The 139,283-nt window shown below is 40.1% G+C and overlaps 3 protein-coding genes and 1 non-coding gene across 16 annotated transcripts; 3 read left to right on the top strand and 1 right to left on the bottom strand.

The window, feature by feature from the left end:
* The first annotated feature begins 21,447 nt into the window (after positions 1 to 21,447).
* On the top strand, positions 21,448 to 41,629 carry ABRAXAS1 (abraxas 1, BRCA1 A complex subunit). Of its 4 annotated transcripts, XM_019963032.2 has the most exons (10): positions 21,494 to 21,576; positions 21,955 to 22,088; positions 25,123 to 25,213; positions 26,861 to 26,897; positions 29,574 to 29,640; positions 31,787 to 31,980; positions 32,853 to 32,972; positions 33,948 to 34,032; positions 37,467 to 37,581; positions 37,954 to 41,629. In XM_019963032.2, the coding sequence occupies exons 2-10, from the start codon at positions 21,963 to 21,965 to the stop codon at positions 38,388 to 38,390; spliced, it is 1,272 nt and encodes a 423-aa protein (XP_019818591.2). In that variant the 5' UTR covers positions 21,494 to 21,576; positions 21,955 to 21,962; the 3' UTR covers positions 38,391 to 41,629. The 4 variants fall into 4 exon arrangements, with proteins under 4 accessions (XP_019818592.2, XP_019818591.2, XP_019818593.2 ...); XM_019963033.2 differs by lacking the exon at positions 21,955 to 22,088 and having other exon boundaries at positions 21,448 to 21,576; XM_019963034.2 differs by lacking the exons at positions 21,494 to 21,576; positions 21,955 to 22,088 and adding an exon at positions 29,307 to 29,457 and having other exon boundaries at positions 25,122 to 25,213.
* Positions 28,158 to 45,822, bottom strand: MRPS18C (mitochondrial ribosomal protein S18C). 2 transcript variants are annotated; one of them, XM_070791714.1, is made up of 6 exons: positions 45,666 to 45,822; positions 44,865 to 44,917; positions 42,595 to 42,678; positions 41,569 to 41,626; positions 41,008 to 41,067; positions 28,158 to 28,607 (listed from the first exon to the last, which is right to left on the bottom strand). In XM_070791714.1, the coding sequence occupies exons 1-6, from the start codon at positions 45,763 to 45,765 to the stop codon at positions 28,603 to 28,605; spliced, it is 360 nt and encodes a 119-aa protein (XP_070647815.1). In that variant the 5' UTR covers positions 45,766 to 45,822; the 3' UTR covers positions 28,158 to 28,602. The 2 variants fall into 2 exon arrangements, with proteins under 2 accessions (XP_070647815.1, XP_019818594.1); XM_019963035.2 differs by lacking the exon at positions 28,158 to 28,607 and adding an exon at positions 40,807 to 40,923.
* A 116-nt stretch (positions 45,823 to 45,938) lies between these two features.
* On the top strand, positions 45,939 to 86,960 carry HELQ (helicase, POLQ like). Of its 9 annotated transcripts, XM_019963031.2 has the most exons (18): positions 45,939 to 46,374; positions 47,327 to 48,044; positions 51,784 to 51,962; positions 52,791 to 52,991; positions 53,420 to 53,492; positions 55,772 to 55,869; positions 57,030 to 57,128; positions 58,701 to 58,846; positions 64,442 to 64,681; positions 69,060 to 69,201; positions 69,555 to 69,659; positions 74,150 to 74,372; positions 75,427 to 75,584; positions 76,894 to 76,992; positions 80,078 to 80,251; positions 80,697 to 80,810; positions 82,263 to 82,397; positions 85,729 to 86,960. In XM_019963031.2, exons 1-18 carry the CDS (start codon positions 46,189 to 46,191, stop codon positions 85,834 to 85,836), a joined length of 3,198 nt encoding a protein of 1,065 aa, XP_019818590.2. In that variant the 5' UTR covers positions 45,939 to 46,188; the 3' UTR covers positions 85,837 to 86,960. The 9 variants fall into 9 exon arrangements, 7 of the variants coding, with proteins under 7 accessions (XP_019818590.2, XP_070647809.1, XP_070647807.1 ...); XM_070791708.1 differs by lacking the exon at positions 52,791 to 52,991; XM_070791706.1 differs by lacking the exon at positions 69,555 to 69,659.
* A 6,125-nt stretch (positions 86,961 to 93,085) lies between these two features.
* TRNAG-UCC (transfer RNA glycine (anticodon UCC)) lies at positions 93,086 to 93,158 on the top strand. The gene has a single exon. It is a non-coding gene; the product is annotated as a tRNA-Gly (tRNA).
* Positions 93,159 to 139,283: the final 46,125 nt, after the last annotated feature.

The raw sequence follows: 139,283 nt of genomic DNA, 5'->3' as shown, positions 1-139,283 counted from the left end.
ACCAGTTTTTTTTTTTTTCTTCCAGATGTATGTTATTTTTTCCCACTACCAATGACTCTGCATAGTTTCATTCATCCCCTCAAAGCATTGTGGGGGGAAAAAATGGGAATAAGTACTCAAGGGGGGGAAAAAAAGGCTAGCAAAGAAATATATACATGTACATTATTTTCATTCTCAAAGGATGTTCTTATTTCTGAGTTCTGATAATCTGAGGATGTCTTACTCCATATTCTACACAGTGACTTTTAAAATAATCTCCTAATGAAAAAGTCCATTCATTCAATAACAAATATGGAGGTATTACTATGTATATGCCAGATATTATGATGAATTTTGGAAATTTAAAGAAGAGTAAAATGATCTAGTGCATGTGAAGAAATTAACTAAGGAGGTCCATAAGTACAGAATAACACAGAAAGAATCCTGTTTGGCCCCTCCCAATCCATTTTCCACTTTGCTATTGGAGCAGTCATTTTGAAAGCAAGCATCAGCATATTTGGGGTTATGTAGTCTTAGAGTCCAGAGAAGGCAATGGCACCCCACTACAGTACTCTTGCCTGGAAAATCCCATGGATGGAGGGGCCTGGTGGGCTGCAGTCCATGGGGTTGCTAGGAGTCGGACACGACTGAGCGACTTCACTTTCACTTTTCACTTTCATGCATTGGAGAAGGAAATGGCAACCCACTCCACTGTTCTTGCCTGGAGAATCCCAGGGACGGGGGAGCCTAGTGGGCTGCCGTCTATGGGGTCGCACAGAGTCGGACACGACTGAAGCGACTTAGCAGCAGCAGCAGTCTTAGAGTCATGTGTATAATATCAACATTCCAGTATAGATTGGGTTGTGCCAAGTTCAGTCCTGTTCCTCATTACTGTCTCTTCCAGTATAAAGTGAAAACTCTGACTCCTCTACGCTGGGGCAAAAGCTCTGGATCTCCTGCAAGCAATTCTTTTTTTTTTTTCTCTAATTTTATTTTATTTTTAAACTTTACATAATTGTATTAGTTTTGCCAAATATCAAAATGAATCCGCCACAGGTATACATGTGTTCCCCATCCCGAACCCTCCTCCCTCCTCCCTCCCCATACCATCCCTCTGGGCCGTCCCAGTGCACCAGCCCCAAGCATCCAGCATCATGCATCGAACCTGGACTGGCAACTCGTTTCCTACATGATATTTTACATGTTTCATTGCCATTCTCCCAAATCTTCCCACCCTCTCCCTCTCCCACAGAGTCCATAAGACTGTTCTATACATCAGTGTCTCTTTTGCTGTCTCGTACACCGGGTTATTGTTACCATCTTTCTAAATTCCATATATATGCGTTAGTATACTGTATTTATGTTTTTCCTTCTGGCTTACTTCACTCTGTATAATAGGCTCCAGTTTCATCCACCTCATTAGAACTGATTCAAATGTATTCTTTTTAATGGCTGAGTAATACTCCATTGTGTATATGTACCAAAGCTTTCTTATCCATTCATCTGCTGATGGACATCTAGGTTGCTTCCATGTCTTGGCTATTATAAACAGTGCTGCGATGAACATTGGGGTACACGTGTCTCTTTCCCTTCTGGTTTCCTCAGTGTGTATGCCCAGCAGTGGGGTTGCTGGATCATAAGGCAGTTCTATTTCCAGTTTTTTAAGGAATCTCCACACTGTTCTCCATAGTGGCTGTACTAGTTTGCATTCCCACCAACAGTGTAAGAGGGTTCCCTTTTCTCCACACCCTCTCCAGCATTTATTATTTGTAGATAAGCCCCCTTTGCTGTAACCATGAACTCTAGGTATAAATAAAATCAAGAAACATTTCTCACCACCGAAGCAAAAGAGCCTCAGTATGCAGATTCAGTTATCTACATCTACTTAGAGTCCAAGTACTGATTAAGACTTATGTCTAAAACATCTGTATCCCTTGGGAGGGGAGTTTGGGGGAGAAGGGATACATGTATACTACGTATGGGTGAGTCCCTTCAACTGTTCATCTGAAACCATCACAATATTGTTTGTTAATCGGCTCTAACCCAATACAAAATAAAAATCTACATGCTTGTTTTTCTTTCAGTTTTCTTCTTTCAACAAAGGGTAACTACTTGTTTAAAATTTGTGTAATCAAAGGGTTCATTCAGGTGATTTTCAAGAATAAAGACACTCATCTCAGATGAGTCAAAATAAGTTTCTGAAATATATATTTGTTTTCTCTCTCAGTTCACATAATCTTTTCCCTAAGTTTTGGTCAGGACTTCTACCTCTGATATTAGTCTGGGCACTGATTCTTTCCCTGACTCCTTTCCTCCCTTCTAGATCCTTGAGAAGATTTTTCCTAATCCCAGTACTAGGGGGAGTAGATACCTTAGTTATCCTGCTTCTAGCTTTCTATATTTTTCCTACAAAGTGTTGATCAGAATTGTAATTATGTCATCACATAGGAGATCACTTCAAGAAACTTAGAGATACCAAGGGAACATTTCATGCAAAGATGGGCTCGATAAAGGACAGAAATGGTATGGACCTAATAGAAGCAGAAGATATTAAGAAGAGATGGCAAGAATACACAGAAGAACTGTACAAAAAAGATCTTCATGACCCAGATAATCACGATGGTGTGATCACTCACCTAGAGCCAGACATCCTGAAATGTGAAGTCAAGTGGGCCTTAGAAAGCATCACTATGAACAAAGCTACTGGAGGGGATGGAATTCCAGTTGAGCTATTCCAAATCCTGAAAGATGATGCTGTGAAAGTGCCGCACTCAATATGCCAGCAAATTTGGAAAACTCAGCAGTGGCTACAGGACTGGAAAAGGTCAGTTTTCATTCCAATCCCAAAGAAAGGCAATGCCAAAGAATGCTCAAACTACCGCACAATTGTACTCATCTCACACGCTAGTATAGTAATGCTCAAAATTCTCCAAGCCAGGCTTCAGCAATACGTGAACCGTGAACTTCCAGATGTTCAAGCTGGTTTTAGAAAAGGCAGAGGAACCAGAGATCAAATTGCCAACATCCGCTGGATCATGGAAAAAGCAAGAGAGTTCCAGAAAAACATCTATTTCTGCTTTATTGACTATGTCAAGGCCTTTGACTGTGTGGATCACAATAAACTGTGGAAAATTCTGAAAGAGATGGGAATACCAGACCATCTGACCTGCCTCTTGAGAAACCTGTATGCAGGTCAGGAAGGAACAGTTAGAACTGGACATGGAACAACAGACTTGTTCCAAATAGGAAAAGGAGTACGTCAAGACTGTATACTGTCACCCTGCTTATTTAACTTATATGCAGAGTACATCATGAGAAATGCTGGGCTGAAAGAAGCACAAGCTGGAATCAAGACTGCGGGGAGAAATATCAATAACCTCAGATATGCAGATGACACCACCCTTATGGCAGAAAGTGAAGAGGAACTAAGGAGCCTCTTGAGGAAAGTGAAAGAGGAGAGTGAAAAAGTTGGCTTAAAGCTCAACATTCAGAAAACGAAGATCATGGCATCTGGTCCCATCACTTCATGGCAAATAGATGGGGAAACAGTGGAAACAGTGTCAGGCTTTATTTTTCTGGGCTCCAAAATCACTACAGATGGTGACTGCAGCCATGAAATTAAAAGATGCTTACTCCTTGGAAGAAAAGTTATGACCAACCTAGATAGCATAATCAAAAGCAGAGACATTACTTTGCCAACAAAGTTCCGTCTAGTCGAGGCTATGGTTTTACCAGTGGTCATGTATGGATGTGAGAGTTGGACTGTGAAGAAGGCTGAGCACCGAAGAATTGATGCTTTTGAACTGTGGTATTGGAGAAGGCTCTTGAGAGTCCCTTGGACTGCAAGGAGATCCAACCAGTCCATTCTAAAGGAGATCAGCCCTGGGTGTTCTTTGGAAGGGATGATGCTAAAGCCAAAACTCCAGTACTTTGGCCTCCTCATGAGAAGAGTTGACTCATTGGAAAAGACTCTGATGCTGGGAGGGATTGGGGGCAGGAGGAGAAGGGGACAACAGAGGATGAGATGGCTGGATGGCATCACCGACTTGAAGGACATGAGTTTGAGTGAACTCTGGGAGTTGGTGATGGACAGGGAGGCCTGATGTGCTGTGATTCACGGGGTGGCAAAGAGTCGGACACGACTGAGCAAATGAACTGAACTGAACTGATAGGAGATTATGTCTTTGATGTTTCTGTATCCAACTAGATTATAAATTCCATTAGAGCAGACACTGTGTTTTATTATTCAATGACCTTCAGTAGTTAGCATGTGTGTTAGCATGTTAGCATGTGTGTGCTTAGTTATGTCCAACTCTTTGCAGCCCTTTGGACTGTAGCCTGCCAGGCTCTTCTGTCCATGGGATTTTTCAGGCAAGAATACTGGAAGTTAGCATGGTACCTGACTTAACGCAGGTATCAATAAGACTGAGGGCTTCCCAGGGGGCACCAGTGGTAAAGAATCTGCTTGCCAATGCAGAAGATGAAGGAGATGGGGGTTCAGTCTCTGGGTTGGGAAGAACCCCTGAAGAAGGCAATGGCAACCCACTCCAGTATTCTTGCCTGGAGAATCCCAGGGACAGGGGAGCCTGGTGGGCTACCGTCCATGGGGCTGCCGAGAGTCAGACATAACTGAGTGAGTGCATGTGCACAGACACACACACACACACACACACACACACACACTCTCTCAATAAGAGTGAATTCATGAATACAAAGAAAGTATAAATATAAGGCAAGATTCTTGCCCTCCAAGAACTTAAACTCTTACAGAGGAAAGAAAAAAACAATAAGAAACACCTAACTAGCCCAACAGTCAATAATTAAGTACCAAAGTATTTATTCCCACATATATTTATTTAGTGTCAACTTTGATCTAGACCTATTCTAGAGATGGAAAATAAAGTGGGGTTAGGCAGAGAGATACATAATCCCTATGTGTAGGATGCTCACATTTAAGCAAAGTGATTGATATTGATTAAAAAGTTCTAGAAGAGTAAAAACAGCTTTCTGACTTCCCTGCTGGTCCAGTGGTTAAGACTCCACACGCCCATGCCAGGAGGCACAGATTTGATCCCTGGTCAGGGAACTAAGATTCTGCATGCCAAAAAAAAGAAAAGAAAAATAACTTTCTACAATGGAAAGAGTCAAGAAGAACACAGAGCTCCAATAGGTGGAATACAAATTGTAGACAGGAGAGAAAACGTGAAAGGGATTGCTATGGACTCAATGCTTGTGTGCCCCAGCCAGTTCATATTTTTAGTCCTAACCCCTAGGTGATGGCATTAAGAGGTGGGGCCTTTGGGAGTTGATTGAATCAGGAGAGCAGAGCCCTCAAGACTGAGATTAGAGCCCTTACAAGAGGGACCCCACAAAGCCAGCTCACCTCTTGTGCCATGTGAGGTTACAGTGAGAAGAACTCATCAGACACCAAATCTGTTGGCACTGTGATCTTGGACTCCCTAGCCTCTAGAACTGTGAGAAATAAATGTTTATTGTCCATAAACTACCTAGTTGATTGTATTTTTGCCATAACAGCCTGAACAGACTAAAGCAGGGATATAAGAAAATAAAATTTTATAGAGAAACAGCATGATCTTGGCAGAGATTGGAGGAAAGATTGTGCTTTAGGGCAGTAGGAGATGAGGTGGCTTACACAGGGAGGCTTTTTAACAGTAGAGTAATCTTCTGCTTTAGGAAGTGTATTAATGTGCTAGGACTGCCTTAACAAATGGCCTCAAACCAGTTGGCTTAAATAACAGAAACTCTCTGTCTCACAGTTCTGGAGGCTAGAAGTCCAGACTCAGCAGGGCAGGGCTGGTTCCTTCTGAGAGTCAGGAGGGAAAGCCTGTCTGTGCCTCTTTCCTAGCTTTGGCGCTTTGCCTGCAATCTGCTTGTCTGGCTTATGTTTGTATCATCCCATTCCTCCTTCAGGGTCACATGGCATTCTACCCGTGTGTGTATGTCTGTTCCCATGGCATTCTTTTGTCAAGAACACCAGGCATACTGAAGTAGGGTTCCCCCCTCTGAGGTAACTTCAGTTCCCTCAGCTCTAAAATGTGGATAATAAAAGCACTTATCTGAGACTTCCCCGGTGGGCCAGTGGCTAAGACACCACACTCCAAATGCGGGGGGCCCTGAGTTCAATTCCTGGTCAGGGAACTAGATCCTACATGCCACAACTAAGACCCAGCCAGATGAATAAATATATGTTTTTTAAAGAGTACCCTTTAAAAAGTAAAAATAAATCACATATAATCTTCTGTAAAGCAGAGGTTTACAAACTTGAGGACAATCAGAATGACCTCTTCAAAACTGCCCCTGCCTGGGCCTCATCTCTGATGATTTCAATTCATTAGCTCTGTCCTGAGGCCTAGGAACCAATCTCTAAAAGATGCTCAAGGGATGCAGGGAGTCTCGGGGGACAGGAATAGTAAAAAGACGCAGCACTACTTATGTACATGGTTAAATTTCTATCAAATGATGTATTCATTACTTAAAATAATAAGCAAAATCTAAATGAAATAAATCTAAATCTTAGGTGATTCTTAAGTGATTTGAGAACCACTGATGTGGGAGCTTCTCAACAGTATGCCTCACAGGTAAGTGCTTCAAAACATTTTCTGTGATTATAAATTAAATAGTGTATTTTGTTAATTCATGTTTATAAAAGCAAACCTTTCCATTTGTTTACTTCTACTTCATGTTTTCATTAGTTCTGATATATTTGCAGTGTGAAATAGGTTCCCAGGAATGAAATTCCAATTGACAACACTGCATCTCTAGGAAAAAAGGACTTGGTTGACTAAAACCTTTGAGAACTGCAAAAACTCTTGGCCTGGAGCACTCCATTCAAACTCCTGCAGGAGGAAACTCCACCAAACTTTTACACAGCTTTTAGCAACCTAATTGAAGGCAGGAGAAGGGGGCGACAGACCATGACATGGTTGGATGGCATCCCCGACTTAATGGACATGAGTTTGAGCAAGCTCCAGGAGATGGTGACAGACAGGGAAGCCTGGCATGCTGCAGTTCATGGTGTTGCAAAGAGTCGTACATGACTGAGTGACTCAATAACAACAAAGCTCCCTAAGATCGCTCCCTGAGGCAACTCAGTCCCCGTCCCAACAATACTTGATGATAGACTCCTGACCTACCTTTCTTAGAGAGTTTACTAAAAATGGTTTACAGTTGTAAAGCCTTCCTCTGTCCCTTTGAGACATATTTGTATTTCCCACAACTCAGGAGTATCTTCTTCTAGGACCTGAAAGCCACTCCTTTGAAATGTAATTATCAGAAAGGAAGGGACTGTCTCCTAGTCTCTGTGGAAAGGTAGAACTCAACTTCGGATACTAGCAAGCTAACAGGCATGACTTGCCTAATCATATTTATGCTGATCAACCCTTTGTAATTTTTCACTTTGCTGACTCCACTTGAGCCCCCTGGTGACTACCCCTCGGTACTCTCTTACTCTCCCTCCTAAATGCCCAGTTGAAACCCGAGCAGGGCCCGGCAGGGGTCTTCCAGGGGACAGACTCCTCCTCCTTCCTCATCACCTGCCTCTTGTTTGCAGAAAAGCTTCAGACTCCTACGCCTTCCCTGAATTCCTAAGAGCAAATTTAATCAGAAAAATGAAAAAATGCAGAAAGGAAAGCAGTCAAGCAATACAAAACGATAAAAGTTTAACCATAGACTATGGTTAGAGTCAAGGAAGTGACTTCCCTGGTAGTCCAGTAAGTAAGACTCTGTGTTCCCAATGCAGGGGGCCCACGTTTCATACCCCTGGTCAGTGAACTAAATCCTGCATGCTGCAACTGAAGATCCTGCATGCTACAACCAAGACCCAGAACAGCAAAATAAATAAACAAATAAATTTTAAAAATTAAAAAAATGACATGGTTGCTCCTAGTATCAAATACATTAAACTCACCATTGGAAGGTTGCAAGCTGGTCCAGGTTATATTATCAGTCTGGCAATCCCAGTTTAGCTCTTTCAGGCTCAAAATGGTAACTTCAGAGAGATCAATAAATAATTCTTGGGACTAATTCAGAGACTTTCACTTAATTGGCATATTAGGAGTTCATTCTTGGTTACAATTAAACAAAGGTAAAAAGCGAATATATAAAGGGGGAGACAAGATGGGAAGAAAAAAGATAGTCTAGAAATAATGGGCTCTATTTTCTTTTATTAGAGTTTCCCTAGTGGCTCCATGGTAAAGAATCCACCTGCCAATGCAGGAGATGCAGGTTCAATCCATAGGTTGGGAGGATCCTCTGGAGAAGGAAATGGCAACCCTCTCCAGTATTCTAGCCTGGGAAATCCCATGGACAGAGAAGCCTGGTGGACATGGGATCACAAAGAGTCAGACATGACTTAGCAACTAAACAGCAAAACAACAACAAAGTTTCTTTTATTTAAGTCATCTGAGTGGAAAGCATCACTGAGGGCCCATCCAGGAGTCTACCCTGGGACATGCTGACTGAGTCCTGAGGGGGGACACAATTTCAGTTACTTGCAGATTCTTTTGAAGAGCAGTTTGTAAATGTTACTGCAAGCACTTGGAGATGTTGTTAAGGCTCTGAGTGCTGTGCTCCACCATCTGAAATTCTGATGTCTTAGGTTTGAGGTGGGGCTGGAGAATTTGCATATCTAACAGCGTCCAAGATGCTTCTGCTCCAGCATTTGGAGAATCATTGCTCTGAAAAACCATGAGAGCTTTCTCTGTAGTGTGAAACACCTGCTGTTTTTCTGTTGGCACCTCTATTTTGGGTAAACCAGGATTGTACCCTTTCCTCATCAGAAATTCTCCATTTCACCCTTTTGGTCAATGTCAGCTTCTAAAGGAAACAAATTGTCTGTAAGGGCTGCTTTTTGACACAATCCTGGAAGATGATGCTGTGAAAGTGCTGCACTCAATATGCCAGCAAATTTGGAAAACTCAGCAGTGGCCACAGCACTGGAAAAGGTCTGTTTTCATTCCAATCCCAAAGAAAGGCAATGACAAAGAATGCTCAAACTACCACACAATTGCATTCATCTCACACGCTAGTAAAGTAATGCTCAAAATTCTCCAAGCCAGGCTTCAGCAATACGTGAACTGTGAACTTCCTGATGTTCAAGCTGGTTTTAGAAAAAGCAGAGGAACCAGAGATCAAATTGCCAACATCCGCTGGATCATGGAAAAAGCAAGAGAGTTCCAGAAAAACATCTATTTCTGTTTTATTGACTCTGCCAAAGCCTTTGACTGTGTGGATCACAATAAACTGTGGAAAATTCTGAAAGAGATGGGAATACCAGACCACCTGACCTGCCTCTTGAGAAACCTATATGCAGGTCAGGAAGCAACAGTTAGAACTGGACATGGAACAACAGACTGGTTCCAAATAGGAAAAGGAGTACATCAAGGCTGTATATTGTCACCCTGCTTATTTAACTTATATGCAGAGTACATCATGAGAAATGCTAGGCTGGAGGAAGCACAAGCTGGAATCAAGATTGCTGGGAGAAATATCAATAACCTCAGATATGCTGATGACACCACCCTTATGGCAGAAAGTGAAGAAGAACTAAAGAGCCTCTTGATGAAAGTAAAAGAGGAGAATGAAAAAATTGGCTTAAAGCTCATCATTCAGAAAACGAAGATCATGGCATCTGGTCTCATCACTTCATGGGAAATAGATGGGGAAACAGTGGAAACAGTGTCAGATTTTATTTTTTTGAGCTCCAAAATCACTGCAGATGGTGACCGCAGCCATGAAATTAAAAGACACTTATTCCTTGGAAGGAAAGTTATGACCAACCTAGACAGCGTGTTAAAAAGCGGAGACATTACTTTGCCAACAAAGGTCCGTCTAGTCAAGGCTATGGTCTTTCCAGTGGTCATGTGTGGATGTGAGAGTTGGACCAAAAAGAAAGCTGAGTGCCGAAGAATTGACGCTTTTGAACTGTGGTGTTGGAGAAGACTCTTGAGAGTCCCTTGGACAGAAAGGAGATCCAACCAGTCCATCCTAAAGGAGATCAGTCCTGGCTGTTCATTGGCAGGACTGATTTTGAAGCTGAAACTCCAATACTTTGGCCAACTGATGCAAAGAGCTGACTCATTTGAAAAGACCCTGATGTTGGGAAAGATTGAGGGCAGGAGGAGAAGAGGACGACAGAGGATGAGATAGTTGGATGGCATCACTGACTCGATGAACATGGGTTTGGGTGAACTCTGGGAGTTGGTGATGAACAGAGGGGCCTGGTGTGCTGAGGTTCATGGGGTCGCAAAGAGTCAGACACGACTGACCAAATGAACTGAACTGAACTGAGCTGGGATAATGACTTTATAGGAACATTAAGTATCTGTACATCAGACAACAGAGAAAGGCAAAAAGTGTAATGGCAATCATGACTATCATAAGAATTACTTTGAACCTACTTTTATAACCAATTCTCTAGTCAGCCTAGGACTAGCCAGTTTGAGTCACAGTCAGGGTTAAACTATGTATTGCAGATTTTTGTTCAAAAACTTGTAGTCAGGTCAAAAATCTTTGCACAAACCAGTGTTTCAGACCTCTCCTGGTAGTTTATCATCCTGATAAAATGGATTTGCTTGAGTATTTTTGGAAAGTCCAACTGACCACTGATATATGGTGGGTTCTTTGACAGCCACCACTGAGATGAAGTTTGGTCTATAGGGCATTTATTAAGGATCAGTGAAACCAAGCAGGACCCTGCAGGGCCTTCTTGGGTACAAAAGCTCCTCCATGTCCCCCACTTCTTGTTTGTAGAAAACTCTTAGCTTCCTAGGCCTTCCCCAAGTTCCAAAGAGCAGACTCAAGCAGTTAATAATTAGAGAATCAAGGGAATAGAGAAACAAAGGAAAAGCAGTCAGGACACAACAGAGTCACAGGACCCCTAGTTCCTCTGGAAGGGATGTAGATAATAATCTGAGGCATACCTTGGAGCTGTTCTGCAGAAACTGAGATTCCCCCCACCTGGTGGCAAATGGTGACTACAAGCTGACCCATGTAGATCCCAGACTGGCTGAAAGCAGAAAACTAATGATAAAAGTTTCCCAAAACATCACCCTGTTACTTTACCACCAGTTAATCAGAAGAATGTCCACAAACTGATCAGATACTTTTGACCCTCAGCCCTATTGTTGCCTTTAAAAATCCTTCCCTAAAAGCCATGGGGGAGTAAACCCAAGTTTGGCTCAGTAACACCAACACCTGGGAGGCTGGAGAGCGATGCAGGGGAAAAGGATTGGGCAGAAGGTGAAATCCAACAGTCATGCAGACTTGGCAAAGCCTCAGCCCAACCAAAGCCACAGGGAGCTCTGGGGCATATATGACCCACAAGAGTTATCCCTCAATGAGCCAGAATGGCCCTTATAACCCTGCACAATCAGTTAAATGTCAGCCACCCTAGAAAGGGCAGGTCCTTGGACAAGGTAGCTTCCTGGAGCTAAAAGAAACCTTGGCAGCTGAAATAGGAAGTCTTGTTCTCCAGAATTATGTCTAAATTAGAAGTTGCATTTTGATGAGGTCATCACAGGAAGAAATGTCCCAGGAATTCTCACGGAGGAGACAAAAATGTCCAGTTTAAGGTATAAGTTGCTGTCTGATTTTTCCGTCTGATTGTGGAGGATAAATGCCCTGAATGGTGTTAAATAAATCACATAATGGTCTCTATATGACTTTGTGAGAAAATAATTAGATAATAGCTTCCATTATTAGTCCCTTGTCTCTTTCTATTCTTGATGTCTCTTGGGTTTCTTTAAGGCTCTGGAAGATAACAGTAATAGGAGCTAATTAATGGAGACCTGGAGTACACTTGAGGTGTGCAGATAGGGGGAGCTGATAACATTATAGAGGGTTCTAGGGTCAGTTAATTCAATAGTTGCCAAGTCCAGTGGTTGGAAAATCCATTTGTTGGAAAGATTTGCAGTCACTTTGATTGTTTAAGAATGATATTTAAGGATGTTAAAGTCCATCGTCAGATCATGGGTCTTGATCCAAAGGTCACGAGAGAAAGATAATTATACTGAGAACTGCAAAAACTCTTGGCACAAAAGGCTCCATCCAAACTCATGCACTAGGACACTTGAACAAACTTCATAGCTTCTACCAGATTAAGGCCATGTCCCTGGGATGCCCCCCAGCTGCCCTTGAATTTCTGTCTTGAAAAGCTGAGGAGTGACCTCCCTTTCTTGAGCATTTACTTAAAAGGGCTTACAATTATAAATCCTTCCTCTATCCCTTTTAGACGTATTTGTGTTTCCTACAATCTGAGTATCTTTCTCAAGGACCTGAAAACTGTTCCTTTAAAATGTAATCATCAGGAAAGATAGGGTCATGTGAGAGTTGGACTATAAAGAAAACTGAGAACCGAAGAATTGATGCTTTTGAACTGTGGTGTTGGAGAAGACTCTTGAGAGTCCCTTGGACAGAAAGGAGATCCAACCAGTCCATCCTAAAGGAGATCAGTCCTGGCTGTTCATTGGCAGGACTGATTTTAAAGCTGAAATTCCAATACTTTGGCCACCTGATGTGAAGAGCTGACTCATTTGAAAAGACCCTGAGGCTGGGAAAGATTGAGGGCAGGAGGAGAAGGGGACGACAGAGGATGAGATGGCTGGATGGCATCACCAACTCAATGGACATGGGTTTGGGTAGACTCCGGGAGTTGGTGATGGACAGGGAAGCCTGCTGTGCTGCAGTTCATGAGGTTGCAGAGTTGGACATGACTGAGTGACTGAACTGAACTGATCTGTCTCCCAGTCTCTTTGGAAGGGTGCTATGTGCTCAGTCACTCAGTCGTGCCTGACTATTTGTGACTCCATGGACTGTAGTCCACCAGGCTCCTCTCTCCATGGGGATTCTCCAGGCAAGAATACTAGAGTGGGTTGCCATGCCTCCTCCAGGGGATCTGCCCAACCCAGGAATCAAACCGGGGTCTCCAGTATTGCAGGTGGATTCTTTACCAGCTGTACTACCAGAGAAGCCTCCTTTGGAAGGGTAGAGGCCTCATTTCAAGAAAATGCCAGTTAGCAGTCCAGGTCAAATCATATTTATATTAACCAATCTTCTTACCCTTTTCCAGTAATTTTTCACTTTCCTGCCTTTGCTTCAGCCCCCTCTCAGCCCTTTGTACTTCCTCATTCTTCCTCTGCACAAATTGGAGTGGAGCTCAGGTCTTTTTTTCTATGGTGGTGGTGGTGGTGGTGGTTTAGTCAATAAGCCATGTCTGAGTCTTCTGACCCCATGGACTGTAGCCCACCAGGTTCCTCTGTCCATGGGATTTCACTGGCAAGAATACTGGAGTGGGTTGCCACTTCCTTCTCTAGGGGATCTTCTCCTACGATAGTAATTACTACATAAAGTCCGTTTTTACTCCTTTAATGAATGTCCAGCTTTGTTTATCTTTGACAATAGCCAATGCCATCTTCTTGATACATAAAATATTTGGCATAGAACAAACAGACTGCCAGATATTTCTCCAGCAAAGATGTATTTATTTGAGATCAGTAGACAATTGCAATTCAACACAGCAAGAGAAGGAGAACATTTTTATCAAGAGGAAAAGGCAGTTTGGAGGGCAATCATTAAACAAGGCACCCAGGGCTTTTCATATTCTGAGTCTTTCCCGTATGAAAGAAAGGTCTTTCTTCCTCTTGTTGAGCTTGCCTATTGTCACAGGATGTGAGAGCTCCCCCTCCTGGTCTCCGGATTATATTTAACTGAGGCTTCTGTTTACTAATTTTTTTACAGGAGAAAGCTTTCTACTTCTGGAAGTCATGTGCTCATGGAGACTGTTTAAGGAGCCTAAGAATCAGATCTCCAGTGAACTAGATATCTGGGGTCCTAAATGCATCAGGCTGGTGGTATGGAGTGAATTACGTCCCCCCAATGCTTATATTGACAGCCTAAAAACCAGTACTTCAAGACTGTGACTGTATTAAGTTAAAATGTGTTCATTAGGGTGGGTGGGCTCTAATCTAAATAACTGATGTCCTTACAAGAAGAGACAGTTTGGATACACAGACACCAGGGATGTTCATGCACAAAAGAAGGACCATGAGAAAACAGAGCAAGAAGACACCCATTTACAAACTAAGGAGAGAGACCTCAGAACAGAAAAATCCTGCTGACACCTTGACTTTGCACTTCTAACCTCCAGAACTGGAAATAATTTCTGTCATTTAAGCCACCCAGTCTTGTGGTATTTTGTTATGGTAGCCCTAGCCAACAAATACAACTGGGAAGCAAGAGTGTGTGTTGGTGCTAGGAAACGTAATTAGGATCTATGTTCTTTCCTAGTATGTTCTAAGGCTGACTTCTGCTGGTATCTTTTCTTATATCTCCTGGTGGCGCACCAAGGAAGGGTAAGGTAATGGTAATGTTCTTTTTGGAAACATATTGTGTACCTGTTGAGCATATATGTTTGTGTACCTATTGGACATATATTGTTGAAATTGTAGGGGGAGTGTGTAATTTCCTCAGTTCTGTCTTGCCGCAGCAAAAATTTGAAGCAATGAACAAACCAGTGTAACATCTCCGTGTTACAGCTCAGCTTTTTTTGGCAAGCAAAAGAAAATACATTTTCAAGACATGAGGCATGAGGGTGGGTCGACCCAAAATATGTGAAGAGAAGACTCACCCCCAGTTCAATTTTGGCTCCTCTGTTTATGCGTTTTTTCTCCTCCTGCTGAGACTGCCCTATGTAAACTGGGCTAGCCAGGAGGGCTGTTTGTTTTACCTGAGGTCCTCACTACGGTCCTCAGACCTTCCTTTGTTCTATATTTGTGGGCTTTTCCCTTCTTTGTCTTTTAGCCACTGCCATTTTGGACTCCTTTTTCCTATTCTAACTACCTAACAAAATGATACTTTGAAAATACTTGACAAGATTGGAAAGCATCTAGGAGGAATCCATCAGAGTAGGAATCATGCCAAGCTTTATGAGCCTTACTATAAGAATTTTAAAGACTTGATGGGGATTTCAGATGTAAAAATTATAATATCAGTGTGTGTGTGTGTGTTATTCACTCCATCTTCTCCAATTCTTTGCAACCTCAAGAACTGTAGCCCACTAGGCTCCTCTGTCCATGGAATTCTCCAGGCAAGAATACTGGAGTGGGTAGCCATTCCCTTCTTCAAGTATCTTCTAGACCCAGAGATCGAACCCAGGTCTCCCACATTGCAGGTGGATTCTTTACAATCTGAGTTATACGGAGCTAAAACTTGAGCTGAAAGGAGAGTGCTTTTTATAGAAATTTTAGCCTATTCTGGTATTATAATAGATCATCTTATCTTCTAAGTTTGGGGACTCAGAATGATATGGATGATATTTCTGATCCATGAAATGTCATGAATATATCTTGTATAGTTCTTTAAGTACTTCACCTGTAAAATGAGTTTTTTGAAAATTTATAGAGTATATTAAAGAAATCCTCAGACTGAGAAAAATAAAATCCATGCTTTTTTTTTAAAGCAAAATTTCAAGACAGGGAAAGTTTCAATTTGACCAGAACATTTACAAACTATTATTCAAGTGTGTTCAGTGCTAAGCAATCTAGGTAATGAGGAAATCTATTTGTAAATTCTAAAAATAGCTCTTGAAGTGGCAGTTTCAGAGTTGCTCTATTACTTAAAGTTTCCTGAGTTATCATATGCTATTTATGTGCTGTGCTTACTCGCTTCAGTTGTATTCGACTCTTTGCAACTCCATGGACTGGAGCCTACCAGGCTTCTCTGTCTAGGCCAGAATACTGGAGTGGGTTCCCATGCTCTCCTCCAGGAGATCTTCCTAATCCACGGATTGAACCCAGGTCTCCTGCATTGCAGATGGATTCTTTACCATATGAGCCACCAGGGAAGCCCATGATAATTATAAAGAAGGCAGAATAAAATCAGGTAAAATTCTTTTCATCAGTACTTCAACATTGTTTGAGCCAAGTTGTCCCTGTCATTTCAGGTTATTCCTTGCAGCATTTGGTTGCCTGTTTCTTTGTTTTTCTTTAACCTAGAATGTTTTCTCAGTCTTTGTATTTCATGCCATTGACATTTATAAAGAATACAGGTCCGTTTTTTTATAAAATTCTCTTCTGTTTAAGTTTGATGTCTCATGGAAAAATTCACTTTTAGCAAGAATATGGCTGAACAGATGTCTTATCAGAGCTTTGTACCAGGAGGCATCTGATGCTGATTGGCCTCTTTACTGGTGACGTTAACTTCAACTATTTGATTAAGATGGTGTTTGTAAAGGTATTTTTCCTCCTGTCATTCATAAATATCTTTTGTGGAAATACTCATCGCTGTTGTTGTTTAGTCACTAAGTTGTGTCCAACTCCTTTGCAACCACGTGGTCTGTAGCCCATCAGGCTCCTCTCTCCATGGGATTTCCCAGACAAGAATTTTGGAGTGGGTTTCCATTTCCTACTCAGACACTACATAAATAGCGGTTAGTCAAACTTAATCCACTAGTTTTACTATCTGTTGCCTTGTATCAATTATGATGATGATGATGATAATAGTTGCTAAAAGGGATTTTCTAATTTTCTGATTTCTTTTCCATTTTTCAGTTGGTTTGCAACTGTAAGGAAGAGCTTTCTCTTAGCCCATTTATTTGTTCATCAACTCATTTGTATCAGTATGGACTGAAAGATTCTTATTTTTTTCAATGGGACATAATGTATTACTCTTGTTATTCATTTTGATATTTCACCTCAGATGTGGTCAGTATCAGCCCTTTCCACCTGACTTCTATGTCAGATCAACATGTTTATCTCATCTTTGAATCCATCTTTATTTTCTGGCACTAAATAAATGTTTCAGGCTCATCTTGTATTTTCTTTTGCTCCAGCTTTCAGTTAGTGAAGAAAGAAACAAATGACCATTAAAAATCTTTTTAAAGCAATTCTATTGTTTGCATTGATTCAGGGCTTAGACTTTTGGTAAATGATCTCTGCTAGGGTTCCATTCAGCAAATGGCATTAGTCTTAATCAGTAATTGCCTCTTATTCAAGAGTAATGGTTATTAATCATGACACAGGGAGGTCTTCCTAAACATGATACCTTAGACAGAAAGATTAAGGATATGAATAAAAGCTTTAAAGCTTCCATATTAAAATAGTTTACCTTAAATGCATGTAAAAGTTAGAAGCAATCTGGGAAAAAAAATAGTTTCAGTATTTGACAGACAAGGTCGATACCTTTAATATATAAGCATTTTTAAAGCAATAAGATATAAATGAGAAGGCATCAACTCTTCCATTTCTATACGATAATTCTCTGAATCTAACTGCAGCCCATATTAGGGCTTCACCAAGATGTTGGTGCTGCAGTGCATGAGGCTCCTGTACCAAGGCATCTCAGAGACTTTAAATTAGTGAAGAAGAAAATGGAGGAAGGCAGAGGGAAGAGCCAAGGGACTCCATAAGGTGGAAATCTTCAGGTGGTTATTAAGAAGTGGGATGAATAAAATGTACGTTGATAGAGCTGAGAAAAGGAACACTGTCCGAGCTTGGGTGGACCAGATGGACCCTCTGATGGTCCCGAAACATTAAAATGCCCCCAACAAGTCTGTTCTATTTAGCCCAGTTTGGACGAACTTTTTAAAAGCTGGAAAGCAAAGAATGGAATGGGAAACCTGACCTAGCATGGCCCGGGGCAATCAATAGTCAGGCAGACAAATTAACATGAAAATTTGACAAAACGGTATCCTTCCTTAGGCTGGAGACCCAAAATCTAATGCACAGGAGTGGGTAAAACAGTCTGGGGATGAGGGAGCCCATTGTTTAATTTGGCTTTTGTTTCCCTTACCTGAGGAAAAGTATCTAGAAAGGTATTGCTGAGATTGATGTCGAAGAGTGCACCGCTTATGTTTTCTCCTATGAGTTTAATTGTTTTAGGCCTGGCATTCAAGTCTTTAATCTGGAACCCCATTCTTTAGTTTTAACGGTAGCTTCGTTACTTAGGCACAGTTGATTAAATTGTCACCTAGTAGTGATTTAAACTCAACTTCCAGCCCCTCTCACTTAAGAAGTCAGTGTTAGTCACTCAGTCATATCCACCTCTCTGCGACCCCATGGATTGTAGCCCACCAGGCTCCTCTGTTCTTGGAATTCTCCAAGCAAGACTACTGGAGTGGGTTGCCATTCCCTTCTCCAGAGAAGAAGTCGGGAGTGGGGCTAAAAGTTTCAGTTCTCTAATCAGGGCTTCCTCTTTCTGGAAACTATCTCCCATCCTTAAAGCTATCTAGCCCACCACTCCAGAGAAGGCAATGGCACCCACTCCAGTACTCTTGCCTGGAAAATCCCATGGACGGAGGAGCCTGGAAGGCTGCAGTCCATGGGGTCGCAAAGAGTCGGATACAACTGAGCGACTTCACTTTCACTTTTCACTTTCATGCATTGGAGAAGGAAATGGCAACCCACTCCAGTGTTCTTGCCTGGAGAATCCCAGGGACGGGGGAGCCTGGTGGGCTGCCGTCTATGGGGTTGCACAGAGTCGGACACGACTGAAGCGACTTAGCAGCAGCAGCAGCAGTAGCAGCACCACCTGGGAAACCTGTGCATCTTCTTTACAGAAAAGTCTACTCAAGTCCTTTGCTAATTTTTTTTCTGCTGTCATTGAATTATAGCTCTTTATATATATTCTGGATAGTAATCCCTTATCGGATACATGATTCACAAATACTCCTATTCTGTGGGTTGCCTTTTCACTCTGATAGTGTCATTTGACAGACAAAAGTTTTTAATTTGATGAGTAAATAAAATTCATCTTTTTTTTACTTTGGTGTTACCTACAAAAAAAAATCACAGCCAAATCCACTGTCATGAAGATTCCCCCATGTTTTCTTCTAAGAATGCTAGTTTTAGGTCTTTCATTTAGATATTTCATTCATTTTGAGCTAATTATTGTATATGGCAAAAAGTAAGGGCTTAACTACATTGTTTTGCATTTATTGCAAAGCCTGTCCTTCCCCAATGAAGTGTCTTGGCAACCATGTCAAAAATCATTCGCTCTTGTATGTGAGGGTTTAATTACATTCTTTTGCATTTATTGAAAATTAATGTTTAATTACATTACTTTCATTCTCTTGGACAAACTTTAAAAAAAGTTTTTAATCCTTTAGATCATTACTACCTATAAAACACAACTTAAGTGAAAACCTTTTTGTATTAACAGTGACTTTGCTGAAATGACAGCAAGAAACTTAATTTTAGAGAAAAAAACATAACTTTTAATGCTATAGATGTCTTCAATATGTTAGTCGAATATGGCTACTACACAACAAAACCCAGAAACAAGCACTATTAGTTTAATTCAGTAGTCTGATATATAGCTAGCTTTCATTTAAAAACCATAGCTTTACATATCATGTGTGGAAAATTGTTAATTCATAATCTTCCTACTCCCCTTGAAGATGGCAAGTTAAAATTTTAAATAACCTCCTGTTCATTCTGCCTCTGTAACTCAGCTTGCTCCTTGCAGTCTGGATCATGTAGGTCACGTAGTCTCAGAAAGTGGGGACCTGCAATACTAGGAACTGGAGCTTATCTCACTCATCCTTGTTTGCTCTTCCCAATTGTCCAGCCCCTGCAAACCTGCTTAACCATGCCTTCTGTGGAAAGGTCAGGTATCCCCCTCCCTATCTTGACCACTATTCCCGTGTGTGCAAAACCCCTTAGTTTAAACCAGCCTATTAGCAGCTAGTGATGCCCACTATAGTTTGTGTATAAAAACTCTGTAATCCCTTTGTTCAGGGCTCAGAATTTGAAGTGTTAACTCCTCTGGGCCTGCCAGCGTAATAAACCTGAGTTCTCCAACTCTCTGACTGTGGTGCTTGATTTATTGATTACTGGTTTCTGCAGCACCCTTATCAAATGATCATCAGCATGTTTATAACTTCCAAATCCTGAAAGATGATGCTGTGAAAGTGCTGCACTCAGTATACCAGCAAATTTGGAAAACTCAGCAGTGGCCACAGGACTGGAAAAGGTCAGTTTTCATTCCAATCCCAAAGAAAGGCAATGCCAAAGAATGGCATTGACAGCTGTATATTTAACCCTGCTTATTTAACTTCTATGCAGAGTACATCATGAGAAATGCTGGGGTGGAAAAAGCACAGGCTGGAATCAAGATTGCCAGGAGAAATATCAATAACCTCAGATATGCAGATGACACCACCCTTATGGCAGAAAGTGAAGAAGAACTAAAAAGCCTGTTGATGAAAGTGAAAGAGGAGAATGAAAAAGTTGGCTTAAAGCTCAACACTCAGAAAACTAAGATCATGGCATCTGGTCCCATTACTTCATGGCAAATAGATGGGGAAACAGGGGAAACAGTGGCTGACTTTATTTTTCTGGGCTCCAAAATCACTGCGGATGGTGATTGCAGCCATGAAATTAAAAGATGCTTACTCCTTGGAAGAAAAGTCACGACCAACCTAGATAGCATATTGAAAAGCAGAGACATTACTTTGCCAACAAAGGTCCATCTAGTCAAGGCTATGGTTTTTTCAGTGATCATGTATGGATGTGAGAGTTGGACTATGAAGAAAGCTGAGTGCCAAAGAATTGATTCTTTTGAACTGTGGTGTTGGAGAAGACTCCTGAGAGTCCCTTGGACTGCAAGGAGATCCAACCAGTCCATTCTAAAGGAGATCAGCCCTGGGTGTTCTTTGGAAGGAATGATGCTAAAGCTGAAACTCCAGTACTTTGGCCACCTCATGCAAAGAGTTGACTCATTGGAAAAGACTCTGATGCTGGGAGGGATTGGGGGCAGGAGGAAAAGGGGACGACAGAGGATGAGATGGCTGGATGGCATCACTGACTCGATGGACGTGAGTTTGAGTGAACTCCGGGAGATGGTGATGGACAGGGAGGCCTGGCGTGCTGCGATTCATGAGGTGGCAAAGAGTCGGACACGACTGAGCGACTGAACTGACCTGAACTGAACTTGTCAGAACAAGGTTAAACAGCCTGTATATTCTTTGAATTGAGTCCTCAATTTTCTAAAAGCAAACATTCAAAGAAATCCATCCCTCTCCCTCACTCCACGAGAGGAACATCGCTAGAGAGGTCTATTAGAGACATTCTCTGACATTGTCGTTAGTATTCTAGAAGTTTCAAATGGTAAAGCGCAGCATCTGACTCTGTGAAAACTCCAAACGTGGCATTTCCATTGTGATATTATGCCACTAGGCAATGCTTCTATTCTGTCAGCTGTTTTCATCTTCCATACTTTCGCTTGTATGCCAGGGCCCCTGAGTAGCACTTAGCTAGCTACTGAGGCGCTATTCCTGGCCCTGGGCAGAGTAGTCGCCCAACACCCAGAAAGACGGACCTGAGCACTAGTTACAACCTCTTCGCCGCGGCCTCCCCACCAGAGGGCGCCCGAGCGTCGCCCGCCGGCCCGCTGCACCGCGGAGCGCGCCGTGGCCAGTGCGCAGGCGCAGGCCCGCCTCCTCACTCGGCCCCGCCCACTCCCCGCCCCCTGGGGCCGCACGGCGGCGACGGAAGCATGGAGGGCGAGAGCACGACGGCGGTGGTCTCAGGATTTGTGCTCGGCGCGCTCGCCTTCCAGCACCTCAACACCGACTCGGACACGGTGAGCCGAGGGCTGGGGCGGGATCCGGCGTCGCCTCGGAAGGGCCCTCCCAACCCCCTGCGCTTGGGCGACCTCCGGGCCGCCGCTGCTCGGGTCCAGCCCGTGGGCTCCCCGCCGCCGACGCCCAGGCTCTCTGCCGTCGGAGCTGCCTTCTCTCGCTCCCGAGAGGTCCTAGAGATGCCAGATGCCTTCACTAGGGTCAGCTGCCCTCTCGCAACCAGTGCGTTTCCGTGCCTTGCTCGCTCCCGTGTCTGTTGGGAGTCCCCTTTTCTTGTCGAAGTCGGTCGTGAAGGAATAGAAAGTTCACACAGCGTTCCCCCCGCGGCTCGGAACGTAGCGGGTTAACTTGCTTCTCGCTCCCGATCGTGGTTTTCGCAGACAACTCGATGTTTCCCTTGCGGAGCCGTAGCTGGGCACGTTTGCTCAGATGGATGGCTTGTAAAGGGAAGATGGATGATCCACCGGTGGCTATTTTGGCGTCAGTCTTAGTACGCGGAGAAGATGTATGTCGGGTATCTGACTTATTTGCATTTGTGTCAAATTTATTAAGCTATAGCCTCAGCTTTCGCTTATAAACATTTAAGTATAACCTCCAATATTAAATATTTAAATGCTGATTTCACACTTTGCCTAGGTTCAAAACCTCTAGATAAAGTTAAGTAGTGAAGTAGTTTGGTTTTTTTTTTTAGTAGAGCCTATTTTTAAAACTTTTATATTTATGAAACTAAAAACCACTGTAAAACTTTGAGCCCGAGAAGTAGTGTCATAGAGACTAAGTGCTTTGTGTTAGTCGTTCACAAAGAGTCGTTAGTGGTGTCCGACTCTCTGCGACCCTATGGGCTGTATAGCCTGCCAGGCTCCTCTGTCCTTGGTATTCTCCAGGCAAGAATACTGAAGTGGGTTGCTATTCCCTTCTCCAGGGGATCTTACTGACCCAGGAATGGAACCTAGGCCTCCTGCATTGCAGGCAGATTCTTGGCCGTCTGAGCCACCAGGGAGGTGTTTAGTAACTTGCCAATAGGGTTTAGAGAATATCCTACTGTTCTGAGCCTTGTGATTTCCGCTAAATTTTGTGTCTTTCATTTTGTAATAAAGGCTTGTCTTTTCCAAAATAGTTTTTTGGCACAATCCTAAAAATCACTTCATGGAAGATAGATGGGGAAACAGTGGAAACAGTGTCAGACTTTATTTTTTGGGGCTCCAAAATCACTGCAGATGGTGATTGCCATGAAATTAAAAGACGCTTACTCCTTGGAGGGAAAGTTATGACCAACCTAGATCACATATTGAAAAGCAGAGATATTACTTTGCCAACAAAGGTCCATCTAGGCAAGGCTATGGTTTTTCCTGTGGTCATGTATGGATGTGAGAGTTGGACTGTGAAGAAAGCTGAGTGCCAAAGAATTGATGTTTTGAACTATGGTGTTGGAGAAGACTCTTGGAGAGTCCCTTGGACTCCAAGGAGATCCAGCCAGTCCATCCTAAAGGAGATCGTCCTGGGTGTTCATTGGAAGGACTGATGCTGAAGCTGAAACTCCAATACTTTGGCCACCTCATGCCAAGAGTTGACTCATTGGAAAAGACCCTGATGCTGGGAGGGATTGGGGGCAGGAGAAGGGGAGGACAGAGGGTGAGATGGCTGAATGGCATCACCAACTCGATGGACGTGAGTTTGAGTGAACTCTAGGAGTTGGTGATGGACAGGGAGGCCTGGTGTGCTGCGATTCATGGGGTCGCAAAGAGTCAGACATGACTGAGTGACTTAACTAACTAACTCATAAGGTTGGAATTGATAGCTTTCATGTATGCAAATTTCAGAGAAGGCAATGGCACCCCATTCCAGTACTCTTGCCTGGAAAATCCCATGGATGGAGGAACCTGGAAGGCTTCAGTCCATGGGGTCGCTGAGGGTCGGACACGACTGAGCGACTTCACTTTCACTTTCCACTTTCATGCATTGGAGAAGGAAATGGCAACCCACTCCAGTGTTCTTGCCTGGAGAATCCCAGGGACGGGGGAGCCTGGTAGGCTGCCGTCTATGGGGTCACACAGAGTCGGACACGACTGAAGTGACTTAGCCTAGCCTAGCCTATGTATGCAAATTTAAATTACATTGTAGCTTAACACCTAGCATAGAGCAAATATATGATGATTTAAAATACGTGTGGTTGTGGAAATTATCTTCAAATATGTTAGTGTAAATATAAACAGAATGGGTCTAATTCTGTGTAGCTTAAAGGATTAGCATTTGCAAAGTACCATACTGTTAGGGCTTTGCTTCTCAGATCTTTTTCCTAAAGCCTTTAAAAGGTGGTTTTCTGGGTAGTTGTATTGTCTTCTGCTGTCTCTTTTCCAGGGCTTTGCCTAGAACACTAGAGGGTAGAGTTCTGGATTGTTCCTGTTTGATTCTAATGAAGACTCACATCGTGGAAACATTGCTTTGCGTTCCTCTAATGAATTTTTAAAAGTAGTCTTAACTGACTATAAAGATTAAAAATTCATTGTTAAGCACATTTTGTCTCTAAATGTACCAAGAGAAATAATTGAATTCTCTGAAATTCACAGAAGTCACTGCTGTTGTGGCAAAATCCCTACATCTTAAAAAGAACCAGGCTCTTCTTTTATAAAGTAGACTCTGATATTTCCAAATCATTAATTATGAGCACAGTTCTTAATACTAAAAAGCCCATCCTGTGTCATTTCATAGCACAGAAGCCACCACTGTCTCTCAGAAGCCCGTGCCATTGATGCCCATGGTCATTTGGGATGGTCGATTATTGGCACTGTTCCTTCTACCTATGATGATTTCCTTATAGATGGGTGGTGGATTAGTCGCTAAGTTGTGTCCAACTCTTGCGACCCCATGGACTGTAGCCCACCTGGCTCCTCTGTCCATGGGATTTCCCAGGCAAGAATACTTGAGCCGGTTGCCTTTTTCCTTCTCCAGGGAATCTTCCCAACCCAGGGATCAAACCCATGTCTCTGGCATTGGCAGGCAGACTCTTTGTAAGCTTTCCTTACAAATGGAGCTTCCCTGGTGGATCAGCCAGTAAAGGATCCACCTGCAATGCGGGAGATCTGGGTTCGATCCCTAGGTTGGGAAGATCTCCTGGAGAAGGAAACAGCTACCCACTTCAGTATCCTGTCCTGAAGAATTCAGACAGAGGAGCCTGGTGGGCTACAGTCCATGGGATCGCAAAGTGTCAGATGCAGCTGGTCAGACACAGCTGAGCGACTTTCACTTACAAATGGGAGTCTTCTTTTTAAGGCTAACTGTGCTGCTCCTCCTTCCTCAAACATTGTGCTCTCATTTCTGGCTTTAAGCCTTTTGTGCTTCCAAGAGTGCTAAAGTCATGTGGTATTTACAGTCTCTTCTACCCACGTTTTCCCATGTAAACTGAAGTGCACCTGGTCTTTTGAGTATGCCCCAGTTGGTAGCACACACTTGTACATGTTGTAAAAGTCTTGGGAAATACCGGTGAATTAAGTGACTGAATGGTAATCCTATTGGTGTTTTCCATATACTGCTTATTCTTATCCTCCTAGGAAGGTTTTCTCCTCGGGGAAGTGAAAGGTGAAGCCAAGAACAGCATAACTGATTCCCAGATGGATGATGTTGAAGTTATTTATACAATTGGTGAGTCACTTATTTCTGTGTCTTCCTATTTTGATAGTTTATGCTGAAAGGGATCAGCATAAGTTACTTTTAAGTTGTTAAGGAATAGATAAGAATTTTTAAAGGCAAATTTTAGAACAATGTATCACACTCATTTCTTAAAGTTATGGCTATACCCTAAAGCAAAAAACAGTGTGAGACGTAGGAAGCAGATTAAGATTACTGTCGGGAGAAAAGGATGAAACATCGTTCCTGCATGTATGTGAGTGGCAGGGAGATGGTCCAGCAAAAGAAGGAACGAATAAGCAAGACCAAGAGAAAAGAGGTAAAACAGGTGGGAGTAAAACGTAAAATGGCGCAGAAAATTTGGAAGATGAGAACTAAAAAAACTTAGTGGTTAAATAACTGGAGTGTTAGTCACTCAGCCCTCTTTGTAACCTCCTGGATTGTAGCCCACCAGACTCCTCTGTCCATGGGATTTCCCAGGCAAGAATACTGGAGTGGGTTGCCATTCCATTCTCCAGGGGATCTTCCCGACCCAGGGATCGAACTGAGGTCCCCTGCACTGCAGGCAGATTCTGTACTGTCTGAGCCACCAGGGAAGCCCAAAGGTTGGGCCTTGTCACCATTAGGTATTATCAGATCTTTCAGTCTTTGCCAGTTTGATAAGTGAAAAAAGTACAACCTGCAGATATTTACTTGAAAGATTCTTCTACAGCAGTTTGGTGTTGGGTTTTCTCATATAGATGAAGACTCATTAATCAAACTGATGTCTTTGAAGTAACTAAGGAAATTTCGGGTAGTTTGGCTAGGATCTCCCCGAGGAGAAGACCTGTCACAGGAACTGTCTGAGAGATGGGTGATGAGTGTTAACAGTGATCCTGTAAAGGCTGTCCGACAAACACAGAAAGACGGGGTGCCTAGAAGAGCTTGTATTGTCTTGATGACTTTCTGTGTGATCATATGTGAGTCTTTTCGCTCTTTTCACTGTTCCCTACTGAATCTTGAGGGATCTGAAAGTTTGGAATGATAGAGGAAACACCATATTCATCTTGATACTTCTTACATGAATTGCTTCCTATGTGATCTGTAATGATGTCTCATATGATAGAATTTAATGTTTGCACAGCATCTGCAACTACCAGAATTTAGATGTTTTTAGATGTAGTATTTCTACAGACAGGAGAATAAAATTCACCTCTTAAGAGATGTTGAACATTTTTTCTCTAGTCTACAATTAACACTGACAAATCCTTTATGAAACAATCAGTTGGAAAAACAGATAATTCCTTTAACAACTGCTTTTATCAGTTGGGTAAAATTGGAGCATAACTGTTTCAGAACTCAGTGAATATAGTGACTATGACTTTGTCTTTTGTGTAGCCATTGTTAAACCTAGTTAGAAAGAACATAGCATTTTAGTCACGAGTGAGGCTCTGGGTTGAAATTCTGGCTCCACCAGTGGCTTGGGTAAACCATCTCTCTGCCTGTTGTCTCATCTTTAAAATGGAAGGAATAATTACATCTATCACATGGGTTTGTGGTCAGGATTAAATGAGATAACAGTAACATAAATCCTGGCATGGAATGCTTGATATACTTGATATACGTTATTCAAGTGATCATTAATGTAATCATAACTAAACATTCTTTGTTTTTTCCCCCCAGACATTCAGAAATACATTTCATGCTATCAGCTTTTTAGGTGAGTAGTAAGAGCAAGTCAGAAATCCATTGTGAAAACTATTATCTGCAAGTGAATCTTTATAACTAACAAAGTATCTTAGTTACAAGTTATACATGGTGGTACAGATGAAAATAAAGACTTTTAAAATACCTGATACTTCACCTCTTCATTTCGGCCCTGTCTAATAGTTCTTTCTCTGTGTTTATCTGCTTCGTTCAGTTGGTCCTCACTGCCTCTCCCAGGCACCAGTTTACCTTGAGAATTGCTTTTCCTTCTCCCACCCATCACCTCATCACATACTGTAAACTCAGTGACACACTCTCGTGCATCAGCAGCAGCCCTTTTTTCCTATCTTTTTATTCCGGTTTATTTTATCATCTGTTGCCTCACTTCTGTTTTTTTATTGTTACCTTTTGTCTATTAACTGGTTAGGTTCTTTATCTAACCTGCTTCCTGTTGTTTTTCAAGGGTAGAAACCTACACTATTAACCTACAGATAGTAGTAGTACTCTTAGCCCTGATAGGCTGTGATATTGTTAAAAACTTTTCATTGAGGTTTATAATACATAGAAAAGTACACAAATCAGTGAACTTCCATACAGTAAGCAACCATAACCATAAAACAATATGGTGTGGTTCTGGTGAAATAGCTTTATGGTTTATGTAAATGGTATGTGAATGTCTTAGAGTCACATTGTATGCACCATTTCCGAGGTTGTGTGAGAGTTGTGGTGGAGCAGAGTGTTAAGGAGGCTTAGTGTGGTCTTAAACTGCTGTACTAGAAAGGGGCACAGTTCCTCTGTGCTGCCTAATATACAATGGGTATGAGAAAATACCTTTTGAATGAGGGATTCTTGGTGGAGATTCATAAAGAGTACTTTCTTGAGGAACTCTGGGGCAGGAATGGATTAAGGAGGGAGAATAAAAAAAAATAAGTCATTCAGTATCTCCTGGCAACCACTTTGCATAATTAGACCAGCTTTTAATAGAGTCTTAGAGCTGAGGACGCCGTCTGGTCCAGTGATAAGGCAGCCATGCCTCAGCCTTTTAGGTTTACAGAATTGTGGGGCAGGGGACGGAATAACTAACTGGTCAGCAGTAGGGCAAAACTAGAAGAATCCAGATTTCTTAAGTCCTAATCCTACAGCATGCTGTCCTGTTTCTCTCTCGTTTTAAATGATACAGGTGCACGTATTAAAATCCGTCTTTCAATACCATACTTCATGGAATCCGAGCTGGATGAGCCTTAGTACTCAGTTTTGTATTCTAATACGCAAGGTGGCAAACTGTGGCCCCATGACCTGTTTTTATGTGGCCCTCAATAAATAACATGTTTTTTAAGAGTTAAAATGACTGACAAATATGTAACAGAGACCATTTCACAAAGCCTAAGATATTTACTTTTCTGGCTTTTACAGCAAAAGTTTCTCAACACTGCTTTGATACATTGTTTCTTAATGTTTTCTACTGAAATATACTGATTCTCTCACCTCAGAAATCTGGAAAACAGCCCATTGAAGCCTAAAACTCAAAGTCACTAAAAAAAATAAAGCAGTTTAACTTGAATTCTACTGCACAATGTATTTCTATTAAAAAAAGCCCCGTTTCCCAAAAGCTTCACATAAATTGGTGCTTGCACAGAAGATGTACTGGGTTGTCCTGCTGTTTCTTTTACACTCTGGTATGTTGCCTTGTTCCCCAGTTTGAGAAGCTCAGAAGTGGATCATCCTAGAAAAAACACAGGAGTAAACTCTTGCATTTAGATTTTTCATGTTGGAATGAATAGGTGAGATGAAAGAGTCTGTTCAGTGAGTTGAACTGTTCCCCTTTAGAGGTAGAACACTTTATTTTGTCTATTTTGTAAGTTAAAAAGAAAAAGAATATTGCCTATTAGGATATATTTTTTCACTTTCATGTAGCTGAATTTTTTCAGTGTGCAGATTAGAGTTACCAGTAAAAGCCTATTACAGTGAATAGTATTTGTCAGGAATTTGGCATAACAGATACCTCATCATCGAAAAGAATATTGTTGATCTTGGAAGTTAAAAAGGAGGAAAATATTTGCCAGCCCTGGAGGGGAAAGAAAGCTGGAAGTCAATGCTTTAGAATCTTGTAGAAATACTTTTCACTTCTCCCTACATTTCCTATCTATATTTAACATTCCAGCTACAGAACAGAGATCACTAAACTAATACCTATCCCCTCCCTGACTCCCCCAAAAATCAACCAGCTCCTAAAGCACTTCTCTTAATTTAAGTATAGCTTTTGGAATTAGCAATGAATAAATTGTTTTCTTTTTGTTTTGCTTCATTACACATTCTTTTGTATGTGTCATTATTGTAAAAAAAAGTTTTAGTATGTAAATTGTGAACTAGCTATGTGAACTTAAAAATACCTGTATTTAATGGATAGTTTGTTTTGTTTTAGGTTAAAAAAAATGTGGTGCCCATACTTATCCCTTGAAGTTTCTCCATTCCTTTTCCTTTTTAATTGCTTTTGGACCACATATTTCTACCACTTTTAAGTCTGTTCATTTGAGAACTTTTTCTCCTATTTATTTTAGAACTTCATCTAACAGGTAAGTAAGTCTATGAATGTTGGGTTGTTGGGCTAGGAGTAACTAAAATTAAAAGTGCCAATAAAATCATCATATTTTTAGTTTATTTCAAATGCCTTTAATTTTGTCTTTTACAGCTTTTATAATTCTTCTGGTGAAGTAAATGAGCAGGCGCTGAAGAAAATATTATCAAATGTCAAGAAGGTATTCCCTGATTTACCCTTTCTCTTTTTGTATTATATGTATTATTTTAAGCTCCTGAAAATGTGTAATACTTTGACAGAACTTTCAAGCAGCATTTGTCTTCACAAAGTTTTCTGTAAAGCAGGTAAGGAAAGACTTGTTCTTTCCAGAAATTCAGAGGGGTTTCTCTGAAAGCAAAGCTCCTGCTGCTGCTGCTGCTAAGTCACGTCAGTCGTGTCCGACTCTGTGCGACCCCATAGACGGCAGCCCACCAGACTCCCCCATCCCTGGGATTCTCCAGGCAAGAACACTGGAGTGGGTTGCCATTTCCTTCTCTAATGCATGAAAGTGAAAAGTGAAAGCGAAGTCGCTCAGTCATGTCCAATCCTCAGCAACCCCATGGACTGCAGCCTTCCAGGCTCCTCTGTCTGTGGGATTTTCCAGGCAAGAGTACTGGAGTGGGGTGCCATTGCCTTCTCCGGAAAGCAAAGCCAGTCACTAAGAATCTTCATCTTGTTCTCTCCTTCTCCTGGCTGTTGTGGCTTACATAGTGTCTCCCTTCTCTCCATCTCCACCTTGCCCCTTCCCACACCACTTATCACTAGGGACTTACTCCACTGCCGTCCTTTGCCATGGCTACAGTTAGTTTCTCCTGTTGCAGGTATGGTTTCCCACACAGCACCTAATCTGGATCCTCCCCAGCCTGCTTGGTGTTCAGTTAAAACTTGTTGAATTTTTGTCCAAAGACAGCATTTTTTCTTAATACTTATTTCCCCTTAAAACTTCTCCATCTCTTAGTCGAGAATAAAAGTAGATTTAGTAAAAGAAGTTTCTTTCAAAAACCATCCCTGTTGAAAGTGCTTGAGCTTTTCCTCCAATTTTATTTGGGTATTTAAAAATGTACTTGTAACTAGCTAGGACATGGAGGAACCCTAGATGTCCATCAACAGATGAATGGATAAAGCAGCTGTGATACATATATACAGTGCAGTATTATTCAGCCATAAAAACGAATGCATTTGAGTCAGGATGAACCTAGAACCTATGATACAGAATGACGTAAGTCAGAAAGAGAAAAACAAATATCACATGTTAATGCATATATATGGAATCTAGAAAGATGGTACGGATGAACCTATTTGCAGGGCTGCAGTGGAGACACAGACATGGAGAACAGACTAATGGACACGGAGGTGAGGGGAGGAAAGAGAGGGTAGGATGAATGGAGACAGTCACATGGAAACGTACACTGCCGTACTGAAAATAGATAGCCAATGGGAATTTGCTGTATGACTCTGCAAACTCATACCCAGGCTCTGTAACAACCTAGAGGGGTGGGATGGGGTGGGAGGTGGGAGGGAGCTTCAAGAGAGAGGGGGTATATGTGTAACTGTGGCTGATTGATGTTGATGTATGGCAGAAAACAGCACAATATTGTAAAGCAATTAGCCTTCAATTAAAAATAAATTTTTAAAAATGTACTTGTAAAAATGTTTTAGTTTTAAAATAAAAGTAATTTTATTTTCCTCAATTTAAACATGCAAACATTAAAATTAGTTGTTGAAACTGTCAGAGATCTCCAAAGTGGTTGTTTTTCTCTTAGTACTAAGTTTCCAGTAAATGTGATTTTCTCCAGTTTGAAGAAAAAGGTTTAGTGATACTAACAACACATTTGTTTAGCGTGTTATAATTTACAGAACCCTTTCATATGATCTTAATCGTGCAACAAAGTCTGATAACATGCCTGTTGTATAAATTTCAGTTAAAAGCTATTGGCTTCAGTTTACTTCCTTAGCAAACCAAAGATCCAGACAGGAAGTTAATTGGTTTTCATTGACATTTTCTTCATTTAAATTTTGTCTAAAGATTAAGATTTAAGATAGAAAATGCCATAAGAGAACTAGAGGAAGTTAAGAATTTTTCCTTTAATCCATATTGAATAAAATTGTAGTGCTGTTAACTGAATGGGAAGTAATTTAACTGCAAGTCAGTTTGCACACTATATATAAGGTTAAAGCAATATTAAATGTATGTTTTGATTATTTAGGCCTCAAATCTTGCTGAATATTAAGCCATTTTCAAGATTGTCAGTTTCATTACTTATGACAGTAAAACAGATAATAATTGTAACCATGAAGGTATACACCTGATATATTATTTCTTTCAGGATGTGGTTGGTTGGTACAAATTGCGACGTCATTCAGACCAGATCATGACATTTAGAGAGAGACTGCTTCACAGAAACTTACAGCAGCATCTTTCAAGCCGGGAACTTGTTTTTCTGTTATTAACACCAAGTATAATAACAGAAAGCTGCTCTACTCATCGACTGGAGCATGCCTTATATAAACCTCAGAAAGGGTAAATGTTGACCAGTTACTGGCTATTTTCAGATAAGAAAAAAATGTGCTTAGTATTTTCATTGTACTTTTTATGGCTTACTGTTCTCGTATATTGGCATTAGATTGTCACTGTAATTCTTTTTGGTCTGTTTTAACATTGGTTCTTTATAGATGGGAAAATGAAGTTCAGATAAGGAAATTAGAAGTCCAGTATGGCAACCCACACCAGTATTCTTGTCTGGAGAATCCCATGGACAGAGGAGCCTGGTGGGCTGCAGTCCCTGGGGTCATAAGAGTTGGACACGACTTAGCAACTAAACAACAGTGGAATGATGCTTGCATTCCTGACACTGAGAATTTGCTGTTATTTGCCATAAGGTGGAAAAAATATGCATGCTTTAGGTATCAGTTGCTAAGGAATATAATGTAGAACTGAAGCCTGTGTACCTGAGCAGTTTTTCTCTTAACCTCTGCCAGGAAACAGGTGTTTCTTGTTGATCCACCAAAATGAGTTACTAGGACTCTCCACAGGAAATACAGACAGCATTTTCATAGAGTATGAAAATGAAGTTCAGAGAGTACCAATGAAGAGTAATTCTATCGTTCATGAAAGATAGGATGAATCGCAGTGGTAATACCTTATTTTCACATGTGGTGATCAGTTAAAATAGCCATTAAAGTATTTTTTCACACAATAATCTTACACTATGCACATCTCACAATTTTTAAAAGCTATTTGCCTCAAATCAATAATTTTTTCTTGCGTAAATAGTAAGGAATGGGGTTTTTGTTTGTGTTTTAATCTTATAGGAAAAGGTAGTCTATACTAATAACTAGATGCTAGCTTTTCACTTTATTTTAACTTTATTTTAAAAATGTTTATTTCTTCAGACTTTTTCATAGGATACCTTTAGTGGTGGCCAATCTGGGCATGTCCGAACAGCTGGGTTATAAAACTACATCTGGTTCCTGTACGTCTGCTGGTTTCAGTCGAGCAGTAAACACACACAGGTGAGATTCCTCAACTGTTTTCCCAACTCAACTGCTTTCCCACTAAACTCCTATTCATTTTTTGAAGTTAATTTTTTATTACACAAGGAATAAAAATAAAAGGAAAACTGACTAATGGCCACATTACTCAAGTTTACTTAAGTAAACGACTTCTCTGTATTTCCTTCCAGCATCTGTCCATTTGTCAAATACGAAAGGGGGTGGTAGTGTACAGCCTACATATTATGACATATTTACTCTTAGAATAAGGAGCTAGCCTCAAAATAATAATTTTCTAAGGCAGCAGTTCAGATTATAAAGGCAAAAAAATTAGATTGTATATTAAATTAAAAAAAAAATGAGGCTTTAGTCAAGACTCACACTGTGGAGCTGTTAAGTTTTGTGAGCAGTAAGGGGATAATGAATGTCAGAAATCACAACACTGGTACTGTAGGGTACTTCCTAAATGTAAATTTTATGAGACTAATGAACTCGATTTTATTTATCTTTGTGTTCCCACAGTGCTTAACAGTGCCTTATTGAAATTGAATACCGTGTTTCATTGATTTTAAGACACAAAGTTTTATATTTATCTCAGTTGGGAGTTTTATAAAACATGCCTTAGAATTGTTTTTCTTTTATAATGTTGCTTTTTTCAATCCATGATGCCTTGAACTTAGTAAGATAACTGACTGATGGCATTGCCAAGACAGATCCGTCCTCTACCCCTCTCCTTCAGTCTTTATCTACTTTCACTTAACTTCTCCTTTGAGTCCTGGAAATAGTATTTAGGAGGCTAAAAAGTTTGCTGAGGTGAAGATAGATGAACTAGGTTTTCTGGTTGGTTTTGTTGTATACAATAGGTTAACAAAATTGTGGTCCCTGCAAAGCCAATAAAAACAATCTTCTATTGTTCCTCAACTACAAAGTTTTTTTATTGTATTATTAAAATCAGTTATATACATTTGCCTGGAAGAAATGGTAATTTTTTTATAGCTCTGAATTTTTTAAAGAAGATGGATCTTTAAAGGAGGTGCAGAAGATAAATGAAATGTATACTTCTTTACAAGATGAATTAAAGGTAAGTTAAACATTTAAAGGTCTCTTATAGAACAGACTTGTGGACACAGTGGGGGAAGGAGAGGGGTGGGACGAATTGACAAAGTAGCACTCACATACACACATTACCATATGTAAAACAGATGGCTAGTGGGAAGTTGCTATCTAACAGGGAGCTCAACCCAGTGCTCTGGGAGAACCTAGAGGGGCAGGATGGGGGTGGAGAGGTGGGAGGGAGATTCAAGAGGGAAGGGACATGCATGTACTTACGGCCGATTCACGTTGTTGTATGGCAGAAACCAACACAACATTGTAAACCAATTAATTATCCTCCAATTAAAAAATGTTAAAAATCTCTTACAGAGTTCATATCACATTGATCACTGAATATATACTCAGGGACAGCTTCATGGTTGCCTAGACATAAGTTTTTGTATTGGTTTAGCTTCATTAATGAAGACCTCCATCTCAGTGATCGACAGAAATACTGTGTCTTGGCTGCATCTCTGCTTCTTTTCTAAATGTCGTCTTCATTCTGGGGTCCAGCCCTTATGTGGGACATGTTCATCTCATGACAAAGGGAAAAGAGCAGTAAAACTGGTGGAAATTCACAGCAGCTCTTAGAACTTCTGCTCAGAGCTGGCATATCACCTACCTCCACTCACATTTTACGGGCCAGAGGATGCCATGGTAGTAGGCAGGGATATATGACCCTTTTACAGGATAAAAAGAGAAGCAAATATTTGAGAACAAAACAGTCTGCCACAGTAGAGTTGTCTCACTGTGTCCACTCAGGTCCCTTGAGAAGTAGACATCAACATGGGCATTGAGACATGCAGGTGGTTTGTTAGACCTTTGAAGAATAAAGGGGAGAGCCCAAGAGTGGCAGGGAGACTTGCCATGTTAAGTCTAACACCTGAGAGAGGAGACAGGGGAAGGAGGATGAGGGGGTAGGAAGAGCTGTGGACTACATGGCTAGAAAAACTTGAGCCAGATGATGCAGTCTGAGCATCTCTCATATCCTCACTGTGCTCACTCATTGGCTAAGAGAGGCCCAGGGGGAGCATGAGCTAAGTGCACACAGCAGCAGAACTAAAGGATAGCAGCAGGAGCCATCGGTCAGCTCTGCTTCCTGCAGATGGGGATCTGAGTAGCATGCTCCGTGGCCACCATACTCATCAGTATAGCGCACCAAGAGAAATGGGGTTAATGCATGTTACACACTAGTAATATTGTGCTTTTTTAAATATGAACTACAGTATAGGAACTTTAGAAAATAGAGAAGCGTCAGGAGTCTTACCACTGTAACTGCACTGTTTGCACTTGGTCACATTCTTGTTCTCCCCTAACACACACACCTGCATACTGTGCACAGGGACGGGACACAGAAATTTGTACCATGATTTTTATTTGATGTATCATTCATTTCTCATATTTTAGTTCCTTTTAATAGTATATTTCTTAGAGTGGTATATTAGAACTCTTACATTAAAAGTACCAACTTGGGCTAATTTAGGGAATGGAAAGGTCTGTGAGAGGAAGAGACGACAGATCACTGAGCCTAGGAAGCAACTAGAACCAGGAGCTCGAATGCCATCTGGACTTCCTGTGTCTGCACGCTGGTTTCCTTCATAGTCTCTGTGGATCTTGTTTACTTACCCACTGGCTGACCAGAAAGCAGCTAACCTATAGCTTCTGCATTTAGATCTCTTCTGTTTGAGAGATTAGGACTTGCCAGTTGGCTGTTGCAGTATTTCTGCTTGGCTCAGGTTGGTGAAAGGTTACTAGTGAACTTTTAGGGCAGGGTGTGTAAGTTCATGAGAAATAGGCTGGGTAGAAGTGTCCTAAAGTATGCACTAAAACAGGCTTCAGTTCAGCTCAGTTCAGTCGCTCAGTCATGTCCAACTCTTTGCAACCCCATGAATCACAGCACGCCAGGCCTCCCTGTCCATCACCAACTCCTGGAGTTCACTCAAACTCAGGTCCATCGAGTCAGTGATGCCATCCAGCCATCTCATCTTTTGTCATCCCCTTCTCTTCTTGCCCCCAATCCCTCCCAGCATCAGAATCTTTTCCAATGAGTCAACTCTTTGCATGAGGTGGCCAGAGTACTAGAGTTTCAGCTTTAGTATCATTCCTTCCAAAGAAATCTCAGGGCTGATCTCCTTCACAATGGACTGGTTGGATCTCCTTGCAGTCCAGGGAACTCTCAAGAGTCTTCTCCAGCACAACAGTTCAAAAGCATCAATTCTTCAGCACTCAGCTTTCTTCACAGTCCAACTCTCACATCCATACATGACCACTGGAAAAACCATAGCCTTGACTAGATGGACCTTTGTTGGCAATGTCTCTGCTTTTGAATATGCTATCTAGGTTGGTCATAACTTTTCTTCCAAGGAGTAAGCGTCTTTTAATTTCATGGCTGCAGTCACCATCTGCAGTGATTTTGGAGCCCCCCCCAAAAAAAAGTCTGACACTGTTTCCACATCTATTTCCCATGAAGTGATGGGACCAGATGCCATGATCTTCGTTTTCTGAATGTTGAATTTTAAGCCAACTTTTTCACTCTCCTCTTTCACCTTCATCAAGAGGCTTTTTAGTTCCTCTTCACTTTCTGCCATAAGGGTGGTGTCATCTGCATATCTGAGGTTATTGATATTTCTCTCGGAAATCTTGATTCCAGCTTGTGTTTCTTCCAGCCCAGCGTTTCTCATGATGTACTCTGCCTATAAGTTAAATAAGCAGGGTGATAATATACAGCCTTGATGTACTCCTTTTCCTATTTGGAACCAGTCTGTTGTTCCATGTCCACTTCTAACTGTTGCTTCCTGACCTGCATACAGATTTCTCAAGAGGCAGGTCAGGTGGTCTGGTATTCCCATCTCTTTCAGAATTTTCCAGTTTATTGTGATCCACACAGTCAGAGGCTTTGGCATAGTCAATAAAGCAGAAATAGATGTTTTTCTGGAACTCTCTTGCTTACTACACTATAATTGGAAATTAGATGTTTTTGATCTGATACTGAGAACCATCATCATATATAAATGTTTCTTATCTATATTCCCAAAATGAAATCACTGAGTCAAATGACACATTAAGACCATTCTGCATTTCAAAAATAGTTTTACAGGAATTAAAATCATCAGTTTTATTTTGTAATTGTCAATTTACTTTTTTTCATACTTATTGTTAGTTTCTTAATGTTACGTTTGCAGTAACTATGCATCTCAAAATAATTTGTTTCAAAGCAAGTTAAATATCTTTTGTGTATTATCTAGGAAGTAACTTGAATGATAAAACTGTATAAGTGGGAACTTATTCCTTCAGAAAACTGCAAAATAAAATGTTAAAGAGAAATAATCGATGTTATATACCATGAAGGATTTTGTATTGTTTGTGAACCTAGACTGTAGTAACAATTTGGAACTTTGGCTGTGCCCTTATTTTATTCTGCAGAGTATATGTGAAAAAGTAGAACACAGTGAGAGAGCTGTAGAAAAACTACTAAATGATGTAAACAGATTAAAAGGAGAAATTAAAAAAAGAAAACAAGCACAGATGCAAGCAACACGTAAGTAAAAAGTTCACGTTATCACTACTATCTTTGCTTCAAAGGAAAATTCTCCCTGATTGAATTATGGATGAGGTGACTGCACTAAATGATGAACTTGCCACCTGAGGATTAAAAATAACTTATATTAATACTCTTAAATCCCACCCAACAAAGAACATGGTGCTACTGTAGCTATGCTATCTTGATATTAAGAAATATAACTTTAATTTCCTGTTAGGATACTGTGACATACAAATTTGGGATTATCATTTTTCTTAATTTAGGTAATCTGGTAGAATTCTTTAAAGTCGTTTTGACTTTACTTACAAATAAATACAAGAGCTTTGTAGTACAGATCCCGTATGCTGAACTGTTTGTTTCCTTGTTTAGGAGAGAAGAATGTCCAAAAAGACCCTCAGGAGAACATTTTGCTTTGTCAAGCTTTACGGACCTTTTTTCCGGATTGTGAACTTCTTCATTCATGTGTTATCTCCTTGAAAAATAGGCGCATTTCTGGAAGTAGCTGTACTACCACCCACCCTCTCAGTGGGGTCGACAATCTAACCCTAATGGTGGAATACACAGACTTTCCTGAAGCTAGTCCAGCTCGTAGTGCCCTGCTGGTGACCAAGAGGAAAGCCTCAGACACGGATGATGGGTGGCAGTTCAAGAAGTCACGGCTGGGAGGGATACAGAACAGACCCTCTAAAACAGATACCAATAGTAGTAACCAAGAACAAGCATCCACAGTGAGCAGCCCAGAAACAGATGAAGAGATTGAGAGAATGAAGGGTTCTGGTGAATATCCACAGTCTCCTACCTTCTGATTCTTTTGGGCCCAAAGGAGATTTTTGATTAGCTGAAGGGGAAAGCCAAATGTTTGTTTGTTTGTTTGTTTGTTTTACTGTGTTCAGCTCTTTGCAGTAACACATAGGGAAGTTCTAGTGCATTTATTTTATAAAATACTTTAAATTGAATCAGTCCAGAATTTGAGTACAGAACAAGCCTGGTAATGCAGTGTGTTTGGATCAGCACTTGTTCAGTTAGGTGAAAAAGCCCATTAGGTGGGACTCAAATGATACATATAAATAAATATGGATGATGTCTATCAGAGATTTCATTTTAACATAAAGCAGAAGTATATATTCATTTGTCAAACTTTTATAGGGCCAGGAACATTTTAATGGATGTATTGGAATTCCTGGGCTTCCCTGGTGGCTCAAATGATAAAGAATGTGCCTGCAGTACAAGAGACCTGGGTTCAGTCCCTGGGTTGGGAAGATCCCCTGGAGAAGGGAAGAGTACCCATTCTAGTATTCTTGCCTGGAGAATTACATGCACAGAGAAGCCTGGCATTCTCCAGTCCATGGGGTCACAAAGAATTGAACACAACTGAGCAACTAACACTATTGGAGTTCCTATGTAAATCACACCCATTACTTATGTAAGTCCCAGTTTTAGATTCTTTAAAGAAATTTGCAAAGCAGCCTAAGTACAAAATGCTACTAGGGTTTTTCATTTCCCATTCCCAATCTTATTTGTCTTAACCATACCTGATTTGACTTTCTTAAAGCTAGTTGTCTTTAATCAGGTCTCAAAGCATTTTAGTTGGTTTTCATTTTAATAATAACTTCTTTTTAATGCTTGTATTCATCAGTACAAAAACAGAACTGACACAGGTCTGGGAACAAAAAAAATCTTGGTAATACAGATCTCAACAAATAAAAGAGAGTTGTAGGCTTCTTTGTGGTTTTTAAAGAGGATGTAAAGCCCGTGTTCGAGAAGGCAGTGGCACCCCACTCCAGTACTCTTGCCTGGAAAATCCCATGGATGGAGGAGCCTGGTAGGCTGCAGTCCATGGGGTCGCTAAGAGTCGGGCACGACTGAGCGACTTCACTTTCATGCATTGGAGAAGGAAATGGCAGCCCACTCCAGTGTTCTTGCCTGGAGAATCCCAGGGACGGCGGAGCCTGGTGGGTTGCCATCTATGGGGTCGCACAGAGTCGGACACGACTGAAGTGACTTAGCAGCAGCAGCAAAGCCCCTGTTCAGTGAGTTGGTTAGTGGAGGTTGGTTAAGAGCACTCTTATGGTTTGGTTTTTGTATGTCTTTTCTGTAACAGAATTTCCCATGAAGACATATCACATGAAGCCTTCATGTTTTACTCTCTGGCTGAAATGCTGAACCCACACATTGACCATTGCTCTTCCATCAGTGACTCCTAAGTGATGGTTTTTCTATATTAGCTATGAATGTGCTGTCATCTTTTATTTATGTGCTAACATACATTAGTTGCTGTGGGGTGCTTATGGAATCCACATAGTACCTGGGATGATGTGTGCAAATCATGAGTTGCTGGGTTTGCTTTACTGGTTACATAAGAAGCGCAGGACAGAGGAAATAGGATTCTGTCTGAACCCTAATTTTAAAATAAGCTTGATGTCCCATCCTTCAGGGAATGAAAAGGAGAAAAAGAATGCTTGTAAGACATTTTTTTCTCATTATTCTCTGTCATTTGGGGATTTGTTTGTATTACTGGAATGAGACATAGCACAGATGCCTATGGATCGGCTTATTTAGAGGACACTTCTAGTTTATGATAGACTAGTCCAGAGCTGAGTGTTGGGTCCTGTGATGGACTGCACCACTGTCCATCCCCAAGTGACATCTCTGCAGAGAGAAGACGCCTGGTCCTACTCAGGCTTATCTGCTTGTTAGGAAATCTTAACAATTTCAAACCTACACCCTGTCCTGTGGGATTTGTCCATGACGTAAGCATTCCACTGTCCTGCACCCATACTCTACAATCCTGTTTACAACACGGAGTCTGGGCATAAAGTCAAGTCCAGTGCAAGTCAGCCCTGCCGTGTGTGACATCGCATTGTCTGCAGTCTGTTGTATGAACTGTCTGGGGGGCCAGATTTAAGTGAAGACCCCACAGTAACAATTTTTTAAGTGTATGTGTACGTTAAATGTAACAAGTGTTAACATTTTAAAATATATGTGTATGTAAATGTGACAAGTATTAACATTTTAAATAATCTGTTTTACCTAGTGAACATTCTGATATGAAGAGGAAGCTTCCCTCCTGAAACGCTTTCCTCATTATTCCAAATTACTATAAGAATTAAAAACTTAATACTTTATAGTTTGACAAGATTTAGCCTGTTAGTTTTTCTACTCAGTGGTTATTAAATCTTATAGTTTAAGCAGTTTGAGCCAGTATTAGCACCACACAACCACTTATTGCAAAATACATTTATTGATGATAACTTTATATAATTTACTCCCTATATCTGATGTTACAAACTTTAGGGTCTTTGAGATAGGCAGGATCCTTGTATGTAACTGGCATAAACCCTGTGAAGAGAGAATGAAAGTTCTTCACAAAAGACAATGAGGAAAATCTTGTTTAGCATAATTCAGCTTTTCAGATGCTCTTACCCAATATTTGAGCTCTCTTAATTGCTTTTGTGATTTCTCTTTGTTTCTTCCCACAAAGACCTATAAAAGAAAATACTTTCTTATTCATAAAAAAATACCAATATTCAAAATGCATGACAATTAATGTCACAGAAGGACTGGAAAACTGTATAGAGCCTGAGAGTAAGTATCTTGGGCTTTGTGGGCCACACAGTCTCTGTCATCATCAATTCTGCTCTTGTAGCTCAGAAATTGTGGAAACTTAGCCATTTAGCAAGTGGCAGATCTGATTTGGCCTGCAGGCAGTAGGCCCCTGGTTTAAATGAGAGCCTGAGGATGACTACAACGTCTTCCCAAACAGCAAAGCCCGAGTTCTCTACATGTTGTCACCCTGTAGTTAACTGAGTATAAGAAGATATGCAAAATAATTACCCTTTTGGCCTCAGACGAGACTTTCTCAAAGTACCCATAGTTTTTGGTCTAATAGTAATTTGTGGCAATATTTGAAAATCTGCCAGTTTTTTTTTTGAATAACAGGAGTAGACATCTACATTTAAGTTGCTGTAATAGAAAACAAAATACCTGTTATGTGCCTTCCATAAATGCATCCAGTAAATGGAGAAATAAACTGGGATAAAAGCTGGTTTGAGGTATATTTGGAAAGGAAAAACATTTTATGTTAATACACTTGTTATTCAACCTTGTATAAATTTCAAAACACAAAACTTATATCACCTTCAAGCTATAAAAGGCTGATTAATAAATTTTAGACAAACTTCAAAAATATGAATAAAAACACTGAACTATGTTCATTCTATTTAAAATAACCAAAGTAATTGTGAAAATTAACATCTCTTCCTCAGTGTGTCAAAAAAAAGTCTATACAACAGATTAATGAGCATGTTCTTTCAGTGCTAAAACTGTTTTCTTCACTTTTCCACAGATAACTTTTCTAAACCACTGCTGCTTACAACAAGGTACAGAACATTCCATCTGTCGTGATAGACTATCCCATAATATCAGACTACAGTGAGGTCTTCAAGATGTACAGGTGTATCAGGCCATTTGCTGCTACTTCTGTTTGATTAATCCTAACACTTGCATTTTACAGTTTCTTGGGCTTTCTCCCACCAAAGAAGCTATCACTGTATACTACTGTCAGTACACTTAACTCCGACACCATCTCCTCCCCCACATTTGCCACTTTTAATCTGCTGAGCGCTCGACCACAGATAAAATGAATTCAAAATAGCGATACTGGTGGTGAGGTAAGATATCAACTTCAACACAGGAGCTTTTCCCTAACTACTCAACCCCACCGACTGAGAATCACTGCCACAGGGAGCTACTGTTCAGAGGTTTGGGGCGAAGAAAAAACAAGACACACTGAGATGATTAAGAGTCAATGAAGGACAGCCCAGAGGTTCCGATTTGAATAAAACAGATGCCTTATCCACGCAAGTATAACCAGATTTGAAGTTACAAAGCTGCTGAAACAGTCACCCCTACACAAAGCCTATTATAAAAACTGACCTGCTTCTCTACTGTATTAATAAAAGAGCAAAAGTCCCAAATCAAGTATCACAGTGAAGTAAAACCAGATCTCACCTGTACATTCTTATAATCTACACGTTTTTCACACAAGATACATTTTTTCAGAGGCTCCTTGTAAGGATTTTCCATTGGAATAGGCTAGCATAAAGGAAAAAAAACAAAAATCTGAAAATGTTTTTTGTGTTAACTTTGAATCAAAATAATCTTAGGGTACCACATTTAAATCTCTCCAAGGGATTAGTTGTACCTTTCTTACTGTTAAAATGAATAAATAACAACAGTTTGGCTTACAAAAGAAAAGCAGTTATTTCTGAAAAAGACCATTTTAAAGTTTGAGAGTATTCATATATATTTTGTACAAGTATCTTGTTTTAGTTTGGCGAAGGAGGGATTAATTGACTGAGGACAATTCTGTGAAAAATACAATCTGGGGGGGAAAGGGTTTATCGGAGGCAAAAAAAATCTTCAATAAGTGATTAAAAATGCTTTGCCCAGATTGTTAGGTGACTAAAAATCCTTATACTTAAGAAAAACAGCACAACAGATAACATATGCAATTCTTAAACTAGTATAGTATCTCTAAATCCATCCCTATATTTCTCTAGATGTTTTACTGATTATTTTTGTGTTACAAAAAGACAATGCCTCCATGTGTGTGCTAAGTTACTGCAATCATGTCCAACCCTTTGTGACCCATGGACTGTAGTCTGCAGGGCTCCTCTGCCCATGGGATTCTCCACGCAAGAATACTGGAGTGGGTTGCCATGTCCTCCTCCAGCGGGTCTTCCTGACCCAGGGATGGAACCCACATCTCTCTCTGTCTCCTGCACTGGCCGGCGGGTTCTTTGCCTCTGTCACCGCCTGGGAGGCCCAGTATGCCCACAGCCTACTGTAATACTACAAGTTTATTCTTTTACTGCAATTTTATAGTAGTGTAAAATTGTTTTATAACAATTTAAAACAGTCCCAGGCTGTTTTATAAGTTTGTGTCAGCCTTTTTGGTTTTTCTTTGTTCACTACTGCTTCTAAAGCTTCCATCACAAAGCCTCAGTCCTAAAATCACTTTAGGTGTCTCCAGTATACAGATTCTGAATCTAGAAATGGCTTTGAAGTCTTGAACCCCTGTAGTTGTATGCAAAACTTCAAATAAATGGGGCTTTGTGCCTTTTTCTGAGGAACCCTTAGCTTTCATGAGTCTCACTGGGATTTAAGGACCCAAAGAGAAGCTCTAGTAATTTCATTTACTCTCTTAACTATGGTGTGAATTAGATGACCAAGATGGATGCTCAAAGGGACTAGAGGAGTTCCTTCGTTTCTTCCAATTCCTCAAATGTTCCTAATTCAACTTACATTCAACTCACGTGTAATGACTATCCCTTCTCTATGTGTTTATATGTGGTCTGCTGCTGCTAAGTCGCTTCAGTCGTGTCTGACTCTGTGACCCCATAGACGGCAGCCCACCAGGCTCCCCCATCCCTGGGATTCTCCAGGCAAGAATACTGGAGTGGGTTGCCATTTCCTTCTCCTTTATGTGGTCTGCTGCTGCTGCTAAGTCACTGCAGTCGTGTCCGACTCTGTGCGACCCTATAGATGGCAGCCCACCAGGCTTCCCCGTCCCTGGCATTCTCCAGGCAAGAATACTGGAGTGGGTTGCCATTTCCTTCTCCAGTGCATGAAAGTGAAAAGTGAAAGTGAAGTTGCTCAGTTGTGTCCGACTGTAGCGACCCCATGGACTGCAGCCTACCAGGCTCCTCCGTCCATGGGATTTTCCAGGCAAAAGTACTGGAGTGGGGTGCCATTGCCTTCTCCGTTACGTGGTCTAACTAGTATCAAATTGTCTTTGTATGTAGCAAGAAAAGCTATACGGCCTAAATCCAATGCTACTACTTGAAATCCATAAAAAAACATACATCTACAGTTTAGAAGAAACTATTTAACGTCCTGACATAAACCTTTAATGACTAAGATAAAAATAGAATTGAATTTGAAATGAGGACAGGGAGTCAAGGTATGGGTAAAGTTTGTAGAACCCCTTTGTTGGGCTTCCTGCAAGTACAGCATGCATCACAACTACCTTTATAAATTCCCAAAGCACGTATCTAGAAAGGAAAATACGGTGTTACAGAAGTCATGCTTCTTGCTAAGAATCTAGGAATTCTCTTACTTCAAAGTTCACTTAAGTGACTACTCATCAATAAATTACAATTTTCAAACTCAGATTAATTATCATCTTTGTCCTTCAGCTGAACTCTATTCAAACAGCTAAGACATAATCTGGTCTTAGTTGCAAATGCCTTATTAAAAGGAAGAAGAAAAATTCTTACCAGGTCCTCACTGCTGGTTACCTGTTTACATTGTGAACAACTTCTCCACAGCACTGCAATTAAACAGAAACAGCAACAAACTTTTTGTTAGCTCAGCAGCTGAGGAAAGATTGTGTTTCTGTTGAGGCAAGATGCACTAAGGGACACAATGTAAAAGGTTTATATCATTACTACTAACAAAGTAAAATAAAGGGCCTTTAGGTTTGAGACAGTGGTAGACTTAGGATAAAAATGTTTTCTGGGGCGTTGGGAAAACGGCATATATACCCCTAGCCATACAACCTCTCACCTGTTCTTGAAATTTATTTTCCCTTCTCTCCGTGGGTAAACACAGATTTTAATGCAAACTGAAAGGCATTGTCATGCCAAAGGGAGAGTGAAAACAGACTCTACAAAAAAAAGCACAAAGCAGATAAAAGTGCAGAAGTGATATATTCCGTGGCCTATGTCACAATTTCGCCCTGATCTGGGGCCCTCGGATATCTGCGATTTGCTGCTAGGTGACTCTGAAAATGCTCCTTCCTTACTAAGTCTACCTGAAGATCTTGGGCAAGTCCTTGCCTCTTTTTGGGAATCGCTCCTCGTACGTTAAAACACTGTACTGGACGACATCTCGTGCCCTCTTCAGCTTTAAAATACTAGTCATTTAAATACGGGCCATTACTGATGCCCACTTCTATTGGCGAAACAATCGCCTAAACACCAGCGTCCTTTAGCTAACAGCGACGACTCCAACGACCTAACTAGACCTAAACCAACCGCTGCAGTGCTACAGAAGAGCATAGGATATGGAGACTTTACCTGCACGAGTCCCGGAATTTGTGAGGCAGACAAAAGCCGTTGGGAAACGCGTAAACTTTCTCTTCCCCAGCCCACCGCAAAGACCTAGCACAGCAGCCATGGTTCCTTGCTCCTCCCCTTCCTTTCCTGTTTCCAAAAACGTCCTGACAAGTCCCTTCCGGTGTTCTTCCCCCAGAGGCCCGCGGACTCGGTTCACAGGTTCCGCAGTTTGCTGGGACTCAAAGAGTGGGTGGGGTTTTCAATACGCCCGCGCAGTACCTTCCCTTTCTCCTCACCCCCGCCCCCCACCGCTTGGCGAGCCGCCAGCCCAGCACACTTAACGATTGGAGGAGGAGAGGGCGGGCTCCCAGGTTGGTGCCTCCGCTTCCGGTCTCAAAGCGGTCCTTCCCCAAGGTGGATGGAGAGGGGATCGCAGCTTCCACCTGTTGCTACCCTCCCCTTGTTGCTGCACTTACCCCTCCACTAGGGGGTTGGCGGCTGGGTCACGGGAAAAGAAGTTGGGGCTGGACTCTCAGGCCCTGCCATGGACGAAGGTGGTTCCCGCATCCGCAGGCGGGTGTCCGTCCGCAAAAGAAACCGTCCTAGTCTAGAGAGCGTTTTTGCCGCCTCCCCCGCGACAGAGCTTAAACACAGCGATGAAGAGAAGGACGACGAGGAGATGGTGGCCGGGAGCCGGCGGCGGAAAACCGTGGACGTGCAGCCGGTCGAGGTACAGCCCCATCACCTCTCAGATTCCCGAGTTCCTCGTTCTATTTCCCACCTTTGAAGTGATGGTATATACCCAGGTCCCCACTGCGCATGCTCACTGAAAGGCGGGACCCTTGAAACTCCCGAGTTTGGCCGTTCCTGTCTCAGGTGCAAGCAATTGACAGGTCGTCTGCTAGCCTTCTTGGGCTTATTACTTCATCTTTGTTATCGCTGTTAATCCTCACTGTTAGCCCCCGTAGATATATATAATTGTGAAACATAGACCTTGAGACTTAAAAGGAATGGCATGACACGAAGTCCTATACTTTCTATACTTCCAAGTTTTTGCTTCTCCTTGTACTCAAAGTACCCAGACCTGTTATGGGCTTTGTTAAGCTATTTGCTTTATCCAGGTTTTACAACAGAAATTAGACCGAGAAGTTAAGAAATCTTGTGTTCTTAATCCCTTCACTATGTTGCTACCCCCAAATTAACCCCCAAATTATATCTCTTCTGTTTATAGACTGTCCCAAGTCAGACTTTCCATTTCAGTTCTATTCTAAGAACAATCTTCTTGGAGTGCCCAGTGACACAAGCATGATTTTATTGCAGGCCAGTGTCTGCAGATGGGACGGGAAACAGTACTGTGATTATCAGAAACTCCTAGTGAGATAATATCCTTCCCAGTAGATGGCCGTTGGTTTTGCTACCATTTTAAAGGATTTAACGGTCGCTTAAGAATTAGGATCCCAGCATCCCTAGGAGTGCAGTTGATGTCAGTCACTTAATGTCTCTGGGCCTCTGTATCTCCATCTGTAAAATGGGACAATAGTATCTATTTTATAGGATTATTTACATTTAGGTTTGTGATCCGTATGTGACCATACAATTATATACCTAAGAGAGCTTTCAGCTGAAACTTTTATTCTTAATGAAGCTGGACTCCACGATAAATCTTTTCGTTTTCTTTCCAGATTATTGACAGTGAAGAGGACATGTTTGGTGACTATGATAGTTTTGCTGAGAACTCTTTTTTAGCTCAAGTTGATGACTTGGAACAAAAGTATTTGCAACTTCCTGAACATAGGAACCATGCTACAGACCATGCGAATGAAGATCTTTGTTCAGAAAGTGATAAACATAACACGCTCAACGTTACTGTTGTAGGTGACTGTACAGAATTAAATATAGGTGACCACACAAAGAACCAGAGCAGGCATGAAGATGTCTCTATTGAACCTGAAGCTGATATTTTGTATGATGTACCTTCTTCTCAGGTTTTATTCTTTGAAAATTTGCATAACTCTTCCAGTGATTTGGGTGGTCCATCTACTGAAGAAAAAGATTGGAACTCATCCTTTCCTAAGACTGTGAATGAGGAATTGCCCGTTAATAGCAGAGAGCAGCCCCAGCAGACTGTTGAATCCTCTTCTAAAATCAGAACTAGTTCAGATGCAAATAGGGGAAAAAGTCTGAAAGATCATCTAAAAAGTACCATGACTGGAAATGCCAAAGCCCAAACACCAATATTTTCTAGGACTAAACAGCTCAAAGAGACTCTCCTATCTGAAGAAATTAATGTTGCTAAGAAAACAATTGAGTCATCATCAGATGACCTTGGTCCTTTTTATTCATTACCCAGCAAAGTGAGAGATCTTTATGTTCAGTTCAAGGGAATTGAAAAATTATATGGTAATGTTTTTTGCTAGAATTAAAAAACATTTACCCTCATTACCATAATATTGGTGCAAATCAGTAGAAAAAATATGCATCCATGGTCCTATTTCTCACCTTAAATCAAAAACTCAGTCCTCTCAGCTTTCCATCCATATCCTGCTGCTATTGAACTTCTTTTCTTCCCTTCGTGGCCACACTCCTCCAACCTGTTATCCTTGCTGTCTCCTTTTCCTCACCTCAGATAATTCCCAGCCCATTCTGCCTCTGGGTTCTGTGTTGTCCCTTGTTATATAATGACTGGAGTGTAAACCCAGTGAGACTTTAGTTCTTCCCTGACTTCTCAGTTTCTTACCTAACATGACTGACCAGACTCTTCCTGAAACACCCATTTCTTGGCATTCCACTCCTGGCTTTTTTTTTTTTTCTAATTAGACTGGCTGCTCCTCAGTCTTCTTAGCTTCCTTGGCTGACTGTTACTTTGCTACCAAAACGTAGTTGCTGAAATTCCTCTGACTACTCATATGTCTTGAGTGAGTCAGTATTGATATCATGAATTAAAAATAAACATCTTTAAAGACAGCTTAAATTAGGGTTTAAATGCAGAGAAATAGTAATAATAATAGCTGATTTGTAACATTTTTTAAAAAACCCTGGCTCCTTGCATATTTTCAAATATGTGTCATTTTAGACAAAGAAGGGATACTTGCTGCCATCCTGAAAGAGCATGCTATCAACAAATCGCTTCATAATTACTTCTGAAACTCCTAAGTAACATGAACCACCTGAAAACATAGGTTCTTATCTCAGGGGGAAGACATTGAGGTTGGAGAAGTAGGACTACAGGAAACAAAGTCTAATACAAGGCTTTGCAAGAGTCTAACAAACTAAATTGTGAGGTTTGCAGTTCAAGAGCTAAAGGTGTGTATTGTCCTTGAAGTAGATGTTACTTTTATGCCCTCTATTTTTTTCTCCCAGCACCTTGTTCTGTTTCATCTGCATCTCCTACCCTCAGGACAAGACTCTTACCTAACTCATCTTTTTCTTTTTTTAAGATTTTTTAAAATTTATTTATCTTTGGCTGCACTGGGTCTTCATTGCTGAGCACGGCTGTCTCTAGTTGCAGTGAGCTGGGGCTACTCCCTAGTTGCGGTGTGCAGGCTTCTCACTGCAGTGGTTTCTCTCGTTGCAGAGCACAGGCTCTAGGGCCCACGGGCTCTAGAGCACAGGCTCAGTAGTTGTGCACATGGACTTAGTTGTCGCACGACATGTGGGATCTTGGGGATTGTGCACCTGATGATGAGTTCTGGCGCTGTCGCTTAACCACTGGTTTTGTACTCTGAGCCTTAGTTCCTTAAAAAGGGATGATAATTTTTTTGCCAGTTATGTTGTGTCAAGAACTTGCCAAGTTGGACTTTAGTTGTGACTGCTTTAAAGTAAGAACTTTAGTAAATAATTTTTAAAATCTCAATATTGGTAAATCTGATGACGATACGACCAATTTAAAGCATGAATATGTGTGTTACTTTTCATTGAGCTAAAACAGTGCTTCTCAAAGTGCAGTTCCTAACTGCAGCATCAGCATCACCTGGAAATCTGTTGCAATACACATTCCCAAGTCCCACCCCAGCCCTCCTGAGTCAGCACCTTGGGCTGGGATCTGGCATTCTGCTCGGATAAGCCCTCCTGATCCTGATGTGCAGAAAGTTTGAGAGCTCCTGAGCTAGAGAACATCAGCCTTAAACAGTACTGTTGTTTTTGCCTTTTAGGCATAGAATTACATTCTTAGTATTTTATAAAAATATTGGGAACTAAATTAATGTAATTTTTTTTTAGTATGTGAAGATAAATGTTATTTCTAAATATTTATTATTTTGGTCATTTTATACTTTAAAACTCTTGAGTTGGATAAAATGTGGACGTGTAGTTTAACATAAACATCTGCAGTTTGATAACTAATGGGTGATACTAGCCTAAAGTATTTTCTAATATTTAGGTATTAAATATTCAATGTATTTAAATAATTCTGAAAAATTTTTTATCAAAGCATAGTTGATTTACAGCATTATAGCAGCTTGTGGAAAAACCAAAATGAACTTTGCAGCCTCCTCAACATATTAGTTTTCAGGTATACATCATAGTGATTCAATATTGTTATAGGTTATATACTCCATTTAAAGTTATTACAAAATAATGGCTATTATTTCCCCGTACTGTAAAATCCTGAAATACTTTTAAAGTAAAAAATACATAATCATTTGCATATATTTCAGGCTGCAAATAATTAGTTCATATGCTTGTGTAATCATTCAGTCTATACCCTGTTATTGGCTCTTTGTTATATAAACAATGCTATGGTGAACATCTTGCACACAACCTTTACACATGTACTTGCTTTTTATTTCAGTCAGTGTAGAGTTCTGTAAGCAATACTGCTAGATCAAAGGCAGCATGCAGTTTTATGTTTGTTGCTGATTGCTTCCCCAAAAGACTAGCAGTTTATACTTTCATCAACCATACACAGAAGTGCCTGTTTCTTCCTGCTCTAGTCAACTCTATTTTACATGTGGGGGGCTTTTTGTTTAGGTAGTTATTTAATGCTTTTTATTGGTTTATTTCTTTTGCCAAGCTTGATAGGTAACAGTAGAGCATTTTTCTGTGTATTCATAAACCATCTGCATTTCTCTATACTGTGAAATGTCTTATCATATCTTTTGCCCATTTTTCTAGAGGTAAATATAATGCACATTTTGAAGACTTTTGATGGTCCACATTGTCCACTTTTCCTACAAAGTACTTATACTAGTTTTCACATTTTGTTTTGGATCTAATATAATCCTTTTCATGAATTCCACCTTGCTAACTTGTGGAAACTAGATTTTGTTGTTTATTCACAATCATGTCTGACTCTTGGAACTCTGTGGACTATAGCTCGCCGGGCTCCTCTGTCCATGGAATTTCCCAGGCAAGAGTACTGGAGTGAGTTGCCATTTCCTTCTCCACGGGATCTTCCCAACTCAGGGATCAAACCCATGTCTCTTTGTGTCTTCTACATTGACAGGTGGATTCTTTACCACTGAGCCACCAGGGAAACCTTAGATGTCGTGGTTAATAACCCTAGTCTTTAATGGTTTAAGCAATCTCATCAATTTAAGGATTTTTTTTTTTTTTTTTTTTTGGCTGCACCAGATCTTATCCCCTCATCAGGGATCAAACTCAGTCCCCTTGCACTGGGAGTGTGGAATCTTAACCACTGGGCCACCAGGGAAGTCCCTCTCATCGGTTTAAAATAGTATTCAGACCATTCAAACCAGCACCCTGTGAAAGCTGGTCTAAGTTTGTGTAAATTCTTTTTTTTTTTTCCCTCTTGGCTCTGTTTCTCTGTTGGGTGAATGAGGAAGGGAAGCTTACATGGTGTCCTTACCGAATATAAGAGAAAGACCTTAGAATTCACACAGATTCTTGAAATGCCCCTTAGCCCCTCTGATGTCCCAGGCAGTACCTCTTGTCCAGCAGGCCTACGTGCCTGGTGGCATCTTAGACCTCAGTCTGCAGCTGGCAATTGGGTAAACTAGTTGCCCACCCCACCAACCAGGCCTGAACAAGTATACACACCATGCATTGTAGATTTTTTATATTTATATATAGTTACATTTATTACTATGAGAAGATGCTACACAGGGTAGGATTTGACTTTTTTCTTTTTAGAAGACTTTGTAGAAGGGAAAAATAAAGCTTCTTTTTTTCAATTCCACAGAATGGCAACATACTTGCTTAACATTGAAATCTGTGCAAGAAAGAAAAAATTTAATATATTCCTTGCCAACAAGTGGTGGAAAAACCCTCGTGGCTGAGATTTTAATGCTACAAGAACTACTATGCCGGCGAAGAGACGTTTTAATGATCCTACCATATGTGGCAATTGTTCAAGAAAAGGTGTGATTTTTTTTTTAAAGAAAATGGTATTTGTTAATGTTATTTTGATGTTCAGATATGAAAACTAGAATAAATGTAAGAACTTTTTATTGACTGAGAAGAGGTAGCCTTATTGATGGAGAATTATTTTTAGGGTATGCAGAAGCAGTGTGGTGTAGTTACTAAAAATCTCTTCTAATACTAATTACCTGTTTAAGAAAGAGTTTTTTTTTCCCTAAACTTGTGAATTAAACTCCATTTCAAATGTTCTGCTGATATTTAGCATGCTTTTTCAAGCAGAAACTAACCAATTATTCTATCAAAATAAATGAGTTATTCTGATGTTTTTTAATATCAGAAAAGACAATTAAAATTTATTTATTACATAGTTTAAAAATGGCATTTGCAAGGGTCAATACATTATGACATTTCTTAGATGTGTATGTTTTAACTGTAACCTTATTCCCATTGATTTATATTAAACACTATTTTGCTGCTGCTGCCAAGTTGCTTCAGTCGTGTCCGACTCTGTGCGACCCCATAGATGGCAGCCCACCAGGCTCTTCTGTCCCTGGGATTCTCCAGGCAAGAACACGAGTGGGTTGCTATTGCCTTCTCCGTTGTGTGAAATTGAAAGTGAAGTTGCTCAGTTGTGTCCGACTCTTAGCGACCCCATGGACTGCAGCCTACCAGGCTCCTCCGTCCATGGGATTTTCTAGGCAAGAGTACTGGAGTGGCTTGCCATTGCCTTCTCCAAAACACTATTTTAGATTTTTTTAAATCCCTGTGAACATTTAATAATTAGAGTTCTTATTTATCTGACTTTTTTTGTTTATTTTAATGTTCTAGATTTCAGGTTTGTCAAGTTTTGGTATAGAACTGGGTTTCTTTGTTGAGGAATATGCTGGAAGCAAAGGAAAATTTCCTCCAATTAAAAGAAGGGAAAAGAAATCATTATATATTGCCACTATTGAAAAAGGACATAGTCTGGTGAACTCCTTGATTGAAACTGGAAGAATTAGCAGTCTGGGTCTGGTTGTTGTAGATGAGGTTGGTTACTGTGTTTGTTGATTATTAACATTTTTATTATACTAACACTTATTATGTGTATCTGTTTGATACCTTATGAGGATGAGTAATTTATTTTAGTATATAGACAGTATGTAGATGAAGGCATTTCATGCTTGGTAATCTTAAATTCAGTTTTTTGTCAGTTGTTTCTTGAAGAGTGAATATATGTCCATATGTTCAGTTTTATGGTAGTACTGATGAATTCCTAATCCCAGGACATTGTCCTAGGGATAACTTCAATAACTTAAAATATCAGTGAAATAATGTATATGTACTCTAGTTGGTACATAACTAAAATGCTTGAGTTATAAAGCATACATTGCTTCTTCATTTCATCAAATATATGCTTGTTTTATATAGGTATTATATGCAGATTTACTTTTATCCTTTTTTTTTTAATCTCGAAGTTGCACATGATTGGTGAAGGAACCCGTGGGGCTATACTGGAAATGACTCTGGCCAAAATCCTCTACACCAGCAGTAAGTTTTTTTCCAGATGTGGTCACTAGTTGATTTATAATCAAGAGACCTATGAAAGACTTAATCCTATCACTAGCTAGATTATGTAACCTAAAGTAAGATGCTTAAGCTTTCTGTCTTAGTTTTCTATTTCTAAAATAAGTTTATACATTTTTGTTGGATGCATGAGTAGAATCATGAAGATAAATGAAGTTAGCATTTGAAGATGTCCCCATCAGTATCCTCCACTTACTAGCTCTGTGTGCTTGGCATGTGACTTAACCGCTCTTTCCTCATCTGTAAAATGCGCACAATAATGGTACCCGCATGATGGGATGGTAAGAATCACATGAGGTAACACTTGTGACCAACACATTCAGCCATGCTCAGACAGAGCACAGTGGAGGTTTGCTGCTGTTGCCAGCATCAATATCATGTAGAACAATGTCTGTAAATAGTCACTTTAAGGAGCTATTTTGCAACATCAGATAGTCTCTAAATGTATATGAAATATTTATTCTAAATGTCTTCTCTATTTTTATATACTATTGCAATAGCTTATTATGTATTATAATAGTTTATAGAAAATTATTAATCTTAAAGGTCAGATTTTAAGAATTATTTTTAAAATTCTGATAACAGTGGTATTTAGGCAGATTGTAGCACTTTATAATCATTGATTAAAAAATGTTTACTGAGTACCCACTGCATGTCAGGCCCTATTTTAAGTGCTAGGGATGTAGCAGTGAATAAAACAAAGTCCCTGCCTTTATCAAACCTATATTTTAATGAAAGTGAACAGATAATAAGCAGATAAACAAGAAAACAGTGTGTCAGATAGTGACAAAATATAAAGCAGAGGAAGAAAGGAGAATGATCATCTACTTGTCACATCCAGTGTACACTGATAGTTCTTGTCTTAATTTCTTTTCAATCTTTGAGTATTCATCATTCTTTTTTCCTTTGGGTGCTGAAACACCATTATCTCTTCGTTTCCCTATTGTCTTTCTGTAAGACCAATCATGTGTTAACACTGAGAGGTAGAACAGCGTAATGGCTAAGGGCAGACTCTGCAGCTGGATTCAAATCCTAGCTCACTTTAACTTTGTATGTGACCTTGGGCAGGTACAGTATATAGTATAGTAACTGTGCCTCTTTTTCCTTGTGCATCAAAAATGGAGGATAGTAATAGAACCTTTCTCACTGACTTGCTGTGGAGACAGTGTGAGTCAGTCTTTGTAAAGCATCTCACATAGTACCTGCACATAATGGACATGTGTTTGCTATACACTTATGTACACTGCTGCTGTGTACTTATGTGTATACTTATGTACACTGCTGCTGTGTACTTATGTGTATACTATGTACACTGCTGCTGTGTACTTATGTGTATACTATGTACACTGCTGCTGTGTACTTATGTGTATACTATGTACACTGCTGCTGTGTACTTATGTGTATACTATGTACACTGCTGCTGGGTACTGACATGAATATTTATGTATACTGCTGCTGTGTACTTATGTACACTACTACTCTGTACTTATGTGTATACTTATGTACACTGCTGCTGTATACTTACGTACACTGATGCGGTGTACTTACATGTATACTTATGTACACTGCTGCTATATACTTATTTATGTAAGTATACTGATACATATTTATGTGTCTTTCTGTCACCAATGCCTTGCACTTAATAGATATTTGAACAAAAGGGCTCTCTTCAGTTTCTCCTTTTGTTCTCCTTTGTGACACTACTTGCTAAGTGTGTTCATTGTATACATTGGTGTTACCATAGATTCATCCCTTGTTTCCTTCTTCATACAGTTTCTGCTAATTCTCATCCATACTCATGACTTCAAAGTCTTCCTGTGTTCTGATGGCTCCCAATTTGTGTGACCAGCTTATACCTCTCTTCTGAGTAATATCATCTGCCAGATTAATCGTCTGGTTTTATAGAGTTGATTGTTGAACAACACAAGTTTGAATTGCATGGGTTCACTTGTAAGTGGGTTTTTTCAGTAGTAAGTGCTGCAGTACCACAGGACCTGTGGTTGGTTGAATCCAGAGATGCAGAACTGAAGATAAGGAAGGCCGGGTACAGGTTTTACATGGATTTTCAACTGTACAGAGGGGTGGTATCCCTAACCCTCATTTAGTTCACGGTCAACTGTTTGTCTTACCTGCCCCCTCTTTCGCACATCACTCTGGAAAAATTACAAACATAAAAAGGTTGCTAAAATTACTGTTATGATATACTAAATAACACATTTTTCTCAATACTTTTTTTTTTTTAGAAACGACTCAAATTATTGGTATGAGTGCAACGTTAAACAATGTTGAAGACCTACAAAAGTTCCTGCAAGCAGAATATTACACCAGTCAGTTTAGACCCGTATGTACCTAAGGTTTGATTTGTTATCTGTCATTTTTGCTACATATCATATTTGTAGCAAACGTACTATATAAAAATTCTGAGAATGATGAAGGCGCATAATGCCACTCCCTGTGTCTAAATGCTAACAAGTCTGTATGGAGGGAGCATACACTGTAGGGTCAGGGAGCTTGGCCAAGATGGGTGCCTAGCTCACGGACCTTCAGTGAATAGTTACTGAATGAAAATTTTCAGACCCATTCTGCTTTTCCACTTTATATTCTGTAAGGTAAATTTTTTCATCTGGTAAGAATTTAGTGATTCACGTTTTGAGTTATTAACACATAAAAAAGTTTACCTTAAAAATTAAAAGTTTTGATAGTTATAATGCTTTTTTAAAATAAATTAAGACCTCACATGGATATAAATTTAAATTCCCCAATAACAGTATTCCCAAAAGGCTTGAAGAAAATAAGTACATGTTATTCATAGTTATTTGAAAGAAGCTTATAATGTACATGTACTCCATAGTCTCTGTGTCTAAATAGGTTTTCAGAAAATAATTGTTTAGAATCACAAAATTTTATCTTTAAATTTGGTGTTTTTACATTTGCACCAAATGTGAGAATTTTCACGAGATAGTTCCTGACCTTAGTTGTCAAGTTAGATGGCGTTCTGTGGGTGGCTGTGTGGTACAGCGGATAGTACACTGAGCTTCTCAATGCTATTTTTTTAAAAAATTCAGTAAGCTCTATTTACAAACTTGTTTTGTCTACAGATACTTAAGTTGAAAATAATTTGGTGGTATTCACATTAAAACTGGTGACTAATAAAGTTTTAAATCTGGAGGAGTAACACAAATAACTCCTTAATAAAAGATAAGAGTGTGAATACTTGGCTCACCTTTACTTCCTCTTGTGACAAATACAAGTGTCTGATTTTCCTTTTAGATATGTGGCTATTTAATTCAAAAGTATTTCCTCAAGGATAGTAATCCCTATTTTGATTTAAAAGGAAAAAGAAACTTAAATGGGAAAGAAATAAATTTAAGTTGAAGCATTCTGCATACCTTAGGAAAGCTAAACTGTTTGTACTGTTTTATAACATATTTTACAAAATTTGAAACTCTAGAAAAAGGAATTTGTATATGATATTAATTGCAAATGTCCTTTTAATTCAAGGTTGAATTAAAAGAATATCTGAAAATAAATGACACAATATATGAAGTTAACAGCAGAGCTGAGAATGGCATGACTTTTTCACGCCTCCTTAATTACAAGGTAACCTTGATAATCCCTGATGGTGAGGTTCCTAGACTTTGTGCCCAGCTGCCCTGGCACACCACAAGGAGTCACATGGGTACCATAGGAAAGTTTAGGTATTTCAGAGAAAAAAAGCTGATGCTGGACATCTGTTGGACACCATACAAATGACTGGTTCAAGACAGTTTCCAATGTCAATATTAGATCATACTACATTCCTTTCTAGGATAGTATATCTTTGTGAAGTTGGTGACTTTTTTTTTCTCTTTTTTTTTTTTTTGCACTTACTGTAAGCAAATACCATGTGAAAATCAATATGGAACAGGAAATGAGGGTTTCATGGTTTGAAAGACTGCAGGGCCCAGGTGTGCATACTTCTCATTTAGTGGGTTATGATAGTTATTTAAGAATGAAATGAAAATTTTTTTTTCAACTGACATTTGTTGTTATTCAGATGTCTACTTATTTGTGAAGAAATGCATACTTGTTATTTGGACCTGACCACCTAATAATCAAACTGTTAGATACTTCTTTTGACCTTGGGGCTCCATGGACCAAGAAAGCTTGGAGACCTTTCCCATAAATGTTTATTCATTCAGCAGCAACAGTAATACAAGAAGAAATATTTGTGGACTCTATAGCTCAGATATTGGCGTATGAAAATATGGATGTCTACTGTGCTAATGTTCTGTGGTTTTCATGTGGAGGACATTTAAAAGGGGAGAAAGAAATTTTACATCAGTTTTATTATTCCATGAAGGTATATTGGGCTTCCCTGGTGGCTCAGTGGTAAAGAATCCACCTGCCAATGCAGGAGACAGGGGTTTGATCCCTGGGTCAGGAAGACCCCCTGGAGAAAGAAATGGCAACCCACTCCAGTATTCTTGCCTGGGAAATCCCATGGACACAGGACCCTGGCGGGCTACAGCCCATGGGGTTGCAAAAGAGTCAGACACGACTGAGCAACTAAACAATAACATAAAGGAATATTATAATTATAATAATTAGGTATATTAGGTATAAAGGTATAATTATAATAATATATATTATTCTAAATCTGTATCTTAATTAGTTTTCAGTAAAGTAAAGTTAAATAAAGTGAGAAGATTTTAAATAACTTTACATTTTTCTTTGTTCTTTGAGTTCTTTATGTCTGTTTGATAAATATATTTTGTATTTCTGAAAACATATCCTATGGTATGATTGAATATGTTTTTGAAAACCGTTAGCAATAGCAAGAGGTTTAACTTATTTATGCAGTTCTTTGACTATTATTAGGATCAATTTGTGTTTCTCTCTGTGGACTTTTTCTGCTTTGGTGAAGATGGGCGGGCCATAGAGTTATTAATACAATTTATTATTTTCACTTCCTTTATTTAAAATTAAATGCACCTAACAAAACCCTAATAACAAAAGTGGGACTTAACATTTTGCTCTGTAATATAAGTTGCATCTTTTTTTAAAAATGGTCATATTTATTAAATGAGAAGTTCAAAGTTATGGTTGATTTACTTACCTTTCAGAGCACACTGGTAAAGTGAAAGGCTTTCATGGTTGCTAACTACCTTGTTCCTAAATCTTGTTGTGCAGTATTCCGATACTCTGAAAAAGATGGACCCTGATCACTTGGTAGCACTGGTGACAGAAGTTATTCCCAGTTATTCCTGCTTAGTTTTTTGTCCCACTAAGAAGAACTGTGAAAACGTAGCAGAAATGATATGCAAAAGTTTAAGCAAGTATGTTAATCTTTTAAAAATATTCTGTTTCATTTTTATCATGATCTACATGCCTGTATTCTGTTTATTTAACAAGCACTGATTACTTTTTGCAGACATTATGCTAAGTTATTATACTAGATTCTAAGGGTCCTGGCCTTGAGGGAAAAGAGCTGAACTGTGAAATTCACAGATGTGAAATGGCCAGAGAAAAAGTCTAAGGGTACATGTAGAGAATGCTGACTAATACAGCAGCTTGGCTCCACAGTGAGTCACCTTGAGGCCTTTTTAAAATCTCAGCGCCCAAGCTACCTCCAAGACAAATCAGAATATTTGGGAGTGGGACCTAGGTACTACTCTTTTGTAAAGCTTCTAAGCAAGTGCAACATACAGCCGAGGTCAACCCCTGGCCTATGTCATCAGAGGACTAATCAATAATCACTGTAGGGACGAAGGCCTGTGTGATCAGTGTTACAGTCACTCAGTCGTGTCTGACTCTTTGCGACCCCATGGTCTATCCATGGAATTCAAGCCAGAATACTGGAGTGGGTTGCCATTCCCTTCTCCAGGGGATCTTCCCAACCCAGGGATCAAACCCAGGTCTCCTGCATTGCAGGCAGATTCTTTACCATCTGAGCTACCAGGGAAGCCCCATGTGATCAGAGGACTAATCAATAATCACTGTAGGGATGAAGGGCTATGTGATCAGAGGACTTACCAGTGTAGGGATTAATCGTATCTTTAGCTTAACTTTCTCTGTAATTAAATACTGTAGCCTTTGTTTTCTTAGTAAGCTTCACACTTGGATTGTGTGGACATTGGAATTGAATTTGCTAAATAATAAAGAAATGTACTGCTTTGTAATTGTATAGTATCTTAGCACTGACTCTGTTATAGAGGTAAGTATAAAATGACCTTAAGTATGAGCAGTTTTAGTTTTTTCTGTACCTTTTTGTCCCACGTGTTGTTTTAGCATATTTTTCAGATTTCTTATGGGCCCCTGAGCTGGTGCTATGTGACTACACACAGATCAGTACCCTGGATTCTCACCCAGCCCTCCTCCACTTGCCCCCACAATCCCATTGCTGTAGATTGGCCTAATACAGAGTTAAACTCATTGGCTAGCACAAAGATGCCGCTGTTTGGGATAAAGTCAAGGAGTGTTTCCCATTTCAGTAACAGAGTCTGACTTTAAAATGATGATGTAGAGTATAAAAACCTAAGGAAATTAAATTATCATTGAAGGATGCTCAGTGAGTCATTTGTTTTCTTAGAATAAGGTAATATAGTCCTGACTAAGTGATGGGGAAATTTAAAGACAGACTTTTGACTGTGTGAAATGAGATTAATTGTTGGTCAAGTCATACCCTTGACTTATTTTGCTTTTCAGGGGTAATAGTTTATTTGGGTCATAAATGTTGATGTTTAATATTGACATACTGATTTGGTTCCCCGGAACCTTTAGTTAGTGAATTGTAATGGACCCTTGATACTTTTGTAAAGAGATAGGACTTAACTCTTTCTGAAGGAAAATTTCCTCTAAAATACATTTTCCATATTACTTGCTGCTTTCTTAAGGTAAATGTCCTGAGTATACTCAGCAGAGGCCACAGGACTGGAAAAGGCCAGTTTTCATTCCAGTCCCAAAAAAGGGCACTGCCAAAGAATGCTCAAACTACTGCACATTGCACTCATTTCACATGCTAGCAAAATAATGCTCAAAATCCTTAGAAAATTCCAGAAAAATACCTACTTCTGCTTCATTGACTACACTAAAGCCTTTAACTGTGTAGATTACAACAAACTGTGGGAAATTCTTAAGGAGATGGGAATACCACCTTACCTGCTTCCTGAGAAATCTGTATGCACATCAAGAAGCAACAGTTAGAACTGGACGTGGAACAACGGCCTGGTTCGAAATTGGGAAAGAAATACATTAAGGCTGTATATTATCACCCTGCTTATTTAACATCTATGCAGAGTGCATCATGAGAAATGCTGGGCTAGATGAAGCACAAGCTGGAATCAAGTTTGCCGGGAGAAATATCAATAACCTCAGATATGCAGATGACACCACCCTTATGGCAGAAAGTGAAGAGGAACTAAAAAGCCTTTTGATGAAAGTGAAAGAGGAGAGTGAAAAAGCTGGCTTAAAACTCAACACTTTAAAAATGAAGATCAGGCCATCTAGTCTCATCGCTTCATGGAAAATAAATGGGGAAAGAATGGAAACAGTGACAGACTTTATTTTCTTGGGCTCCAGAATCACTGTGGATGGTGACTGCAGCCTTGAAATGAAAAGATACTCCTTGGAAGAAAAGCAATGATAAATCTAGACAGCATATTAAAAAGCAGAGAAATTGCTTTGCCTACAAAGGTCCATATAGTGCTGTGGTTTTTCCATTAGTCATGTATGGATGTGAGCTGGACCATTAAGAAGGCTAAGTGCCGAAGAATTGATGCCTTTGAACTGTGGTGCTGGAGAAGACTCTTGAGATTCTCTTGGACTGCAAGGAGATCAAACCAGTCAATCCTAAAGAAAATCAACTCAGAATGTTCATTGGAAGGACTGATGCTGAAGCTGAAGCTCCAGTACTTTGGCCACCTGATCCGAAAAGCCAACCCATTGGAAAAGACCCTGATGCTGGGAAAGATTGAAGACAAGAGGAGAAGGGGACAACAGAGGACAAGATGGTTGGATGGCATCATTGACTCAATGGACGTGAGTTTGAACAAGCTGTGGGAGTTGGTGAAGACAGGGAAGCCTGGCGTTCTGCAGTCCGTGGGGTCGCAAAGTCAGACACGACTGCGCAACTGAACAACAAACAGTAAAATAGTTTAGCTCCCATCTTGGTGGCTGTTAACTAAAATGTTGTCGTATTTAGAGCATACTTTTTTCTGTTTTTCTGTAATTTATACATAGATGAATATAATCTAGGGCTAAATGGTTTCTGATCTCAGTAGTATCTTCGAAAGATAATTTCTTGAAAGTCATGGAGTATCAACCCTTAATTATTGGCCTCCTAATCATAACTTTCACAGGAAGCAGGTACAGTGCAATCTCCTAGAATATGCTTATTATGTGTGTTTATGTGCAAAGACTAAAGCAGAGTTTTCCCCAAGTGATTGTGTCAACCTCAAGGAAAATTATATTTTTTATGGCTGTTAGTGCTTTGGACTTCTAAGTCAAGAATGTCTTTTAAACACTATTTCCTGACAATGGCCAAAGCTCTGATTGTATTACTTTCCCTAAAAGTCTCCCTAATAGTGATACCACAGTGCTTCTTAGCCTAGATTCAGGCTAAAATCGGACCCAGTTTAGTTTTTCACCTTTATTTCTTCTACTCTTTATCCACCCTGCACATCATCCAGTTGAACTTCTTGTCTTCTTTTATTCATTTATTTCTGGTTGTGCTGGGCCTTTGTTGCAGGCTTTCTCTGGTTGCAGCGAGCAGGAGCTACTCTTGGCTGTGGTGCTCAGGCTTCTCATTGCAGTGGTTTCTCTTGCTGCAGATCATGGGCTCTAAAGCTCAGTAGTTGTGGCGTACAGGCTTAGTTGCTCCACAGCGTATGGAATCTTCCCTAACCAGAGATTGAACCCATGTCCCCTGCATTGGCAGGCAGATTCTTAGCCACAGAACCACCAGGGACGTCCCTACTTGTCTTCTTTGTTTATGTTTTGAACCACTCATTTCCATGCCTGCGATCATGCTTTACCTTCTGCCAATAATGTACTTCCCCACCCCCTCACTGTGAAAGAGTTAACTTAGGCAGGTTGATAAGGAGTCTAAGCCTAAGGCCCCTTTAAGGAGGAGGTCAGCATTCTTTCTTTTTCGCATTCTTTTGACGTAGACAAATAGTCCTTGTAGGCATCAGTATCTCTTGTTCAAGGACATGCCTTTTTTTGAGCTTTGGATGTATGCTGTGGGAGAAGGTCTGGGTAAAAACTTCCACAGCCTTGAGCTCTGGGTTAACCTGTTCCTTCTGGCTAATCTCGTGTTGATGTCATCCCAGGGTGTATGTTACGGGAAAGGGTCTGGGCAAAATTCTCACAGTCTTGAAGTATTTTTTATCTATTTTCAGAAGCTAGGTGAGCAGTGTATAAGGCCCCACTTAAATTAGTGAGGCGGGTACTCTCCTGCCGTCTTCTGATGTCTTTGTCAGAAGCTTTTTCTGTCACTTTCACTTTAAATAAAATCTGCACAGAGCTGCGAGTGACTGAGACTGTCTTTGGTCCCGGAGTTAAATCTTCCTCTTCGGAGATGATGAATCTGGCGGTACTGTTTACCTCTTGCTTAGCTATCACCTGCCACCTCTAACCTGTTCTTCAGCACCCAGCTCACTTCTCAACTACCCCCCACAAAACCCTTCTCCATAGATCCATGTCTTATCTGGTCATTTACAAATAATGTCTCCCTTCTCTTAAAGTATAGGGTAATTGTCCTTAAGACTTAATTCCTTGAGAATTTGTCCCTTTCAGGACCTCAAACTCTTGACTGGAAAATAGTAATATAAAGTCAATAGCTCCCTACCCAGCTGTCACTTGGTTCTTACACTGTTGACTCTCAACCACTTTCTGCCCCATTCTTCATTGTCTCCTTGCCACCCATTTCTCAGCTTCTTATGAAATTACTGAACTTGTGCATTTAGCACCAGCCAGAGCTGTCTGTGCTTTCCATGAAGCTTGCTGCAACAAGGGCTGCGTGTATTATATTTATATCTTAGACACTATTTTTTGGGTTTCCCAGGTGGCTCTAGTGGTAAAGAACACAGCTGCCAAAGCAGGAGACGTAAAAGAACACGGGTTCCATCCCTGGGTAGGGAAGATCCCCTGGAGGAGGGCATGACAACACACCCAAGTATTCTTGCCCAGAGAATCCCATGGACAGAGGAGACTGGCGGGCTACGGTCCATAGGGTCGCAGAGAGCTGGACATGACTGAAGCGACTTAGCACGCACGCAGGCTGTGTTTGTGACTGGTGTTCAGAAGTTGTTGCTTTACAGTCAATTAGGAGTTAGTTGTACTTAGTCTTTCCTTTTTTTCTTTTCTAGAAAGGAATTGAGAAAAATAGGTGCTTCTAGGTAAGGAGACATTGTAGGATATTACTGAGGCTTCTGAAGTGCTAATATTTAGACAGTGTTTTACATATAATTCATATGCTTTAATAGTACATATAATTTTTATCTTCAGAGAAGAAAATATATGACAAAGCAGTTCATCTTCACTGAAGATGCATTTTCTTGTGAAAAAAAAATTGTAACTTCTAGAGCAGGTGTTTGAACCCAGCATTCATGAATTCATAGGAAGTACAGGATTGAACCTCAGGAAGTACAGAAACCCTCTGAAATTATATGCAAAGTGTTGTATTAATGTGAATATCTGTTTTTTCCCTTAGCTTTAAGCAGATTTTCATAGGACTTTGTGATCCCCAAATAGGCTGAGAGAAACTGCCTGTTAATGAAATCGGAATTACAATTCTAAGAACGTTTTATGTACTTAGGTCAATAAAAGTAACACGATTTTAAAAGGAGAATGTTTGCATGTAGCTACTAAAGTTAAAATGGTAGGTGCTCCTTCCCTATAAGATCAAGGGTTCCAACAGATCTTTTCCCTAGGGAATATCTGAAGCACAAAGAGAAAGAAAAACAGGAGGTGATTCAGAACTTGAAGAATGTCAGCGGTGGCAACCTGTGTCGCGTGTTACGGCACACTATCCCGTTCGGAGTTGCTTATCACCACAGTGGCTTAACCAGTGACGAAAGGAAGCTCTTGGAGGAGGCCTACTCCACAGGGGTCCTCTGCCTGTTCACCTGCACATCCACCCTCGCAGCAGGTGTTAACCTACCAGCGAGAAGGTAAGATACAAGTCATTGTCGCTCAGGCTCCAAGCTTTTCAGTTCCCAGCTTGCCAACAGGTTTTTTTTTAATTGTTTTATTCTTTCTCAGTAATGAATGTAGATTTATCAAATGTTTTCTTCAGCATTTGCTGAGTTGATTGTTTGGTTTATTTCCTTTAATATCTTAATGAAAAATGGCATTAGTAGATCTCTCTCTCTTTTTAAATTTATATTTGGCCGTGTCTGGTCTTACTTGCCCCTTATGGCCTCTTTGTTGCAGCACGTGGGCTTCTCTCTAGTTGTGAGCAGGTTTAGTTGCCCCATGGCAGGTGGGATCTTAGTTCTCCAGCCAGGGTTCCAACCTGTGTCCCCTGCATTGGAAGACAGATTCTTAACCACTGGACCACCAGGGAATTCCCTTAGTACATCTCTTGCTAGTATTATTGCTTCTTTCTTTAGTCCTCTCCTTATCTGGTTTTGATATTAGGGTTTATTATTCTAGTTATGTAGAAACAGTTGGCAAGCTTTTGACCATTTTCTTTTTTAATCTGAAAGAGTTTATTTAACATAGAGATTTCCTTGACACCTTAGAGAACTCATCTATGAAGACTTTTGAGTCTATTAATAGTATCTTTTTTTTTCAGAGTAGATCCTTGGAGAAGGCAATGGCACCCCACTCCAGTACTCTTGCCTGGAAAATCCCATGGGTGGAGGAGCCTGGTAGGCTACAGTCCGTGGGGTCGCTAAGAGCCGGACACGACTGAGCGACTTCACTTTCACTTTTCACTTTCATGCATTGGAGAAGGAAATGGCAACCCACTCCAGTGTTCTTGCCTGGAGAATCCCAGGGACGGGGGAGCCTGGTGGGTTGCCGTCTATGGGGTCGCACAGAGTCGGATGCGACTGAAGCGACTTAGCAACAGCAGATCCTTGTTTACCTTTTTAGTTATTACCAAAGCTGTGGGCCTGTGGAGTTGATTTCCACTCTTAGTTATTGATGATGCTAAAATTTGTGACTTTTTTTTTTTTCAAGTAAATGGTGAATTTTTATAAATCATCCAAGAGCTTTAAACTATATATTTTATGTTGGGTGTGCGCTTTTATGTATCTCTATGAGATCACAGTTATTAGTCATGTTATCAGCTCCTCTGTTTTCTCTGTAATTCTTTGATCTATCAGTTCCAGAGACATATGTTAGTTTTCCACTGTAATTATGGAGTTATCAACTTCTCCTCTTTACATTTTTACAATTTTTTGCTTTGTATTTTACAACTATAAAAGTTTACTCCAAATATCCTATGGCTGAATTACACCTTTTTTCCTTGTTTTCCTCAGAATGACTTTATTTTGAACACTAGAACTATATATTTTTTGCCAACTATATCTTTTTCTATTCTTTTGTTTTCAAACACTGTCACTTAGGAAGTATTCCATTTTTTCAAACAATCGTTGAAATAAAAAAGGAAGTTACATATTTTATTTCTCTTGTTAGCAATGGTTACTCTTAAAAATTTAACAGTGGTAATCAAATGTGTTTTCTATGATTTTAGAATTGATAACTGTATCCTCTGCTCAACATTACAAGAGTCTTAGCATGTGTATATTTTTTCTACTCTGTCTTGTGTATTGTTGCGGTTACCTAAAATGTTAGGTCTGTATATTTAATTTTCTCTCATTTAAAAAAAAAATGTATTTATTTTTAGTTGAAGGACAATTGCATTACAGTGTTGTGTTGATTTCTACCAAACAACTTCTCTCATCTTATAATCAATAATTATTTAAACTTACCAATAAATCATACTTGTGTGGGTTTTTTGTTTTGTTTTGCCTACCACTGCCCCTTGTATCCAACATCTTCCTTCTGTGATCCATTTTTTATTTTGCCATCCTTGGGTAATTCTTTTTAGATGATGCATTGAAAATAAAATTTTTTGAACCTTTGCATAGTTGAAGCTGTCTTTAGTTTAGCCTCACACTTGAACACCTCGCAGCGAACAGAATTCTAGGTTCAGTGTTTTCCCTTAGGAGCCTTTGTAGTATTCTTCTATGTCTTGAAGGAACTAGTGGTGGACATTTTCGTTTTTACGTAGGCTTGCAGCTTTCCTCTCCAGAAGCTTGTAGGCTTTTCTCTTTAACCTCAGTTCAGTTCAGTTCCTCAGTCGTGTCCATGAACCACAACACACCAGGCCTCCCTGTCCATCACCAACTCCTGGAATCCACCCAAACCCATGTCCATTGAGTCAGTGATGCCATCCAACCATCTCATCCTCTGTCGTCCCCCTTTCCTCCTGCCCTTAATCTTTCCCAGCATCAGGGTCTTTCCAAATGAGTCAGCTCTTCGCATCAGGTGGCCAAAGTATTGGAGTTTCAGCTTCAACATCAGTCCTTCCAATGAACACCCAGGACTGATCTCCTTTAGGATGGGCTGGTTGGATCTCCTTGCAGTCCAAGGGACTCTCAAGAGTCTTCTCCAACACCACAGTTCAAAAGCATCAATTCTTTGGTTCTCAGCTTCCTTTATAGTCCAACTCTCACATCCATACATGACCACTGGAAAAATCTTGACTAGATGGACCTTTGCTGGCAAAGTAATGTCTCTGCTTTTTAACATGCTGTCTAGGTTGGTCATAACTTTCCTTCCAAGGAATAAGCGTCTTTTAATTTCATGGCTGCAATCACCATCTGCACTGATTTTGGAGCCCAAAAAAATAAAGTCAACCACTGTTTCCACTGTTTCCCTATCTATTTGCCATGAAGTGATGGGACTGGATGCCATGATCTTAGTTTTCTGAATGTTGGGCTTTAAGCCAACTTTTTCACTCTCTTCTTTCACTTTCATCAAGAGGCTCTTTAGTTCTTCTTCACTTTCTGCCATAAGGGTGGTGTCATCTGCATACCTGAGGTTATTGATATTTCTCCCGGCAGTCTTGATTCCAGCTTGTGCTTCTTCCAGCCCAGCGTTTCTCATGATGTACTCTGCATATAAGTTAAATAAGCAGGGTGACAATATGCAGCCTTGACGAACTCCTTTACCTCAACATTTTGTAATGTGTGTGCTCAGTTGCATCCGATTCTTCACAACCACGTGGACTGTAGCCTACCAGACTCCTCTATCCTTGGGATTTCCCAGGCAAGGATACCAGAGTGGGTTGTCATTTCCTATTCCAGGGGATCTTCCTGACTCGGATCAACCCACATCTCTTGTGTCTCCTGCCTTGGCAGGCAGATTCTTTACCACTGGATCACCAAAGAAGTCCCTAGCTACTTCTGATTTCATAGGGCTTAGCCATTGGGTACATGTTCAGTCTAAAGTTTTATGCCTTTCTTCATCTTAGAGTAATTATTTTCAGTTATTTCTTATATTATTTCTTTCCTTCCATTTTCTCTGTTTCGCTGCTTTTATAACTTCAGTTAGACAATTAAATTGGTCATTCATTTTCATAACTTTTCTTACATGTTTTTCAGTCTATATGAGTTATGTAACTCCTTTACTTTCTATATTACAAAATCAGTTTTTAATTATATCCCACTAACTATATTCATTCATTATTCAGTTCTTCAGTTGAATTGTTTAAATGAATTAATTTTTTATTTCTAAGAACTCTCTTCTTTTATTGTTCTTTCTTTATAGTACTCTGTTCTTCTATAAATACAGTACCCTCCAGAATTTTCTGTGCATATTAATTCAATTTTTTAAAGTTCTTTTCTGTTCCCTGTATTATCTGTCTCTGTCAGATGTATATTCTATATGTTCTCATTGTTTTTCTTCTGTGTCATTTGTTTTCTTCATGTATTCGATAATCTTGTCTGTCCATTGAGATTTATAAATAAAGGAATTGGTTGAATAGGTAAATAGCACAGGTTTTCTCTTACCTTTGAACAGGAAAGCTGGCTATAGACGTCTGTATACATGAATCTGCAATTTTATGTAGTTGACAATACAAATTCATAAATAAATATGCATATGTTAGTGGCCCGTGGTCAGATTTTTCATTTATGGAGTATCAAATCAAAAACCTTTTGAGATTATTGCTATAGTGGATTGATCGTAAGCTTTGCAGGTAAGCAGACTTAAGCTCAAATTATGGTTCTGTTAATTACTAATCTTGTTGGTTTTTATAAGCTATTTATCTGTGCTTCAGTCAACCATTTTGTAAAGGAAAATTAAAGGACATAAGAATATCACCACAAGTTTTGTAAGATAACAGATAATGTACATAAAGAACCTAGAACATCATAACATATAGACTACTGGTAAATGGTAGTTACGTACTATTTTGAGTTAATATGTCACTAAATTGAATATCATATAAAAATAATGAAATGAAGAGTTTAAAAATAGATGCTAATGGTATAGATCTAATACCACTTTTAATTAATTTTATCAATTCCATAGAGTTATATTAAGAGCACCCTATGTTGCTAAGGAATTTTTAAAGAGGAATCAGTATAAACAGATGATTGGCAGAGCTGGCCGTGCTGGAATAGATTCTGTTGGGGAGAGTATCCTTATATTGCAAGAAAAAGACAAGCAACAGGTAATAATCTGGTTGTTAGTTGGTTGTTTTGTTGTGTTTTCTCAGTCTTTAATTTCGCCCTTTGATATCATCTTTTAAAAATTAATTAATAATATTCCTTTGAATAATGTTTCCTTCTTCTCTGCAATTAAGCATTAGAAAGAGTAGCTTGAATACTTCTGTATTTCAATGAAAAGTATTTTCCCTATCTTCTTCCATTTTCCTGTGGATACCTGCTAAATTCTTATTTTTTTGTCTCTCTGTTTTTTCTTTCTCCCAACCTCCACAAGATGTATGCAATTATAAAATTTTATATGGAACACAATTTATTTTTTATAATAATGTGAAACATAGTATTGCTTTAACTCTTGTAGGTATTGCAGTTAATAAGCAAACCATTGGAAAACTGCTATAGCCATCTTGTTCAGGAATTCACCAAGGGAATCCAGACTTTGTTTCTTTCTTTGATTGGTTTGAAGGTATTTTTTTTTTAATATTTTTATATCTTATTGCTATTATTTGAGACAGTGGCAGTTGAAAAGTTTTGAAAACTGTAAAGAAAGTTGAAAAAAATGTTCACTTCTATATAATGTGAGAAAGAGCAGTCTATGACATGATAAATCTAAAACTGGATTTATTTGTGGATTTTTAATCCTTTGAATTGTATGGAACAAATAATAACTGGGCATCCATTACAAGTAAGAGACTTTGGCGGATACTGTGGAGGATAAAGGAGCCTTAGAAGCATGGGTCCTAATGACAGATAATCCAGCATCTCTGCCTTAGTAAGAAAAGATCCCCTGTAAGTCCTCTGACTATATATATATATATATATATATATATATATATATATATATATAAAAAATAAACATTTGTGAAGTCCAGTATAGCCTTTATCAGGCAGAAAATTAAAAAAAAAAAAAGTTGGGTGGGGCACAATGGGAAAACACTCTTTTCCCTAAGATTAGAAATTGACTCTCTTTCTTCAGGTTATTCTTGAGTAAAACCTCTTTTTTAGGCTTATTCTCTTGTGCCCAAGGTCTCTCAGTCCCAAACTGGTAAAGCCAGGGTTTGAATTCAGCTTTATCTAACTAAAAACCAGGACTCTTAATCTATCATATAGCCTACCTTTATTATCCCAAATTGGTGTAAGTGAAAGTTCCAAAGGTAATTGATAAGTAAAAGATATCATGAGACCATTTTGGTCGCCTTACAGATGAATGGTGTAATATTTTATCCCCTGGCATTTTATAAGAGCCAAAGGCTACAGAAAAGGAAAGGAATTAGTCCTGAGTATTGAAGGTGATAGAGGTTTTAGATGAACAGAGGGAAGGAATAAGCCATTCCAGGTACTTAAATGGAAAGATGAGAAACCTTAAGATGATGTGGAATAACAGTCAATAGACTGGATATTGTAGCTATAGAGAAAGGCTGAAGATAACCTAAGAGTAGAAAGTTGGGTGGAAAAAGTTGGGCCAGACTGTGTGCCATTGTTGGAGAGGATGGGAGAGAGTGCTTAAATACTAGACTGAAGACTTGGAGCACAGTCACGTATCAGTGGAGAAATCGTCCAAGTGTTTTGTGGTGATTTACAGCAAGGGCTCTCATGTCACACATACCTGTGTCCCGGTCACAGCTCTGTCTCTTGTTACCCTGTGTAAATTACTCTCACTTAATACTCACCGAAAACTATAAAACACTGCTGAGAGAAATTAAACAAGACCTAAAGAAACGGAGAGAGATACCATCTTCATGAATTGGAGCACTCACTTTTGTTCAGATGTTACTTCTTCCGACATTGGTCTATAAATTCTGTGCAATCCCAATCAAAATCTCAACAGGTTTTGTTCTTTTTTTTTTTTTAAAGAAATTACAGATCAATACTGAAATCTATTTGGAAATGCCTTAGGGTAGGGAAAGATTTCTTATAAGGAAAACAAAAAACATAAATCATGAAAGAAAAAAATAAATAGACCTCATATTTTTACAATTCTCTTCAAAAGATGCTACTTAAGCAGTGAAAAGGCAGGAAGAAAATATACATCTGACAAATACGTGTATGTCATGAGTTAGGACTCCATGCAAGGCAATGGAATTGAGGCTTCACTTGAGACGAGTGCACTCAGGTACAGGAATCCTGGGGGAACCGACTTGGCCACAACGGTTGGTTTTATGGGCCTGCGATGCCAGATCCATAGGGCTCAACAGTTTCAGTTAAATTCTGTGTTAACAATTGAAGTACAGCAGCAAGAAGACCAGGCAGAGTCAGCTCAGGAGATTAGCCGGTAGGCAGCTGTTGTTCCAAACCTGCCCTTACGAGGCTCCTGGGCCCTGTGCTGAGAAGAACAGGCCATCGGGGTTCTTCCTGCACGTTGAGGTAGGGCTTCACCACAGGGCCCTAGTTCTGGAAGGAGGCTGGAATTACAGACAGGGTGGAGAGGCAGAAAAATCTTTGGGGTTAGAACTGAAGAAGTCAAGTCCTCCAGACAGAAACAACCAGTGGGATAGGGTGAGAGGCGTCAAGGGCAGGGTGAGGTCAAGAGGCAGGAGGGTGGAGGTGGGCATCCTTGGGGACACTAGGTTTTGGTGGGAGAGATGGAAACTGCAGGAATTCGACACAACACTTGTCGCGCCCTGGGACGCAGGGAGCCTCCAGTGATCATTTCTCATGACTATGTTTCAGACACCCTGCTAGACACTTGATATGTTTTTTTCTCTAATGTTTTTATACCTTTGAATGAAATAGTATAGTTCTGCTTTCACACAAAAAAGAATCCGAGGCAAAAAGAGGTCACATAGGCTGCTTGCACACTCTTTTCCAGGTGCTGAGGTCCTGCCTAAATCCCTATGATGGTCACCCAGCTGGTCTGGCATCAGCTGTGCCCTCCCTTCCCACACCCTCTCCATATTATTCTTCAATAGATCGATCTTCTCCAAATATAAATCCCTTCCTGCCTAAAGTTTGTTAGTGGTTGTTTCCCACTGCTGTTAGGATTGAGTCCAGATCCCTTATCACGGTCTTGTTTAGTCGCTGAGTCATGTCCGACTTGTTTGCAACCGCATGTACTGTAGCCCACCAGGCTCCTCTATCCATGGAATTCTCCAGGCAAGAATACTGGAGTGGGTTACCATTTCCTTTTCCAGGGGATCTTCCCGACGCAGGAATCGGATCCTCATCTCCTGCATTGGCAGGTAGATTCTTTACTGCTGAGCCACCTGGGAAGCCCTTATCACGAAGCCTGGCATGCTGCAGTCCATGGGGTCGCAAAGAGTCAGACATGACTGAGCAACTGAACAACAGCAGCAGCACTGTGTGGATTTGGCCTCGCTTCTCTCTGCATCCTTATCATCTCTCAACACGCTCTTATACTCTGCACTCCAGACACACTGTCCTTCTGTGTGCATTTCACGTTCTCTGCCCGTCCTACCGCGGTGGTCTGCAAGCCTGGGGCTCATTCATCTCAGCTCTCCGTCTTGTTTCACCCTCACCCACTCCTACTCCACCGTCAGACTTGCGCTTCACCACCTCTTCCTTGGGGAAGCCTTCCTTTACCGCCTGGTGCAGTCAGTCTCTTGGATGCTATTTATAGAAACACCCTTCTTTCCTTTCGTAGCACCCATCAGTTTGTCGTTATATTCTTGTTAGTGACTTTCTTTGGCTGATAACTTTACCCCCCTGGAATGAAGCCCTGGGACAGGTCCACGTTTATTCTCCTGTATCACCAAATCCCAGTGACTAGCATAGTGCCTGGTATGTGGTTGGCATTCAGTAAATACTTGAATTATGGTCTGGCTTTGGAGTTGGTCATGGCTGAACTTGCAGGTTGGGGCAACAGTGGAGAACCCAGCTTTGAGAAGCCAGAGATAGAAGCTATCCCAGGGGGTTAAAATCACTATGTCTGAAAGTTTTTACAGAGGGATACAAAGATGTGATGGTAGCTAGAAGGATCAAGTAAAGGGGTTTGTTTGTTTGTTTACCCCCAGTAGTAACTGTACTCAGTTAAAAAACAATATAGAAACTAAGTATGTTGATAATCTATAAACTGAGTATCAGTTCTTGAATATCTTAAAAGTGTAGTTTTAGCCTGAATGAATATTATGTTAAGGATGGACTTTTATTAAAAGGAGAAAAAGCAATAGGAAATGTCCCTGCTCCATAATATTTTTTGTTACCCTTTATATTGGTTTACTGTGAAATTACTACTTAAGTTTTCCCACTGAAATGTCATCGGAATTGAAACAGAAATATGCTCATTGATTGACTATATTTTAGTATAACATGCTGATCTCATTGAAATTGGCTATTGTAAGTTATGCACACTCAGAGTCAGCTCTATGTCTGAATACCACCATTGCTATTATAAGTTTTAAACAGTGAGTTGGGGGGAGGAAAAAAAGGCAGCAAAATAACAAGGAAAGGAGATAGGGATGCGAGAGACAAGAAGAGGTAGAAAACTGCTGTTTATTTTCAGGTAAAATGTCAGGGAGAGTATTGCCAGATCCTGCTTTAGTGCAGACTTTCAGTTGTGTTTTCCATATGTGTTTTTTTTAATACGATTTTTAAAGCTAAAGAATATTTTCACATGTGGCTGGAAGGGGACGGAGGGAGGATTTCTGAAGGAGGCCGAGTGGGAATTAGTGATAACTAGTGGGGAGTGAATAGAGGGCACAGCTTTGGAGATACTGTGAAAAATTACTCAAAAACCTAAGGATTTTTTGAATCAGAAATGTGTAGACGTCTTCATTAAGAGTATAAATATGATAAATATATTCTTCCTTCAATTTTTTTTCTTGTCATTTTAAAATATTATTATAAAAGTACCTTTATGCAACTATGTAGATTTTATATTGATTTTTTATTTGAATAGCTTTGATGTATGGAAATGAGTCCTCATGTTGATGAATTATTCATTCAAAATGATGCCTTGAATTAGAGAAGCTGCTCTAATGGTATCCTGAATTGTTTCAGATTGCAACAAACCTGGATGACATATATTGTTTTATGAGTGGTACATTTTTTGGTGTTCAGCAGAAGGTTTTGTTGAAAGAAAAAAGTCTCTGGGAAATAACTATGGAATCACTTAGATACTTGACAGAAAAAGGACTTCTACAAAAGGATACTATGTGTGGGTCCGAAGAAGAGTTCCAAAATAATTTTCATATCACAAAGTTGGGACGAGCTTCTTTTAAGGGTAAGAGCTTACCTGACTCTGACTGTGAATCTGAGGAAATGCATCGGAAAAAATAGAAATTTTCTGTAACTCTAAATTAGATTTGCAATTTCATATTAATAATAATAATCTTATCTTACAAACTGTTAAACTACTTCAATTTTTAAAAGTTGAAAAATGTTTAGAATTGCAAGTAATTACATGAAGGAAAAGATGATCCTTCCTTCTTTATGCTCGCCTCCCCTAGCAATCATACAAATCTTACTATCCTACCAAGAATAGCAGTAGCAATTTCTAGACATTTTCTGTAAATTTCATAACAATTTGATATATATTCTTCTAAATATTTTGTGTATGTATATTTATGTTTGTGTTACATGTATGTATGCATATATACATATGTACTATATATATAGCACACACACATGCACACACATACATGTTGAATAGTATAAGTATTTGGAGGCAGCTTGCTTTCCTCACTTATAAAATATCATGAGCATCTTCACACATCAGTCCCTTTAAATCTACCTCATTTTCTTTTAGTACAACAGTCATCCATACTATGGATACCGTAATGTATTCAACCGCTCCCCTATTGATGGACGTTTATACTGTTTCTGATTTTTCTCTGTTATAAACAAGGGCATCTCTGTTCCTGTATTTTTGGATATGTGTGGAGATGTTTCTTTAGGTTAGATTCCCAAGAATAGATTAATTAGGTCAGAAGGTATGTACTTACTAAATGTTGATGGATACTATAATATCAAAATGACCTCCTAAGTTTTGTGCTAAGTTACATAGTAAGAAATTGTAAAGAAATTTTTTTTTTTTGGCCGTGAGGGATCTTTAGTTGTGGCACTCAAACTCTTATTTGTGACATGTGGGATCTAGTTCCCTGACCAGGGGTAGAACCTGGGCCCCCTGTACTGGGAGTATAGTGACTTAGCCACTCACCCACCGGGGAAGTCCCTCAAGACTTTTTCTATATTTAGGTAAACCAGATTTTCTTTAAAATCACTTCTTTCCTCCTTTGGTGATTATGAAAAATGAACTCTTTGTGTCTTTCTTTTAGGAACTATAGATTTGGCTTATTGTGACATTCTTTACAGAGACTTGAAGAAAGGTCTTGAGGGACTTATGCTCGAAAGCCTTCTTCATCTAATCTACTTAACAACTCCCTATGATATGGCTTCTCAGTGTGACCCTGATTGGATGATATACTTCAGGCAGGTGAGAAGATAAGATTTTGCAATACAGGCTAAAATAATTAATCACAATATGATTTTTTATCATGTGATTATTCATTTTTTTTGCTACTAAAATATATTTGAAATCAGGCCTTTTGAAAGATGAAAAGACCAATTTCAAGTATATTTTCATAGCCAGAAAAAAGACTCAGACGATAAAGAATCTGTCTGCAATGCAGGAGACCTGGGTTCGATCCCTGGCTCAGGAAGATCTCCCAGAGAAGGGGAATGGCAACCCAGTCCAGTATTCTTGCCTCAAGAATTCCATGGATGGAGAAGCCTGGTGGGTTAGTCCATGGAAACTGCAAAGAGTCAGACATGACTGAGCGACTAATACTTTTTATGGCAAGAGCGTTTTTTGTTTGTTTCACTTAAATATTTTCTGTAAAATGTAAACATGTTCATTGTCGAAAAAATAAAGTAAGGTGCAGAAGAGAAGAAAGGACCATGTCTGGTCCCTATCCCCTCAAGGTGGTTACTCTTGCGATGTGGGGACCACTACATTTTCTAATGCCTGAAATGTAAAGAAAACCATTGCTGATGGTTGAGAGTTTAATTACATGAAAGCTCTATCAGAGTCACACACGGTGTCATGTCCTGTCACACCAAGCCCAGTGATGTTGATACCTGAGAAGGAATAATCATCTTTATCACCAGTATCAAGGTGGAACTGGCTGTACCTATTACAAAACCAAGTGGTAGAGTACAGTCTACTGTGATTGTACTCTGAACAGGCAGTGGCAGTATGCAGGTCTTCCCAGGTGGCATAGTGGTAACGAATCTACCTGCCAATGCAGGAGACGCAGGTTTGATCCCTGGGTCAGAAAGATCCCCTGGAGCAGGAAATGGCAACCTGTTCCAGTATCCTTGCTTGGAGAATCCCATGGACAGAGGAGCCTGGCAGGTCATAGTCCATGGGTTGGTCATGACTGAGCACATGCACACAAACACATGTATATAAACAGTGCAGTTACTTCCAAAAGCTTTCCCTCCTCTCCCTCCCCACACATCTCCCGTATGAAACATAAACACAATCCAAGAAAATCATAGACCATGGTTACAGTATTTGTGGCCATGTCTTTTAAGTTCATTCAGTATTGCAAGCTTGTAAGTAAATACTTGTGTTATTTGTATTACTTGTAATACAATACTCGCAATACTTGTAAGTAAAATTTGTGTTATTTTTCATAGATTTTATCATAATGAAAATGTGATATGACTACTAGATTTGGTTAATGGCAGACTTTTTAAAGTTACAGTTTAATTTTTCTCTATATTCTTTTTCTGTGTAGTTTAACCAACTCAGTCCAGCAGAACAAAATGTTGCTGCTCTGGTTGGAGTCTCTGAGAACTTTATTGGGAAGAAAGCATCAGGTCAAGCTATTAGGAAGGTACGTACCATAGTCTTTTTTTTTTTCTTTCCTAAATAGCTAAGTTCAGGTAACAGAAATTAATGCTGTCATCTCATCTCCTTTGTTGATTTGATCGTTTCGGTTCACTTTTTTGTCTTTAATAAAATAATTACCACTTTACTATTCAAAACATTTGCAAACCAGAAATTTAGGTATATTTTAAAAATAATGTTATTTCTGGGTGGTTGTGATGGCCCTTTTTTGTGTCCCTTTGTATTCCTAAAATAGTCATGCATGTCTAAGGCTCTTAGCATAGGAAAAGGTAAACCTTATTAATCTATTTTTCTTAGGCTCCTTATTATGGTTTAAATCATAACAATTGTAAAATATTTTCACAATGTTATAGAAAAGAATCCTGAAATAAGTTCAGTTCATGGGAGAAAAGTTTTCTAGAAACTTTTTCTTAAGCATCCACTTCACATCCACTCGTCTTATAACATAAGACGAGTTTTTGGACTTTTGTTTTTGTTGGTGCTTTTCGTTGTCCCAAAGAACTACCAATGTACTTGAAGTACATAAAGCATTTTAGAAGGTTGAAGCAGAGAAGCCAAGTACTCTTGTGTGATATCTCATATTTTTGTTTTTTAAAGTTAAGTCAACAAACAAGAATCAAGTGCTGAATACGCCACTAACTGTACAAGAAGTAAAAATAATTCTTTGGCAAACACACGTTCATTTCCTTAATTAACATAATTTTCTGCCTCATAATACTTACACTTTTTTTTTCAATTTTCATTTCCTTTGGTAATCTAATCTTCATTGAAGCCTAATGATCTTACCTACTATTTCCCTGTATATCTTTTAAATTTATATAGATATTACTGTTTCATTTTGAAAAATGGAAGATATTTTACTTACATTTGAATTGAATGGTGAAGCTGTCCCCTGTATTGAGGTATCATAAAAGTGTAAATGCATGGTACCTCAGTATTCCTGTTCTCAATATTTAGATTGGACCTTTTACCTCAGAAGTGACTATTGTTTAGACCTTCAGAATGTTGAATAAAAATATTTCTTAAACCTTTTGTTTCAAACTCTAAAATATATTAAAAAAAATTAATCTGGAGCTCATTACCAAGTAATAAACACTTATAAAATCATGTTACAATAATGCATCTGTTGAAACTTGAATCAATTTATTTTTGTTACATTTTATAAAACATGTCAATAAATGTTTGTTCAATGTATAATTATTTAAAATTGTATGAGCATGGATTTATCTTAATTACAAATGAACAAGTTACTAGTTTAATACTTTAGAAGTATCTTTTTAAACAAATTTCTAGAGAACTTATTTGCTTAATATCTACTTGATTTCTCCACATTGAAAAGGACCTTTACTTTGAACATTTCTTGTAAAAGGTCTTGAAATTGGCATAAAGTGACTTATCTCGCCATGTAATACAATTATGTCATTTTTCTTGGCTTAGAAAGTACATTCTAAGCAAAAATCTCCATTGACTCAATTTATAGTTAATAATGAAGGTGCATTAAAGTTGGGAAATTAAAAAGTGATCTTTTCCTAGTTGTTATTCAACTATCATGCTTTTTCAGCTTAAAGCTTTTAAAAGGGTGATCTAGTATCAAACATACAGAATCTAAAACTCTTATGTCCTTCAGTGTACTCATCTAAGTTCTCAAACATTCTAAGTTCTCATCTTAAACATTCTTTTACTATAGTAGAGGATATAATTTTATATTTTAAAACTATATCCTCCCTTTTCTCTTTAAAGTTCATTCTTTTTTTTTCTCTGATTTCAAGCATGCATTACTCAATTTCTGAGTTACTTGGTATTAGCTATGAAATACTTTACACAAAAAATAATCACTAGGCACCACAGGCCAAAGCAGATATACAGAATAGAAATTATCAACTACAGGAAGCATTTCTCTTTCAGTGTTTTAACTTCTGGAAACATTAATTATTTACCATGACCAGGTTTAAGTCATAGAAGCTAATATTACTCTTAGTTTACAATATAAACAAGCTTATTAACATATTTATCTAAATAAACACATTTGTCTAATTTATAATCAGTCATATATACATATGGTAATATATATATGTATATATATGTGTGTGTGTGTGTGTATATATATACACCCAACCTCTAAGTACTACCTGGGGCTTCCCTGGTGGCTCAGTGGCTCAGACAGTGAAAGAATCTGCCTGCAATACAGGAGACCAGCAGGAAGATCCCCTGGAGAAGGGCATGGCAACCCACTCCAGCATTCTTGCCTGGAGAATTCCATGGACAGAGCCTGGTGGGCTCCAGTCCATGGAGTCGCAAAGAGCTGGACACGACCGAGCGACTAACACTCAACACTTTAAATTCTACAGAAAACGTAAAGGTTTCCCCATCTCCTCATCCCGTCTTCTTCTCCTAAGGCTGCCATCACAAATTAGCACAAACCAGGTTTCTTAAAACAACAGAGCTTTATTCTGTTACAGGTCAGGAGGCCAGAAGTCTGAAATCAAGATGCTGGCAGAGCTGTTCCTTCTGGAGGCTTGAGGAAGAGCCATCTTGCCTCTCCCGTGGCCTTTGGTGGTTGTTAGCAATCCTTGTAGTCTCCATCTCACCACAGTCTACCTCCTTCCGTCTTCACACCACTTTCTCTGTCACTCACATCCTCTCTTATAAGGATATCAGTCATTGACTAATGGGCTCAAGGGCCCCCTATATATCCAGGATGGCTTCATCTCAAGATCCTTTGCTAATTACATCTGCAGAGATTCTGTTTCCAAATCAGGTCACGTTCAGAGGCACCAAGGGTTAGGAATTGAGTATATCTTTTGAGGAGGGACAGTTCAACACACTACACTCCCTACAGAAGGAAATTTAAATTGGAAACAGTTTGACTTATCTCTTTTTTTATAGACTTGGAAAAACTAATACTTTGAACTAACCTAAAGTACATTTGTTTTGACTTCGATTTGTTTCTGTAGAACCACTCTGTCCTCTCCCTGCTGTGTACAGCGTCATTCTCATTCCCTTTTATCCAGTTTCAATGTGATGTACCTTTTAAGCAGGTCCAATACATGAATTTATTTATGTCTTTCTAGAAAGTGGACAAGAACATTGTCAACAGACTGTACCTGTCTTTCATTCTTTATACTTTGCTCAAAGAGACCAACATTTGGAGTGTGTCTGAAAAGTTTAACATGCCTCGAGGATATATACAAAGCCTTCTCTCCGCAGCTGCGGCATTCTCCTCCTGTGTGTTACATTTCTGTGAGGTAATTCCATTGACTAGAGGATACACGCTTTGCATGTCTTGTTGATGCTTTGGTCAAAGTGAACAGAACTCTTTTTAAAAATATTTATTTACTTATTTTAATTGGAGGATAATTACAGTATTGTGATGTTTTTTGCCATCAATATGAATTGGCCATGGGTATACATGTGTTCCCTCTCTCCCGAGCCCCTCTCCCTAGAATTCTTCCTGTTGACTTATTTTTTAGTTTATACTCTTTGTCCTCATCCTAAAAGCGTCCTGTTCAAATCCCTCCACGTCTGCCATGTTTCCTCATAGTAATTTTGCTCAGAGTCATTGTTCATCTCTTGCTTTCCCAACTTCCAGAGTTTACCAAAGGGTGAGTCCTTTCTAAGCCCCCTACCACACATACTGGATTCTGAAATAACTTACGACATTTCAATTCTGCAAATCTCTGTGTTTTGCAGGAGCTTGAGGAGTTCTGGGTTTACAGGGCCCTTTTGGGAGAACTCACCAAGAAGCTGACCTACTGTGTAAAGGCAGAGCTAATCCCACTCATGGAAGTGACTGGGGTTTTAGAGGTTAGTAACTTCTTAGCTCCCCAACTGAGATGATTTCAGCTCACAGAAAAATCAGGTTTTACTTTTGTGTCACAGGGTAAATGGCAACAATAGCCATATTGCTCATTTATCATGGGAATCTGTTGTATTTGTTTTTAATAAATTGCTGCCATGGCCTCCCCGAAATCCCTGTCAATCCAGAAGCAGTCCTGATGAAAAATCACATTTGTGGATAAATGTAACGGTAGAAACAGGGTGATTCTCCCCAAGTGCACGCGCCACCCCTCTTTGCTCCAAGCATGCGTGTGCGCCGTGCCTTCCTCCTCTCCAGCAGAGACTCACCTGCTGTGAGTTTAGAAAGTGCTTGTGGAAGGTGGTGGCCACTCAGTGGCAGTGAGAGTCATTTTCATTTTCTAAGAGAATGAGATGAAGGTTTCCTCGGCTGGTTTCTCAGCTTTCTATTTTTGATCAACCCTTGTTTTCTGTTTATTCTGTTATTAAGTTCTTAAACCAGAGGAATTCTGCTTGGGAAAGCGTGCACACACATACACACACTCACACACACACTCCAGGGAGTAGAGTGTAGATAGTGAGAACATTCTAGGGATACTGAACTAAAACATTTGATTGGGGATCTGAACTAATGCCCCTTTCCCAAGTGCCCTAAGGAGTTTTTTATTTCTGTTTTTTTAATATTTAATTTATTTATTTTTACTGTGTTGGGTCTTATTTGGGGCGTGGGGTATCTTCATTGTGGCACGTGGGACCTGTCGTGGCACGTGACTTTCTCTCTGTGGCACGTGGGCTTAGTTGCCCCACAGCATGTGGGATCCTAACCTTAACCAGGGATTGAACCCACATCTTCTGCATTGGAAGGTGGATTCTTAACCACTGGATCACCAGGGAAGTCCCCAGGTTTCTAATTTCTGATTGCTGCTGCTAAGTCGCTTCAGTTGTGTCCGACTCTGTGCGACCCAATAGACGGCAACCCACCAGGCTCCCCCATCCCTGGGATTCTCCAGGCAAGAACACTGGAGTGGGTTGCCATTTCCTTCTCCAATGCATGAAAGTGAAAAGTGAAAGTGAAGTCGCTCAGTTGTGTCTGACTCTTCACGACCCCATGGACTGCAGCCCACCAGGCTTCTCCACCCATGGGATTTTCCAGGCAAGAGTACCAGAGTGAGTTGCCACTGCCTTCTCCGATTTCTGATTGCAGCACACATCAATTGACTTCACCTGCACAGAAAGCTAGCTCTCTTGCAGTCAGATTGGAGCCACCCAAATTATTTTAAAATTCTTTTAAAACACTTTTAAAATTCCTTCAGATTCTGATGTGTCATCTTTTCATATTTACTTTATTATCTTAGTTTATTCCTATCTCTTGCAAGTGAATTTTTCCCTTCAGTGAAATCCTTAATTATTTTTTCCTAATCCCCAATTCTGATCCTAATGATTTTTATAAATACTTTTCAGGGACGAGCAAGACAGTTATACAATGCAGGTTATAAAAGTCTAACGCACTTAGCTAATGCAAATCCTGAAGTGCTGATAAGGACAATTGATCATTTATCAAGACGCCAGGCCAAGCAAATTGTTTCATCAGCCAAGGTAAGCCAACAAGGCATTTTTTAATCTTTATGATATTTTACAGTTATCTCCTTATACTTTAGACATATTAACTATAGGCACAAAAATATATATTCACATATGTGGATAAAAATAGTGCACATGTTATGATACAAGGCTTGTTAAAAAGAGAAAAAGGATCTCCCAAAAAATAAAGGCACTTTTAAGAGTTCACTGACATATAAGGAACTCTGAACTCATTAAATTCCGCCTCCTACTACTCTTGTCACAGAAGTCCTTTCCTCAGCATCCTCAACATCTGGTCTTCTCACCTTTAAACACCCCCACTGACAAGGAATTTACAACCTGGAGAACTAAGTTCTATTTTTGGACTCAGTGTTACAAACAGCATCCCAGTATAATGAAGCTGCCTTAAAATGCCTACCATGGTATCGTAGTACTACCCTCTGCAACCAGGCTCTTTTTTTGTTCGTTTGGTGGTTTTTCACATGCTTGAAAACAGCTCTTGTTGCCCCCAAAGGTTTCTCTTTTCTGTTTCTTTCACCTGTAGTCAACAGTCTACTTTTAGGTTATTCACTCTCCTGGTTACACTTTGCTAGTTGCAACCCAGTTTGTCACTACCCTCCTGCCCCATGTGGGTAAATCCGTTACGCAGCAGTTAGGGGTTATTTGGACTGCCCAGGTGGCTCAGCAGTAAAGAATTCACCTGCCAATGCAGGAGACATAGGTTCAATCCCTGGGTCAGGAACATCCTCTGGAGAAGGAAAAGGCAACCCACTCCAGTATTCTTGCCTGGAAAATCCAATGCACAGAGCAGCCTGGCAGGCTACAGTCCATGGCATCGTGTCTAAGAGTTGGACACAATTTAACAACTCAATAGCAAGGGATTATTTCCTTCTTGATCTCAACTATATTTCCATCCTTGTGGTCTGAAATTGTATAGTTGTGTGTGTGTGTGTGGTTTAAGTTCATTGTTATACTATTGTCATATATAAATCGAACTGACTGAAAAGTAAGTTTCCAGCTCACTTTTTTGAAAGGCTCTCCCATTGTTTGTATTACTGTGATTGATCTTCGTGACAGCCCTCTCAGGACACTACAACTTGTCCTATTAAATAAGAAGTTCTTTGGGTTGATAGGGTTGAAATTGTAGTTATTTTATTGCTGGAGCACCTAGCACGGTATTCAGCCTATAGTAGATGTTTAACAAATATTTGAATAAATAAATAAATGAGATTTAAAGAAATGAAGTGATTTACCCAAGGAAACATAGCTAGTCAGTAAGTAGTAGAGCAAGACTATAGTGTTAGACTATATATTATTAAAGATACAAAGGGGAACTTCCATGGTGGTCTGGGAGTTAAGACTTGGCCTTCCAATGCAGGGGGTATGGGTTCAATCCCTGGTCTGAGAGCTAAGATGTCACATGCCTTACAGCCAAAATACCAAAACATAAAACGTAAGCAATATTGTAACAAATTTAATAAAGACTTTTAAAGTGGTCCACATCAAAAAAAAAAAAAAAGTATACAAAGGGAGCTGCAGTATCGATGGCCAAAATATTTAATAAGTGACTTTAAATGTTAAAAGTATTAGACAACTTCAGGCACAATAATGTGCATAGTGTTATGCTTTATATCAAATTGGTAGAGAAAGTGGGTTTTTTTCTTCTCTGATTTTTATTGAGCTTTTTGTTATAAAATGTTGTAAGAGAAATAATGCAAGTATTTCACACCAATATACACAAACCCAGCTGCAACAAATACCAACATTTGATTTCCATTGTTTTTAAAGAAAGGAGAAAAATCATTATTCAAATATTCATTGACATCTACTATGTACCAGTTTAGAAATAGGTTAGAAATAGTTTCTTTGTTTATTATGCTCTTTTTGAAATTAACCATATTAGTTTTAGGAGCTTGAATAAAAGTTTTCTTTGAAACACTGATAGTGACAGCTTATGGTAAATGGTGCCGCTGGATTTGTGGTCTTTGAAGGAGAAGATTTAACTCCGGGACCAAAGAAGATTCTCAGTCACTCAGAGCTTTGTGTGCAAAATTTTATTTTAAGGTGACAGAACAGAGAAAGCTTCTGACACAGACATCAGAAGTGGGTAGAAAGAGTACCTGCCTCACTGGTTTAAGTGGGGCCTTATATACTTCTCAACTGGCTGCTGAGAACAGATAAAAAGAATACCTCAAGGTTGTAAGAGTTCCACCAGCCCCTTTCCCAAGGCATGCATCCTGAGATGACTTTGGCGCAAGATGAGCCAGGGAGAATAGGTCCAGGGCCAGGTCTCTGGGCTGGATACACTGTTGCTGTGTAATCAGGGGTACAAGTCTGAGAAACAGGTTCCCAGGCAGGATTTTTAACAATTATAATCATTTAACATAGAGCCTAAGAAAAGCATTTCCATGAGTAAGACATTGTGCTGTGTGATCATTAGTTCAGGACCTATAGAAAGCCTAATGTATATGGCAAGATACGTTGTCACACAAGGCTTAAGGAAAGCATGAGCCAGTATATTCACCTCCTCCTTCAGTTCAGTTCAGTTCAGTTCAGTTGCTCAGTCATGTCCGACTCTTTGACCCCATGAACTGTAGCTCGCCAGGCCTCCCTGTCCATCACCAACTCCCAGAGCTCGCTCAAACTCATGTCCATCAAGTCGATGATGCCATCCAGCTCCCGGAGCTTGCTCAAACTCATATCCATCAAGTCGGTGATGCCATCCAACCATCTCATCCTCTGTCATCCCCTTCTCCTCCTGCCTTCAGTCTTTCCCAGCATCAGAGTCTTTTCCAATGAGTCAGTTCTTCGCATCAGGTGGCCAAAGTATTGGAGCTTCAGCTTCAGCATCAGTGCTTCCGATGAATATTCAGGACTGATTTCCTTTAGGATTGACTGGTTTGATCCCTAAAGGGCCCCAAGCTTTAACTCTCTCAATAGGTTTTTAAAAGATAGCATACTAAACTGTGAGGATTAATAAAATCTATATATATAGGGTAACATTTTTAAGAACCAATTAAATTTTTTCAAACCTGTCTTAAATTTTATAGGTTAAAAGTTAATTTTAAGTGGCTGAGTCTTCAATAAAACAAACCTTTGAGAGTATTAAAGCTCCGTTATTTTTGGTATACCAAATGTAGTGATCAGCTAAAATGGCTTTAAATGCCTCAGCTTCATTTACTATAATTGCTGTTCTTAAGTGACCATTTTTCAATCTCATTATTAATTTTAATGTCTAGATTATGCTGATACATAAGGATTCAGGTATTGAATAGATGGTGGTAAAATGTTAGCAGTTCCCTAACAATGCATATTTTTGCTTCACATCTTGATTTTTTTATTGTAGATGCTGTTGCATGAGAAAGCAGAGGCTTTGCAAGAAGAAGTAGAAGAATTATTGAGATTGCCTTCTGATTTCCCTGGTCTTGTGGCCTCGTCTACTGAAAAGGCATGAAGCTATCTGAGGAGCATTTTTAAGTATGAATTATTTATTGTACATGCATTTTATTAAAGCTCTCCTATAAGTTATAAATGAAAAAAATATATTTTAACTATATATATTAAGAACTGTGGCTGATGTTTGAATAGTCCTCTCATCCATACTTACATAAATAATTATGCATTATTTCTCTAATCAAAAGTCTGGCATCCACCACAAAATGAAATCCCAAGTTTCCCAGCATATCCCCAGCGTACCTTTGCAACCAGACCTTTCATTATCCTCCTACCCATTTCTTTCATCAAACTTAACTATTTGCAGTCCCAGAATTTTCCCTGGGATTCACAAACCCACTGTTTCCTATCTGCCTTAAACTATTCCAAGTGCATGGAAAATTATCTTTAAAATGGATTATATACTTTGTTTCAACTACAAATGCTCAAATACTGTCTCCTGTATGAAATTGTCCAAGTTCAGCCTTATCCCCACCCCATCCATGGGTTCTTTCCCTCCTCTAATGATTGTGAGCCCCTCACTCATGTCCAGGTCTTCATAATGCTTTATATAATGTCTGAAATCCCCTGGAGGGCCAAGACCTGTGTTATGGTCTTTGTATGCCACATAGCACCTACACAATTTGCTGCACAAAGTAAGGACCTCTGTGAAAAATGAATTCTTACTCAAATTGATAATTTAAAGATTCTCTTTAAACACAACTTAAATATTACTTCTTCCCCCTCCCTTTTCTGATTCTTAGCTCAAATGTAGATGACTGGTTAAACTGGGAAAAGAGTAATAACTATTATTATTTACAAGTACTAAACTGGTTTAGTTAAAGCTTCCCTCACATGTCTGAGAGACACCCATTGGCAACTTTGCAGATAGATCCACAGTCTCAGTTCTCTGTGCCTCAACATTTAGCTCATTGTAATATGGGCACACCTCAGAGATGTTATGAGTTCAGTTCCAGACCACCACAAAAAAGTGATTGTTGCAATAAAACAAGTCATATGAATTTTTTGGCTTCCCAATAAAGTTATGTTTACACTATACCAAAATCTATTATGTGTGCAATAGTATTATGCCTAAAAGAAAACAACATATATACCTTAATAAAATATATTGTTGAAAAACTCTAACCATCATCTGAGCCTTTGCTGAGTTGTAATCTTTTTGCGACAGTAACATCAAAGATGACATTAACAAATGTAAGAATAATGACAGAGTTTGAAATATTATTAGAATTACCAAAATGTAACACAAAGATACAAAGTGAGCAGATGCCGTTGGAAAAATGATGCTGACAAAATTAGAGTAATTTGACCAAGGTCGTGTACTATTGATATTTGTTGCAAAGCAGGGACTTCGGACCTGGACAATCCCAATCTTAAGTCCAGGCATGCATGCTCAGTCACGTTGACTCTTTGCAACCCCACAGACTGTGGCCCACCAGGCTCCTCCGTCCACCGTCCATGGGATTTCCCAGGCAAGAATACTGAAGTGGATTGCCATTTCCTCCTCCAGGGGATCTTCCTGATTCAGGGATCAAACCTGCATCTCCTGCATTGGCAGGCAGGTTCTTTACCACTGAGCCGCCTGGGATGCCAAAGTCTGTGCACTTAACCATTATACAGTCTGGCCTTGGTAGAATTTTCCCCATTTTGTCCTTCCTGAGTGTCTCTTTCACCTGACCTTGATTTTGCCTCCAGCATGACATCACATCACCACACCTCATGCCCTCGTGTGAGGTACAGGACAGCATCCTAATGCCCTGGTGGAGTCCTGGGCTGCACTGCATGTATTCCATTTGTTGCAGCTAAAAAAGTTGTAAGAGAGAAGCTGGCCGCCTGCTGGCTGCTTGGACTCAGCCATGAGGTTGTCCACAGTCCACTGGTCCACAGTCGAGCCTTCAGCGTTTTAAAATCGAGACACCCCAGCTCTATTAGTTTGCCCAAGTGAGTAAGGCTATAAGTAAGCCCTGATTCTTGCTAATCAATTTATGAGGCTGATGTATAATTTATTTCATTAATTTATTAAGATTAGAGGCAGCAGGTTGGAGGGATACCTTTTCAGAAACTAGAAAACCTGTGCCTGCAGTTTGGGACCATCTGCCCTGCCCCCAATCAGTGTGTCAGTAAGGCGAGCCACTGAAAGTGTACCAAGGGTAGTGATGGCTGATCAGCCCTAAGAGATTTTAAAATATAAAGAAAATGACAGTTCAGCTCTAGAGAAGAAAAGTAGATTAGTGGGAACACAATAGAGAATAAAAATAGATTCAAAGACATTTAAGAATTTAATGTGTAATAAGCATGGTTTTTCAGTTTTGATTGATAGAAACCCAGGTATATCTAGCTTAAACAAAAAAGAAAATATAGTGGCCACATTCTTAAACCATGACAGTAATAACACTGGTTTCCAAGCAACTGGAACCAGAGACTAGCATTTCAGGGCTTGCCACCTGTTCTTTGTCAGGCAACTCTAGACCAACTGACCCAGTGGCTTCAAGATGAAAGCAGAAAGAGGTTTCTGCTGCCATCCCAGGTGGAGAAATCCCTGAAGAGATTCTCTTTGGTCTAATTGGTCCTTGCCCACCTCTGAGGCCAAGATCTAGAGTTTTTGCTTTGTACTAGTTTTTTCAGAAGTTGGAGGGAAGGAGTGGTGGGCAAAGAAGTACAGGGGACACTTAAGTCACAGTGGAGAAGATGGATCGTTCCAAGAATGGCGTTCAAACGACGGCTGCATCACGTTTTAGGAAAATATTCAGCTCAATTTCCACCTGTGTTCTTAAACCAACTTAACTTTTAGGTAAAATGAGAAGATTTGAATGTGGACTTCTTGGTGGTGTCATCTGACTTCTCTGAAGCATCAAGAAGGGTACCTGTAGTTCCCTTGTATTGAGCTTCAACACATTAAAATTTTAGCAATTCCTGTGTAGCTGTCCAGTTTTCCTTTTTGGATTTTTTTCAAGCTATGAGCAAGATTGCCCATTTCTAGAGTGCTTAACTTCACCACGACCTTTCTTATGTCCTAGCTTTTTTGGATTTGCATTATGAGCTTAAACAACCACCAATGAAAGAAAAAAAAATTTTTTTTTTCTATTGGGTACAGCAAATTTTTGATCAAGTTCAAGCATTTCAAATGCAGCTATCCTCTCAACAAATATCCAAAGTGCCATTTTTTTCAGGAATAACTAAGAATCGCCGCAGCTTTTGGATTCCATACCAATATGATAAAAAGTAGTACAAAGACATGTAAGCATTGTTATACTTAGTTTTCTTTGACAATTTCCAGTAATTTAGAATCATACTGATAAATTTGCATTTTCTTTTGTTACTGTCAATGACAAATAATAAGGATGACAATAAACCAACCTTTAATGAGGGCTAACCCTGTGCCAACAATATGTTAAATGTTTTGTATGCTTAGAGATTCCTTACTGAGGAATCTGAGGTACATTATCGTTTCTACCCTGTGTTACAAATGAAGAAAGTGTGGCTTGCCCAGGATCACTCCATTGATAAGGAACAGAGCCTAGGTCACAGCTAGATTAGACTGATAGTTCTTTCTTTGTGTTTATTCGCATGGGAATGGCAACCCTCTCCACTGTTCTTACCTGGAGAATTCCCATGGACAGAGGAGCCTGGTGGGCTACAGTCTGGGATTGCCAAGAGTTGGACACGACTGAGTGACTAACACACACACACACACAAATTCGCATTACAGGCTAACCTATGTGTGTTTGGAAAGGATTTGATCATATATATGCATATCATCATATGATATCATATCATCATATGCAGACAGCATATATAATAGGCCTTCCTCCTGCCTAAAATGCTATGAAGTAATGACAAATATGATGCGATAAATTAGCATGCTTCATTTATAAAATCGTCTTTTGATCTCTCTCTTCTGTAAGTGGTTGCCCAAGTGATATATAGTCACTTGGAGTACTTGAAGATATGATAATTCTCTTTAAGGGGAGCATATGTATGTAATGTATAAAAATTTTGCTATTAGAATTAACACTGCTACTCCAGAGGAAATGAATGATTTTACTCTAGCTGAACCAAATGTATTAGATCATTAAACCTCCCCCAAAGGAGATTTATGCACAGAGAGGGTTCCTTCTTTATAGAAGTTAACTATGGTAAATACCTCCCATTTTTATTAATTGCATCTTCTCCAGTGAAAAGATTTTTTATTTATCCCTTCAACAACTTCACTAAAATGTAGAAGTTCTATCCCTACTTGACTAAAAAAAGCAACAGCAAAAAAGATCCGATTATCATGGAGATTGGGAATTTGCATCCCTAATTTCTGAGGGGTTTTATGAGCCATAGTATTCCATGATATTTCCCCTAAGTTTGTTTTCTGTCTTCACAGAGGCATAAAGTGTGTTATTATAATAAAGAGATATGCATAAAGCTAGGGAAATGTAGGCTACCAGTAATGTAAGTATAAAGAACCAGCTATTATAATGCTGTGTGCTAAATCAGTGTCTTTTATAATAAAACATAATATTACTGTATGATCACACACAAAATTGGAGACATTCTACTCACTCTACATGAAGTACAGTAACACGAGTTTAATTCTGTGTAAGTTTGTAAGTACTTTGAGAGTCTACGCCCATTCTAGAAATGATGAAGGAATTCAGCATTTTGCTGAAATTTGTTAGAGTCATTCAAAAACTCAACGAAAACATGTACATGCATTTTACTGAATAGTGTGGATGTGCTTAGTTACAGGTGGAAAACAAGAGGAGAATAGCTGATTCTTGTTTCTTTCAGGAGCAGTAGAGCATAAACGGCTTCCCAGGTGGTGCTGGTAGTAAAGAACCCACTTGTTGGTGCAGGAGATATAAGAGACGGGGGTTCGATCCCTGGGTCAGGAAGATCCCTGGAGTAGGAAATGGCAACAGCCCATTCCAGTATTTTTACCTGGAGAATCCCGTGGACATAGAACCCTGGCAGGCTATCGTCCATAGGGTAGCAAAGAGTTGGCCACAAGTGAAGTGACTTAGAATAAGTACACGAACCGTGAGCCACTGCTGGTGTGAAAGTAACATAATGAAGCACCACGTAACAGATGCTTAACATGCACTAGAGACAGAAGTAGGAGGCAGTGTCTTTGAAGGGAGAACTGGTGAAAGAGGTCAACCACAGACTGAGAGAGGGCTGGGAATGTCTGAACAGAGGGAGCAGGGCAGGTAGGGAAGAGGGGACATGAAAGACGACAGGAGGGTTGTCTTCTTGAGCTGTTCGAAGGGAAGGCTGCAAGCCACATCATCTGTATATTTGCGCTCTTGAAGCAGTAACTAGAAACCACAAAAGCAGCAGCAGGTGACTTGTGCTGAACCATCACTACGTTCTCACCTGGATCACCTTGTGATCAATGAAAAGCCCTGGTGAAACTTTACCTGACAGGTGGACACGTATGACCGTGAGCCATATGGAGATCAAGTTCACAACCTTGGCCTTGTTGGCACTGTGATCTGTCTGTCCGGTCCTTGCTCCCTAGGGCAGAAATGTCTGAGCTTTGTCAAAGATAAGCTGGACACTAGGTAAAGTGGTAAGGATAGAATTTATTCAGAACTAAGTGCAGAGTGACTACGCTGAAGCCTTTGTGTGGATCACGACGAACTGGAAAATTCTTTAATGGGAATACCAGACTGCCTTACTTGCCTCCTGAGAAACCTATATGCAGGTCAAGAAGCAGCAGTTAGAACTGGACATGGAACAGCGGACTGGTTCAAAATTGGAAAAGGAGTACATCAAGGCTGTGTATTGTCACCTTGCTTATATAATTTATATGCAGAGCACATTTGCAAAATGCCAGGCTGGACGAATTGCAAACTGGAATCAAGATTCCCTGGAGAAACATCAACAACCTCAGATATGTGGATGATATGACTCTAATGGCAGAAAGTGAATAAGAAATAAAGAGCCTCTTGATAAGGACGAAAGAGGAGAGTGAAAAAGCTGGTTTAAAACTCAACATTCATTTTTTTTTTTTTTGAGTTTTATTTTTTTTTATTTTTATTTTTTTAAATTTTATTTTATTTTTAAACTTTACATAATTGTATTAGTTTTGCCAAATATCAAAATGACATCCAGGCACGTTGCTTCACGGCAAATAGGGGGGAAAGTGGAAGCAATGACAGATTTTATTTTCTTGGGCTCCAAAATCACTACAGGTGGTGACTACAGCCATGAAATTAAAAGACACTTGTTCCTTGGAAGAAAAGCTATGGCAAGCCTAGACAGCATATTAAAAAGCAGAGATATCACTTTGCCAACAAAGGTCAGTATAGTCTAAGCTATGGTTTTCCCAGTAGCCATGTATGGATGTGAGAATTGAACCATAAAGAAGGCTGAGTGCCAAAGAATTGATGCTTCTGAACTGTGGTGTTGAAGACTTCTTAAGAGTCCCTTGGACAGAAGGAGATCAAACCAGTTAATCCTAAAGGAAATCAGTCCTGAATATTCATTGGAAGGACTGATGCTGAAGCTGAAGTGCCAATACTTTGGCCACCTGATGCAAAGATGCCGACTCATTGGAAAAGACCCTGATGCTGGGAAAGATTGAAAATGAGAGGAGAAAGGGATGACAGAGGATGAGATGGTTAGATGCCATCACTGACTCAATGGACATGAGTTTGGGCAAACTCCGGGAGATAGTGCTGCAGTCCATGGGGTCGCATGAACAAGAACAAGGGCAGAGGTGATGGGCATTTTTATGGGAGAATGAGGGGGCAATGGGGAACGAGCGGGCACTCCAGCAGAGCCTCTGTTTATTCACTGATGCTTATCCAGAGGAGAAGCAAGCTTCTAGTATCTTTATGACAGGAGGTAGTGGTGCAAGATAGAGCAAGCCACGCACAGCCTTCTAAAGTAACTCCTCAGACAGGGATGAGGTGTGCAGGGGCCTATCTGTCTATTACCAGGTCTAAGTTGGAATAAACAGTAATCCTCCTGGTGGTTTTCTCAGGCTGACTGAGAAAAAGGGAGACTGGGGTCATCCTAGGTGGCAGCCTTGAGCTATGAGGTGCTTGGGAATCTTTTAGAGGGGGCTTGGGAGGGAGTGGGTAGAATCGATTGTGCTGAGAGTCTGCAGTTTTTCTAGGCCAGATTTAAGGGCTGGTCAAAAAGAGGGCTCAGATGAGTCCATCTAAAATTTGGTCAAGAAGAGAATCTGTCACTTTCTAGAATTTGTTCAGATGACCACTTGGCTCACTTTAAAACATGTCATCACTGGGACTTCCCTGGTGGTCCAGTGGTTAAGACTCTGTGCTTCCAATGCAGGGGGTGTGGGTTTGATCCCCGCTTGGGGAATTGAAATCCCACATGCTGCACAGCCAAAAAATTAAAAAATAAAATGTAAAACAGCGTGCTATCACTAAGGCTGATATTTTGTTTCCTTCCATCTATGTTATGAAACCTAGGCCTTGGTCTTTAATTTTAGTTCTTTTTCTCAGCGTGATCACAGAGGAGTAGGAGAGGGTTTCGCAGGAGTTATTCCAGGTCTTCACAAAGCTCTTGTGTTCACCTCTCAAGACTCCTGCAGCGGGAGGAAGCCTTCAGAAACTGGAACAACCGTGAAAAGGCCCCTCTGCCCATCACTCATGCCTGAGCAGGTGCAGTCCAGAGCGACCTCGAGGGGGCTTGGACTTTTACAGGCGACAGGCTGCATGTTAGCTGTTCCGGCCTGTGCAGACTCACTGAATCAAAATGAAATGTTAACGACGGTGGTGTCTGTGCCACTCTGCTGGGGACACTAAAATGCAGAGAAACAAGGCTCTAACAGCTGTCAGTAATTGGGTCACGCCTTCCCTGGCACCCTGGCTTCCTAGATTTATGCCAGCACCTATTATCATTAATGCTGCCAAAAAGACTTGCCTTTGCCAAGATGTTGGCCGGAGAAACACGTGTTCTCACCAGAGAGGCTGAAAGTCCTTGAGAGAAGCACAAAAGGAGGGCATGAATCCGTACGTAGAAAAAGATGAGTGTGGTATGATGCTTCACCAGATGGTCCCACGTACAGATCAAGCTCCGCCGTGGCTGCGTCTGCCCTTCTCTTACCAAGGGCAGTGTTTACTTCTGGTGGAAACTGACTAGGAAGTGACCTTTTTGCTGCTTCCCTCGAAAAGAGCAGATCCTAGCAGATGCTGCTGAAACATCTTTTTTTTTTTTTTTCTTGTCGATTCATCAGAGAGAAAACGTCTTTCCCATTATTTATTCCAAATGCATGATTGGCATGTTCCTGGTTCACAGTGGCTAGTGGTTTCATTCACATAGTGAGGAACTGACTGGGTCTTATGTCTGTAGAGGCTGCCAGGCAGGCTAGGATCTAGGTGTCTGTTTTGCCAAAAGCTTTACTTTTGTTTTGGGTTCAAAGGATTCATTACCAAAAAAAACCACTCAATACACACATAAACAGTTTCAGTTTTTCTAGAAGAGTCAGTTCAGTTCGGTCATTCAGTCACGTCCAACTCTTTTCAACCCCATGGACTGCAGCATGCCAGGCTTCCCTGTCCATCACCAACTCCTGGAGCTTGCTCAAACTCCTGTCCATCGAGTCTTCTATCATCCTCTTTTCCTCCCGCCTTCAATCTTTCCCAGCATCAGTTCTTTGCATCAGGTGGCCAAAGTATTTGTCTAGAAGATTATTTGACTTAAATTTCAATATACAATCATTAAAAGAGAAAAAATGGAAACAATAGAGAGTAACATCATATGTGCCTGCATGCTCCTGTCTGACTCTTTGTGACCCCGTGGACTGTAGCCCACCAGGCTCCTCTGTCCATGGGATTTTCCAGCAAGAATACTGGAGCAGGTTGCCATTCCCTTCTCCAGGGGAATCTTCACCACCCAGGGAGAGAACCCACTGTCTCTTGCATCTTCTGCATTGGCTGGCAGATTCTTTACCACTAGCGCCACCTGTAGATCACCAAATTGGGCCAAACTACATTCAGACTTGAACAGCACTGGTAAGTCCCTGGTTAACAGCAATCTGGAGTCCCAGTTGGGAAAGGGTCGTGGGCAGTGCGTCCACCCAACAGGTGAGACTTCAAATTGCAGTTTCAGGGGCTCTCGCTTATAATCCCAGGCTGCAAACTGATTTCATCATCAGTTTGCATGAAAAATGCAGCTCTGGTTTTCCTTTCACCTTTTTGCACCTTTGTTTCATCTTGTGAGCAGCCGCAGGATTTCGTTAGACCCTGAGGAGTTGGTCAGACTCCCCAGGACTCAAGAATTCCAAGACTTGCTCCCTTTCTTGTATACAGTACCACCTGACTGGCTGTGCTTGCAGGCGGGCATGGAAACATCCAGTGTTCAGGCAGGTTGGAAGCCTGCTTTCCTGCTTCTGAAGCCTGAACAAGACCTCCTCCATTTTAATTTCCCTAACAGCATCCCGTCCCACATTTCCACTCCTCTGCAGGAACTTTGGTGATCTCTGTTGAATCAGAAGCTTGAATTCAACTCCTGAAAACTGGTGCCCTGGCTGGTCTCTGCTGGAATTGTACAGGAAACTGTTCCATAGGGACTTCAAATTGCTTGGAAGAGAATGAGCTCTGTTCTTTTTTTTCTGGGGCCACTTGTCACATCCATACTGTGAGTTAAGAGACTTCCACGTGCTTTTCTGGTGTTCTATTTAAGCGCTGAAGTTTGCTGTTGCTTATTTGCTGCTGTTGTTCAGTCGCCAAGTCATGTCTGGCTCTTCTACCCAATGGATTGCAGCACGCCAGGCCTCCCTGTCCCTCACCATCCCCCAGAGCTTGCCCAAGTTCATGTCCATTGCATCAGTGATGCCAACTATCTCCTCTGTCACCCTCTTCTCCTTCTGCCTTCAGTCTTTCCCAGCATCAGGGTCTTTTCCCATGAGTCAGCTATTTGAATCAGGTGGTCAAAGTATTGGAGCTTCAGCTTCAACATAAAATCATAGTTTTCATGCATGTGGCTGCTGGGGGCACGGTAGAGGTATCTCAAATTAAAAAAAAAAAAAAACAGGAAGTGATTGGCAAAGAAAGTGACAATGAGCTGTTTGGCCACAGTATCTGTCCATAACTACGAGTAAAGAAGACAGAGAGAAAGGAAAGATGGAATCCAGTGGACGAAGGGGGGACAAACAGGCCCAGCTTTCAGCATCAGAACGTTGCTGAAAATGTTCCTCTAATCTTAACTGTGGAAATCAGAAGGGCCTTGATTTCAGATACAAGTCAATCACAGCATCTGGTACCTGCTGAAGTTGCTCTATGCAACCTGTACTTTCTATTGAGGGCCAGCTGTGCACTGCAGAGGATGTAAAGGTGAATCTCATAGGTCCTGGTCCTTCAGAAATATAGAACTTAGTAGCAGAGAGAAGGCATGTTTATGAACTATAACTATTCAGTTCAGTTCAGTCGCTCAGTTGTGTCCGACTCTTTGTGACCCCATGAACTGCAGCTCGCCAGGCCTCCCTGTCCGTCACCAACTCGCAGAGTCCACCCAAACCCATGTCTATTGAGTCGGTGATGCCATCCAACCATCTCATCCTCTGTCGTCCCCTTCTATTCCTGCCCTCAATCTTTGCCAGCATCAGGGTCTTTTCAAATGAGTCAGCTCTTCGCATCAGGTGGCCAAAGTATTGGAGTTTCAGCTTCAACATCAGTCCTTCCAATGAATATTCAGGACTGATCTCCTTCAGGATGGACTGGTTGGATCTCCTTGCAGTCCAAGGGACTCTCAAGAGTCTTCTCCAACATCATAGTTCAAATGCATCAATTCTTCAGCACTTAGCTTTCTTTATAGTCCAACTCTCACATCCATACATGACCACTGGAAAAACCATAGCCTTGACTAGACAGACCTTTGTTGGCAAAGTAATGTCTCTTCTTTTTAGTATGCTGTCTAGGTTGGTCATAACTTTCCTTCCAAGGAGTAAGCATCTTTTAATTTCATGGCTACCATCACCATCTGCAGTGATTTTGGAGCCCAAAAAAATAAAGTCTGACACTGTTTCCACTGTTTCCCCATCTATTTGCCATGAAGTGATGGGACCAGACACCATGATCTTCATTTTCTGAATGTTGAGCTTTAAGCCAACTTTTTTGCTCTCCTCTTTCACTTTCATCAAGAGGCTCTTTAGTTCCTCTTCACTTTCTGCCATAAGGGTGGTGTCATCTGCATATCTGAGGTTATTGATATTTCTCCCGGCAATCTTGATTCCAGCTTACCATAACAGGAGTAAATAAGTAGAGGAACTTCAGAGTAGAGGTAGAAACACAATGATGAGGTAGATTAGAGGAAGATATTAAGACCACGAGCCCTTCCTTCTCTACCTCCCTGATCTATTTGGGAAAAGAGGAAAGAGTGAAGAGTCTGAGTGCTGTGTGCCACTTGCTTGCTGAATTCCCAGTCACAGGTGTGATGACTTACATGAACAAAGAATTCAGAAGATGGCTTCAGGCATGGCTAGATCCAGGAATCAAATTTTCTCCTCAAGACACTGTCTCTGTTTTCTTTAATTCTGCTTCCCCTAAAATTGCCTCCATTCTCAGTCAGGCTTATCCTCACAGCTAAGAAAAAGAATTCCTCTTTCATGTTTTCCATGGTAGCTAGAATGATGAACAATTGACCAGTCCTTAGATACAAGACCACCCCTAAAGCTACAATGATTTGGGTCATAACCCACCCCTCTGGACTGATTGAGAAAGACAATCAAGGTGTTGTTTTTTTTTAAAGGAAGCTGGATGGTGGTGGGCTAGTAGAGAGATGTCTTCCACTAAGAAGACTGAATCTGAGTTCCTCTGAGAATAGCAGTGCTCAGCCCACACTTGAGCAAATATTACTGTAACATGCGTCATACAGGTGTGGCTCATGGAGTGAAAGCAGAAGGCTTACTAGCATCCCAGCCCAGTCTTAGACTCAACTACCTGTTTGGGTTGCACGTCTTGATAATTCATCTAGGCCAGTGCTTCTTAATGGAGGATGGTTCCCGTCCCCACGCCCCAGGACAGTTGCCACCATCTGGAGATATTTTTTTGTTGTCATGGGTTGGGTGAGGAGGGGATGCCCAGCTGCCATCTAGTGGCTAGAGGCCAAGGATGCTGCTAAACATCCTATAGTCCACAAGACAATTCCCGCCACAAAGAATTATCTGGCCCCCCAGATGTTGATAGTGCCACCCTTTAAAAACCCTGGTCTGGGCAATCAGAAAAGGGTATGTTTGTTTCTGCATTTTGTCAAACAACAAAAAAAGGGGGGGTGGGAACTAAACTTCACATTTGCTGAATTACATTTTTCATTTTTTTGCTCATTATTTGACACAAGTGGGTTGTTAAATTACCCCTCAGTATGTGTAAGGACAGATAAGAGGTTTAATTTTTGCTGGAAAGAGAACCCTTACTTTTTCCTTTTCTTTCAGAATTTCTTGCTCTGTATATATATACATTTTTTTTTTTTTATTGACTAAATAAGCCTCTTGCTGGTTTCACAACTTGGGGGATCTTTCCCAAGGACCTGGAAGCCATACTTTAGAAAGTTGCATGGGGACTTCCCTGGTGGTCTGGTAGCTAAGACTCCATGCTCCCAGTGCACAGGGCTTGGGTTCAAATCCTGGTCAGGGAACTAGATCACATAGGCCACATCTAAAAGAAACTTCACACTGCAGCTAAAGATCCTGCAGGCTGCAACAAAAATCGAAGGTCCCTCATGTTGCAAATAAGATCCAGCACAGTCAAATAAATACATAAATATAAATAAATAAATATTTTTTTAAAAGAAGAAATTTGCATCAAGGAAGTCCTCACCCCTTCACCTACTTTCCCAGGAGGAGCTGCGCCTAACGTCAGCTGTCCCCAACTGCAAATCGAAAAACCGACCTAACGCCATCGGTTGCACCCTCTCTGTTGTGAGTGCGTGAGGTGGCTTTCTATCTCTGCCATCTCTTAGCAGATGGCCTAACCTGCACATTGCATTCTGGTTTACACTTATTCAATAGTGCAATGGTTGTCTTCCTCTTCTTTGTAGAGGGTTTTTCTGGGCTGTGAAGAGATTTTGTTTTTAATTGTATTTCCCCCCTCAATGCCAATTGATTAGTGAGATTAAAGCTCAAACCCTTTAAAACTCAGAGATGTGGATGCTAACATTTGTCCGTGGTTTTCTAATAAGGATGTGCTCAGTCACTCAGTTGTGTCCAACATTTTGCAACCCCGTGGCCTGTAGCCTGCCAGGTTCCTCCATCCGTGAGATTTTCCTGGCAAGAATATTGGAGTGGGTTGCCATTTCCTCCTCCAGGGGATCTTCCTGATACAGGTACTGAACCCACGTCTGCTGCATTACCAGGCGGCTTCTTCACTGCTGAGCCACAAGGGAAGCCCTCTAATAAAGATATTGCATACCAATTTACAGTGATTTTCTTTTCATCTTGATTCAGTTTAAGTTCTGTTTGTTTCAACTTTCTTATAACCTGTCCTTAACCAAATTGTAATAAATATTAGTACTGTTTTCAAATAACTTGTATGTGACCTTCAAATCACGTTTGTTTCAAAAGAAAGATTTCCTGTTTCATATTTCTTTCCAAGAAATCATTCTACTCATTTAAAATTTTCTCCTTTCCTTTATTAATGGGAGCTATGCTTAATAAAAACAATTCCCATAACTGAGCTCTAGAAAGAAATAGTGATTAGCTGGGGTATTTTTTTATTTTGCAAAAAAGTATAGTAAAATGAGCTCTGGTTTCAGGTTTGGGAGGCAAAAGTTGAACCACTGCATAGATGTCAAAATCCCAGAGGAAATGACTTTTCTGCTGCTACTTATGTAACTGTCCAAAGAGCAAGGAGTGCTGAGTATGCGGTAAATACTTAAAAAGCAATGTCAAATCAGGATAGAGGGTAAAACAAACACAACAAAATATCAGCAGGCAAGAATGATCTAGAGGGCATTGTCTCCCTTATATGATTAATGACTTACTTTTGTTTTTTAAATATTACTAAGTGTGGAGAAAAGAGCTTTTTTATACTATAATACTAGTATTTACTGCTAAAAATTTAGAAAATAAAGAAAAGCCCAAAAAAGGAAATTTTAAATGGTCTGATCCTACAAAGCATTGTAAAAAAAATCTCCAATAAAAATCAATATTAAAAATTAAAATTTGAGTTGTAAAAAAATGGTCTCATCCAGAAATAACTCATACTGACACTTTGGCATATATTCATTTCTTCTTCCCTTGCAAACGTCTACATTTTTAACAAGGTTATGAATGTGCTGCCTATTAGTCCTGTGTCAGGGAGAGAAGGGTCACTGTGAACATCTGTGGATCAGACATGGTCCAGCAGTGCCTAGAAGCTGATGAGAGCAATAATGATCACATCTTATTTGGAAGAATCATCCATCCTTGTTAAGATAATGAGCTGGGAAGTTTGCATTTGCACATAGTCAAGCCACATAACCACAAATGAAATAGCAGTTCTTTTCCAAAGCCTTTATAGGGAAGGAAAAACTTTTTCTTCCACCCGCTTACGTTTAGTCCCTGGGGCCTGTGAATTAAACTGACAAAAGATTAACAGGAGAAAAAAGTTTAGTGGTATACACACAGAAGCCAATAAAAGAAGCAGCTGGCTAGTTAAATGGTTAAAGTCAGAGGTTTATATATTAAGCAGAATTAGTTGTTTTGAAGCTGTTTGTACCCTTCTTCATCGGTCACTGGACAACCGGACAACTCCAGGGTGAGTGAGAAGGTAACAGAGCCTCCTGGGTGGCCAAGGGAGCAGCTATGTAGCTGAGGGCCATTCTCCAGCAAAGGCAGCACGTGTGGGATGCTATCAGTCCCCACTCCCAGAAACTAGGGTGGCAGTGGTACATCTGATGGCAAAGCAGACCTGGGTCCCCCTAGCTGCCTCCAGCACAGGGAAACAGCTGCAGTCCTACTGCTTCAGTCTGGGTTGGGGGATGTGTATCTGGGGGAAATAAAATGGAAGAACCAGACCCAGGAACAGCCCTTTCCTCCTGCGTGTCCTTCCAGTGTCTTCTCTTAACAAACCCCAACAACGTGCTCTCCACAAATGAGAAGTGATGTGAGGGTCTAACCCATTACCACAGAGCAGATAACAAAGAGTAGATTTTTGAGCTGATGGGCAATAAGTTGATAACTGACACACACACTGAGATCACATTTAGACACCAAACCTTCCTTGGCTTTTCTTCTTTTCCTCCATTCTTTTTGAGTGTTTATAATACTTAGCCCAACAGGCAGGTCAGGTGGTCTGGTATTCCCATCTCTTTCAGAATTTTCCACAGTTTATTGTGATCCACACAGTCAAAGGCTTTGGCATAATCATTAAAGAAGAGCAGATGTTTTTCTGGAACTCTCTTCTTTTTTCCATGATCCAGCGGATGTTGGCAATTTGATCTCTGGTTCCTCCGCCTTTTCTAAAACCAGCTTGAACATCTGGAAGTTCATGGTTCACGTTTTGCTGAAGCCTGGCTTGGAGAATTTTGAGCATTACTTTACTAGCATGTGAGATGAGTGCAATTGTGCGGTAGTTTGAGCATTCTTTGGCATTGCCTTTCTTTGGGATTGGAATGAAAACTGACCTCTTCCAGTCCTGTGGCCACTGCTGAGTCTTCCAAATTTGCTGGCATATTGAGTGCAGCACTTTCACAGCATCATCTTTCAGGATTTGAAATAGCTCAACTGGAATTCCATCACCTCCACTAGCTTTGTTCATAGCGATGCTTCCTAAGGCCCACTTGACTTCACATTCCAGCATGTCTGGCTCTAGGTGAGTGATCACACCATCGTGATTATCTGGGTCGTGAAGATCTTTTTTGTACAGTTCTTCTGTGTATTCTTGCCACCTCTTCTTAATATCTTCTGCTTCTGTTAGGGCTTGAGAAACCTGTATGCAGGTCAGCAAGCAGCAGTTAGAACTGGACATGGAACAACAGACTGGTTCCAAACAGGAAAAGGAGCACATCAAGGCTGTATAGTGTCACCCTGCTTATTTAACATCTATGCAGAGTACATCATGAGAAACACTGGACTGGAAGAAGCACAAGCTGGAATCAAGATTGCCAGGAGAAATATCAATAACCTCAGATATGCAGATGACACCACCCTTATGGCAGAAAGTGAAGAGGAACTAAAAAGCCTCTTGATGAAAGTGAAAGAGGAGAATGAAAAAGTTGGCTTAAAGCTCAACATTCAGAAAACGAAGATCATGGCATCTGGTCCCATCACTTCATGGCAAATAGACGGGGAAACAGGGGAAACAGTGTCAGACTTTATTTTTTGGGGCTCCAAAATCACTGCAGATGGTGATGGTAGCCATGAAATTAAAAGATGCTTACTCCTTGGAAGGAAAGTTATGACAACCCTAGACAGCATATTGAAAAGCAGACACATTACTTTGCCAACAGAGGTCTGTCTAGTCAAGGCTATGGTTTTTCCAGTAGTCATGCATGGATGTGAGAGTTGGACTATGAAGAAGGCTGAGCACTGAAGAATTGGTGCTTTTGAACTATGGTGTTGGAGAATACTCTTGAGAGTCCCTTGGACTGCAAGGAGATCCAACCAGTCTATTCTAAAGGGGCTCAGTCCTGGGTGTTCTTTGGAAGGACTGATGCTAAAGCTGAAACTCCAATACTTTGGCCACCTCATGCGTGACTCATTGGAGGAAACTCTGATGCTGGGAGGGATTAGGGGCAGGAGGAGAATGGGACAACAGATAATGAGATGGCTGGATGGCATCACCAACTCGATGGATGTGAGTTTGAGTGAACTCCGGGAGTTGGTGATGGACAGGGAGGCCTGGCGTGCTGCAATTCGTGGGGTCGCAGAAAGTCGGACATGACTGAGCGACTATACTGAACTGAATTGAATACTTAGCCCTAGATTGACAAAACAGCCTGTGTTACTTGCTCTCATGATCAGTCCTGCAGTGCTGGCAAGAAGCTCTGAGCCACCCAGTGAACCAGAAGTGGCATGATACACAGTACAGGGAAACCCAGATAGCACAGCCCTGAGAGCCAGCACCTCCGAGGTGCTGGGACAAGTACGGTCAAAGCCAAAGAGCCAAATTCTGCCAGGTGCCTGGCCAAGCAGAGATGGCTGCTCAAACTGCACTGAGGAAAATGATGAAGTTAGGTTGTTGGGCTTGGCCTCAAAGGCTATGGTGTTGATGGTTTTCCTGGAGCCTCTTTTGAGCCTATCAAAGTAGCCAATGTCTTAACACATACATGTGGAATCTAGAAAAAAAGGTACAGATGATCTTGTTTGCAAAATAGAAATAGAGACACAGACATAGGGAACAAAAGCCGGGACATGAAAGGGGAAAGGCGGGGAAGAGATGAATTGGAAGGCTGAGATCGACATATACACACTACTAAAGTAGATAACTGATGAGAACCTGTTGTATATAACATAGGGTCTTACTCAGTGTTCTGTGGTGACCTAAATGTGAAGGAAATCCAGAAAAGAGGGGCTATATGTATACGTACAGCTGATTCACTTTGCTGTACAGCAGAAACTAACACAACACTGTAAAGCAACTATACTCCAATAAAATTAATTAAAAAAAAATAGACTTCCCTGGTGGTACTGTGGATAAGAATCAGCCTGCCATGGCAGGGGAAACAGGTTCAAGTCCTGGTCCGGGAAGATCCCACGTGCCTCAGTGCAATTAAGCCAGTGTGCCGCAACTATTGGAGCCCACGCTCCAGAGCCCCAGAGCCAAAACTACTGAAGCCCATGGGCAGCAACAAGAGAAGCCACTGCAATGAGAAGCCCACACGCTGCAACTAGAGAAAACATGCTCAGCAACCAAGACCCAGAGCAACCAAAAATAAATAAATAAAATTAATTTTAAAAGTTAATTTAAAAGTGGTTTCAAAAATTTCAAAAACTGACTTCAAAAGTAGCCAGTATCTCTTTCAGCCTGAAAAAGAGGTCAAAGATCATAAATTGTGATGATGCAAATATGTTAGTAGTACATTCTGATAAAATGTTTATATTTTACATTAAAATACATTTGAAAATAAATTTTCAAAAAATAACAATAGAGAATAATATTATATTCTCCAAATAATGCCCTTTTTCATTGTCATGAAGAGAACCTAGTGTCATAGATAGCCCCAGAAAATATAGAGAAGACCATGCAAAGCCCCAAACAGGTAAGATTTTTTTTTTAAATATTCTCTTGTCTATGTTAATTGACCTCCAAAGTCGATTTCAAATAATGTGTTCCTGTCTTATAATTTTATTTATTTTTAATATAAATTTATTTATTTAAATTGGAGGCTAATTACTTTACAATTTTTTGTATTGGTTTTGCCATACATCAACATGAATCCACCACGGGTATACACGTGTTCCCCATCCTGAACCCCCCTCCAGCCTCCCTCCCCATACCATCCCTCTGGGTCATCCCAGTGCACCAGCCCCAAGCATCCTGTCTCATGCATCAAACCTGGACTGGCGATTCATTTCATATATGATATTATACATGTTTCAATGCCATTCTCCCAAATCATCCCACCCTCTCCCTCTCCCACAGAGTCCAAAAGACTGTTCTATGCATCAGTGTCTCTTGTGCTGTCTCGCACGCAGGGTTATCGTTACCATCTTTCTAAATTCCATATACATGCATTAGTATACTGTATTGGTGTTTTTCTTTCTGGCTTACTTCACTCTGTATAATAGGCTCCAGTTTCATCCACCTCATTAGAACTGATTCAAATGTATTCTTTTTAATGGCTGAGTAATACTCCATTGTGTATCTGTACCACAGCTTTCTTATCCATTCGTCTGCTAATGGACATCTAGGTTGCTTCCATGTCCTGGCTATTATAAACAGTGCTGTGATGAATATTGGGGTACACGTGTCTCTTTCAATTCTGGTTTCCTCGGTGTGTATGCCCAGCAGTGGGATTGCTGGGTCATAAGGCAGTTCTATTTCCAGTTTTTTAAGGAATCTCCAGGCTGTTCTCCATAGTGGCTGTACTAGTTTTCATTCCCACCAACAGTGTAAGAGGGTTCTCTTTTCTCCACACCCTCTCCAGCATTTATTGTTTGTAGACTTTTGGATAGCAGTCATTCTGACTGGCATGAAATGGTACCTCATAGTGGTTTTGATTTGCATTTCTCTGATAATGAGTGATGTTGAGCATCTTTTCATGTGTTTGTTAGCCATCTGTATGTCTTCTTTGGAGAAATGTGTGTTTAGCTCTTTGGCCCATTTTTTGATTGGGTCATTTATTTTTCTGGAGTTGAGCTGCATGAGTTACTTGTATATTTTTGAGATTAGTTCTTTGTCAGTTGCTTCATTTGCTATTATTTTCTCCCATTCTGAAGGCTGTCTTTTCACCTTGCTTAGAGTTTCCTTTGTTGTGCAGAAGCTTTTAATTTTAATTAGGTCCCATTTGTTTATTTTTGCTTTTATTTCCAATATCCTGGGAGGTGGGTCATAGAGGATCCTGCTGTGATTTATGTCGGACAGTGTTTTGCCTATGTTCTCCTCTAGGAGTTTTATAGTTTCTGGTCTTATGTTTAGATCTTTAATCCATTTTGAGTTTATTTTTGTGTGTGGTGTTAGAAAGTGTTCTAGTTTCATTCTTTTACAAGTGGTTGACCAGTTTTCCCAGCACCACTTGTTACAGAGATTGTCTTTTCTCCATTGTATATTCTTGCCTCCTTTGTCAAAGATAAGGTGTCCATAGGTACGTGGATTTATCTCTAATATTTTTCTATTTTGTTCCATTGATCTATATGTCTGTCTTTGTGCCAGTACCATACTGTCTTGATGACTGTGGCTTTGTAGTAGAGCCTGAAGTCAGGCGGGTTGATTCCTCCAGTTCCATTCTTGTTTCTCAAGATTGCTTTGGCTATTCGAGGTTTTTTGTATTTCCATACAAATTGTGAAATTATTTGTTCTAGCTCTGTGAAAAATACTATTGGTAATTTGATAGGGATTGTATTGAATCTATAGATTGCTTTGGGTAGTCAACTCATTTTCACTATATTGATTCTTCCAATCCATGAACATGGTATATTTCTCCATCTATTAGTGTCCTCTTTGATTTCTTTCACCAGTGTTTTATAGTTTTCTATATATAGGTCTTTAGTTTCTTTAGGTAGATATATTCCTAAGTATTTTATTCTTTCCGTTGCAATGGTGAATGGAATTGTTTCCTTAATTTATCTTTCTATTTTCTCATTATTAGTGTATAGGAATGCAAGGGAATTCTGTGTGTTGATTTTATATCTGCAACATTATTCATTGATTAGCTCTAGTAATTTTCTGGTGGAGTCTTTAGGGTTTTCTATGTAGAGGATCATGTCATCTGCAAACAGTGAGAGTTTTACTTCTTCTTTTCCAGTTTGGATTCCTTTTATTTCTTTTTCTGCTCTGATTGCTGTGGCCAAAACTTCAAAAACTATGTTGAATAGTAGTGGTGAAAGTGGGCACCCTTGTCTTATTCCTGACTTTAGGGGAAATGCTTTTAATTTTTCACCACTGAGGATCATGTTTGCTGTGAGTTTGTCATATATAGCTTTTATTATGTTGAGGTATGTTCCTTCTATTCCTGCTTTCTGGAGAGTTTTTATCATAAATGGGTGTTGAATTTTGTCAAAGGCTTTCTCTGCATCTATTGAGATAATCATATGGCTTTTATTTTTCAATTTGTTAATGTGGTGTATTACATTGATTGATTTACAGATATTGAAGAATACTTGCATCCCTGGGATAAAGCCCACTTGGTCATGGTGTATGATCTTTTTAATGTGTTGTTGGATTCTGATTGCTAGAATTTTGTTAAGGATTTTTGCATCTATGTTCATCAGTGATACTGGCCTGTAGTTTTCTTTTTTTGTGGCATCTTTGTCAGGTTTTGGTATTAGGGTGATGGTGGCCTCATAGAATGAGTTTGGAAGTTTACCTTCCTCTGCAACTTTCTGGAAGAGTTTGAGTAGGATAGGTATTAGCTCTTCTCTAAATTTTTGGTAGAATTCAGCTGTGAAGCATCTGGACCTGGGCTTTTGTTTGCTGGAAGATTTCTGACTACAGTTTCAATTTCTGTGCTTGTGATGGGTCTGTTAAGATTTTCTATTTCTTCCTGGTTCAGTTTTGGAAAGTTGTACTTTTCTAAGAATCTGTCCATTTCTTCCACGTTGTCCATTTTATTGGCATATAATTGCTGATAGCCTCTTATGATCCTTTGTATTTCTGTGTTGTCTGTTGTGATCTCTCCATTTTCATTTCTCATTTTGCTGATTTGATTTTTCTCCCTTTGTTTCTTGATGAGTCTGGCTAATGGTTTGTCAATTTTATTTATCCTTTCAAAGAACCAGCTTTTGGCTTTGTTGATTTTTGCTACGGTCTATTTTGTTTCTTTTGCATTTATTTCTGCCCTAATTTTTAAGATTTCTTTCCTTCTACTAACCCTGGGGTTCTTCATTTCTTCCTTTTCTAGTTGCTTTAGGTGTAGGGTTAGGTTACTTACTTGACTTTTTTTCTTGTTTCTTGAGGTATGCCTGTATTGCTATGAACCTTCCCCTTAGCACTGCTTTTACAGTGTCCCATAGGTTTTGGGTTGTTGTATTTTCATTTTCATTCATTTCTATGCATATTTTGATTTCTTCTGTGATTTGTTGGTTATTCAGCAGCGTGTTGTTCAGCCTCCATATGTTGAATTTTTTTTTTTTTTTTTTTAGGCTTTCAGTACTTTTATTTCCTTGTTGAACTTCTCTGGACTTACTAAATTTTCATTAATAAACATGTATCACTTTTATAATCAGAAAAAATATATAATGGTTATAATAAAGTAGCACTATTGTTATTTCATAGGAGGAAAAATTATGGCATTGGGCAGAAAGGTACTCAAGACTGAATGCAGATGCCAGGTAAACACTTTGGAGGGTCATGCGTAACAGGAAAAGAACACATCAACTTTCTTCTTCATCTTCCAGAGTTCGTGAGAGTGTTATCTAGACATGTTAAAGAGGTGACTTAGAACAGTATAAGTAAATGTGGGACATAATATTTATAATACACTTGTATCAATTTCTTTGGGACACAGTGACTTCACTACTGTACTCCCAAAGTGTATTTGTAAAATACAGTCAATGGAGAATGTTAAGAGGTATTAAAGGAATATGCTTTTAAGTGATCATAGTTGGGAAACTCAAAATTTCCCTATTTCTTTACTTTAAGGCTTTTCATAATTTTATGTTGAAATTTTTAATAGTTTTTCTCCTGTAATTGAGATTTAATCTTACTGCACTGTGGTCAGAAAAGATGCTTGGAATTATTTCAATTTTTTAAAATTTACCAAGGCTAGATTTATGGCCCAGGATGTGGTCTATCCTGGAGAAGGTTCCATGTGCACTTGAGAAAAAGGTGAAATTCATTGTTTGGGGGTGAAATGTCCTATAGATATCAATTAGGTCTAACTGGTCTATTGTATCACTTAAAGTTTGTTTCCTTGTTAATTTTCTGTTTAGTTGATCTACCCATAAGTGTGAGTGGGGTATTAAAGTCTCCCACTATTATTGTGTTATTGTTAATTTCCCCTTTCATACTTGTTAGCATTTGTCTTACATATTGCAGTGCTCCTATGTTGGGTGCATATATATTTATAATTGTTATATCTCCTTCTTGGATTAATCCTTTGGTTATTATGTAGTAACCTTCTTTGTCTCTTTTCACAGCCTTTGTTTTAAAGTCTATTTTATCTGATATGAGTATTGCTACTCCTGCTTTCTTTTGATCTCTATTTGAGTGGAATATCTTTTTCCAGTCCTTCACTTTTAGTCTGCATGTGTCCCCTGTTTTGAGGTGGGTCTCTTGTAGACAGCATATATAGGAGTCTTGTTTTTGTATCCATTCAGCCAGTCTTTGTCTTTTGGTTGGGGCAATCAACCTATTTACGTTTAAGGTAATTATTGATAAGTATGATCCCGTTGCCATTTACTGTATTGTTTTGGATTTGAGTTTATACACCCTTTTTGTGTTTCCTGTCTAGAGAAAATCCTTTAGCATTTGTTGGAGAGCTGGTTTGGTGGTGCTGAATTGTCTCAGCTTTTGCTTGTCTGTAAAGCTTTTGATTTCTCCTTCATATTTGAATGAGATCCTTGCTGGGTACAGTAATATGGGCTGTAGGTTATTTTCTTTCATCACTTTAAGTATGTCCTGTCATTCCCTCCTGGCCTGAAGAGTTTCTATTGAAAGATCAACTGTTATCCTTATGGGAATCCCGTTGTGTGTTATTTGTTGTTTTTCCTTTGCTGCTTTTAAATTTTTTTCTTTGTGTTTGATCTTTATTAATTTGATTAATATGTGTCTTGGGATGTTTTGCCTTGGGTTTTGTCCTGTTTGAGACTCTCTGGGTTTCTTGGACTTGGGTGATTATTTCCTTCCCCATTTTAGGGAAGTTTTCAACTATTATCTCCTCAAATATTTTGTCATGGTCTTTCTTTTTGTCTTCTTCTTCTGGGACTCCTATGATTCGAATGTTGGGGCGTTTAACATTGTCCCAGAGGTCTCTGAGATTGTCTTCATTTCTTTTAATTCATTTTCCTTTTTTCCTCTCTGATTCATTTATTTCTACCATTCTATCTTCTACTTCACTAATCCTATCTTCTGCCTCCATTATTCTACTATTTGTTCCCTCCAGAGTGTTTTTGATCTCATTTATTGCATTATTCATTATATATTGACTCTTTTTTATTTCTTCTAGGTCCTTGTTAAATCTTTCTTGCATCTTCTCAATCCTTGTCTCCAGGCTACTTATCTGTGATTCCACTTTGTTTTCAAGATTTTGGATCATTTTCACTATCATTATTCAGAATTCTTTATCAGGTAGATTCCCTATCTCATCCTCTTTTGTTTGGTTTGGTGGGCATTTATCCTGTTCCTTTACCTGCTGAGTATTCCTCTGTCTCTTCATCTTGTTTATATTGCTGTGTTTGGGGTGGCCTTTCTATATTCTGGCAGTTTGTGGAGTTCTCTTTATTGTGGAGTTTCCTTGCTGTGGGTGGGGTTGTACAGGTGGCTTGTCAAGATTTCCTGGTTAGGGAAGCTTGTATTGGTGTTCTGGTGGATGGAACTGGATTTTTTCTCTCTAGAGTGCAATGAAGTGTCCAGTAATAAGTTAGAGATGTCAGTGGGTATGGAGTCACTTTGGGCAGCCTGTATATTGAAGCTCAGGGCTGTGTTCCTGTGTTGCTGGAGGATTTGCATGGTATGTCTTACTCTGGAATTTGTTGGCCCTTGGGTGGTGCTTGGTTTCAGTGTAGGTATGGAGGCGTTTGATGAGCTCCTGTCGATTAATGTTCCCTGGAGTCAGGAGTTCTCTGGTGTTCTCAGGATTTGGACTTAAACCTCCTCCTTCCGGTTTTCAGTCTTATTTTTACAGTAGCCTCAAGACTTCTCCATCTATACAACACCGTTAATAAAACATCTAGGTTAAAGATGAAAAGTTTCTCCACAGTGAGGGACACCCAGAGAGGTTCACAGAGTTACATGGAGAAGAGAAGAGGGAGGAGGGAGATAGATGTGACCCGAATGAGATGAGGTGGAATCAAAAGAGAAGAGAGCAAGCTAGCCAGTAGTCACTTCCTTATGTGCATTCCACAGTCTGGACTGCTCAGAGATGTTCACGGAGTTATACAGAGAAGAGAAGAGGGAGGAAGGAGACAAAGGTGGCCAGGAGGATAAAGGGGGGGAATCAAAAGGAGAGAGACAGATCTAGCCAGTAATCAGTTCCCTAAGTGTTCTCCACAGTCCGGAACACACAAACAGATTCACAGAGTTGGGTAGAGAAGAGAAGGGGGAGGGAGGAGATAAAGATGACCTGGTGGAGAAAAAGGAGAGTCCAAAGGGGGAGAGAGCAGTCAAGCCAGTAATCTTGCTCCCAAGTAAAAATGGGTACTGAATATTGGGTTCTTAAAGGTAAAAAATTGATAACAAATACCAAAAAGCAAAGATTAAAAACCTAGAGTAGAGGTTGGATTTTCAAAAATACAATATTAAAGAAAAGAAAAAAAAGTCACAAAATTATAATATATATATATATATAATTTGCTTTAAAAAATAGGGTCTCTATTTTTTTTGCAAAGTAATAGTAGGTTATAAAAATGAAAATTAAAGGAGTAATAGAGGACTTAAATTTTTTTAAAAAATTAAAAAAAAATAAAGAATGATAGTAAAAATAGTAAAAATATATCTAGGACTTTCTCTGGTGTTGTTGTGGGCAGTGTGGGGTCAGTTCATTTTCAGATAGTTCCTTGGTCCAGCTTACATTTCTCAAGATCTATAGGCCCCTTCCTATGTAGTTGGTACTAACTACAGGGTTTTAATCTATTGCACCTGCCACTTCCAAGGCGGTTCCCTCTGTTTTAGCTTCTTCTGTTTGCTGGTCTCTTCAGTGTCTAATTTCCGCCCTGACACAAGGGGGCGGTGGTGGACACTTTTTTAGGCTCACTTGTTCCATCTCACTGTGGGGAGGGAGGGACACTGCAGACAAATAACACTGACGTGTGCTCGCAGTGTCTCAGCCATACTGGGCCTGCCCCCGCTCACGGCGAGTGTGCTTTCCCTGTCTACACTGCTTAGGCTCTAGGTTGCTCTGCAGGGAACTGTCTGAGGCCGGCCCTGGGTTGTATGCACTTCCCAGGTCTAAGCCGCTCAGCTTCAGGCACTCAGGTAGTCCTCAGAGGCGCAGACTTGGTTGGGCCTGCGTTTTGTGCCCTTCCCAGCTCCAAGCAGCTCAGGTGATCAGGTGTTTGGCGAGCACGGTCACTGCGACTTATCACCTCCCCCGTCCCTGCTGCTCGGTTTTCTGGGTGTATACCCAGGGCACCTTCTCAGGTGGATGTTGACTGTCCAGAACCCCAAGAAGTCTTAGTTAGCAAAGAAGCCTGCTTGCAGTTTAGTAGATAATGCCTCTCTAGGGCTGCGATTGCCCCCTTCCAGCTCTGGCTGCCTGTCGCCGGAGGGGGATGGCCTGCAGCTGGCCAGCTCTGTTCAGTCCTTTATTCTGTGAGCAGGCTTGGCGGTGTCTTAGGTTAGGGCTTTTCGTGTGGTAGCTATCCCACAGTCTAGTTTGCTAGCCCAAGTTAGTTTCCTCAGATTGCCCTCAGGGCATTCAGGCCCAGTCCTTACTCTAAGCAATGCAGCCCGCGCCTCCCTGCCCAGCCCCCGCTTGCTAGTGGCGGGTGCAGGCGTCTGCGCTGCTTCTCTGCTGGGGGAGTTACCATTGGGCATGAAATCTGTGGGTTTTAATTATTTACTTATCCACCCCCCCCGGTCATGTTGACCTCTGTGGTTCCAAGGCTCGCCACAGACTCAGCAATGAGAGTGTTTTCTGGTGTTTGGAAACCTCTCCTTTTAAGACTCCCTTCCTGGGACGGAGCTCCGTCCCTACCTCTTTTGTCTCTCTTTTTGTCTTTTATATTTTTTCCTACCTCCTTTCGGAGACAATGGGCTGCTTTTCTGGGTGCCTGATGTCCTTTGCTGGCATTCACAAGTTGTTTTTGTGGAATTTACTCAACGCTTAAATGTTCTTTTGATGAATTTGTGGGGGAGAAAATGGTCTCCCTGTCCTATTCCTCTGCCATCTTAGGACCACCTCCTCCCTGTCTTATAATTTTAGAGCTGAGTGAACCTGTCAGGCTCAGCACTCATTTATACTCCTGAAACTTGCACATACACAAAAAATCCAAACTGCTCACTGGTATTATATACTTCCTATTCCTAGACATAACGAAATAGATTTACATCACCTGTATTGCTGGCTTTTTAAAAATTTTTTAACTGTGCATTACATATATCAGAAAAACTATTCATTTTTCCTGGGATCAATAGAGAAATGTACTAAAGATCAGCAAATGGTGGTGATTTTAGAAATTATTATATACTTCCACTTCTGGGAACATTACCATTTAGAACATTAATGATATTTAGTGAAAACCATAATACAGTATAATTTATGAAAGATGTCACTCTTCTTATTCTATTTATTTATGACTACTTATTCTATTTATGACTACTTTTGTAAATGAAATAAATGCTTTAAGATGCTTATCCATGTAAAAAGGATATATAGGACATCCCTGGTGGTCCAGTGGTTAAAAATCTGCCAGTGCAGGGGACATGGGTTTGATCCCTGGTCCAGGAAGATTCCACATGTTGCAGGACAACTAAGTCCATGTGCCACAGCTACTGAGCCTGTGCTCTAGAGCTCATGATCCAAAATAAGAGAAGCAAACATAGTGAGAAGCCCACTCGCTGCAACAAGAGAGAAGCCCGTACTCTTTGCAACTAGAGAAAGCCCGTGCACAGCAGTGAAGATCCAGTGTAGCCAAAAATAAATTAATTAAATAATTTGTAAAAGATTTAATATATATATATATGTAAAACTGAATCATTTTGCTGTACACCAGAAACATTGTAAATCATCTATACTTCAGTTTTAAAATGCTTGTTGATTTTATGATCTAGATAAGCCTAGATTGGGGAAGAGTGTGGAGTCTTTGAATACTAATGATGTCTCTATGCTGCTGCATCGCTTCAGTCGTGTCCAACTCTGTGCAACCCCATAGACGGCAGCCTACCAGGCTCCGCCATCCCTGGGATTCTCCAGGCAAGAACACTGGAGTGGGTTGCCATTTCCTTCTCCAATGCATGAAAGTGAAAAGTGAAAGTGAAGTCGCTCAGTCGTGTCCGACCCAATGGGCTGCAGCCTACCAGGCTCCTCTGTCCATGGGATTTTCCAGACAAGAGAACTGGAGTGGGGTGATGTCTCTGTCAGATCAGATCAGATTAGTCGCTCAGTCGTGTCCAACTCTTTGCCACCCCATGAATCGCAGCACACCAGGCCTCTCTGTCCATCACCAACTCCCAGAGTTCACCCAGACTCACGTCCATCGAGTCAGTGATGCCATCCAGCCATCTCATCCTCTGTCGTCCACTTCTCCTCTTGCCCCCAATCCCTCCCAGCATCAGAGTCTTTTCCAATGAGTCAACTCTTCACATGAGGTGGCCAAAGTACTGGAGTTTCAGCTTCAGCATCATTCCTTCCAAAGAAATCCCAGGGCTGATCTCCTTCAGAATGGACTGGTTGGATCTCCTCGAAGTCCAAGGGACTCTCAAGAGTCTTCTCCAACACCACAATTCAAAGGCATCAATTCTTCGGTGCTCAGCCTTCTTCACAGTACAACTCTCACATCCATACATGACCACAGGAAAAACCATAGCCTTGACTAGACGAACCTTTGTTGGCAAAGTAATGTCTCTGCTTTTGAATATGCTATCTAGGTTGGTCATAACTTTCCTTCCAAGGAGTAAGCGTCTTTTAGTTTCATGGCTGCAGTCACCATCTGCAGTGATTTTGGAGCCCAGAAAAATAAAGTCTGACACTGTTTCCACTGTTTCCCCATCTATTTCCCATGAAGTGATGGGACTGGATGCCATGATCTTTGTTTTCTGAATGTTGAGCTTTAAGCCAACTTTTTCAGTCTCCACTTTCACTTTCATCAAGAGGCTTTTGAGTTCCTCTTCACTTTCTGCCATAAGGGTGGTGTCATCTGCATATCTGAGGTTATTGATATTTCTCCCAGCAATCTTGATTCCAGCTTGTGTTTCTTCCAGTCCAGCGTTTCTCATGATGTACTCTGCATATAAGTTAAATAAGCAGGGTGACAATATACAGCCTTGATGTACTCCTTTTCCTATTTGGAACCAGTCTGTTGTTCCATGTCCAGTTCTAACTGTTGCTTCCTGACCTGCATACAGGTTTCTCAAGAGGCAGATCAGGTGGTCTGGTATTCCCATCTCTTTCAGAATTTTCCACAGTTTATTGTGATCCACACAGTCAAAGGCTTTGGCATAGTCAATAAAGCAGAAATAGATGTTTTTCTGGAACTCTCTTGCTTTTTCCACAATCCAGCTGATGTTGGCAATTTGATCTCTGGCTCCTCTGCCTTTTCTAAAACCAGCTTGAACATCAGGAAGTTCATGGTTCACATATTGCTGAAGCCTGGCTTGGAGAATTTTGAGCATTACTTTACTAGCGTGTGAGATGAGTGCAATTGTGTGGTAGTTTGAGCATTTTTTGGCATTGCCTTTCTTTGGGATTGGAATGAAAACTGACCTTTTCCAGTCCTGTGGCCACTACTGAGTCTTCCAAATTTGCTGGCATATTGAGTGCAGTACTTTCACAGCATCATCTTTCAGGATTTGGAATAGCTCAACTGGAATTCCATCACCTCCACTAGCTTTGTTTGTAGTGATGCTTCCTAAGGCCCACTTGACTTCACATTCCAGGATGTCTGGCTCTAGGTCAGTGATCACACCATCGTGATTATCTGGGTCGTGAAGATCTTTTTTGTACAGTTCTTCTGTGTATTCTTGCCATCTCTTCTTAATATCTTCTGCTTCTGTTAGGTCCATACCATTTCTGTCCTTTATCGAGCCCATCTTTGCATGAAATGTTCCTTTGGTATCTCTGATTTTCTTGAAGAGATCCCTAGTCTTTCCTATTCTGTTGTTTTCCTCTACTTCTTTGCATTGATCACTGAAGAAGTCTTTCTTATCTCTTCTTGCTATTCTTTGGAACTCTGCATTCAGATGCTTATATCTTTCCTTTTCTCCTTTGCTTTTCGCTTCTCTTCTTTTCACAGCTATTTGTAAGGCCTCCCCAGACAGCCATTTTGCTTTTTTGCATTTCTTTTCCATGGGGATGGTCTTGATCCCTGTCTCCTGAACAGTGTCACGAACCTCATTCCATAGTTCATCAGGCACTCTATCTATCAGATCTAGGCCCTTAAATCTATTTCTCACTTCCACTGTATAATCATAAGGGATTTGATTTAGGTCATACCTGAATGGTCTAGTGGTTTTCCCTACTCTTCAATTTAATGTCTCTGTAGCTATGTCCAATGGCCTGTTCTCAGTCTTCTTTCTGTGTGACATCTTTGAAATGCCTGATTCTGTCCATCAGTCCCAAGATCTTATTTATTCTCAGGCTTTGTACAGACACCGATTCTCTGTGCACTACTCCACACCTTCTGTTTGTACATCTTTCCCCTCTGAGCAGGTCTACACCAGACAGACCTCACTATCCACTATCATCTTAAGATGACAACAAATCTTGCTTGTCCTAAATTCCACACTCCTGTCTCCAAATCACCTTTCCCCAAATGTTACCATGAATACCCAATGAAACTTACTCACCTGCAAGCCTGCAGCCCTGGCTCTTAGAAGCTGGACTGTAATTCAGAAAGTCTGGATCAAATCCCAGGTTTGTGTGAGCTTGAGGGTGTCACCTTGCGTCTCTGAACCTCAGTTTACAACTCTGTGAAATAGGGATTTCTACCCTGCCTTGTATGATGGTCATGAGACATTATACACATGAAAACAGTTTGTGAAAAGGTAACTGTTCTTCATCAACATCTCAACAACATGCAGGTGTTTTTGAGGATATTTTGCACTTATTGTTTCATTTGATCTAACAACAACTCTGCAAGATAGATATTCTTCCTTTATAAAATGAAAGAAATTGGGGCTTAGAATGCTTAAGTGTTTTGCTCAAGGCTGCAAAGCTAGTACCAGGGCTGAGATGAAAAACGAAAGTGTTAGTCACTCAGTTGTGTCCAACTCTTTGCAACCTCATGGGCTGTAGCCCACCAGGCTCCTCTGTCTGTGGAATTCTCCAGGAAAGAATGCTGGAGGAGTAGCCATTCCCTTCTCCAAGGGATCGTCACAACCCAGGGATTGAACCCCCATCTCCTGCATTACAGGCAGATTCGTTACCATCTGAGCCACCAAGGAAGCCCCTAGGGCTGAGATGAAAACCTGTGTTTAGTGCCATAGCGCATCCGTAAGCAATAGTCAGGTTTCTTGGCTGCAGGTCACAGAAATTGGCACTGTCTATTATAACAAAAGGATGGTGGGTGTTCACTGTATTGGTTTGAAGCCTAAGAACCAGACTTGGAAAATTAGCTGCAACCAAGGAAGCTCTAGGGGATAAAAAAGAAAGTATATGCAGTATCTTTTGAGCCGTGACAGTGGGGAGGGACACTGGCACCAGACACTGCTGCCATCTCGACAGAGCATCACTGCAGGTGCCAAGGACAGCCGCTTGCTCCAGATTCAAACTCCCCGTGTCCGGTGGAGGGCTCCTGGTTGCCAAGGGATGGGAGAGCGGTGTCCTCCCATTTCCGCTTCCACTATCAGAGGGAGGGCACTGGGATAGTCAGGCAGGGACTCCTGCACACCCCCACTGCCCAACACACACACACACACACACGCACGCACGCACGCACGCACGCACTCCCTCTCGTTTCCTCCCTCCCCAGAGAGGATAAAGTATTTTCTTTCTTGTCCACTGTCTCTGTCTCTTCTCTGATTTTAACCTCTCCACGCCATTTGTTTTCAATCCCCACAAAAGGAATTCAAATCTCTCCAGTCTCTACTGAAGATTCACACGATGGAGCTGCCGGTGTCCGCCTTAAATTCATGATCACCAACCTCAAATGGGCTCAGCCCTGCCCAGAAATCAGACTACATTTCTCTGATCAACTTCCTCTTCCACTCAACAGAATGGCTATTTAAACCTCCATACCCCTCAGATCTCTGAAGGTTTTAAGGATCCATTGCCCAACAGGATGAAAAGAAAAATCTGTCTTAATGTCTCAGAGGCCAGGAGCAAGTGATCCCAACCCCAACAGCTAGGAGTGATGCAAAATCGAGGCTGGACCCTGGGGGACTGCAGAGGAGACTGGAGCAAGGAGGCAAGTTATGCCATTTGCAAATTGCCATCCTAAGATGTCTCCAGACAAAGGGATGTGTCAACTGAAAATATAAAGAAATATGATGTCATTCATTCTGGTAAAGGTCTGAACCTTATATAGGTCTTGGGTACAAAACAACAGAGTTACATAAAAATACAACTTTCTTTATTACTTCTTCATTTTATTATTGTTTATCTATTATTACTATTTATTTTGTTATTATTACTCAAATGAGTAAAGAAAGACATATCTAGAAGAGGATGTTGGGATAATTAGTTTAAATTTTAGAGAAATAAAAGCTATTTAAGTTCTCACTCGAATAATATCAAAACCACCTCAAGATACTTTAAAATTATATGAATAAACAGAACAAAAATAAGCTTTTAAAATTTTTTAATTTTTAACTTTTCAAATTATGAAGTATGATAAAACATTTACAGGAGACTTGGAAAATACAGAACAAGCACTTGGTTAAGAAATAAGCTTTTATCGAAGAATTGGAATATGGGAATATTTGACCATATATACAGATAAAATGAAATTTTTATCTGTTATATATAAAAATAAAATTAGATTTAGAAAAAAATCTATGCGGTATGAAAAATGCTGGGAACAAAATAGTTTAGTTGGCAAGGGTTTTGTTACAAACTGAATTGTTTCCCCTAAAAGACACTTACTCCTTGGAAGGAAAGTTATGACCAACCTAGATAGCATATTCAAAAGCAGAGACATTACTTTGCCAACAAAAGTCTGTCTATTCAAGGCTATGGTTTTTCCTGTGGTCATGTATGGATGTGAGAGTTGGACTGTGAAGAAGGCTGAGTGCCAAAGAATTGATGCTTTTGAACTGTGGTGTTGGAGAAGACTCTTGAGAATCCCTTGGACTGCAAGGAGATCCAACCAGTCCATTCTGAAGGAGATCAGCCCTGGGATTTCTTTGGAAGGAATGATGCTGAAGCTGAAACTCCAGTACTTTGGCCACCTCATGTGAAGAGTTGACTCATTGGAAAAGACTCTGATGCTGGGAGGGATTGGGGTCAGGAGGAGAAGGGGACGACAGGATGAGATGGCTGGACGACATCACTGACTCGATGGATGTGAGTCTGGGTGAACTCGGGAGTTGGTGATGGACAGGGAGGTCTGGTGTGCTGCGATTCATGGGCTTGCAAAGAGTCAGACACGACTGAGCGACTGAAATGAACTGAACTGAAACTCATATGTTGAAGCCATAACATCTCAGGATATGACTGCATTTGGAAGGAGTCTTTAATGAGGTCATTAAGGTAAAATGAGATTAGGATGGATCTTAATCCAATATTAGTGGTGTTCTTATAAGGAGGGGAGATTAAGACACAGACACTCAGAGGGAGGCCATCTGAAGGTACAGGGAGAAGACGGTTGGCTACAAGCCAAGAAGAGAGGCTTGGATAGAAACCACTACTGTCAACATCTTGGTCTCAGGCTTCCAGCCTCCAGAATAGTGAGACAATAAATTTGTTTAAGCAACCCAGTCTGGTGTACTTTTTTATCATAGTCCTAGTAAACTAATACAGACATGTATAGATCTTTTACAGAAAACAATACAATTAATAAAATTACTCAAAGGCAGAATGGAAATTTTCATTAAAAAGATGACTTTTGAGCCTGGCTCTAAAAACCAAAAGGAAATTGTTGACACCCAGTGAGCTTGTAATCACTGATGTAACCACTGATTTAATAAAAAATGAGTAAATCCAAAACACCAAACTTAAGGCTGTAATTGAGTATCAATGAAATAAACACTAGCAACAAACTAATTTAAGCCTTGTTGAAACAGATGTGTGTCAGATACAAACTTCTTCTTGTTGTTCAGTAGCTAAATTATGTCCAGCTCTCTGCGACACCATGGACTGCAGCACGTCAGGCTTCCTTCCCTGTCCTTCACTATCTCCCAGAGTTTGCTCAAACCCATGTCCATTGAGTTGGTGATGCCACCCAACCATCTCATCTTCTGTCACTCCCTTCTCCTCCTGCCCTCAATCTTTCCCAGTATCAGAGTCTTTTTCAATGAGTAGGCTCTTCGCATCAGGTGGCCAAAGAATTGGGACATATTCAGGGTTGATTTACTTTAGGATTGACTTGTCTGATCTCTTTGCAGTCCAAGGGACTCTCAAGAGTCTTTCCCAATCACAGTTGAAAAGCATCAATTCTTTGGCCTTCATTATGGTCCAACTCTCACATTCATACATGACTACTGGAAAAACCATAGCTTTCACTATACAGATGTCTCTGCTGTTTAGGTTTGTCATAGCTTTTCTCCCAAGGAGCAAGCATCTTTTAATTTCATGGCTGCAGTCACCATCTGCCCAAGAAAAGAAACATGTCGTTGTTTCCACTTTTCCGCCATCTATTTGCCGTGAAGTGATGGGACCAGATGCCATGATCTTAGTTTTTTCAATATTGAGATTTAAGCCAAATTTTTCACTCTCTTCTTTCACCCTCATCAAGAGGCTCTTTAGTTCCTCTCCACTCTCTGCCATTAGAGTGGTATCATCTGCATATCTGAGGCTATTGATATTTCTCCCGGAAATCTTGATTCCAGCTTGTGCTTCATCCAGCCTGGCATTTCACATGATGCACTCTGCATATAAGTTAAATAAGCAGGGTGACAATATACAGCCTTGACGTGCTTCTTTCCCAATTTGGAACCCATCCATTCTTCCATATCCAATTCTAACTGCTGCTGCTTGACCTGCATAGAGATTTCTCAGGGGACAGGTCAGGTGGTCTGGTATTCCCATCTCTTGAAGAATATTCATCAGTTTGTTGTGATCCAGACAGTCAAAGGCTTAGCATAGTCAATGAAGCAGAAGTAGATTTTTTTTAAATTCCCTTGCTTTTTCGATGATCCAATGGATATTGTCAATTTGATCTATGGTTCCTCTGCCATTTCTAAATCCAGCTTGTACATTTGGAAGTTGTCGGTTTACATATTGTTGAAGCCTAACTTAAAGGATTTGGGGCATTATCTTGCCAGCATGGGAAATAAGCACAATTGTGTTGTAGCTTGAACATTCTTTGATGTTGCCTTTCTTTGGTATCGGAATGAAAACTGACTTTTTCCAGTCCTGTGGCCAGTGTTGAGTTTTCCAAATTTGCTGGCATATCGAGTGCAGCACTTTCACAGCATCATCTTTGTGAATTAGGATTTGAAGTAGCTTAGCTGGAATTCCATCACTCCACTAACTTTGTTCATCGTGATACTTCCTAAGGCCTACTTGACCTCATACTCCAGGATGTCTGGCTCTAAGTGAGAGACCACATCATGGTGGTTATCTAGGTCATTACGACCTTTTTTATATAGTTTGTGCATTCTTGCCACCTCTTCTTATCTCTTCTGCTTCTGTTAGGTCCTTGCCATTTCTGTCCTTTCTAGTGACCATCTTTGCAAGAAATATTCCCTTGCTATCTCCAATTTTCTTGAAGACATCTTTAGTCTTTCTTCTTCTATTGCTTTTCTCTATTTCTTTGCATTGTTCACTTAAGAAGGCCTTCTTATCTCTCCTTGCTGTTCTCTGGTCTGTGTTGCTTTGATAGGGTTTTGTGGTGAGCTAATCTTACGGGAAAAAAATGACAAACAGATTAGGTACACTGAATCTGTTTGTGCTGAGTAACTGTTGCTTTAGCATCTTTGCCGTTGTCAGCCCTGGGTCTGTAGCTGTCTCATGGGGATGTATGTGGTGGACAGTCACACAGACAGTCGCACATCGCATCCTGATTCCCTTCTAGAGGACCTGGAAAGTTGTGGAGGTGGGAAAACCCAGAGCCACACTTTGTTTCCTATACTTCTTTGTGGCTACGGTCCTAGATATGAAAGAGACGACACCATAAGATGCATGTTCACCTCTACGGCTACTATTCTTTACCTTAGGCTCCTTGTGTGTAAAACAGAGATCACAGCATCTACCTCATAGGGTTCTAATGAGGACCAGTGAATTAAATTATATAAATTGCTTAGCCTGGCACATAGTATTGTTAGGGGAAGCACACTGATTGAAACCACCCACCCTGGCCAGGCACCATAGTAACCATTTGCATGAGTTGTTTTATGACAGGAGATCCTGATAAGGAATACGGAACTAATAAGCCACCACCAACCGGAAGAGTTCGGCAAAGGTCTAAAGGAGACACCGTGTGTCTGTCCACTTCCCAGAACCCCTCTCCCTAGCATCCATCTTGGATGAGCGATGCGTGCGCCACCAGGAAAGACTCTGAATTAGAATGACTGGCCAAAGACCACCCGGAAACTAATCACATCAGCATAAAACCCGAGACTGCAAGCCACGCGGCAGAGCAGTTTTCCTGGTTTCCCTTACCCTCCTGCTCTCCACCCGGGTACCCTTTCCCAATAGAATCTCTTGCTTTGTCAGCACATGTGTCTCCTTGGACAATTCATTTCCAAGTGTTAGACAAGAGCCCAGTTTCGGGCCCTGGAAGGGGTCCCCCTTCCTGCAACAGTATCAGTAAGTATTACCTTTATTGCCATCTTTGTCATGGTAGTTATTTTGAAGGTGGAAGTGACAGGCAGGCTACCTTTCGGCTATAGCTGTCTTCCTCTGCCCTGGGGATTTCTACAGCCAGGGTTTGGGGTCCCTCATTAACTTCCTAGGTGTCCCAGGCAGTTGGTTGTGGATCAGGGCTGTGGAAGCATTTCTTTGAAGTCAACAAGGCTCACTCAGCCTCTGATTCCATGGTGGGCCAATTTTGCAACATGCCTTTGGGACTTATTGCAGAGGCCCAGCCTGGAGCCCTTTCTTCCAGCTCCTGCAGTGATTTTGTAAGTGCTTAATTACCATTTTTGATAGCCCTTTCTGCGTATGCATCTGTTACCACAATTGAATCCTGAATGTGCCTTTCTCAGTGTCCCTTTGCCCGTTTTCAGAGTTCTGAAAATGAACAGGAAAACTGGCTTAGAAGGCATCACAGAGCTGTCTTGCAAAGCCGTCTGGAACCCAAGGGTCCTGCTCAACACTGTTCTGCTCGATCGGACTCCAAGGAGGATGTCCTGTCTAGAGCTGCCAACTGACTCTAGAGATCACGCCCCACCTCCCCACAGAGCAGACAGCAGAGAAGGGGGAAGGGAACTTATCCTTTATTGACATCCCCCCTGTGTTGGACATACCTCTGGAGGCAAAAGACCAATCGTATTCATCTTGTAGCCCCAGTACTGGCACAATCTATTCTGTTTATCATGTGTTTGTTATATATCTGAACTGAGCTGTTGAACAGGGCGTATTACAGAATCCCACATCTCCACTGAGAACTAAGTTTCTGAGGAAATCGAGGGAAAATGACAGTGTGCTTATTTCCATGCATGTTTTAGGTAGGTATTTTAGATTGAATTTACTGTGCATTTTATTTGCTCTGAACTGAGAATGGAAGTCCTAACACAGTAGAACCTAATGAAACTACTGAAACCGTGATACCTCTCTCATTTAAAATTGCATTAACTAAATAAGTTAATTTTTAAAAAGATATTCAGATTCTGTGGCTACTATTTAGTAAGTAGTCTTTATTTCTTAGTCAAAGTTCTTTGGGTTACAAGTTAGAGAAAACCAAGCAGAGGAAGGTAGGGTGAATAGGGGGATTTTTATTCTAAAATGCACAGACTCAGAGGACAGGATGTGTGCCCTTGGGCTCACAGGGGACAGAACCAGGAGCTTTCTAGCAACCAGACAGCTGCTCTGTGTGTCTCCCATGCTGCCTAGTGCATATCTTCCTTTGCTTTGCCCAGCACTCCTGCCTCTCTCTCTCTCTCTTTTCATTTCTCTCTCTCTCTGCACACAAGCCCCTTGGGCTCCAGAGACGTGAGGTGCAAGATGGCTGCCCCACCATAGTAGCTTCACAACCCTCTTCACAGGGCCTCCCATTTACAGACCAGCAGACACTCTCCCACATCTCTAAGTCTCAACTTCCTAGAAAGAAATGACCAAGTTTGGTTTGCATTCCCAACCTTGGTCAATCAACTGTAGTAGGAAACAGTGGCCATCACGTAATGCAAGTTTCCTGTAGAATCAGCTCTGTGGACAGGTGGGAGGGGCAGTTCTTGGAGGCACAGAGAGTAGGTAAACACACCATCCTGTGTATCTGACAATGTCTCAGGTAACTATTCCCCGGTAGCTCAGTTGGTAAAAAGTCTGCCTGCAATGCAGGAGACCCTGGTTTGATTCCTGGGTTGGGAAGATCCTCTGTAGAAGGGACAGGCTACCCACTCCAGTATTCTTGGGTTTCCCTTGTGGCTCAGCTGGTAGAGAATCTGCCTGCAATGCGGGAGACCTGGGTTCGATCCCTGGGTTGGGAAGATCCCCTAGAGAAGGGAAAGGCTACCCACTCTAGTATTATGGCCTGGAGAATTCCATGGGGTCGCAAAGAGTCGGACAGGACTGAGTGACTTTCACTTTCATTTTCATAGGGAACAAGGACTTTGTCGCTTTAATGTGAAATTGATATAACTGTTATACTGCCTGCATATAGGAGTATCCTGCTTCACATTTAAAAAATGATGCTCTTTTCATGTGAATGTGCATTTGCATTTTAAGTGTGTTTGTGTATGGCCACTTAAAATAAACCACATTAGCTCTGTCACTTTAGTATATCCCTTATCTAAGCAGTATGGTATGGCTCTGAGAATAGTTATCAAAGTAACTAGAAAAAGTATCTAATGAGATAAATAAAAGCAGAATTCGTGGGTGTTGTTGGGTGGCTAAATCATCCTGGGGGTGCAAATTAGGCCATTTGGAAGGGACATCCATTTATTCAGGCCTCCAGAGCATCACTGGAGGAATTATTATTCTGGAAAGTCAGGGTAAAAAGGACCCTAGTGACTGAAAAATTTGAGACTGCTTCTAAAAGCTCTAATTTGCACACAGGGAATGCAAAGAGAATCTGATTGGAATAAATAGCCAGATAAATAATGCAAAAGCAGAGTGTCGGGGCCAAGGTGGAAGTCATATTTGAGAAGTCAGGTACTGATGGAAAGATTTAAAGTATGTTTTATAGAAAGGTATGTGTGCCTGCATTCTGTTGCGTCCGACTCCTTGTGACCCCATGAAATGTAGCCCACTAGGCTCCTCTGTCCATGGAATTTTCCAGGCAAGAATACTGGAGTGGGTTGCCATTTCTTTCTCCAGGGAATCTTCCTGACCCAGGGATTGAACCCACGTCTCTTACATCTCCTGCATTGGCAGGCAGGTTCCTTACCAGCTGAGCCACTGGGGAAGCCCTTGGAGACCATAGCAAATTGATTGACATGAGGCTTTGACATTGGGGTGTCAGTATCTAGCACATATACCATTGTAGATACACATCTGAGTTCGGAGCCGAAGCCCCAACATGTCATATCTGAAGTTTCGTAAGAGGAGCAGGCTCCTATATCACTGCTTTCCAGGCTTCCCCTTCTTTACAACCTGTTCTCTTCAACCCTCATCTAAAGCAAGATTCCTCCACTGCAGCAATAGATACTGTCAACATCTTTTTTAAATTTTATTTTAATGTCCTCATAGGTAGTGTCTATGTACAGAAAATTAATTTTTAAAAAATTAGTATCTCAGTTATTTAAAACCTGATTATTTCTTAAGCTTTTAAGAAGTCACAGTCTTTTTAAAAGTTTTTATTTATTTATTTTTGACCATGCTGGGTCTCCGTTGCTGCATGTGGGCTTTCTCTAGTTGTGGCAAGTGGGGGCTACTCTCTAGCTGTGCTGTGCGAGCTTCTCACTGCGGCGGCTTCTCTTGTTGCAGACGGTGGACTTATTTGCCCTATGAATGTGGGATCTTAGTTCCCTGACCAGGGATCAAACCCATGTCCCCTGCAGTTGGCAGGCAGATTCTTAACTACTGGACCATCAGGGAAGTCCCACAGTTTTTTTTAAAACACATAATTCTTTTTATATATCTGGACAATTTTAACACTCCCCTTAAGGATAAATTTTTTAAGTGAGTAGATTCCCTTGAATATTTCCAACTATGTTTATACTTTTAACATATTTGATTTACCTTTCAAGTACCATTGAAACAAACAAAACTGTCCTATGTTAAAATCTCATAAATTAAACTTATAACACCTCAACTTAAAATCAGGAGCCAAATCAGTTACTCAGTTATACGTTTAACTGGGAGTTACAAAGCTAAAATATTATGAAAACAGGCCAAATTCTCTTAAAGACTTAAAAATCAAATATGTACAGTTTCTTTAACCCAAAGATATTCATATGATTTTCCTAAACACTCTTATACTAGTTGCCTTCTAAGGTGGAGAGGTGCTTATCCACCAAGGAAAAGATGATGTCATCCCACACCCAGGAAATTATCTTCTCAGGTGCTTGAGACATAGCAGAACAGCCAGAAGTTTCAGCCTGACCAGCTTTTCTCACAACCCGGCCTAGGCTGAGTTCCCACCTCTAATTACTATAGTTTTTTGTGCCATCATTTAAGGGAGTGGGTAGTGAACAGCAAGGCTGACATCCATTAAGCGAGTGGCACAGTGTCTAGGACTTGGTGTGTGCATGCCTGTCATGTCATGCTCAGTCATGTCCAGTTCTTTGCGATCTCATGAACTGTAGCCCACTAGCCTCCTCTGTCCACTGAATTTTTCCAGACAAGAATACTGGAACAGGTCTCCATTTCCTACTCAAGGGGCTCTCCTTGACCCAGGATCGAACTGGTGCCCACAAATATATTCTAATTTTAATTTCTTTTAAAATCAGAAGAAAATATTAATATGATAACAATGTATGTATAATACCAAATCAAGTTTGGATTATATTCATCTTTATTCCAATGCAGTAGTAAAAATACAATAAAATGTTTTCCCACAAAAACAAAAGTGCCCAAAGCTTGCAAAAATCATCAGGCCACCCTGGCCCCTTAGCCCACTTCCCTGGGTGTGAACTCTCTCAGGCTCTCATTCTTAAATCAATCCACAGAATTTTCACACCTCACCTAGACGCATCCCTCATGCCAGTGCATTTCCTTGGCTTTTAAGATACTTAAGGATCAGACTATGTTCTTTTTAAATTTTTACTATCTTGAAGGACATACAACCCTTACGTATGTCAAAACACTATACAATTAACAAACTTTTAGACAGTCATTTCAGAAAAGGAGCTTTTCAAATGGCAATTGAGCATATAAAATATATTATTAGTCATCAGCAAAATGAACATTGAAACCACAATGAGATAGGTTTTTAATGCCGTATATGGGCATATAATGGGTACAATTTTTTAAACTGACAACGCTAAATGTTGGCAAAGGTATGGAAAAACCAAGACCCCAAACATGGTTTATAGGAGGGTGACGTGGTACCGTCACTTGGAAAAATTTTTGGCAGGTCCTATGACCCAAATAATTCTACTCCTGGGTATTTACCTGGAGAAATGAAAATATATGTCCACAGAAAGACTAAGATAAGAATGTTCTGGGGACTTCCCTGGTGATCTAGTGGTTAAGATTGCTTTTCCAATGCAGGGGGCACAGGTTCAATCCTTGGTCAGGGAGCTAAGATTCCACATTCCTTGTAGCATGGTCAAAAGATAAAAATAAATGAAATAACAAGATTTTTTTAAAAAAGAAAAGAGAATCTTCTAAGTAGCTTTATTCATATTAGTCCAAAATTGGCAATGCCCATTGATAGAAAAATGGAAAAACAACCAGTGGTGTATTCATAGGATAAAAGTGAAGTCACTCAGTCATGTCCGACTCTTTGCAACTCCATGGACTGTAGCCCACCAGGCTCCTCTGCCTATGGGATTCTCCAGGCAAGAGTACTGGAGTGGGTTGCCATTTCCTTCTCTACATAGGATGAAAACTGCCCAGAAAAAAATGAATGAATTCTGATACATACAACAGCCTGAATTAATTTTGAAGACAGCATGCTGACTGAAAGGAGTATTATGCAACCGTACATAATGCATGATTCTAGGGTTTTTTGTTTTTGTTTTTTAGTTAGAGCAGGCTGAAGTAATATTTGATAAATGAAGTCAGAACAGTGATTGCTTTGAGGGATGGGGGAAGGGATTTACTGGGGAGGGGTTTAAAGAAAGTTTCCAGAGTGATAGAGATTTGGATTCACACATTGTCAAAAGTCATCCAGTGTTACATGTAGAATTTGTGCACTTCACCTGTTAAAAACAAAATTCAACTGAGTAAATTTTAAAGATTTTATTGACTTTATTCAGGGATTCATGAATCGGGCAACATCCAATGTAGCAGTGAGAACAGAGTTCTGAGGAGCTGGACAAAATGCAAGACTTTTATAGGTAGAAGGGAATGGAACAAGGAAGTTGTAGCAGGCAAAATAGCAGACTGGTTATTGCAGGGTCACTTGCCTTAGAGGATGGCAGGGATCTAAAAGGCCAATTACCTAACTAGTGCTGAGCAAGTGATTCCTGACTGACTGGTTGAAGATTCCATTTCAGTGCTGAAACTGTCCTATCTCAGTTTAGTGACATGAATCTTTGCCTAAGTGACTCGATCTGGGGCCTGTTGTCTTGTTTTTAACACACTGTACATAAATTTTTCCTAGAAACAAAGAAATCATAAACAAATATTGAACTATAGATAATGATTTTTATGTTGAAGTGTTGAAACTACCACACATTTGCACTCATCTCACACGCTAGTAAAGTAATGCTCAAAATTCTCCAAGCCAGGCTTCAGCAATACGTGAACCATGAACTTTCAGATGTTCAAGCTGGTTTTAGAAAAGGCAGAGGAACCAGAGATTAAATTGCCAACATCCACTGGATCATTGAAAAAGCAAGAGAGTTCCAAAAAAAATATCTATTTCTGCTTTATCAACTATGCCAAAGCCTTTGACTGTTTGGATCACAATAAACTGTGGAAAACTCTGAAAGAGATGGGAATACCAGACCACCTGACCTGCCTCTTGAGAAACCTGTATGCAGGTCAGGAAGCAACAGTTAGAACTGGACATGGAACAACAGACCGGTTCCAAATAGGAAAAGGAGTTCATCAAGGCTGTATATTGTCACCCTGCTTATTTAACTTCTATGCAGAGGACATCATGAGAAACGCTGGGCTGGAGGAAGCACAAGTTGGAATCAAGATTGCTGGGAGAAATATCAATAACCTCAGATATGCTGATGACACCACCCTTATGGCAGAAAGTGAAGAGGAACTAAAGAGCCTGTTGATGAAAGTGAAAGTGGAGAATGAAAAAGTTGGTTAAATCTCAACATTCAGAAAATGAAGATCATGGCATCTGATCCCATCTGGTCCCGTCACTTCATGGCACTTCATGGGGAAACAGTGGAAACAGTGGCTGACTTCATTTTTCTGGGCTCCAAAATCACTGAGATGGTGACTACAGCCATGAAATTAAAAGATGCTTACTCCTTGGAAGGAAAGTTATGACCAACCTAGATAGCATATTCAAAAGCAGAGGCATTACTTTGCCAACAAAGGTCCATCTAGTCAAGGCTATGGTTTTTCCTGTGGTCATGTATGGATGTGAGAGTTGGACTGTGAAGAAAGCTGAGCACCAAAGAATTGATGCTTTTGAACTGTGGTGTTGGAGAAGACTCTTGAGAGTCCCTTGGACTGCAAGGAGATCCAACCAGTCCATCCTGAAGGAGATCAGTCCTGGGTGTTCTTTGGAAGGACTGATGTTGAAGCTGAAACTCCAATACTTTTGCCACCTGATGCGAAGACCTGACTCATTTGAAAAACCCCTGATGCTGGGAAAGATTGAGGGCAGGAGGAGAAGGGGACGACAGAGGATGAGATGGTTGGATGGCATCACCGACTCAATGGACATGGGTTTGGGTGGACTGCGGGAGTTGGTGATGGACAGGGAGGCCTGGCGTGCTGCAGTTCATGGACTCACAAAGAGTCAAACACGACTGAGCGACTGAACTGAACTGAAGTCTTTAAGGGTATACTGTCTATAGCTTACATTGCAATATCAATAAATAAGATGATGGGCAAAGAATTTAAATGGCCTTTTCTTCAAAGAAAATGTACAAATGGCTAATAAGAACATGAAGTATGTTCAGCATCATTTCTCATTAGAGAAATGCAAATCAAAATCACAATAAAATATCACTTCACAGCTCCTAGGATAAGTATAATAATAATAATAATTTTTAAAAAGGACAGAAAATAACAAGTGTTGCAAACTTGAGACCCAGCAACTCTGCTTCAGCAAATTAATCTAAGGAAATAATGACAAGTTAGCTGAAAAAAAAAGTATGTGGGAAGAAGTTTCCCAAAGTGTTGTTTATCATAACACAACCTTTGGAAACACAGTAAACAAACGCTGTGGCAGAGATGACTCTCAGAGCTCAAATTGAGGTATGCCTTAAGTATAAAACTGTAAATACTTTTTCTATGACAACTCAATTTTTACTTTGAGCCCATTCCATAGGAAGAGTAGACACAATCTCAGTCAATTAATAATTTTCCCTCTTCATGTGTAGAAAAAAGGGAACCCTTTTACACTGTTGCTGGGAATGTAAATTGGTACATCCTCTATGGAGAACAGTGTGGAGATTCTTCAAAAAACTAAAAATAGAGCCACCATATGATCTAGCAATTCCACTTCAGCACATATATCCAGACAAAACTCTAATTTGAAAAGATGCATGAACCCTTATGTTCATAGCAGCACTGTTCAGAATAGCCAAGGTATGGAAGAACCTAAATGTCCATTGATACATGAATGGGTAAAGAAGATATGGTGTACACACACACACACACACACACACACATATATATATATGAATATTACTCAGGAATTAAATAATGCAACAACACTGATGCAACTAGAGATTATCATACTAAGCAAAGTAAAAAGGGGAAAACTCTATATATTAAATACCCTATAACATTACTTATACATGGAATCTAAAACATGACACAAATGAATACATCTATGAAACAGAAATAGACTCACAGACACAGCAAATGGGCTTCTGGTTGCCAGGGGTTGGTGGTGAGGTGGGGTGAGGGATGAATTGGAAGTCTGGGGTTAGCAGATACAAGCTATATAAAATAAATAAACAACAAGGTCCTGTTGTATAGCACAGGGAACTACATTCAATATCTTATAACAAAGCAAAACGGAAAGAAAAACATTTTAAAATAGAAAAAGATTGTAAAAAATTTGCGCCTGAAACTATCACAACATTGATATTTGGCTATATTGTTATCACAATATTGTTATTGTTGTTATTGTTATCACAATATTGTTATTGTTGTTATTGTTATCACAATATTGTTATTGTTGTTATTGTTATCACAATATTGTTATTGTTGTTATTGTTATCACAATATTGTTATTGTTGTTATTGTTATCACAATATTGATATTGTTGTTATTGTTATCACAATATTGTTATTGTTGTTATTGTTATCACAATATTGATATTGTTGTTATCACAACATTGTTAATTGGCTATACCCCAATACAGAATAAAGAGTTTTAAGAAAGGAAAATTTTCCTATCCTGTGGGATTATATCTGAGTTTGAGGAGGGGCACTTGCATGGTCCCAAGGGGTAGTATTTGTAAGGAGCAGGCAGGTGATGGACCGAACTGAGCTTCCAGGTAATCACCAACTCTGGTGTCAGCTGGAACACCCATTGGCCCAACTGCCTCTTGGTACTTGTCAAGACCTTTCTGCCAATTACAACTTCATCAGTAATTTTGAAATACTTACTATGAAAAAGTTCAATTATATATAAAAATATATTCACTTTATCACAGCAGATTTCAGCATTATTTTTGTCATGAAATTAAAAAGGAATTGCTGTAAGATTCTTATAATAGAATTATAACTATTAAAATTTTTTGCTGTTTATTATATACTTGTATCGGAGAAGGCAGTGGCACCCCACTCCAGTACTCTTGCTTGAAAAAGAATTTAATCAAGATGATGGTCAACCATTTCAAGCACAACATGGGATATTAAAAAGTTTTGTTCATGGAATCAAGCTCAAGTCTTTTGTTAAGAAAATGGAAGAGACAGTATTTGCAAGTTGTGTACAAATCAAATATTTAGCAACTACATGGTCTGTATTTTATTTTTCTTATCATATTTATATAATACACAAAATGGAATGATTTTTTTCACCAAGTGTACAAGGTTGGGCAACTGCATTCTGGTGACATGTTACCTCTGATGCACCTCACACAATCTCCTTAGAGGATTAGGCTTTTGGAAATGAAAGGTTTTTTTTATTTTTTTAATTTTTTCTTCTTTTTTTGCCTTGTTACATCCTTCCCATGGGATAATGAGTCTGGTGGACTACTTGTTATAAAGGGAAGACAAGAAAAAAAAAAGCATAAGTTGGTAAAACAAAATTTCAACCATAAGGTGAATAAGGTCTGAGGATCTAATGTAAAACATGATGACTGTAGTTGATGACACTGTATTGTATACTTAAAATTCGCTTAGTGAGTAGAACTTTAATGTCTTCTCTGTCATACACACACACACACACACACACACACACACACACATGCTAAATATGTGAGGTGATGGATATATTAATTAACAAGATTGGGGAATCTTTTCACAATGCATACATATTTCAAATCACCATTATGTACACATTAAAAATCTTAACATGTTGTCAGTATACTTCAATAAAGCTGAAATTTTAAAAGTATTCTTTAAAAGACCCAGAATAATATCGATAAAACAACTGTTCTTGAAATGCAGCCCATAGACCATAAAGGATCCCAATATCCTGGCAGGAGGTCTATGAGGTCAAAACTCTTTTCATAATAATGCTAAAATGTTATTTGCTCTCTTCGTTCTCTTAGGAGATAACAGTACAGTTTTCCAGAAGCTACACATGTAATAATGTAATAGACTGACTTTAGCAGTTGATAGAGAATCCAGCCGTCTTCTATTAAGCCAGACATGAAAAGGATTTGCAGAAATGTAGAACAATGCCACCCTTCTCACTAATTATCTTGCTTTGTTATTGTTTAGATGCTAAGTCATGTCTGACTGCGACCCCATGAACTGCAGCTCACCAGGCTTCACTGTGTCCCAGAGTTGCTCAAACTCATGTCCATTGAGTCAGTGATGCCATCCAACCAATCTCATCCTCTGCTGCCCCCTTCTCCTCCTGCCCTCAATCTTTCCCAGCATCAGGATCTTTTCCAATGAGTCGGGTCTCATATGAGGTATCTTACTCAAGAAAATATACTTATTTTCACAATTGTGTTACTTATATTAATTTTAAATGTGTTTATAATAATCATTTTAAAATGAATAAACATTTTAAATTCCTCAGTTTTAATACCTAGTACATTAAATATCACAGATATAATGCACAAAAATGTTTTTTGACTTCCCAATAAATTTTAATTGTGTAAAGGGGTCCTGAGGTCAAAAACTTTGAGAATCACTGCCAAAGTTTTATTCTGTCACACATCTAGTATGACAGAAAGCTCTGCAACCATGGAAATGGAACATGGAAACCTATCTGTTGAATGAAAAGATAGCCTGTTGTTTGTTAAAGTGGATATGATGGGATTTCATATTTATTTACTTAAAGCATTTTTTATGTGGAACATTTTTAAAGTCTTTATGCATTTGTTACAGTATTGCATCTGTTTTATGCTTTGCGTTTTTGTCCACAAGACCTGGGATCATAGCTCCTTGACCAAGGATCAAACCCACATCCTTTGCACTGGAAGACAAAGTCTTAACTGCTGGACCATCAGGGAAGTCCTGTGATCCCATATTTAATTAAAATAACTGGGTATGTGTGTCACCATAGGAAAAACGTACAGAAGGATATATGTTGATTAATGCTAATTATTTCTAGGCTGTAAGCTTATGAAGACACCTATTTTCTTTATTCATTTCTTTCAGTTCAGTTCAGTTCAGTCACTCAGTCATGTCCAACTCTTTGCGACCCCATGAATCGCAGCACGCCAGGCCTCCCCGTCCATCACCAACTCCTGGAGTCCACCAAGACTCACGTCCATCGAGTCAGTGATGCCATCCAGCCATCTCATCCTCTGTCGTCCCCTTCTCCTCCTGCCCCCAATCCCTCCCAGCATCAGGGTCTTTTCAAATGAGTCAACTCTTTGCATGAGGTGGCCAAAGTACTGGAGTTTCAGCTTCAGCATCATTCCTTCCAAAGAAATCCCAGGGCTGATCTCCTTCAGAATGGACTGGTTGGATCCCCTTGCAGTCCAAGGGACTCTCAAGAGTCTTCTTCAACACCACAGTTCAAAAGCATCAATTCTTCAGCGCTCAGCTTTCTTCACAGTCCAACTCTCACATCCATACATGACCCTGGAAAAACCATAGCCTTGACTAGATGGACCTTTGTTGGCAAAGTAATGTCTCTGCTTTTGAATATGCTATCTAGGTTGGTCATAACTTTTCTTCCAAGGAGTAAGCGTCTTTTAATTTCATGGCTGCAATCACCATCTGCAGTGATTTTGGAGCCCAGAAGAATAAAGTCTGACACTGTTTCCACTGTTTCCCCATCTATTTCCCATCAAGTGATGGGACCAGATGCCATGATCTTCATTTTCTGAATGTTGAGCCTTAAGCCAACTTTTTCAATCTCCACTTTCACTTTCATCAAGAGGCTCTTTAGTTCTTCTTCACTTTCTGCCATAGGGCTGCTGTCATCTGCGTATCTGAGGTTACTGATATTTCTCCCAGTAATCTTGATTCCAGCTTGTGCTTCATTTCTTTATGTACCAATATAAAACACTTTATTGTGGTAATAAATACCTAACTTACAACTCACCATCTCAGCCTCTTCAAGTGTACAATCCAGCAGTGCTAAGTATGTTCATATTGTTGTGAACCATATCTCCAGATCTTTTATATCTTGCAAATTTGAGACTCTACACTCATTAAACAACCACTCCCCATCCCACAAACTACTAGCCACTAGCAGCTACCATTTTACTTTCTCTCTCTATGAATCTCACTAATCTAGGAACCTCATATAAGTGGAACACACAGTATTTATTTCTGTGTGTGTGTGGCTGCCCTATTTTACATGGAATTATATTCCTTAATGCGAAAGTGTTAGCTGCTCAGTTGTGTCCAACTGCTGGTGGGCTACAGCCCACCAGCCTCCTCTGTCCATCGAATTCTCCAGGCAAGAATATTGGAGTGCATTTCCTTCTCCAGGGGATCTTCCCAACCCAAGGACTGAACCCAGGTCTCTTGCGTTGCAGGCAGATTCTTTACCATCTGAGCCATATCCCTTAGATTCATCTATGTTATAGCTTGTGACAGGATTTCCTCCCTGTTTAAGACAATAATATTTCATTGTATGTATATACCACATCTGTTTACATGTTTATTCACCAGTAGGCATTTGAGTTGATTCTAAACATACTAATTTTTTAATTATTTGATTTTTTAAAGAACATGAATTTACTTTAGAAATAGAAATGAAATAGGCTATTTCCATTTTTGGAAAAAGATGACACATTCTCCCTTACAAAGCACAGGGAAAGGAAAGGTAGGTTTCAGAATTCCTTAATTCAGTTGATCAGCCTGTTGTGCAACACTCCTGGGAATTTAATCACCTGTTAAGGAAAAGAAAAGATTATCCATAATCCTGTCACTGAAAAACTAATCAAGAAAGAAAGAAATGGAAAATTTTATTTGAACTAAATTTGAGAAGTTCAAAAAGCTCCAAGAACTGTTCCTTCTTTTAGAAGTCAAGGCAGAGGACACAGATCTGACCCCTGGCTGGGGAACTAGGATCCCACATGCCGCTTGTGGTGAGTGAAGTCATTCAGTTGTGTCCGACTCTTTGTAACCCCATGGGCCATAGCCTACCAGGCTCCTCTGTCCATGGAATTTTCCAGGCAAGAGTACTGGAGTGGGTTGCCATTTCCTTCTCCAGCTTGTGGTGAAGCCAAGCAAAAAAAAAAAGGCAAGGCAGAGCTGTATCATTTTTCTGAGACAGAGGGCTGTACATTAGATGACATATTTTTTAAATTGTCAAGTATTTACTTTCTTTGTGTGTTTATGTCTCAGTTATTTAATTTTTATTGGAGTATGATTGATTTGCAGTGTTGTGTTAGTTTCAAGTGTACAGCAAAGTGAATCTGTTATACAAATACACATACCCACTCTTTTCTAGATTCTTCGTAATATGGACCTTACCGAGTATTGAGTTGAGTTCCCCGAGCTATACAGGAGGTCCTTATTAGTTATCTATTTTATATACAGTAGTGTGTTATGTCAATTCCAATCTTCCAATTTATCCCTCCTTCCCTTACCCCTTGGTAGCCATAAGTTTATTTTTTACATCTGTATTCAATTTTGTAGATAAGTACATCTGTAGCTTTTTTTTAAGATTACGCATATAAGGGATATCATATGATATCTATTTTTCTCTGGATGATGTAGTATTGACAGTTTACACAATCCAGAGCTAAGTGTCATCATGACCCCTTATAAGATCAAGAAGGAATGCTATCTTTTAAGGAGTCGTCTTACTAATGCTGGAAGAATGTTGCACCTTACGGCTGAGCAGATATTTCCGTCTACAGGGGAGGTTTGCTCAATGCAGTAACACAGATACACAATACACAGTGTGGGAAGAGAGGAAACTAAAGGGTAGATAACATTTTTCATATTTAAATTTTTCTTGTCTTGCCATAAAATATGAATTTTACTTCATAATCCAAATATTAATGAAGAAGAAATATGGGTTTGGACAGCTTCTCTGCACATAAAATGTAGAAATCTATCTAGAAGCTGCAATTTACTCTAATTTGACCCTTTTACTCTGAACACTAGAGTCTCCCCTGCCCACTATCTCCCCAAACTCTCTCCTCTCCAAATTTATACAAGAAATCTCATTAGACACTCTCTGACTTTCTCATAGGCTGCTTGGACATGATCAAGGAATCTGAAAAGTTACCATACTGTAAGATGTATTCTATCCCCAGGGAGCTAAAACCATTGTAAAATCCTTCATGGCATCGTATCTTTTAGACAACCTGATGTTGTATTTCTAGCATTTTATTTTTTAAAAAATTGATTTATCTGGCTGCAAGTCTTAGTTACAGCATGTGGATTCCAGTTCCCTGGCCAGGCGTCAAACCCCGGGTCCCCTGTTAGGAGCTCAGAGTCTTAGTTACAGCATGTGGATTCCAGTTCCCTGGCCAGGCATCAAACCCCGGGTCCCCTGTTAGGAGCTCAGAGTCTTAGCCACTGGACCACCAGAGAAGTCCCTCTGAGCATTCTTTTTTTAATGCCCATACACATCTTTTGAAAACTTTTTATTATGGACAGTTTCAAATATATACAAAAGTAGATAAAGAGCCAAATGCCCCTCTATTTCATTCCTCTGTTGTTATATAACCTCAAACTTTGTGATAGAAATCAAGAACCATTTTACTAGGTTCCTGGCATCTAAAGATCAGGAATTTGGACAGCACATGGCAGACGTGGCTTGCTTCTGCTCCACAGTGTCTGGGGCCTCAACTGAAAAGAGCAAAATGAGTGGTGTGATTTGAATCACCCACGTTGGAATCGTTTGGAGGTTTCTTCACTCACAGATCTGTCCCTGTGCTGGGATGACGGCAAGGCTGAAATTAACTGAGGTTGTCAACTGGAGTGTCTCCCTTTGACTTAGGTTTCCCCTAATGTGGCAACTGGGTTCCCAGAGGGAGCATCCCGATCAAGCAAGAGAACCAAGGGGATCAGGTGGGAGCTGCATGGCTTTCATGACCTAGCCTCAGAAGTCACCTTCCATCATTTCTCTTATGCCACGTTTTTTATAAATTGGTCACACTATTGACAATCATTAAATCCTTATGAAAGTAGGGAAGGCCAAAAATGAAAATCGCCATAATTTTGGATGAAAGGAAATAGGTTATTTCTATTCTTGTGTGTTAGTCACTCAGTCATGTCCAACTCTTTACGACCCCATAGACTATAGCCCACCAGACTCTTCTGTCCACGGAATTTTCCAGGCAAGAATCCTGGAGTGGGTTGCCATTCCCTTCTCCAATTTCTATTCTTAGTTAATTGAAAATTAGAATATTTTACACGGTTAACTGTATTTGACAATTCTTATCTGCTCTGAATAGGGAAGTCACTATACTCTTCAATCAGTGTCACACCTAAAGGAAATGTGAAACTTTCCCATTCACCTTTATGTTTCTTTCTTTTTAAATTTTTATTGGCATATAGTTGCTTTACAATGTTGTGTTAGTTTCCGCTATACAGCAAAGTGGATCAACTACCTTATGCCATATTGATCAAAGTCATTATAAGCCTGCCTAGTATTCAAGGGAAGAAGCATAGAGCTTCACCTTTCTATGGGAGGATGGAAAGGTCAAGTTACAGAGGACATGTGGTTTGGGAAATACTGTTACTTCTATATTTAGAAAATAAAATTGCATCCCCATCACCCAGCTTCAGTAACTGTTCACTCAGTGTCAATCTTGTTTCATCCACACCCAAATCCTCCTCTGGCTGAGTTTTATTTTGAAGAAAATAGCAAACATCATATCACAGTAACCATAAACATTTCAGCATACACCTTTAAAAGATAAAGATTCTTGAAAAATAGCCACAACGCCACTGTCCTACTTAAAAAAAAAAAATTGACAACTTGTCTAATATCATTAGATATCCAGCCTATATTTCCCTAATTGCCTCACAAATGTTTTAAAACAAAGTTTCTTTGTTTGAATTGGGATTGGAGTAAGGTTATTTCTAGCATTTTTGGATAGATTCTTTAGTATGAATGCACATTTGGCCTGCATATGTCCGAAGAACTTCGGATTGAGGATAAACATTTGTCTCTAGGTGCAGCCACTGTGAAAAACAGTATGAATGTTCCTCAGAAAACTAAAAATAGACTTGCCATATGATCCAGCAATCTCACTCATAGGCATAAAACCCAGAGAAAACTATAATTAAAAATGATGCCTGCACCCCTGTGTTCGGAGTAGCGCTATTTATAACAGCCAAAGCATGGAAATAACCTAAATGTCCATCGACAGATGACTGGATAAAGAAAATGTGTGTGTGTGTGTGTGTGTGTTTAGTTGCTCAGTCATGTCTGACGATTTGCAGCCCTATGGACTGTAGCCCACCAAGCTCCTCTGTCCATGGAATTTTCTCGGCAAGAATACTGGAGAAGGCTGCTCTTTCCTACACCAGGGGATCTTCCCAACCCAGGAATCAAACCCTCATCTCTTGCATCTTCTGCAATGGCAGGAGGATTCTTTATCACTAGCACCACCTGGGAAACCCCAAAGAAGATATGGTACACATACACAATGGAATACTTCTTAGCAGTGGCGCAGATGGTAAAGCGACTGTCTACAATGCGGGAGACCTGGGTTCGATCCCTGGGTGGGGAAGATCTCCTGGAGAAGGAAATGGCAACCCACTCCAGTGGGTTGCAAAGAGTCGGACACGACTGAATGACTTCACTTCACTTATAAAAAAGAACTAAATAATACCATTTACAGCAACATGGATGCAACTAGAGATTGTCATACCAAGTGAAGTAAATCAGAAAACCAAATACCATATGATATCACTTATATGTGGAATCTAAAATATGGCACAAATAAATCTATGAAACAGAAACAGAATCATGGAAAGAGAGAGTAGACTGGTGGTTGCCTAAGGGGAGCAGGTTGAAGAAGGGATGGAG

Source organism: Bos indicus, chromosome 6 (assembly GCF_029378745.1).
Source record: "Bos indicus isolate NIAB-ARS_2022 breed Sahiwal x Tharparkar chromosome 6, NIAB-ARS_B.indTharparkar_mat_pri_1.0, whole genome shotgun sequence".
NCBI classification, from domain to species: domain Eukaryota; kingdom Metazoa; phylum Chordata; class Mammalia; order Artiodactyla; family Bovidae; genus Bos; species Bos indicus.
Note: the sequence above shows the minus strand (reverse complement) of the source record. Positions and strands in the feature narration are given on the sequence as shown.

Excerpts from the sequence above, each read along its gene's own strand:
- ABRAXAS1 (XM_019963032.2), top strand. The coding sequence starts at position 21,963 with ATGTTTCCCTTGCGGAGCCGTAGCTGGGCACGTTTGCTCAGATGGATG. Across the intron at positions 22,089-25,122 it reads GCGGAGAAGATGTATGTCGG|GAAGGTTTTCTCCTCGGGGA; the intron begins GTATCTGACTTA and ends TTATCCTCCTAG. Across the intron at positions 32,973-33,947 it reads CGAGCAGTAAACACACACAG|CTCTGAATTTTTTAAAGAAG; the intron begins GTGAGATTCCTC and ends ATTTTTTTATAG.
- MRPS18C (XM_019963035.2), bottom strand. The coding sequence starts at position 45,765 with ATGGCTGCTGTGCTAGGTCTTTGCGGTGGGCTGGGGAAGAGAAAGTTT. Across the intron at positions 41,627-42,594 it reads TAGATTATAAGAATGTACAG|CTTTTATCCCAGTTTATTTC; the intron begins GTGAGATCTGGT and ends ACCTCAAACCAG. Across the intron at positions 41,068-41,568 it reads TTATGGAAGGCACATAACAG|GTCTTTGTGGGAAGAAACAA; the intron begins GTATTTTGTTTT and ends TTTCTTTTATAG.
- HELQ (XM_019963031.2), top strand. The coding sequence starts at position 46,189 with ATGGACGAAGGTGGTTCCCGCATCCGCAGGCGGGTGTCCGTCCGCAAA. Across the intron at positions 55,870-57,029 it reads ACACCAGTCAGTTTAGACCC|GTTGAATTAAAAGAATATCT; the intron begins GTATGTACCTAA and ends TTTTAATTCAAG. Across the intron at positions 80,811-82,262 it reads AAGTGACTGGGGTTTTAGAG|GGACGAGCAAGACAGTTATA; the intron begins GTTAGTAACTTC and ends AATACTTTTCAG.